The sequence below is a fragment of the Sminthopsis crassicaudata genome, chromosome 2 (genome assembly GCF_048593235.1).
Source record: "Sminthopsis crassicaudata isolate SCR6 chromosome 2, ASM4859323v1, whole genome shotgun sequence".
Taxonomy (NCBI): domain Eukaryota; kingdom Metazoa; phylum Chordata; class Mammalia; order Dasyuromorphia; family Dasyuridae; genus Sminthopsis; species Sminthopsis crassicaudata.
Genome location: NC_133618.1, coordinates 624,098,903 through 624,243,081, shown reverse-complemented (window position 1 = coordinate 624,243,081; position 144,179 = coordinate 624,098,903). Strand labels below are relative to the sequence as shown.

Sequence of the window (144,179 nt, the reverse complement as noted above, 5' to 3'; positions counted from 1 at the left end):
TATCCCAATATTTTCTCTAATCCCCATGAGTTCTACTCCCTGAGATTTGGCCATTGTCCTCTTGGAGTCTATCAGATAGCTGTCTGCTATTTCTTTCCCTCACAGATTTTGCTCCCTCATCTCTCTGAATTCAACAGACAATACTTGTCCAGCCCAGGCCCTTGCATCTCACCATGCAGATGGCTTTCCAGGTTTCTCTCTTCTCTGGCAGCAAATGGATTTTCATGACCCATTTGTGTTCATTTGGGTCATAAGCTGTTGACTCGGAATATTCTTTTCCTTGTCTATGAAGGTGAGAGGAAACAAAGAAGGGTAACATGGTCAGATGGAAAGCATGGGATTTGAAGGCAAAAAAAATCTGAGTTCAAATCCCAGCTCTGTGATTTACTGTACTGGTGATTGGGAGAACTTTTTTAATCCTGCTAAACCTTGCTGTAATTTCCTTATCTGTAAAATAAGGGGATTGTGCCAGATGGCCTCTAGGGTCTTCTTCAGCTCTAAATCTATCATTCCAAGATTTTTTAACCCTTGTAACTTTATGCCTAAGTAACTTTATGCCTAAATTCTAAGCAAGAATTTACTTCTCTTGGCAAATAGATTCCACTTCTGGGTCATTGTTAATTAATTCCAAATCCCAGAACTCCAAGTCTGGCTCATCTGTGTCTTTCTGAGGGACAGCTCTCTGGATAGAAGGACCCTTGAGCCTGATGCAGCTGGACCACTATCTTTCATGCTGGGACATAGGTGGTGGTACCTGCATTTTGTAGATGGGAAGCTGAGTGACTGGTCAGAGATATGAAACACAGAAGCTGAATCCTAGCAATGCTCTTATATTTGTTGATATTACCATTATCTATAGACTACTTCTCTAAATGCTGTAGGAAAGAAGAAGCTAGGGGTCTTAAAGGACTAACAATCAAAAGTGGGTAGACAGGAAAAAACAGGGCTACAGGAATGTATTTAGAACTAGTCAGATATAAAAGTCTTCTGGTACAAATTGATAAGAGAGAGTCAGCTTACAAAGAATTGAAATTCAAGAATTCATCAACTTTCAACCCACAGTTTGCTTATGCAAAGAATTGTCTCTAAGGACTTGCATGCTTTCCCCCAGGGACCATATCTTCCAGAAGTCACTGAGGCAAAAAGTATGTGAGTTCTGAAAATTATTTCCCAGGAATCTACAAAGGAGTTAGGGAATCACTGGGAGAACTTTGAAAGTAAAGATCAGAGACTAAGAATGATGGAGAGGGAGAGTCATGATTTTTATCCTAGAATGTAGAATGAACTACAAATGCCCTGTCCTAAACCAACAGTGCTGAGTGAAGACAGATTCTGATTGATATGAGCAGTGTGATTCATATCTATTAAGCAAGTTATATCTATTTAAAGCCAATGAGTTTATAGCACAGAGAATCAACAAGGCTTAGAGTTAGCTATTTGAGCCAGGGAGAAGGCTTATAATTCTTAACTAATGTTGGCTCTTGTGATTGACAGAACTACACAACACATCCAGTGTGAGCCAAGAGGTTTGTATCAAACTCTTGAATTTTCTGTTTCATTTTTCCAGCAAGAATAATTTTCTACTCTGTAGGGATGCATTAGATTATGAGTTCCTTGAGGGCAAGGCTCTCTGTTTATTAAGAGATTGACTATGGGGAATTCACCTAAATGATAGCCTAAAGTGCTGGACTTAGATTCAGGAAGATTTAAGGTCAAATTTGGCTTCAGATAATTACTAGGTGTGTGACTCTAGGTGAATCACTTAACTTCAATTTGCCTCAGCTTCTTTATCTGTAAAATGGGAATAATGGTACCTAACTCTCAGAGATGAGAATTAAATGAGATAATACTTGTAATATTATTTGTGAACCTTAAAACATTATATGTAATGCTAGTTATGATCATCAAAAGCATTTATCTATTGCTCACATTTATTTAAATCAAACTGTTTACTGAGAATGATTCTTGTTCAGTCTTGATTGACCTAGAACCTAGGGATGAATATATGAGAAGTAGCTGGTAGAATAAACTGTCAAATTAAAGTTAACCCATATATCTATTAAGCTTACTATGTACTAGGTGTGGAATAAAGGTGCTAGCAAAATATATTGAAAATAAATACAAAGCACTTTCTGAGGAAATACTAATAAATAAGTGTGAGCAGGAAAGAGCAGAAAGAATCATCTTCCTAAGTAAGGAGAGTAGAAATATAACAGTGCAAGTCAGGGTGTTGGTAGATTGGCAACTGTCTCTGTCCAAGGTTCTGACTGCTCAAGGCTTTGAGACTAATGAGACGTTAAATCTCTGAGACAAAGACTCACTGCTGCTATACATTACATTTATTATACAGTGAATTCTCATTATGAGTTATTTTGTCATGGATTAGAATGTTTTAAATATATGTATGAAAGGTCACCATATCCAATCTCCATTCATAAACTTTCAAGGTTTCTCTTTTGTGTGTCCAAGAAAATACACATGTCCACATACAAGAGGCCTTGCGACATAGCATAGGTCTACATATTGCTTATCACAGTGCAGTCCTATATGAAATAGGTTCACTTGAGTCTCTGGTACATATTATTGACCATGTGTAAGCTACTTAAACTCTCAAAACCCTCTGGCAATTCTCTAACAATCTAAATGGCAGATGAAATTCTAACTTGCGTGATTAAAGAGATTCCATATGAGGCAATCCCACTAAGTTAAATACAAGTGCAAGTACAAAGATCCTTCCAAACACACATACACAGTAACAACTGGCCCAATCTCTACCTTTTCCTTTGCACCCTCTCATCCTCCCTCTTTTTCCTGTAATCATTTCCCCCTCAGCTTCAGCATATCCACCCCCTCACCCCCTGGCTGAGGGAAGTGAGTCATCCATGTTGTGCTCCATTTCCAGCTTGTACTGTTGCACATTGTGGTGTTTGAAAGTGATTGGCACATGGGGTGTTTATAATAGGCAGCAAGGAAGAATTAAAAGCAAGTTGCTGAGTGAAAAGAAGGCTCAAATCACTAGTCCTTCTCTGGGGAAACAGTGCCTATTGATCATAGCTTCCTGAGCCCTTCAAGGCCCCCATTAAGTACAAATTATGTTGAACATCTCATCTGTTTTGTGAATGAAATACAAAAATAGAAGCTTGTTGTCAGAGAATGTCATGGAAGAAAGCATTTTGAACCTTTATAGGAAATAAACGAAGTGAGATTTCCAATTCTTCTGTCCTTGGCTTGAGGCTGACTTCCTCTACCACTCTTCCCATAGAAGGCACTTTTCCTTGGAGGAATTGCTGCTGTCTAACCTGCCTGGATCATTTGAAACACATATCTGATTTTCTTCAAATACCCATCAGTGACTTAAAAAATAATGCCTTTGGGAATTTGTTGGTAAATAAAAAATTAGAGAACATCATAAAGCAAACAAATGTAAAAGTAAGACTTAGGGGACCTGAGCTCAACCCCTGTTTTGGCTAGATTAATGCAGTGAAGTCCTGGACAATTTAGTTCATTTCTTTGAACCTTAGCATCTTCAGCTTTAAAACTGAAATTAGGCAATAACCTCCTGATTAGCTTCCTGGCCTCAAATCTCTCCACTTTCCCATCCATTCTTCATTCAACTGCCAGAGAGATTATCCTAAAATACAGGGTCTTACTCAATAAACTCAGTGGTTCTTCCTTGACTTTAAGGTCAAGTTATTTCCTCTTTATCTCTTCCTTGACTCTAAAATCAAGTTATTTCTCCTTTATGCCATCTTTTAAAACGCTTATTTTGTGAATTTTTATAATGTACATAATCATAGGTATTTGTGTAATTTATCAATAAATAAATATGCATATACTGTGAGGTACATGCTCAGAATTATATTACTGATACTTAATCGGAAAAGTTTGAAGCCACTTGATTCAGAAAATCCTTGTTAGGGATTTCTTCTACAAATGTAGATAAACACATTTTCTGAAACTTAATTTTAAAGAGTTGACAGGGAACATTGCAAGGTTAAGTATTTTACCTAATTCTGATGAAGACCTCATTTCTGAGAATGAACTCAATTTTACAAGAATACACTACTATTCTCCAACTGATAAATGGTTAAAGGATATGAACTGACAATTATAAGACAAAGAAATTAAAATAATTTCTAGTCATATGAAAAAGTGCTTTAAGTAACTATTGATCAGAAAAATGCAAATCAAGACAACTCTGAAGTAGCACTATACACCTCTCAGATTGGCTAAGATGACAGGAAAAGATAATGATAAATGTTGGAGGGGATGTGGGAAAACTGGAACACTAATATTGTTGGTGGAGTTATGAATTGATCCAGCTATTCTGGAGAGCAATTTGGAACTATGTCCAAAGAACTATCAAACTGTGCATACTCTTTGATTAAAGAAGATAAAAGTGTTTATACTGAGATCATATCCTAAAGAAATCATAAAGGAGGGAAAGGGACCCACATGTGCAAAAATGTTTGTGGCATCCCTCTTTGTAGTGGCAAGAAACTAGAAACCGAGTGGTTGCCCATCAGTTGGAGAATGGCTGAGCTGAATAAGTTATGGTTTATGAATGTTATGAGAAATCAGCAAGATGATTTCAGAGAGGCCGGAAGAATTGATGATGAGTGAAATGAGTAGAACTAGGAGATCATTGTACACAACAACAACAACAACAGGATAATGTAATGATCAATTCTGATGGACAGTGAGGTAATTAAGGCCAGTTCTGATTGGTTTTGTGATAAACAGAGCCATCTGCATCCAGAGAGAGGACTGTGGGGACTAGGTGTGGATCACAACATAGTATTTTCAGTTTTTGTTGCAGTTCACTTGTATTTTATTTTCTTTTTCATTTTTTTCCCTTTTTGATCTGATTTTTCTTGTGCATCATGATAATTGTGGAAATATGTATAGATGAATTGCACATGTTTAACATGTATTTGACTACTTGCTGTCCAGGAGAGAGGTTGAGGGGGAAGGAAGGGAGGAAGAAATTTGGCCACAAAGTTTTGCAAATGTGAATGTTGAAAGTTATCTGTGCATATGTTTTGAAAGAAAAAAAATAATAAAAAGAATATTTTACCCAAGTTCACACTGACAACACCTAAAGGAATGGGATTTCAACCCAGATCTTCCTCACTCTGAAACCAACTATCTATCCACTATTCCATGCTGACTTCAATATAGAGTATACACAACATAAACATAAAATCATTTGGAATGGTGAGGGAGAAATAATAGCTGAGGAAATTAAATCTTTACTGGTACCCAGATCCAATTGATAGATTGAAAAGGAAGAGCATCCCAGGCATGAAGGAAGAAAGCTGACACAAAGGGAGTGAGAAAGGAGAGGAAGAAAATCTTAAAACTTCCCAGTTCTAAAACTCAGTAAATCTATTTTAGAAAGACTACAGGCTTAGGTTAAGAAGACCAAGATTCAAATCATTAATCTAATACTCTCTAATGTGTGACCTTGGTAAAGTCAGTTAATGTCTCTGATCCTCAGTTTCCTCATCTGCTAGAATCACATTTGCCCGACCTACTTCACAAAAAATCAAATGAAGTCATTATAATGACATTATAATATAATGTTGCAAAGGAAGAATTGGATTCAGAAGGTAAAAATAATATGGGAAGAAAAACAAAAAAAATGCTCACAGTTTACACTCATTTCCCAGTGTTCCTTTTCTGGGTGTAGCTGATTCTGTCCATCATTGATCAATTGGAATTGGATTAGCACTTCTCTATGTTGAAGATATCCATTTTCATCAGAATACATCCTCATACAGTATCATTGTTGAAGTGTATAATGATCTCCTGGTTTTGCTCATTTCACTCAGCATCAGTTGATGTAAATCTCTCCAAGCCTCTCTGTATTGCTCCTATTGGTCATTTCTTACAGAACAATAATATTCCATTTCATATACCATAATTTACCCAAACATTCTCCAATTGATGGACATCCATTCATTTTCCAGTTTCTAGTCACTACAAAAAGGGCTGCCACAAACATTTTGGCACATACAGGTCCCTTTCCTCTCCTCAGTATTTCTTTGGGATATAAGCCCAATAGCAGCAATGCTGGGTCAAAGGGTATGCACATTTTGATAACTTTTTGGGCATAATACCAGATTGCTCTCCAGAATGGTTGGATTCTTTCACAACTCCACCAAAAATGAATCAGTGTCCCAGTTTTCCCACAGCCCCTCCAACATTCGTCATTATTTATTCCTGTCATCTTAGTCAATCTTACAGGTGTGTAGTGGTATCTCAGAGTTCTCTTAATTTGCATTTCTCTGATCAATAGTGATTTGGAACACTCTTTCATATGAATGAAAATAGTTTCAATTTCATTATCTGAGAATTGTCTGTTCATATCCTTTGACCATTTTTCAATTGGAGAATGGCTTGATTTCTTATAAATTAAAGTCAATTCTCTGTATATTTTGGAGATGAGGCCTTTATCAGAACCTTTAACTGTAAAAATGTTTTCCCAATTTGTTACTTCCCTTCTAATCTTGTTTGCAATAGTTTTGTTTGTGCAAAACTTTTTAAATTTGATGTAATCAAAATTTTCTATTTTGTGATCAATAATGATCTCTAGTTCTCCTTTGGACACAAATTCCTTACTCCTCCACAAGTCTGAGAGGTAAACTATCCTATGTTTCTGTAATTTATTTATGATCTCTTTCTTTATGCCTAAATCGTGGACCCATTTTGATCTTATCTTAATAAGTGGTGTTAAATGTGGGTCCATGCCTCGTTTCTGCCATACTAATTTCCAGTTTTTCCAGCAGTTTTTGTCAAATAATGAATTCTTATCCCAAAAGTTGGGATCTTTGGGTTTGTGAAACACTAGATTGCTATTTTTATTCACTATCTTGCCCTGTGAACCTAACCTATTCCACTGATCAACTAGTCTATTTCTTAACCAATACCAAATGGTTTTGGTGACTGTTGCTTTATAATATAGTTTAGATCAGGTACAGCTAGACCACCTTCATTTATTTTTTTTTCATTACTTCCCTTGAAATTCTTGACCTTTTGTGAATTCTGTTGTTATTTTTTCTAAGTCATTAAGTTTCTTGGGAGTCTGATTGGTATAGCACTAAATAAATAGATTAGTTTAGGGAGTATTGTCATCTTAATTATATTCTCTCGGTCTATCCAAGAGCACTCAATGTCTTTCCAATTATTTAAATCTGACTTTATTTTTGTGGCAAGTGTTTTGTAATTTTGCTCATATAATTCCTGACTTTCCTTTGGTAGATATATTCCCAAATATTATATACTATCGACAGTTATTTTGAATGGCATTTCTCTTTGTATTTCTTGCTCTTGGATTGTTGGTAATGTATAAAAATGCTGAAGATTTATGTGGATTTATTTTGTATCCTGCAACTTTGCTAAAGTTCTGAATTATTTCTAATAGTTTTTTAGCAGAGTCTTTGGGGTTCTCTAAGTATATCATCATATCATCTGCAAAGAGTGATAGTTTGATTTCTTCATTTCCTACTCTAATTCCTTGAATCTCTTTCTCAGCTCTTATTGCTGAGGCTAGCATTTCTAGTACTATATTGAATAGTAACAGTGATAGTGGGCAACCTTGTTTCACTCCTGATCTTACAGGGAAAGGTTCCAGTTTATCACCATTACATATGATGTTTACTGATGGTTTTAAATATATGCTTGTTATTATTTTAAGGAATAGTCCATTTATTCCTATATTCTCAAGCGTTTTTAGTAGGAATGGATGTTGGATTTTATCAAATGCTTTTTCTGCATCTATTGAGATGATCATATGGTTTTTATTAATTTGATTATTAATATGGTCAATTATACTAATAGTTTTTCTAATATTAAACCAGCCCTGCATTCCTGGTATAAATCCTACTTGATCATAGTGTATTATCCTGGGGATGATTTTCTGAAGTCTATTTGCTAATATCTTATTTAAGATTTTAGCATCAATATTCATTAAGGAAATTGGTCTATAGTTTTCTTTCTCAGTTTTCAATCTACCTGGTTTAGGTATCAGTACCATGTCTGTGTCATAAAAGGAATTTGGTAGGATTCCTTCAATCCCTATTTTTTCAAATAGTTTATATATAACATTGGAGTTAGTTGTTCTTTAAATGTTTGGTAGAATTCACCAAATCCATCTGGTCCTGGGGTTTTTTTCTTAGGAAGTTGATTAATAGCTTGTTCTATTTCTTTTTCTGAGATGGGACTATTTAAACTACTTACTTCTTCCTCTCTTAATCTGGGCAAACTATATTTTTGAAGGCATTTTTCCATTTCATTTAAGTTATCGAATTTATTGGCATAAAGTTGAGCAAAGTAGCTCCTAACTATTGTTCTAATTTCCTCTTCATTAGTGATGATTTCTCCCTTTTCATTTTCAAGACTAACAATTTGGTTTTCCTTTCCTTTTTTTAATCAGATTTACTAAGGGTTTGTCTATTTTGTTGGTTTTTTCATAGAACCAACTCTTAGTTTTATTAATTAATTCAATATTTTTTTTTACTTTCAATTTTATTAATCTCACCTTTTATTTTTAGAATTTCAAGTTTCGTGTTTGTCTGGGGGTTTTTAATTTGTTCCTTTTATAGCAATTTTAGTTGTAAACCCAATTCGTTGGCCCTCTCTTTCTCTATTTTATGCAAGTAGGCCTCTAGAGATATAAAACTTCCCCTTATTACTGCTTTGGCTGTATCTCACACATTTTGGTATAATGTCTCCTTATTGTCATTTTCTTGGGTGAAGTTATTAATTATGTCTATGATTTGCTGTTTTACCCAATCATTCTTTAGTATAAAATTATTTAGTTTCCAATTATTTTTTGGTCTATTTTCCCCTGGCTTTTTATTAAATGTAATTTTGATTGCATTGTGCTCTGAAAAGGATGCATTTACTATTTCTGCCTTACTGCATTTGATTTTGAGGTTTTTATGTCCTAGTATATGATCAATTTTTGTATAGGTTTCATGAACTGCTGAGAAGAAAGTATACTCCTTTCTGTCTCCATTTAGCTTTCACCAAAGATCTATCATATCAAACTTTTCTAATATTCTATTTACCTCTTTGATTTCTTTCTTATTTATTTTGTGGTTTGATTTATCTAATTCTGAGAGTGCAAGGTTGAGATCTCCCACTATTATAGTTTTGCTATCTATTTCTTCTTGCAGCTCTCTTAATTTCTCTTTTAAGTATTTAGATGCTGCACTACTTGGTGCATATATGTTTAATATTGATACTGCTTCATTATCTATGCTACCCTTTAGCAGGATATAATGCCCTTCCTTATCTCTTTTAATTAGATCAATTTTTGTTTTTGCTTGATCTGAGTTGAGGATGGCTACCCCTGCTTTTTTGGCTTCACCTGAAGCATAGTAGATTCTGTTCCACCCTTTTACTTTTAGTTTGAATGTATCACCCTGTTTCAGGTATGTTTCCTGTAAACAACATATAGTAGGATTCTGACTTTTAATCCACTCTGCTAACTGCTTCCTCTTTATGAGGGAGTTTACCCCACTCACATTTATGGTTAGAATGATTAATTCTATATTGCTTGCCATCCTGTTAACCCCTGCTTATGCTTTTCTCCTTTCCTTCCCTCTTACCCCCCTACCCAGTATTAAACTTGTGAACACCACTTGCTTTTCACAGCCCTCCCTTTTTAGTATCCCTCCCCCACCTTAAGTTCTTCTTCCTATTTTACCCCTTTTTCTCACAATTGCTGTATTGCCTTCCCCTTAGCTTACTCCTTCGCTCTCACTTTTCAATGAACTTCAATGGAAGTTTCACCATAAATTGAATATGTCTATTGATACACACTATGTTCATCTCCCTCCTTTCTTTCTCTCAGATATAATATGTTACCTTTGCCTCTTCATGAGATGTAGTAACACCACTTTACCCTTTTTTATGATATAATTTCTTTTCCACCTCTAGTTTCTAGGGCAAATTATACATGTGTTCTTTACATATCTTTATGGCAGAAATATAGTTTTCAAGATTTTTTTTTTACCTTTTTAGAAATCTCTTGAGTTCTGTATTTGAAGATCAAACATTTTGTGTAGGTCTGGTTTTTTCATCAAGAATAGATGGAATTCATTTATTTTGTTAAATGTCCATCTTCTTCCCTGGAAAATGATGCTCATTTTTGCTGGGTAAGTTATTCTTGGCTGCATACCAAGTTCCTTAGCCTTTTGGAATATCATGTTCCAGGCCCTTCATTCTTTTAATGTGGACACTGCTAGATCCTGAGTTATCCTTATTGTGGCTCCTCCATATCTGAATTGCTTTTTTCTAGCAGCTTCCAGTATTTTTTCCTTTGTCTGATGGTTCTTGAACTTGGCCAATATATTTCTTGGCATTTTGATTTTAGGGTCCCTTTCAGTAGGTAATCGATGAATTTTTTCAATGTCTATTTTACCCTCTCTTTCCAAAACGTCTGGCAGTGATCTTAGATAATTTCCTGGAAAATAGTGTCCAGGCTCCTTTTTTCCTCACATTTTTCGGGGAGTCCGATTATTCTCAAATTGTCTCTCCTGGATTTGTTTTCCAGGTCTGTTGTCTTTCCAATAAGGTATTTGACATTCTTTTCAATTGTTTCATTTTTCTGGTTTTTCTTGACTACTTCTTGGTTTCTCCTTGAGTCATTCATTTCTACTTGTTCAAGTCTAATTTTCAATGATGTATTTTCTTCACTCACTTTTTAAATATCTTTTTGTAATTGTCCAATTGAGTTTTTAAGCGAGTTTTTTTCTTCTATGGAATTTTTTTCCATTTCATCCATTTTATTTTTTAGAGAGCTGTTTTCTTTTTCCAGCTCACTAATTTTATTTCTCAATGATTTGATCTCTTTATCCACTCTGTCTTTAAATGCATAGAATGACTTCTCCAGGCTCTCTTGCCAAGCTTCCCTTTCCTTTTCCCATTTCTCTTCTAGCTCTCTTGTAAGAGCCTTTTTGATTTCCTTTATGAGATAGTTTTGTATTGAGGAGCAGCTCATATCCCCCTTAGGGGATTCCTCTGGAGACAGTCTGTTTTTAGTATCCTCAGTATTTGAAGTCTGCTCTCCATACAAAAGCTATCAATGGTTAGAACCCTTTTGAATTTTTTGTTCATTTTTTCAGAGCAGGACTCAAAGAAAACAAATTGACAAGAGAAACAACTGGTCTGTTTCTGGGGGGGATGGGGCTGGATGGTGTTTCCAAGCTTCCTCTACAGACTTCAGGAGACAGCAGCGAGGCACTTACAGGACAGCAATGGTTGTGCTGCATCTGTGCTCTGAGGCTCTGAGAACGTGCAGAGTCACTCCGGGTGGGGGTGGGGGTGGCCAGGTCTTGAGAGACTCTAGCTTTCCAGGGTTTTATTCTTCACCTCCGGTAATTACACCTTCTCTGCTGCTCCTGGCTTGCTGCTAAGACTGAGTATCCACTCTGGGGTAAAAGTCTTTTTGCAGAAACTGAAGAGATCGTATCCCTCCCCTCTCTGGTCTGAGCTGTGTGAGCTGCCTGTCTCACTCTCGATGCCTGCCCTCAGTCTGCACCCAGTCTGTTCAACCCTCTCCCAAGCAAACACAGACCTTCTCTGGCGAATTTCAAGGATGTCTTCTGTTGCTGATTATTTGTTGATTTCTTTTCCAGTCAAGCATTAACTCTGAGGCTTGTCATGAAGTAAGTCCTGAGAGAAAACATGTAGCTCAAGCAGCTGTCTGCCTCCACGCCGCCATCTTGGCCGGAAGTCTCGCTATTCTATACATCTTTACCAAGTCTCTTTTCCATCTAAGCACTGACTGAGCTAGATGCTATAACAGACAAAGATGAATAAAATATGTTCCCCACCCTCCAGGAAGTTACCATCTACCTGTGGGCATAAGACATACCTCAATAAAAAACTATAATACTTATATTATATAAATATTGAGATTATTTAATTAATATATATAATATATTATATAAGTATAATATATCATCTGCCCTCCAAAAGACTATGCCTCCCACCTTTTGGCAGAGAAACAATGGATTAGAGGTATACTGTGAGAGAAACATTTTCCTAAATTGACGAAGTATTGCTTTGCTTTGAATACATTTGGTGTTTACATTAGTGCTTCTTATGGTGCAAGTGAGATGAGAGGAATAGAGTGAGTCAACAGTGATAAAGATGTTTTTAAGATAGCATTGATCCATTTTAAAAATATATTTAGAAACACTAAAAAGTTCAAAAAGAAATACAAACTAGGTAAAATCATTACCACTTTATTAAATTCAATAAGAAACTTGAAAAAATAAATCACATAATACAAGTTCTAAGTTTCCTGAGCAATCATTTTAGTCTTTTGTTTATTGAAATATTTATATTTAATATTAATTCCCCAAAAGATAAATGGTCAAAAGATATGTTCTCAAATGAAGAATTTTAAACTATCAGCAACTATATGAATAATGATTCAAAATTACTAATAATTAGAGTTATGCAAACTCAAACAATCTTCAGTCATCAGACCAGAAGGAATGATGAAAAATGAAACTTACTATTGCTAAAGGATCTATAGCAAACCAGGTACACTACTGATGGTAGAACGGTGAATTGATTAAACAATTCTAGGAAGCAATCTGGAACCATACCCTCCAAAGTCAACAATCTAGGTGTACTTTTTTGAATTTACAGATACTGTTACTAGGTCTATTACCTCCAGAAATTAAAGAAAGAAAAAAGGACCACATGTAAAAAAAATAGCTGCTCTTTTTGTGAAAAGGCAGGGGGTGCCCTTAAATTGGGGAATCACAAAACTAATTATGGCATATGAGTGTAGTAATGGAATACTTTTGTGCCACAAAACATTATGAAGAAATGGTTTCAGAAAAACCCAGAAAAGCCCATGTATGCAGCTGTAGAGTGAAATGATTATAAGCATTATACTGTAACAAAATGTGATTAAAAAATGACAATGAAAGACATAAGAACCTTGATCAATACGATGATCAACCATGATTTCAGAGGATAAATTATGATCCCAACAGAGAGGTGATAGACTAAAGGTTCAGACTGAAACATATATATTTTTGTACATGTCCAACTTGGGAATTTGTTTAGCTTAAACATGTATATTTGCTTACAGATTTTGTTTGTTTTCAATTGATAAAGAAAGGAGTGGGATTAGGATGGTGAAAGTGATGATAGAGAAGAAAGAAAGAAAGAAAGAAAGAAAGAAAGAAAGAAAGAAAGAAAGAAAGAAAGAAAGAAAGAAAGAAAGAAAGAAAGAAAGAAAGAAAGAAAGAAAGAAACGAAGAAAGGAAGGAAAGAAGGAAGGAAGGAAGGAAGGAAGGAAGGAAGGAAGGAAGGAAGGAAGGAAGGAAGGAAGGAAGGAAGGAAGGAAGGAAGGAAAGAAAAAAGAAAGAAAAAAAGAAAGAAAGAAAGAAAAAAGAAGGAAGGAAGGAAGGAGGGAGGAAGAAAGAGAAAAAGAGAATAATGAAGGAAAGGAGGAAAAGGTGAAGAGAATAAGGGAGAGAGGAAGGAAGGAAGCTAGAGAAAGAAAAAAAGAAGAGAAATTTTAAAAAGAATATTTTGTAATGCATGGAAGAGAATAGGAGAAGATAATATAAACAAACAGTGGCCTTGAAAGTTACATTCAATTTATAAATAAATAAATAAATAAATAAATAAATAAATAAATAAATAAATATATATATATATGGAAAAGCAGTTAATATATAATAATCACATTTTTCACTTAATATCTGTTTTACTTTGTATATGGAAATGCTTATTTTTTGGCTACATTCGGTATAAACTGTAATTAAAAAGAAATCATTGCTGATTATGTTCATGATAAAAATAAAAAAACAATTATTTGAGAATAAAAGAAGATATTCTAGAAATTTAGAGACTATTGCTAACTGGGATGATCGGGGCAGACTTCAAGGAGGAAGTGGGTAGGATTTTGAAATATATAAATGAAGGGGACATCCACTCCTTAAGAGGCAGAAGGTTTTTCTAGGAGAGAAGACACCACCTCCTTATCTCTTTGGCAGAGGCAGAATGGTGCCATTAATACAATAGAAAGATTGCTCAATCTTGAAGAGAACCTGAATCTTGCCTGTGATTTATCATCCATATACCTTTGGATACATAATTTAACTTTTTGGGGTCTCAGTTTTTCCATCTACAACATGAAAGCACTGCCCTAAATGGTTTCTAACTTGAAATTTATAACCTTATGGTATTTAACAAGGATTCAGACTGCCCCCTTTAAAGAAAAGTGTTGTTGAAGGGACTGACTCTATTTAAAGACAAATCCAAATAAAGTCCTCCAAAGTAGACAGAGTAACAACAGAATAGCAAGAACCAGAATGATGGTAAAGAGAAATAGAAGTATTCCAAGGTGCCAAGGAGAGTGAGCTGCACTTCTAAGAGGGTATTTATGTATTGCCACCCTGCAGTTAAGCAGCCTTTGAAGTATAGTCATAGATGTATTATATGCTTTGATCAGGTCCTGAAGCTTTCAAAGAATGCATTTATCCCTTTCAGTTGGCACTGTTCATCAAATATTTATAGGGGCATCTTGTAACTAAAAAGATGGAATGGTCCCTAGGGAATATTATTTACAATAGATGTTTATCTTGATGAAGGGGGACCCAAATGAGGCACTCATTAATTATCCAGGCTGGCAGCTCTCTCATAACTTCCAAGGCTTTGCATTCATAGCACCAAAAGTGGAAGCATATTTCATCCCCAGCTCCTGTCCTGAGCTTCCTGTCAAGACACAGATGGAGAGATCCGGCCTGTGCCAAGTGCTGACTTGAATGCTCTCTCCCAGGAGCATCTATGGTAATGTTGCAGGGCTCTCTTTGGCTCTGCTTGTTTCTGCTGTGACATGGGGCCTTCTGGTCCCCCTACCACTTTGCTGTCAAGATCACCAGTGAAATCATGGAAGAAGGCTAGAATGCCCCAGCTGTACCTATTTTCTTGGGACCAGTCAATCAGGGCTACTGCTCTGAGTCTGGATTTATCCTTTCTTTTCATCATATCAAATCATACATCTCAAGATGGAAGGGGACTGAAAGGTCATTTAATTCAACCCCTTTATTTGACAGATGAGGAAACTGAGGCTCAAAGAGATGATGAGGCTTGCCCAAGATCCAAAAACCCCAGTTCTTTTCAATGCAAATCTAAAGCTTTCTGCTCTAATTAGTGTTTTTGGAGCCAAATGTAAATAAGTTAGCTAATGAGTAATTTTCTGTAGATCTCGATTTCTTCAAGTATAAAATGAAGTTGTTGGAGCAATTTAACCTTTAACCTCCTTCTAGCCCTAAATTTCTGGCCACTGCTGACTGTCAGCTCTTTCTACATATATCTTTACACCAGCCATTCTAATAGACAGAATTAATGGGCAACATAGAAAAAAGGCATTTTATATTCACTTAAAATGGGGCAATTATTTTGTTATGATACTTTCATAATGATCTCTACGTGATATTGTACTTATTAGTTAAAATGCAGCTGAGGGTATATGGTTTCCCAGAGAAGAGAAGAACCATTTTTCTAAAAAAAATAATAAAAAAAGACTGAAAGCACTTTGCCTAAGACAATAAGGCCTTCTGCTTTCTAGCAGAACACATAAAATTAGAACACAGAGCATGGGTCTATTTCTTTGCCATAGTCCTCCTGAAACAGAGAAAAGGCAGTGCAAGGAAGAGAAAAGTAGCGAGTGTGTGATCCTCCAAGAGGGAGACGAGACCTAAATTAGTTGGCTGAAATCCATTTTTCTTGGCCCATTTCAAGCTTCTTTTCCTCCTAGAAGCTTCGTGGAGCATTGGAAACTTTCCTTTCACATAAATGGTATTCATTGTAATTTAGGGCAAAATCATATGATAACTTGGATCTGTGTGTTTGTAGTTTATATGTGCATATCTTAAGTTTCCAACTGACTCTTCATGAACAGACATATTTCCTATTACTCTCTTGTCTGTCCCACAATGCCTAGTACTGTGTTCAGCCCACTTATGATTCTTCCTGTATAATTCTAAGAGACAATGGATCCAGGGGAGCAAACAGCAAGAAACTTTGACTGCAGAGGCAATTAGCTAATGGCTTTGAGACTCAATGTCCAAAGAATAACTAGTCACTGTGGGAGATCCAAAGAATGAGAATGATGATGAGTACAATAATATCATTGGCAAAGCAATTTAAGCTTTGTAAATCACCTTACAGACATCTAATTTTATCCTCATAACAATCCTAGGGGATGGGTGCTATTCTTATCCCCTTTTTACAGATGAGTAAATTTGAAGTAAATGACTTGCCCAATGTCACACAACTTACAAGTGTCGGAAGCCAGAGGCTTCACGTCTTTTCTGACCCCAGGTCCAGTGTTCCAGTCACTTCCCTCCCAAGCTGTCCAAAATGGAGGAATGCAGATGTAAGTGAAAAATAAAACACTATTTAAAAAAAGAACCTCATGCTGTTCTTGACTCCTCAGAGCCTCCTTCTGTAGCGTGCTATCCTATTCTGTTGTCAGTCAGTCAGTCAACAAGTATTTATTAAGCACTCCCTGTATATTAGGCACTATGCTTTGTGTTGGGGATACAAAGAAAGGCAAAATCCAAAAATCTAGTCCTTACTCTCTGTCAGTCTAGCAAAGTTTCATAAGCTGATTGCGGAGGTTGTGAATGATTTGGCAACAGTAAAAGGTATTAAATATTCCACCAGGATTTAATTCTTTATGTAAAAATAAATAAGCACATCTATCTCATTAGTATGTAAATTTGCTTTCATCTTTAATAAATGGTAAGATTATATGTATAGCAAAGAATTGTATTAAAATAAATTTCCCTATGATTAGTTATCAGTAAATGTTTGATTTACATGCCTATTTTATATGCCTGAATATCTGAGGTCATATAAAAATTTCTCAGGTGAAAAGGGGTCATGAATGGACTAGAATATATAACTTGAATAAGTGCTTAATGAATAGTGTGGAACTGAATTGTATTCAAAGGACATTTATAAGAGCAAGGAAGACCATTCCACATCCATCATTAGCCATGCTCCAGTCCCATCAGGGTCCCCATTGACCTATTCCTGACGTCCTTCCCTTCTGGGAAAGGCTCAGTGCTCACTATCCCAGGCACAAAATAGATTCCACCTCATTGGCTCCTGGACTCACAGAATTCTACTTTTCTTCACATGTTGTATTGTTAGCCTGAACAACCTCTGCCCTGGATCCTCCCTCTCCTTAGAGTGACTCCCTGCCTAGAATGACTATCTTAAGGATTTCATTCAAGGTTTTCCTCACTTAGTCTTCCTTTCCACCCCAGCCAGTTTCTCTTTATCAATTTATCTTCTCCCCATTTGAATGTAAGGTCCTTCAGGGCAGTGGCTGTCTTCCTTATTAGTACTTATATCACCATTAGTACTTATATCACAGTGTCTTCTTTCCTTCCCTCTCTCCCTTTTCTTTCCTCTCTTCCTCCCTCCCTTCCCTTTCCTTCCTTCCCTCTTTCCCTTCCCCCACTCTCCCTTCTTCCCTCCTTCCTTCCTCCCTCCCTTCTTCTATCCTTCCTTCCTTCCTTCTCTCCCTTTTCCTTCCTCCCTCCCTTTCTTCCTTCCCTTCTTCTCTTCCCTCCCTTCCTCCCGCCCTTCCTTCCCTCTTTCCCTTCCTCCCTTTCTCCCTTCTTCCCTCCTTCCTTCCTTCCTCCCTCCCTTCTTCCATCCTTCCTTCCTTCCTTCTCTCCCTCTTTCCTCCCTCCCTTTCTTCCTTCCCTTTCTCTTCTCTTCCTTCCTTCCTTCCTCCCTCCCTTCCCTTTCCTTCCTTACCTCTCTCCCTTCTTCTCTCTCTTCCTTCCTTCTTTCCTTCCTTCCTTCCTTCCTTCTTTCCTTCCTTCCTTCCTTCCTTCCTTCCTTCCTGCCTTCCTTCCTTCCTTCCTTCCTTCCTTCCTTCCTTCCTTCCTCCTTCCTCCTTCCTTCCTTCCTTCCTTCCTTCCTTCCTTCCTTCCTTCCTTCCTTCCTTCCTTCCTTCCTTCCTTCCTTCCTTCCTTCCTTCCTTCCTTCCTTCCTTCCTTCCTTCCTTCCTTCCTTCCTTCCTTCCTTCCTTCCTTCTCCTATCTACCTATATAGATAGAATAAATATCCTGAGAGAGCCCACAGGCATTCCTATGAGCTAATTGGGTTTTGAAAGCTATTTGCCAGACTTCTCAATCTCCCCTTTGACAGTTTCACTCAGGAAGTTCCCACAGAGCGAGTGATGGAATGTCAGCTGCAGGGTCTCCAGCTCCAGATGCACTTGGTGGGATGCAGAGCCCTTTGGGCCTTCCTGGGCAAGCTGCCAGTGACTGCCTTCAGCCTTACAGGAGCAGAGGAGTTTTTCTTGTTTATGGGTTTTATATCCGGTTCTAGTCACCTGCTTCATTCCTGCTGCCTTGAGATTTGTTATTAGTGGGATTTGCCAGGCATCCTGCTCCTAGAGGTGATAAATCAGCTGAGGGTTCTGCCTCAGCTCTAAGGTTCAGAGGGCATCTCTTTAGGAGAAAGGACAACAGAAAGGGATTACAGACTCCCTTGTCTTTAACTTCCCAGGGACTGCTGCTTCCCCATATGACTCAGGCTAGCTTTCCAGCTTGCTAATTGCTTTGAACAAATCACTCAAGGCTTCCATTTTGAGAAGAAGCGGAGGGGATTTAAAACCCATATTTCCTTGTACAAAGACCTGTTCCAGAGTAGGCCAGATGGACTACACTGAGTGCCAAGTTCTTCCCTTGTGGGCTACCGGCTCCAGGCTGAGCAATTAACTGAAAAGCCTGAACAACAGAACACTTAGGTTCTAATCATTGGGTCATTAATGAAGAGTGAGAAGGTACCTTAGAGGTAATTCCAGAGATGGCCCCTCCCCTGTGTAGACCAGCACCAAATAAAAATGTATTTGAGAAAATTTAATAAAATAAAAATATAATAGAACATAGATAATGTTAATGTGTGATTTTCTAAATCAATATACAACCTTTAGAGATGCTCATATACAGATTGCTGCTTCATTTCTACTTGACTTTGATCCCCACTATCCTGATCTACCTTAATCTCCTTATTTTTTTTAATACTGAGGCTCAGATGAAGTTAATTGCTTTGCTCAAAATCAAATTAGTTTCAGAGACTGGATTTTCAGCCCATGTCTTTTGATTCCAAAGCCAGTGTTTTTTCCATCATCCTTGTCTACTCTACATCCTCAAGACGCTTAGCTGTTACTTCTTTCCCAGTTGATAATTTCATATTTCACCTTATTGAGGTTCCTCAAAGTTGTTTCATCAATCTTGAGGCTTAAAAATATTTCACAAAATAATCAGAAACAAGCAAGTGGTGTTCACAAGTTTAATACTGGGTAGGGGGGTAAGAGGGAAGGAAAGGGGAAAAGCATAAGCAGGGGTTAATAGGATGGCAAGCAATATAGAATTAGTCCTTCTAACCATAAATGTGAATGGGGCAAACTGCCTCATAAAGAGGAAGCAGTTAGCAGACTGGATTAAAAGTCAGAATCCTACTATATGTTGTTTACAGGAAACACACCTGAAACAGGATGAGACATTCAAACTAAAAGTAAAAGGGTGGAGCAGAATCTACTATGCTTCAGGCAAAGCCAAAAAAGCAGAGGTAGCCATCCTCATCTCAGATCAAGCAAAAACAAAAATTGATCTAATTAAAAGAGATAAGGAAGGGCATTATATCCTGCTAAAGGGCAGCATCAATAATGAAGCCGTATCAATATTAAACATATATGCACCAAGTGGTGCAGCATCTAAATTCTTAAAAGAGAAATTAAGAGAGCTGCAAGAGGAAATAGATAGCAAAACTTATAATAGTGGGAGATCTCAACCTTGCACTCTCAGAATTAGATAAACCAAACCACAAAATAAATAAGAAAGAAGTCAAAGAGGATATGATAGATCTTTGGCGAAAGCTAAATGGAGACAGAAAGGAGTACACTTTCTTCTCAGCAGTTCATGGAACCTATACAAAAACTGATCATATACTAGGGCATAAAAACCTCAAAATCAAATGCAGTAAGGCAGAAATAGTAAATGCATCCTTTTCAGACCACAATGCAATCAAAATTACATTTAATAAAAAGCCAGGGGAAAATAGACCAAAAAATAATTGGAAACTAAATAATCTTATACTAAAGAATGATTGGGTAAAACAGCAAATCATAGACATAATTAATAACTTCACCCAAGAAAATGACAATAATGAGACATCATACCAAAATGTGTGGGATACAGCCAAAACAGTAATAAGGGGAAGTTTTATATCTCTACAGGCCTGCTTGCATAAAATAGAGAAAGAGAGGGCCAACGAATTGGGCTTACAACTAAAATTGCTAGAAAAGGAACAAATTAAAACCCCCCAGACAAACACAAAACTTGAAATTCAAAAAATAAATAATCAGAAACACCAATAATTCATAAAACAATAGGTTGGTTATTATGTTAATTCACAGGAAAAAAAAAAGATGCTCTGGGCCAGAGAATGAGGGAATAAGAACAAAAGGAGAGGGACTAAGGACAAAGGGTATGAAGGTCTTCACATCACAGAGGAAAGAGGAAGAGTATTCAGTGATCCTATGAGAGCCTGCCGCCAGACTTGATGCATTTGGGTTATTGTCTCTCCTTCTAGTTCAATGAGTGGGGTTCCTGGATCTACAACCAAAACAAAAGTAAGGCAAGTAGGCCTTTGCATTAGGACACCAAAACACAGAAGGCACAGACATTACCATGCTGAAATGGACTCTTTCCCTTCTACCAGCCACCATACTCACAATGTGCTCTGTCCCATTCCCTTTTCCAACAATGGTCTTTCAGTATCCACTTAGATTTATCCTGAAACCATGCTTCTTCCCACCCACCAAACACCTATGATCCATGTCAGCATGCCCTCCTCTGCCTTGCTCTTCACCCTCCTCAAATTCTTACAAAAATTCTTGGTAACAACCCTAACTGGATCTTTTATCCTCCATGCTAATTTAGCTTATCACTCCTTAGTGGTCATAATTGTTTCTATAGTGACTGGAAGTTAAATTTTCTCTTTGCTTTAAGCATTACAAACAGAAGGCTAACCAGTGGCTAATAAACCTGGATTTCATAAGTAAGGGCAACTGTCCAACAGCTCACTACAAATGGCTGATGAATGCATCTATATGATGGGTGTGTTGATGATGACCAGGGTACAAGGAGCAAGGAAGTGGGGAGTAGGTTTTTCTGCCTCATAATCAAATGACATGTAACTCTCTGAGAATAACACGTTTATAAAAGGGCCAGGGACATGGCAATGGCCAACACCCTGAGAAGTCAATTCCTGCCCTGGTCCTCTTCTCACTTTGTATGGCTGAGAATCAGAAGACTTTGCCATTCCACTAATTCACTGTATGATTTAGGACAAGTATCTTCATTTCTCTGGGAATTGGCTTCCTTATCTACAAAATAGAAGGTCTGGACTCTGGGCTAAAAGGAAATTCCAGTTCTTAGTAGTCTATTTACATGTCCACATATGTAAAGCAGCCTGCTGACTTACATAAGGAAAGAGCTACTAGAAAAGCAACCCTCCCCCATAAAAATGTGTGTGTGTGTATGTGTGAACTAATAATATATAAAAAAGATTGTCTGTTGGCCTGATTGTCACTTCTTAAACTTCCCTTCATATACACAGTGACTAGTTTCTCCCAACATGCCTTGCATGCTAGCATCTGGAGTATATTCAGACGCACATCTTAAATAACCTTAGGACATAGCTAACAGCTGTGACCAGCAGTCTGCCTCCCTCCTGCCCGTCTCCCAAAGGCTCAGCCACACATCTGTTGTCCCCTTTTTAGAATTCTTAAATTCTATCACCCAGTTTGCATCACAACAACCTGATCTCTCCTAAGCACTGGAAAGAACTGGGATCCCAATAGCTAATAAGAATAATAGATAACATTAAAAAAACACTTAAGAGATTTTCAAGGTGGAACAGTTCTATAAAGTAGAAACTATTATTGATTCCATTTTACAGATATGAAAACTAAGGCTTAGAGGGGTTAGGTGACAAAGTCACTAAATGGCTTAGGTAGCATTTGAATTCAGACCTTTCCTGATTTCAAGTTCAATACTCAAACTACAACACCACATACCATGCCATCTCTAAAGGTGCAATGATTCTGACCTCTGAATAGTCTTTGTGTTTAATGTTTCTAATCCCTTCTAATTAAAATAATTGTTATAGCAAACATATTACCTTAATCCTGAAATCTCTAAATGATCAAATTAATTGTTTTTAAAGCCTTTTACAGCTGAAAGAATCTGATTCTATATAATATATTGCTGTTTTCTATAATCTTTCCCCTTTTCAAACTCAACCCTCCTGTCAGGCTGAATTGAAGAATGAGAAGGGACTATAAATGAAATAAAGAATGAGTTGTCATTTTTTATTTAAGAGGTAAATTCTATACATCGAGCTTGCCAAGCCAGAGGTGGTGCAATGGACTTTGTCTCATCAGAGGAGAAAGTACCTGGCAATGGTTCCAGTATCTTTTATGGAGAAAACAAACAAGCAAACAAACAAAACAAACCAACAAAATACTCAAGCTCTACTTCACAAGACAAGGATTCTAAGTGCCCATTCCTACCTTTTCCTGGAACCAAGTCTTAAGTACACTAGGCCTCCTAGTTAATCAGTCCTTAAACCTGGCCCTAAGGTACAATGTCATTTGATAAAAACTATCATTAAGGGTGGCTCACAGAGAAGTGGCAATCAGTCACTGAAGCAGTCACCTCAACTTCTCAACATAAAGGTTGGAGGGAAAGAAAGAAGGGGAGCCTAAAAATGAAGAGGTATTTTTTATTTATTCATTCAGCTACATGTCTACAGAAGCTGGGATGGGTGATGGTGGGGGTTTATATTCCCCTCTGCTCTGTTCCTCCTCACTTCCCTCATCTTCCCACTGCAGATTTGGGTGTCATCCTAATCCTAGAAGGGACATTTACTAAGGGGATGTAAAGGCACCCTTCTAGCCTGTTATAGGAGCAAAGTAGCCAGATGCAGTTGAAGGCTACCAGATTCAGGGTGCCCCCTGTCTCCTAAAAAAACAATGAGCCTGATTCAAGGTCAGAATTCAGAAGTGGAAAGGAAAAGCTTCTAGCAGGTCCTCTCTTCCAAAGGAGAATCATATCAATAATTTCTAATGACAAGAGTACTATTACAGCAATTCATTTTATAATATCAATAACAATCATAATAGCAGATGTGTTGCCTAAAGTGAAAACTTCATGTTTTCTACATCAGACAGTTTAATATTGTTTTTAGAAGGAAGGCTATTCATGTTTGACTAATGCATAGGAGTTCAGCAATTGAACATTTTGATTGTTGCAAGGGAAGGGCAGTCTAATCCTAGAACTGTAAGGTGGTGGCCACAAAGAGAACACTAATCCGGTTTCCAGGCCCCAGTTCCACCACTTCTTAACTATGAAAACGTGGCAAAGTCCTGTGATGTCTCTGCAGTTTCTTCATCTATAAAATGGGCTGGTTAATTTTAACCTGCCTTGGGCCCCTCAGAGGGTTGCTGGAAGAATCAAATGAAACAATGACCATGAAAAGTTCCCATTTTGAATTGCCCATTTTGGTTCGCCAGCCCACCATTGATTGCCTTTATTTCCTGGGTAATCTTGCCTAAGTCTTATCAACTCGATGGGCCTACAAGATAAGACAACCGGATTAGAAGTTCTCTTAGGTCCTTTTCAGTTCAAAATTTTTGACTCTCTTTAAACTATTCTTTGTAAACTGTAGTGCACTATAAAAATGTTTGCTGCTAGCCATTCACAAGGCTGCTGACCCTGGCATTTCTCCATTACTGCCTGAATGATGGCAAAAGTAATGATGGAAACGGGAAACTGAAATATAGGGGTTCCTTAGGGAGTTTCCTTAGTCTCAAAGTTTGCTCTTATCTCTGGCAATAAAACTTTAGTTCATGTTTGTGTTTCTATTTAAAATGACTGTTTACATTTTTCTCAAGGAAAGAGCTAGAAGTCTTTCCTCCTAGTACATGGGAAGTAAGCCAGGGGAGGAAGCCTTTTTAGAATTTCTCTGATGGGTGTTTGTTAATTTTTTTACAGGGCACATTGGTTTTGTCTCTTTCAAAATATTATCTTTTAGACTATCCAACTCTCTAGCCAATGGATTAAAGATGATCGTGAGCCATCAGAGAAATGGCCTGTATGAGTTTAATATGAATGTGGTATTGGGAAAGCAAAAATGGCTCCTCATTTCTCCCCTGGGAATCTCTTCACCACTAGACTGCTCCATGTTTGCTTCCTCTAATTTGGTCATAAATTTCCCTCCACCTCCCCCCACCTTGGAATTCTCTGAGGGATTCAAGGAACATGAAGGCATATGTATGAGCTTAGCCATTGGGCCCTAGCGGGAATTTCATATCTTGGAAAAGTACACAGCCTCCTTCCTGTCATTGAAGAAGCAGAATTTTGCATGCATTGTTAAACATGATCATTGTGTCAGATGATTCTCCTTAACTCTTTTGTTGTTGTTGTTATTGTTGTTATTATAGGGAAGGTTCATGAGGCAGTGTGGGAGTAAAGAAAGAAAGGAAATACTGCTAACTATTGTGATAATAAAAACAATGTGCAGACAAACTATCAGCTTGTAGGTGAAGGGCCTTTGAAACTGATAAAATTCAAAATAGTTGGAGGCCACCAGCTGGCTCCCCTATATGGTATGGATTGAGCTGGGACCATGTGAGCCATCTCTTCAAAACAATGAAGTATAGACCTTGGCCCAAAAATTTAGTCCCAGGACAAACTTTGTGAAAGGAGAGATCAAAGAAGTTCCCTTTCTCACTACCCACTTTGGAGTTTGTTCAGTTTAGGAAGCGGTTAGTTCTGTGATCTCTGGGTCTTTTCCCTCCAATTTTGCAGATTGTATCCCATTATGGTGACTATCCTCCAGAGGGCCCACAAGGGTCTCCATTAAGTGGTAAAAAAGGGAATCATGGGACCCCTCATGGTTTACTGCCATACAGAGGTGATATTTTGGGGGATTCTGAGCACTCCAGAAAGTGGTAGAGGTGTGGGGGGGTAGAAACCACTGTAAAATACTTTAAGCATCAAAGAATAGTACAGAATAATATAGAACTGTTTCTTGTGTAGCTGTATCTCATTTGCCACTTCATCCTAAAAAACTAAAAATGCTCATTCAGGCTTTGCTCAGTACTACCCTGTGTAGCAAGCATTCAACTTCTGCCATAATAAAAGTAAAATAATAATAACTGACATTTATTTTTTTATTTTTTTTTATTCATTTTTCCAAATTATCCCCTCCCTCCCTCTACTCCCTCCCCCCGATGGCAGGTAATCCCATACATTTTACATGTGTTACAATAACTGACATTTATAACACATTGAACAGACATCATCACATTTGAACCTCACAACAAACCCATGAAACAAATATTATTATTCTCCCATTTTATAGATAAAATAAATAAGGTAGACAGGTTAAGTAGCTTGCCCAAAGTCACATAACCAGTAGAACATAAAATGCCAAATTTGAACTCTCGTCTTCTCTACTCCAAGTCCAATATTCTATTCACTGTATCCTCTAACTTCTATAAAACTCAAATTCATCATCTGAAAATGGGTATTATAATAATAAGAGCTAATTGTGAGAATCAAATGAGAGAATACATATAAAGTTCTTTGCAAAATTTGGAATGCCATAGAAATGTTGACTATTATTACTAGATTACTATTATTTTATTATCATTAGTTTTAGTGACTTGCTCACAGTTGAGGTGGGAGTCAAGATCTGGGTATTTGGCTCAGCAAGCTGACCTCTACATTATCCATATTTAGAATTAGAGAATATAAGATCTAATCTTTGCTATGGGCCAGCCCAAAACTGAATAAAGGAAAGACTTGTTTTCTTTTCAAGTCACACAGTTATTGTCACATCCAAGATTAGAATTCTACCTGTCTCCTTATTACTGAGCTCTTTCCATTTGTCAGGCTGACTATCGATAATTCCCAGAGTCTTTTGACTTTTGTTTCTTGTACCTTGGGAGCAATTTTTTTCTATTCTGGGTCTCTGTAGTTAGAATTAACATCTGTGAGGTGATATAAATGAAAGTTACCCCCATCTGGTTCCTTGAAGGTAAGAGAAAGCTTCAGCTGGCACAGAGAGCCAGAACTAAAAATCTTGGAACTAGGGGAAATTCAGTTAATGGGAAAGGGAGGGAAAGTGGAAGGCATAAACACTTTGTGAGCAGTTATGGTAGGCTGCAGACAAAGGTGGTGGATAATTGAGAAGGTTGCGGAGCTAGGAGGCCAGGAGTATTTAAAGACAGAAGGAGCTGAGGCAGAACAGACTATAAGTCTGGCACTCTGGGGGAGCATCCTGTAGATTCAGAGATGATAACTTCAAGGACGTTGTCATTGATAGGATAGAGCAACTTTCTCCTCTCAGTTTTACACCCTCTTTCTGCCTTCATTTCTGTGTTTCCTATTGCTAACAAACACAAAATCACCTCTTTTTCTTTCCAACATTGTCAAAATAACATCACACTCTGCCTTGAGCATTAGCTGTGGCTAATTATGTAGCAATGGAATGGGGTTGCTAAGGGGAACTGTGGAATCTCTTTTCCTAGAGGTCTTGGAAGAGAAGAGATTTCTTTATAGGATGTTTCAGGTTGAGTTCTCTCTCAAAGTAGAAAGATTGAGATACAACTTAATCTGAAACAAGATTGACTTTTTGAATGTTACTCTATACCCACAGGGGTTCTAGGATTTTCAATCAGATCTCTGAAAGAGAGAAACATTGTAGTATAATCTACTGCTGGTCTCAGAACCTAAAAGATATGGGTTCAAGTACCACTTTTGATACCTAGTGGCTGTGTGATTCTTGATGTATCCTTTAGACTGTGAGCTGCTACCTTTGCAGCTTTGTGGGGAAGGGGAGGAGGTAAGAGGAAGAGGGGAAGAAATCCTGGGGGCAATTAGCATTTATACCGCCTTACTCACTGGAGAACCTAGCAAGGTATCAGCAAGGAACCTCAGCAAGTGCTTGGCCAGCTCCTGTCTAGGATTAGGAAACCGAGGGGGTTCCCCTAATCACCCACCACACTAGAGGAAACTCATCATCATTTCTAATCATGAATTAGCATAGATATAATTTTCAATTCATGTGCCCCAGTACCTTAATAAATACCATTTTACTCAAATAGAAACAATCAAAAAGGAGATACAGGAATAGATCTAAGACTGTAACTGAGTATAAACCAGTAGGAGAGTGCACTCTTCCCTTCCTAATAATTTTTACAAGAGATATAGTAAGACGTCACCAGTTCTATAGTCTTTCTCAACAGGAAATTAGGACTTCTCTATTAACCACAATTTCTGTCCTGGTAATAGGTTAGTAAGCTTGTTTTTCAAGTCTTTTATGAATATTGTAAGAAGTCATTGTTATATACATATACATATATGTATGCTTACGTGTATATGTGCGTATATATGTATATAAATTTGTATTATATATATATAATATTTATATTTTTTACCCATTTTTATTTATCAAACAAATATTTATTTAATTTCTACCATGAAATCATGCTTTTATTCCTGCTTACAATTCAGGAACAAAGACGATCTAAGATCTAAGCAGCCAAAGATAGTTGCCTCAGGAAAAAAAAAAAAATTAATCTGGGATTATAACCATTAAGAATGGCAGAACCCGCCCAAGGTTTCCAGGCCAAATTCAATAATTAGTTGAGTAATATTGGACAACACCAATCACTACTCTGGGTCCCTCACTTTTTGTTTTTGTTTTTTCTTTTTCTTTTACATCTATGGCTACTGGTGAAGAAAGAAATGATGTTCTATTCCCAGTCAGCACTTACAAGATCACTTACAAGAATTTCCAAGATCATCTGGTCCTAATTTCACCTCCTATTAAGTGAAGTATATAATACTTCATTGAGAGGAGAGTAACCCATCTGTTTTGGGCTAAATATGGGTCTGTTCTTCATTTCTTTGACTTTTTCTGCCTTTTTCTCAGTGTGTCAGACCAGAACTTTCTTTGGATTATGGAGATAAGGAAGGAATAGATAGATATGATAATTGAGCCACCGTCAGTTATCTTTGAAATATTGTGGGAACAGAAAAAGTACCACAGATTAGAAGAGAGCAGATGCTGCCCTGAGCTTTGAAAAAAAAGGAAAGAAGAGCCATATCTATAAAATATAGGTCAGGGAGTTTGACTTTGATTCTGGAATATTCTAGAGGGCATTAGTAAATTCATGGGTTTAGAACTGGAAGGGACCTTAGAGATTATCTAATTTAGGGATTTAGGCATATTTGAATTTGATTATTTTAATATTTGAAAAACTAGAGAACCAATATAATAGGTTTCTTTTCTATTTCTCTGTTTTATTTTCTATATTTAAACATTTTTATTCTGAGAAGGGATGCATAAATTCCATGAGTCTAAAAGGAATTCCATGAAACTAAAAAAAGTTAAGATCCCCCTTTTTTGAAAAGTGAGGAAATTGAGGTCTGTTCCCATCTCTCAGGAGAAAGCTGGTCATATAGAGATCAAGAATAAAGGATACATTTCCAGGCATGGCCAAAAGGTTCATTCATTTTGTTTGACTATATTTACTTATTAAAAGAATGGCTACAGGGGTTGGAATATATGTATATGTGTGGATTACATGTCATTAGGAAGTGACAGTGACATAGAAAAGGAAATTATTCAAATAAAGAAACTGAGGTTAGAGAGACTGTGACTTATCTATATTTATAGGTAGTCAATGGTGAAGCTGGAATTTGAATCCAATTCCTCTCCCCTATGAAACCAATCCATTGTGTCATGTTTTCTCTTAAGAAGATGGTTAATGAACACCTAAATGTGAGATTGGTGATCACACCTGTCACCATGGTTTCAGTAAAAAAGAGGTCATTGCATATAACCCCATTTCTTTTTATTGAAAGGGTTCTTAGATGTGACAGATTAGGGCAATATTTTGTATAGTTTACAACCTTTAGGTGTCTCCCAAAACTAGATAGATTAGAATAAGGGAAGACCAATAAAGATGGCAGTGGTCTTTGAGATCATGCCATATGAGAATCTGTTGAAAAAGTCAGGAATAGTTAGCCTAAATAATTGATTTAGATAGAAAAATCATAGTTGACTTCAAATATTTAAAAAATCTGACCTATGGAGCAAGGATTACTCTTGTTCTGTTGTTCCCAGGGAACAGAATTAAGGGCAAATAGGAAAATTTGGGTTTGTTGTTAGGAAGAATTTCCTGCCACAAATGTTCAATGTCTTCTTCCTCAATGGAAAAATGGGATCTCCCACATTGGTGGTCTTTAAGCAAAAGTCTCAAGGGGACATTAGGAGTCTGATCAGTCACTCCCCTCCTTAAGAACTGTTGTATCTCAATATTATCTCTAGGACAAAATAGAAATTTCTCCTTTGTAAAAAAAAAAAATGAATTTGTAGTATATGTTGGCATGAATTGGGCTTGAAAGTAGACTTGTGGGTTAGTCTCTATGAGACCATTCTGTCAGGTTCCTCGTGACTTCAGAGCTGGTACTTTATCCACTGTACTATCTAGTTGCACCTAATTCTTGATACAATTATACTTTTTTCTCATGCCTACAGAATAACTTGAGCTTTCTTGATCTCCAAACAGACACACAATAGCTAGTGTTTGGAAGATGGTGCTTTGTATCTTTGCTTTGTATCTGTGGAACTGGCTTTATTATTGACCTGATAAAATGTTTTTCATATATTTATATATATATGTGTGTGTGTGTGTGTGTGTGTGTGTGTGTGTGTATGTGTGTATGTATGTGAATATATATACATATGCGTATATATATACATATATATATATATATGATAAAGATGGTCATTAGATTATAAACTCATCAAAGTCAAGGATATATCTTTATCACCTAAATGCAGTGCTTGACACATAGTAAGTATTAAGGAATGTTTGGTGAATTTATTACTTGATGTTCTCTCCTAGTTAAGACTAAAAGCCTAGGATTTTAGAATTAAAGGGAGTCTTATAAATAATTCACCCCAGCTCCTTCATTTGGAAGAGGAAATAGAGAAGTAATGTTATTTGTCCAAGATCACACAGCTAGCAAGAGGTAGATCTAGAATTCAAACCTACTTTCAAAACCACTTGACTATACTATTATCTAACCCAATCTCTCCATCACAATCTCAAAAATAACATCTCAGACTCCTGAATCTATCAGTCTTTCTCATACACTGATCTGGAAATTTTGATAGGTATGTTTTACTGCAACTCACTTCTCAGTTCCCATTCAACACTATCTAGAACCACATAAGAAGGAACTTTCCTTTGGAGAAACCTATATATTTAAAGAATTTTCTGTTTCATCAAATGTTTTAAAAATATTTTTATACAGAGTCATGGTAGCCCTCAAAAGGCATCACCACTAAAATAGTAAGAATAATCAAAGGAATCATATCCAATTGCAGACACTCTATCTCACTAGCATCTAATTTTCTAAGTGAGAGCAACATGATATTATTCTTTAGTTGTGGTTATAGGTTTATATGTCCAATACCTAGGATGGTGCTTGGTACATAGTAATTTAGTAAATGTTTATTGACTTATATCATTGTCAATTAATTGAGTGATTAAGTACTCAGAGTGAAGTTAGACTATTATCTCCCTAGTACAAGACAATACAGCAATTCCCACTGCTTTCTGCTTTTATTATGATCAAAGAGAAAACAATGTTATGGGAGCCAGTTACTTTGGCAATGTCATCAGCCATCGGCTTCACATCTCAGGTGATGGCCCAAAGGATGCAACACCCACATTTTCATTATATTACAATATGATTTGATTATAAGGTCTTTACAGAAGGGTTGTGCAATAATATAGAATGAGAAAATGCTTTGCAGACTATGCCAAATCTTCAGTTAATGAAACCTAAAATTACATTGGACCTTCTGGCAACCACACCATGCTATTGACTCATTGACCTTGCACCTAAATGAAATCCTTTAAGTCTTCATCCCATGCTTTCTTATTAGATCACATTTTGCTTAGCCCAGTTGTTTTTTTAACCTAAGCATAGAATCTAGAGCAGGGGTTCTCAAACTACGGCCTGCTGGCCAGATGTGTCCTGCTGAGGATGTTTATGCGGCCTGCCGGGTTATGGCAAATGGGCTGAGGGGTGGAGACAGGGTGTGAGGTTTTGTTTTTACTATAGCCTGGCCCTCCAACAGTCTGAAGGACAGTAAACTGGCCCCCTATTTAAAAAGTTTGAAGACCACTGATCTAGAGTTTAATAAATGTTTGATGACTGACTAACTGATAAGAGAAGTTTTAATTTATCCTCCCTGAATTTCATCTTATTCCCTTTAAGTTATTGTTACTACCTCTTATTAGATCTTCATTCAGTTCTCCAATAGAACTCTTTCTTCTATTCTCAAGTCTTCTGCAATTTTGATGAAAAAATCATCAATATCTACATTTAAGTGAAGGGATTTCAGCATAGAGTTTATACATCACTAGGGACTATGAGAAGTGTTTGGAAGGAGAATCCTATTGAAATATCCCTGATATAGTAACGCTAATGGGGAGAAATTACAGATTGAAGACAAAACAATTTTATGATATTAATAAGAAAATGGACCAAATAGTTTTCTTTATAAAAATTAATTGATATTTAAATTTTATTTCTTGTATGCATTGTGTAAACTCAAAAGTTTGTTTTCTTTCATATTGAATAGGGGAGATAGAAAAAATTTACTAAACATATTTTGGGAATCACTGATCTGAGTCAATGATAAAAATGTTGAAAAAATGGGAACCATATATACAAAAAGTGCTTGCAACATCTCTTTTCTGGCGGCAAAGAATTGAAAATTATGGGGATGCCCATGTTTTGAGGAATGACTAAATAAATTGTGATAGGTGATTATGATGGAATACTATTGTGCTATAGGAAATGAATAAGCAGGCTATGGAAGCGGGAAATCTTACATCATATATATAGGAAATAGTAAGTAATCCATTGAGACTAAGAGTATGAAAGACAGAGGAATGTCATATAATTTTGAAAAGTAGTCCAAGATCAGAGCATGAAGGGCTTTGCATCTTGTCTTAGAGCACTGGGGGTAACACGGAAATTTCCTGAGTCGAACCATTTTACCAAATGCATTTTATCACCACTATTCTAACTTAACAGGTTCACTCAGTGTTGGGTTTTTTTGTTTGTTTGTTTGTTTTTTTGTTTTGTTTTGTTTTGTTTTGTTTTAAACATTCCATGTTTATATGGATACTTTGCCAGAATCCTTATCACCCTGCAACACAACCTTTCCTAATTTCTCAGGGGTTAAGGCTCTTTCTATTTTAAAACTAATTAAAAATAAAATGCTTTTTATAGTTTGTGCTTACTTCTCTGAGTACATGTTGTCACTCCTACCCCAGTAGAGGGGAAGCTCATTCAGGGCACAGCTTACTCATTTTTGTTTTCATTTCCTTAGAACCTAAAGTGTAGCAGGTGCTTAATATATATTTATTGAACCAAATTATTGAAGAATAATGTATTAACTGAAAAAATTAGTTTCAGTGGATAGTTCCTAGGTAAGTAGATTTCCTGGCTCCGAGCCATAGTCCCATTTCCTTGTAGAAATTTAGGGTTTACAAAGATACCAACATTAGGGATAAAAATTCATTATTTGGAAAAAACTGTTGGGAAAACTGGAAATTAGTATGGCAGAAATTAGATATGGATCCACACTTAACACCATATAAGATCAAAATGGGTCCATGACTTAGGCATAAAGAATGAGATCATAAATAGATTAGAGGAACAGAGAATAGTTTACCTATCAGACCTGTGGAGGAAGAAGGAATTTATGACCAGAGGAGAACTAGAGATCATTATTGATCACAAAATAGAAAGTTTTGATTACATCAAACTAAAAAAATTCTGTACAAACAATACTAATGCAAACAAGATTAGAAGGGAAGTAACAAATTGGGAAAATATTTTTAAAGTTAAAGGTTCTGATAAAGGTCTCATTTCCAGAATATATAGAGAAACTGATCCTAATTTATAAAGAATCAAACCATTCTCCAATTGATAAATGGTCAACTGATATGAACAGACAATTCTCAGATGATGAAATTGAAACTATATCCACTCATATGAAAGAGTGTTCCAAATCACTACTGATCAGAGAGATGCAAATTAAGACAACTCTGAGATACCACTACACACCTGTCAGATTGGCTAAGATGACAGGAACAAATGATGATGAATGTTGGAGGGGATGTGGGAAAACTGGGACACTGATACATTGATGGTGGAGTTGTGAAAGAATCCAACCATTCTGGAGAGCAATTTGGAACTATGCCCAAAAAGTTATCAAACTGTGCATACCCTTTGACCCAGCATTGCTGCTATTGGGCTTATATCCCAAAGAAATACTGAGGAGGGGAAAGGGACCTGTATGTACCAAAATGTTTGTGGTAGCCCTTTTTGTAGTGGCTAGAAACTGAAAAATGAATGGATGTCTATCAATTGGAGAATGGTTGGGTAAATTATGGTATATGACGGTTATGGAATATTATTGCTCTGTAAGAAATGACCAGCAGGAGGAATACAGAGAGGCTTGGAGAGACTTACATCAACTGATGCTGAGTGAAACGAGCAGAACTTCAACAATGATACTGTATGAGGATGTATGCTGATGGAAGTGGATATCTTCAACATAGAGAAGAGCTAATCCAATTCCAATTGGTCAATGATGGACAGAATCAGCTATATCCAGAAAAGGAACACTGGGAAATGCGTGTAAACTGGGAGCATTGGTTTTTTGTTTTGTTTTGTTTTGTTTTGTTTTGTTTTGTTTCTCTTCCCAGATTATTTTTACCTTGCAAATACAATCCTTCCTTTGCAAAACAACAACAACAAAATTCGGTTCTGCTCATATATATTGTACCTAGGATATACTATAAGATATTTAATATGTATGGGAATGCCTGCCATCTAGGGGAGGGGGTGGAGGGAAGGAGGGGAAAAACTCGGAACAGAAAGGAGTACAAGGGATAATGTTGTAAAAAAAAAAAATTGACCTATGCATATGTCCTGTCAAAGAAAATGTCATAATTACAAAAATTAATAAAAAACAAAATTGAAAAAAAAGAAATTTAGGGTTTAAAGGAATCTGAAAGATCATCTAGTCTAACCCCAGAGTAAACTGAGACTTAGAGGAAAGAAAGTTTATCCAAGGTCACACACCTACTTACTATATGGAGCCTATTTCATTAAAGAGAGTCTGGCTAAATGGCTTTCCCCAGAAATGAATCTGAGAGCTGCAGGGTAAGAATCTAGAGTCTCTCTAAATATTCCCATTGAGGGAAAATGTAATAAGGAGAGTTAGCTGTTATATAACATGAAATAGTACCCAAATAAAAATTATTAGCCTGGAAGCACTGGGTTAAAGTCCAGGTCCTCAAGGGCAGAGGAAAATAAACTTCATCCTCCTGTAATGAAGAAGGAGAAAAGCTTGGAGTCAAGATATGTGGGAGCAAAATCTGCCTTGGCACTTAGTAGTGAAACAACTACAGGCCAAGGGCTTCATCTCTCCTCCCCTCTGTAAAAATGGGAAAAATAAAGCCTCATAGGACTATTGGGAGATAAGCTTGTAAAGTGTATTTTTTGCAAACTTAAAAGGCAGTTATATAAATATCAGCTATTATTATTATTACCAAGTGGAGAAATGGCCTATTGAGAGCAAATGGAGCCTTTATGGAGTCCTAAGGATCTCTGATAACTTTCAGAAATGACACTAAGTTCATACATTGGGCAGTTAAAACTTAATGTGATCAGTTAAAATCCCATTCCCCTTCTTGGAAATGAAGCTCTCTCATTATTCATATATAGATAGATCTTTTATTTTCCCCTAATTATATGTTAAAACATTTTTTTAACATTTTAAAAAGTTTTGAGTTCTAAATTCCATCCCTCTTTCCTTTCCCCTCACCTCCTCCTGCCCTGAAATGGTAAGCAATTCACGGTGCAATCATGTAAAACATTTCATTTTGTACAAAAAGAGAAGAGAGAAAGGAAGGAAGGAGGAATAAAAGGGAGGAAGGAAAAGGGAATGAATGGAAAGAAGGAAGGAAGAAAAGAAGGGAAGGAGGGAAGGAAAGAGAAGGGAAGAAGGAAGGGAGGGAAGGAAGAAAGGAAGAAGGAAGGAAAGAAGAAAGGAATGAAGGAAGGAAGGGAGGGAGGAAAGAAGGAAGGAAGGAAGGAAGGAAGGAAGGAAGGAAGGAAGGAAGGAAGGAAGGAAGGAAGGAAGGAAGGAAGGAAGGAAGGAAGGAAGGAAGGAAGGAAGGAAGGAAGGAAGGAAGAAATATTTAGACACTATCTGTTTCAAGATCTTCTCTTTAAATAGAAAACCCTGTCTTTTACCATGCCTTTCCTTGCTCTTCTCCATTGATGACACTTAAGTGACTCCTACTATTGCAGAAAGGCCTTGAATATGTTAATTTGACAGCCGGCCACATATGGGGCTAATGTTCCATTAACCTTAGCCTTGAGTCATCAAATTCATTTTTACAATTTCATTGTCACAAAGTAAAACCAGGCCTGGCTCCTCAAAGTCTACTACTTCAGTGAGTCTTTGTCAGTGGGGGCTAATGTGAGCAGGCTGCCCCAATTTGGGGCTTTGATCATAGTATTTATCATATTCACAGGATCTCAGAGTAAGTAGTGGAAGGAAACATCTAGTCCAATCCTCATTTTACAGAAAAGGAGAAGAACCATAGATTTAACCATTAAGTTCAACTCCTTCATTCTATAGATGGGAAAACTGAGGCAGACAGGGTTAAGTGACTTGTCCAAAGTCATACAGGTAATAGGTGTCTGAGAAAGAATTTGTTCTAGTTTTCTTGACTCCAAGACTAGCATTCTATGCACTCTTTCTCTTAAAGAGCTGACATAAGAACAAAGCCAGATCCTCCAATTCTACTCAGTCAATAAGTGCATTAATCAGGGCCTATCATAGTGCTTGATACTGGATGTAGTTCTCTCTTCCCTATGTCCGTGTTAAAAGGAAAATTCTTCATTTCGACTTTCATCCTAATTAATGAGATAAAACTCAGGATAATAAATTGAGGGAACCCAGACACATTAAGCAGTTTGGTAGTCCAATGAATACAAGATTGTGGAGTCTGAAATATCTGAGTTCAAATCCAGTATTGGACACTTGTCCCTTGGTGTCAATCAAATAACATTTAATAAAGATTTATCTTACGCCAGACATTGGGATAAATACTGGGGATACAAGTCCAAAGAAAGAAATGATTCTGTAATCACAGTGAACTTTCATGCCATTGGGGGAGACAACAAGGACATATAAATGACACAAATATAAAGTTAAACCACATAGAGGTGAGAAACAAGAACATGGGATTTCAAGCGAGAAGGGATCTTACAGAAACAGTTCCTGTTGACTTAGAAAAGCACACATGAATATTGTCTATGTCTTATTGCATGTTTATTTATTTTGTTAAGTGTTTACCAAATATGTTTCAATCTGGTTTGGGCTATACTTGGGAGTTTTACAGACCACTTGCCACCTGCTGCCAGTCACTTTGAAGTCACTATTAGTTTAGTATCTTTATTTTTCAGGGGAATAAACTGAGGCTCAGAGTGGATAAATGATCTTCCAAGAAAGGAGCAAGGTGTGAAATGAAGCCTGATTCTTTTATTATAAATCCAGTGACCTTTCTGAAAAAAAAAAAGCAAACAAACAATGGATAAATTAGAAATAGTCTTTCAAGTCCTTCCAGCTATTATTGGATTTGGTCTAAGAATTCTTTTAGTCCTAAAAAACTCTGTTCCAAGAGAGGCAGCACACACAGTGAACAAAGGGTGGGATGTAGAAGCTAGGGATTTGGCTCAAACTCCTCATTTAATCATTCTCTGTGTGACCTGGGATATTGCCTCTCTGGAATTCAGTTTCTTCATTTGTATTATGTCCTTGGACAAACTGATCCTTAACATTTCTTCTGGTTCTTAATCAGCAATCCTATAGTATTTTCTGAAGTTGATATTCTTTTGCTTTAAGGGCTCTCCAAACCCTGACTGACATGCTACAAATTTTGATGATTCAAAGAGCATCCCTTTCTAATATTCACAAGTGAAGACCCATGGGACAAAAATGGTGACCTACTGGGAATATGTTGAGTTGGCAACCAAATCCTATTTGACATACCTCTGTGATCCTCTGCTGCTGATTATTATTTGATGAGACTTCCGTCCAACCTATCCCATAGGGGTGATGGCAAGATTAAGAACAACAAAGGAGTTATGCATTTACATTTAATTTCTACAGGAGTATTATGAGATACCTCCAGAGGACTCATTATAGAAGGCGTTGTCATGATTGGCACAGACTGTAACCGATGTGTAATTATGATTGACAACACCCCAAGCCAGGGATCAAAGGTTTGAATAACAAGGAAAATCCCTATAGTTCAGCAAAGTTTAACCAGGCCACCCCTGGCAGAATCTGTTGATGAAAGGTAGGAGAAAGGGTGATTTTTCTTATTTCATCTCGGTTTTTAGAAGAGACACCTAATGCTGAAAGGGATAGCAGTGCAATCCAATTCAATAAGCATTTATTAAATACCTTAAATATGCAAAGCAGGGCATTAAATGCTAAGTTTCATCTAGCCAGAATAGAATTGAATATGAAGACAAAAAAAAAGAAAGAGTCCCTGATCTCAAAAAGCTTACTTTCTTATAAGGAAATATAATGTGTAAACAGATAAATTGGTACATATTAGTTTGGTTAAGAAAAAACAATAGTCAGATGAGAACTGAGCCGAAAAAAACAACAGATGAGAACTGAGCCTTAAAAGAAGCTAGGGATTGGAAGAGGTGGAGGGAATTCATCAAAGTCATATATTAATGTCTATCTAGAAATATGTTATATAAATCACATCTCTCCACCTGTCTCTTTTTGTCTATATCTCTCTCTATCTCTATCATTGTGCTTCTCTATCTTTGTCTCTCTCTCTGCCTGTTTCTCTCTGTTTCTATCTTTCTGTTTCCTTCTGCCTCTCTTCTGCCTTACTTTCCCTCCAGGTTGATCCTACTAGCCAGCTTAGCTGTACTGTTACTAGAGGTCCATGGAGCTGCCAAATACCAGGTATGTGGTTTTTAATTCATCCCCAATCCTATTCACTTAAGTGTCCTTTACCTACTGAGGCCTCTTCTCACCTGCTTAACTGAACTTTTTAGTGCCCCCAAGCATCCAGGTAGGGTGAAGAATTAAACCTAACCTGGGAGAGTCCTCAGAGGTCATTTCATCAAGATGTAGCATTTTAGAGACTAGAAAAATAAGGTCCAGAAAGATTGTGTCTTATTGTGAGGGATAGAAAATCCTATCCAAAAATGACTACTCAGAGATCACTCATAGAAAAGCTTTTCTATGAAAAGCAGAATTATTTATTAGAATCTCAAGAAACCAACCTCATCCTGGTCTGTGAGCCAGATTCACAGCAGGAGAGAGCCACTCCCTTGAAGATGTTCACGTCTTTTATATATTTCAGACAAAGAATCTCCAAAATCCCACCCTCCATAGGTTGTGATTGGTCATATTTGGTCAGTGGAATGCAGCTGGCAATGTGATTTATAATCTCTTCGGCCACATATAAATTAATCCCTATTTGTGCAAAGGAATGCAGCCTAGGCCTTCACATGACTAGGGCCTATAGGCCTGATTTAGCTAGCAGTCTCTGATCAATATGTGCTTAATCTGTAAGTTCTTCACCATGTCTTACTCCACACATTATGCAATGTCATGTAGGTAGTATTTGGAAAAAAACATGATTCAAACAAAAGACTCTAAAAACACTGTTCTTTCCACTACAGAACAAGATATCCCAGTGTCCTTTAGAAGGGCATAAAAGTAAAAAGTGTAAGGATTTTTAATCTCCTTCAATATCATAGCCCTCTAATGGGAAGACTCATTTCAAATATATTCAGCATCTCTAAACTCTTCCATCTAATTGAGGGTATTGAATGAGAACTTAAATTTCAGATAAATTAACCCCTTTATTTTTGCTTTGGGGGGTTGGTGGGTGGACCTTCAGACATTGTAGTCCAGTGTAAAGAATGCTGGCTTTGGAGAAAAATGACCTGGGCTAAAATTCTGGCTCTGCCATGTCAGAAACTCACTTATTCTTTGTTTGCCATAGTTTACTCTTCTGTGAAATGCAGAGGCCAAACTATGTGACCTCTAAGTTCTCTTCCAGCTCTAAATCCATATTCTTGTCATTTTCATGGTTTGAAAAGTCAGTACAGTGCTTGGATCACAGAAAGCATGTTATCCATGGTTTTCATTCATTCATTAATTTTATTTGCAATTGTATCTGGGACACTGAGAGGGTAACTCGCTCCAGATAGTACATGTCAGGGTCATAATTCTCCATTATGCAACACTGTCTTTCAATCTGCTCCCTATGCCAATCTTGTTTTACAGATGAAGTAACTGGGGTGGGGGGTGGGAGTAACGATTTACCTGAGGTTATCTCTTTCTGATTCATCTTCCTTGTTTAAATGTGGCCACAGACACTTACTAGCTGGGTGACCCTGAGCAAGTCACTTAATCCTGTCTGCCTCACTTGTTTCATCTGTAAAATAAGCTGGAGAAGGAAATGGCAAACCACTCCAAGAGGTTTGTCCAAACCCCCAAAGGGGTCATAAAGTTGGATGCGATTGAAATAACTATACAACATATTATTCTATTTTTCATGACTGGTATTTACATATTTTGTAATATTTAATCATATATGTTTATAGTGAAGACTTATGTGAACACAGGTGCACAGGTGCAATTGCAAGATTGAAACTGAAGGGGACACAGTAATCCATATTTATCCTAGTATGCAAATTTCTTCCTCAGCTTTGGAGCAGTAGTATATACTTGTAAGATCCAGCTGAGAGAAAAAATTCTTCCAGATTTAGACTGAAATAATAAATGAATAAATGAATGAGAAGATTGGTGGATAAATGGATAAAAAAGCATTGTTTTTACCATGTGCTAAGCAATTCTATAAACACTGGGATACAAATAGAAAAGTATTGTTTGGGACAAAAAGACCTACCCAAATCAACTATTACAGAGATCACTCATAGAAAGCAGAATTATTTATTAGAATCTCAAGAAGAGGACCCCATCCTGGTCTGTGAGTCAAATTTCACAGTAGGAGAGAGCCAGAGCCTTAAAAATGCTTGCAGCTTTTATACATTTCTGACAAAGAACCTCCAAAATCCCACCCTCTATCTGTTGTGATTGGTCATATTTGGTCAGTGGAATGCAGTAGATAAGGTGATGTACAGTTTCTCTGGCCACGTTGGACAATGGAATGTAATCCAGGCCTTATCTAAAATCACATGACTCTGGAGAAACAGAAACTGAGGTCTGTAAGCTTGATTTACTTTAGCTAACAGTCTCTGATCAATATGTGCTTAATCTATAAGTTCTTCACCTTTCCACACACTATGACAATGTCTACTTTAAAGGAAGTAACATTCTAATGGGATAGACAGCACATATAGAAAGTCTAAGCTATGTCAGCTGGAAAGGTTCAGAGTTCTTAAGGTTCAAATGCCAAGCAAATGGTGATACATCTCATATGTTGATTCCACTGTTAAACCATGGTCTCTTTCTCTTATTAAACCATTGGACAGTGCTTGAAGATGAGGATTATACTAGATGACTTCTTCAAGAGCTACTTAATCTTAACAATATGATGTCCAGCTCAAAGATACCACAAGCAATCTTGCCTAGATAAAATTATTCAATGGAAGAATCATAAAGCCTTCCCAGTTTGTAAGAACCACAAAAGCTCTGCTGAGGGGACCTCCTAAGGGAGTTACCTGAAAGCTTCCTTAACTTATTAGTTCCTCATTGATTTTTTTTTCTGGTTTCCAGATCTTAATGAATGACAAAAGAAAGGACAGCTTCTCTGAAGAGAACACTAATGAACAATTGTAAGAACAACATTAGACACATTTAAAGCCTTTTTTCTTTGCTTTCTCTTCTGCTGGCTCAATAAAATCAGCTTCATTTAAAATCTGCAGCTTTTAGTTGATTTCCAACCTTTCTTGAAATCTAATATACTTTGGCTGATTACGTGGTAATAAATTAATTTAAACCTAAAATTCTCTCAAAGTACATTTAATTTTTCAGTTACAAAATTAATCTGGAGAGTGAGGGAGGTGAAATAACCTTTCCCTTCTCTCCTTCTGTCTCTGTCTGTCTGTCTTTCAACAATTGTTTTAATAGACACTTAGATGATGGAAGATATTCATTAAACCATAAAAACAGGTTTAAGATTTAGTTGGGAGAGAAAGGGGGAAAGTTATCTCAGAAAATAATCATCCTCAGTACTCATTTTTGCCCTTCCAGATTACCCAAATGAGGCTGATAATTACTATTGCTTTTGCTACAAGAGAGACAACCTGGCTAATAGTTGGTTGCACTTTAACCCTGCTGGGCTGAGTCAGCACATTCTCTGTTGATTTGCTCAAGGCTATGGTTAAATCTATATTTGAAATGCAGAGTTTGCCAGTCATCCCTGCATCCTGATTATCTCTTCTTAAGCCAGGAACAATTGACCTCTGAATTCCATGGCTGCCAATCCTGCTGAATCAGAAAATTTGCTTTTAGACTCACCCCAATCCTCCTTTACCAAACTGATTTATTCTGAAGCAAGGATATTTGTTGCCAGATATATGAATGTGTCTTCCACCCATTTGCCCAAGAAAACCATTGAAGAAGTTCTTCACAGTCACCACTTTAGTAGGATTATAGATTTGCATCCTGGTACTACCTGTATAATCTTAGGAAATTCACTTCACTTTCCTGAAATTCAATTTCCTCATCTGTAAAATAAGTTGAAGAAGTGGCAAACCACTCAAATGGGGTCACAAAGTATCAGATCTGACTGAATAACAATTTAAATGGTAAATGTGTCTTGTTCATTTGTGCCAGGCTTGGGAGTAAGAGAATTTCTGCTAGAAATATTATCTTCTGCCCAGAGACAAGGAGTTTTATTTAAGGCAGGATAAAAGTCATTTATAAAACCAATCCCCATACACACACAATTTAAGACTATTTAATAGTGCAGCTATCTCTTTTGTTATTTACCCTGTTAGAAATCATACCATTGGATCAAATGAGATTAATATTTGTAAAGCACTTAGCATAGTGCCTGATACATAGTGAGTTATTATTATTATTAGCTGACATCACTTTTAGTTTTAATTTCCTGAACTTTTCATTTATTTCCATAGGAATCTGGGCCCAAAGGCTATTGAACAATCAGAAAAAGACAACACTCTCACTGAATCCATGGATAGACTGGAGCTTTTCAGAGATTGGGAGAAAAACCAAGGTAGATATGATCACAGTGACTTCAAGCCCATCTCAGGGTCCCCGATGTCTTCATCAAAGGCATCAAAAATCCAGAGTGGTAGAATGTTTTAAGTCACAATAATCCTGGTTTTCATGTGGCATCTTTCATTACTTCAAAAAATTCAGGCATTTACTCATGGAAATGCACCCTCCACTGATCCAAGGCCAACACTTCTCCTCAGTGTAAATGAATTCCTGAGATTCTATGACCAAAAGAATTTCATTGGTTAGTGTGTCCAGCTTCCTGGAATTGAGCCTTTGTTATCTAGTTAGAAAGGTTCTCAGAAGACAGATCCTTAGTCCATCATAAGAACCGTGCCCAAAGTACCTCCAGATTAGCAGAACCTGCCAAAGCTGCCACTGTTAGCCGTTTCTCAGAACACAGGCTTATTGTCACATCACTGTGGGTATCGCCAAAAGATTTTGGTAGAATAGACTCTAGCGATGTAATTTTTCCAATAAATAAATGTGTGTATGTGTTCTTCCTATATGTAACCTTCCCAATATTGGATTTGTGGAGATGTTAGCAGATACAGTGCTAGACCTGAAGTCAGGAAGGCCTGAGTATAATTACTGCCTCAGATAACCATTAGATATGTGACTCTGGGCAAATCACCTCTCTAAGTCTCTGTTTCCTTATTTGTAAAGCATCATACCTATTTCACAGAGTAGTTAGAAGACTTAAATGAGATAATATATGTAATATGTACATACTTTGTAAATAGTGTTTATATTATACACAAAACTATATAATATTATTATTATTATTAGCTAATATATAAATGTTCTTCCAAATATGTAAGCAGTAGTAGATATTGTAGAGGCACTTCAGACTGGAAAATTCTCCTGGCTTGTCATGCAATACCCCTAAAACTTGGGAACAATCCTCAAAACTTGATTTAGTTTAGAAAAATACTTTTTATCATCAATAGGATGTGGAATGAGTTATGCTCAAGCAGAGCCTTCCCTCTTTCTCTAAAATCCCTATTAAAGACATTACTTTCCCTTTCACATTCACATGCACCCTCCAAAGAAGGGATTCTTCAACTCTTAACTGCCATCCCAAACAGTTATAGCAGATTCACAATGCTGGTTGCTGCCTACCCAGCGTTCAGGATCCACCAAGGCTGGGGAAACCATGGGAGAAAGCTGTTGATGCTGCTTAGGGCCATTTTAAGATAGCTAATTTCTACCTTTGCTTGTCTTTAAATAAAGCCTTTGCAAGCAAAAGCAACTGACTCTGTTCACTGTGCTAGGTCATGAGAATTATTTAAATCTAGTATTACTGATTAATCAGCCTACCAAACACTCAACAAGCATGTATTAAATACCTAATATGTGGTCCTGTCCTTAAAATTTTACAGTCTATCAGGAGAGACAGCAGATGGGAGAGACAGATAGACAGACAGAGAAAAAGAGAAAGCAAGAAAAAGACAGAGAAATAAAGAAAGAAATCTGCCTCAAAAGTCTTAGCTGTTTTGAGTACAGTATTTTGGGGACTTCCTTTATTTATGAATTCTGCACAAAAGAAACACAAGACAGTTTTGGCACACTGAATACTAGGAGCTGGCTGTGGGGATCAGATAACGCTTCAAATAGAAGTTTTACTTGAGCTGAGTCTTGAAGGCAAGAGGGGAGGAAGAAGCATATTCCAGGCATATTAAATAGCTTGTGCACAGGCAAGGAAGAAGGATCATCTTTTGTGAGCAACAGCAAGAAGGCCAATTTGCCTCAATTGTAGACTGTTTTCTAGGAAGTAATCTACAGTAAACCTGTGAAAGTAAATTGAAATCAGGCTGTAAAGAAGCTGAGGAGTTTATGTCTGATCTTGAAGGCAATTCTGAGCCACTGAAGTTCACCGAGTAGGGGAATGTGCCCAGCAAGTCCTTTGGGGAAATTACCTCATGGAGAATAGATGGGGGCAGTGAGGAGGAACCTGCGTCAGGAAGACCAATTAAAAGGCTTTAGCAATAAATAGATCAGATGAAAGGTGATGAGGGCCTGAACTAGGGTGGGCAATGTGTGACTAGAGAAAAATGCTCAATTTGAAAGATTTTGGGGAGGTTTAAATGGCAAGATTTGTCAATTGATAGTCTACTCAAGGTTATAGATTATCCACTCACCCAAAGTTACCACAAGTGATTAAAAAGCAGAGGGAATATTTGACCAATCCTCCCCCTACATACACACACATCTGACTCTGACTTGCTCTTTCACCTGTGCTGTGCTGGTTCAGAGTCATCTGCATGGCGATGATAATCAAACAATGAGAACTGACAAGGTCAGAAAATGAGAATTTGTGTGGCTAAGGAAGAGAAAAGGGCTTCGAATGCAGCATTAGGGGACTTCCCCAATTAGGGAGCATGATATAAATGATGTACTCTGAGAAAAAGGAGTCAGAGAAGTTGCAGAAGAAAAAAGAGAAAGCAATGGCAAGAGTGAAGAGATAGTATACAAGAGAAGAGAATGATCAGCCACATCAAATGCTGCAGAAAAGTAAAGGAAGAGGATTTTCAAAAACATCTTTCTATTTGGTAATAAAGAGATCCTTAGTAACAGCATAGGTCTAACAGCTCTACTTCATACATTTCAATGACTCCCTATTGCTTCCAAGATCAAATAAAGCATTTTGTTTTCATTTGATATTTAAAGTACTTTGTGACATGTCCTATATTTCAAATCTTTTCCCATTTTACTCTTATCCACCAATTCTCTAATATAGCTCTAGGCTTCTTGTGTTGTTCTTCATACTTCATTTCCCACCTCCAGGTATTTGCCCTGGCTTTCCTTCATGCCTAGAAAGCCCACCCTCATCATTTTCAGTTTTTAGTTTCCCTGATTTTCTTTAAAACTCAGCTCAAATTCCATCTTTTCCAGGAAGCTCTTCCCAGATTCCCCTCTCCCATTGCTAATATGTTCTCTCTAAGATTACCTTCCATTTAGACTCCACATATTTTATATGTTTATAGTTGTTTGCATATTGTTTCCCCCATCAGAAGGTGAGCTCATTAAGGGCAGGGTCCATATTTTGCCTATATTTATATTTCTAATGATTAACATAGTCCTTGGCACATAGTAGATGCTTTTTAAATGCTTGTTCCTTGAAAATAGTTTCACATGAGGGTTGAGGTCTGAAGTCAGATTTTAAAGAGTTGAACAATAACAACTATCCTCTACTTCTCACATATCACCTTTAATAGGATATAATCTTTAAGACTATATACAGGGGATTGAAAAATATTTGAAAGAAGCCACCAAAGTCCCAAGGAGAATTCTTATTTTCTCTTCTGTGGGAACTAAATGCAGACTTTCTCTACTCCATAAACAGATCTTTTGAGACATTTTCGAAGTCCAATGCAATTACCTGAGGAAGACAGAGATTACTTCTACCACCCACGTTCCATGGAGGATAACATTAAAGAATCTAAAATTTTGGAAGTATTTCATCATGATGTACTTCAGGGGCCAGAAGAAGACAGGGATAAATTCTTCCATGCTGAAGATTAACAGATTGAATAATGTTAATGAAGAGATAAAAAATTCAGCCAAAAGGCCCACTATACCATTTTATTCTTTATGTTTTCTTTTTTCCTTTCCTAATGGCATTTATTCTGTCTCTTCTTTCCATACCAATGCTAATACAGATAATGGGACCTTAATCCCCCCTAAAATACCCATGTTTGCTCTTTTTTCAGGCTTTATTTTACATCTTTTGATAATAAAAGCTAATGTAAGAATGACCACCCAAATCACAACATAATATGCTCATAATCCCAAAGAATGTATCATATAAAATTCATGTATCTTTGACTTTAGAATACAGGAGAAGTTAGCACTCCACACCATTCACCGAGGAAGAAATTAAAGCCATTTCTAGTCATATGAAGAAAAAAAAATGCTCTAAATTGCTATTGATTAGAGAAATGCTAATTAAGAAAACTCTGAGGTATCACTTCATACTTCCAGATTAACTAAAATGACATGAAAAGGTCATGATAAATATTGGAGGGGTTGTAGAAATACATGTGGGTGTGGAAAAACACAAATACATTGTGGAGTTGCAAACTGATCCAACCATTCTGGAGAGCAATTTCTTGTTGGTTTTGTTTGTTTGTTTGTTTGTTTTTCTTCCTAATTTTGCTCCTTTTAACTTGATTTTTCTTGTGCAGCATGATAAATGTGGAAGTATGTTTAGAAGGATTGAACGTGTTTACCTACGTTGGTTTACTTACTGTCTAGGGGACGGGGAAGGGGGAAAGAAAGGAGAAAAATTTGGAACTCTAGATTTAGCAAGGGTGAATGTTGAAAACTATTTTTGCATGAATTTTGAAAAACAAGAAACTATTATTATAAAAAACACCCCTCCTATTTATGATATAGATTATGATATATTGATTCATAAAAATAAATATATGCAAAAGTATGCAAAGTAGTTTACATCTGTCTATTTCTGTGATCTTTACAACAAATGTGTACACAATGTGTAAATAGATAGCTAGGTGCGATTATTTTACAGCTGAGGAAACTGAGGCAAACATGTTAAATGTGTTGTACAGCGAATAAGTATACGTGGCAGGATTTGAAGACATATCTTATTGACTCTAAATTCAGTGCTCTATATATTCAAAGAGGCAGTATGACATGAAAAAGCAATGAACTTGGATTCAGAAAGAATTGGGTTTGAATCTTGCTTTAGGTATTTAGTGACTTTAGATAAGTCTTTTAACTTCTCTAAGTCATAGTTTCTTTATCTATAAAATGAGCATAATAATAATTGTGTACCTTCCCAGGCTTACTAATAGACTCAAATAAGATAACATAAGTAAAATATTTCATAAGCCTTAAAATTCCATATAAATGTCAATTTTCAGTATTATGCCATGCTGTTTTACACTTTTTACCTTACAATAAGTTCTTTCATGGGATTTTTATGAAAAGAGTATTTTGAAAGTGATAGAATCTCATATAAAAGTGACTTGTTATTATTCATTCCAGAATAGATTAATAATTGTTATAAGGTGGTGGTCTCAGCTTATGAGTGTCTACTGTCAAATGCACAATGTGTAAATTAGCACAGTATTGTACATATATCTTGATTAGAACAGAAAACTGTTAGACTATAATCTCCTTTGTTCTGGACACTTTGCCTCAAGTATTGATGTCTATAACTGGTCTCTCAATTCTTCCAAAAACCTCCTTCTTTCAGATAGTGAATTGGGAATTGGGAGCTAGATAATGAACATTATTTATAACCAAGCAATAGTGAAAGCTTTCCCAATAAGATCAGGGATAAAGCAAGGTGGCTCATTGTCACAACCATTATCTGATATAGTTCTAGAAATGTTAGCCATAAGAAAAAGAAATTGTGGTGAACTCCCAGGATACTTGTACACAGATCATAGAAATTTTAGAAGATCTTCCAGGAATGATAGAGAATTCTGAAGCTAACTTGTTCATAGACATTAAAGAGAGCTCAATTTATTTGAGAGTTTTAGTGGCTTTAAGGAAAGGGTACTCACACAAGTTTGAGCATATCAGACAGAATGAACAAGATACAAGTAGATGGGTGCATGCATTGAAACTCTATCCTTATCTGTAGAAGATATCTATGGAAAGAATATAAAAATGAGGCAGCTATGGACTAAATACAAGACTCAGTCAAACTAGTAATTGTGGCATGTAGTGATTATGAGCCTAAAAACAAACAATTTCTTTCATTTTTTTGCTTTGATCAGAGAATAAAATTTTATCTTTTCCCTCAGAATCTTCTCAACCTCCATATCAACTAAGCGGATGTCTGAATGCCTGTTTACATTTTTTCCATACTTGCTATTGCTAATAACTAATAAATTGCTAATAAATTGGTCTTTAACACTGATTTTAAATCTAAAAGTTTGTGCTTTTAGAATGAGGGAAGAAAAGCTAGCCTAAAGAAGATAATCCCAGTTTTACTTAAGGTGGAGACTGAGCTGATTAGAGTTTCTATAATTGTGATAATATCTAAGATTATTTTAGAGCCTATCCACTAAACTGTCTTTGCATCTGAAAAAATGATAGAATTAACAAGGAGATTAGTCAGTAGAAGAATAGGGTTTAGTAAGGCTATTCCCATGAGAACTTGAGAAGGAATGGATCACATACCTACTTACTGTATGAGCTTTAAAACAAATTATCATAGCGAAAAGAGATTCAAAATTACCTTTATTTTTATGAGATGATGATTTGGTTAGAGAAATATGGAGATTCAACAAAAAATTAATTGAAACATTAATAACTGTAATAAAGTAGTGGGATATGAAATAAATGTGCAAAAATTACTTGCCTTTTGTATGTTATTAATAAAACCTAGTACCAGGAGAGAGAAAAATTAATTCCATTAGAAATAACTTCCAAATGTATAAAACAGCTATAAGCAAATTTACTATAACATATTCTGGACTCACATGAATTCTTTATGGAAACAAAAAAAGGAAGACAAATATTTAAAGAGAAATTAATTGTTCATGGTTGGGCCACACCAATGTAATAAAAATTATAACACTAACTAAATTAATTACAGACTTATTTCAATAAGAACCTGGCTGAAATTACTGTAGTGGCTGAGATGCAAGCTATAATCACCTCATTTCATCATTTGATCCTATTTAAAAGACTCTAGAGAAGAAAATAACATATAGAAATTGTCCCAAAACAAATTTGCAAGAATTTTTTTTATTTCTATGAAAGAAAATTACTTTTTAAAATGAGATTGCCCTTCAGGCAATGCTTTTTGATCATCCAGTGGATGATTGGATTCAAAGGATGCCGAATGCATTCCTACTTTCTCAAACCAGTATCTACTTTGGTCCTGTATACCCCAAAACTGACCTCGCAATTCCCGTTTAAAGGCAAAGAAAGCTGTTCTCCCACTGCTGCCTTTTGCAAGCAGCCTTGACTAATTCATTATCAGTCAGACTGATTCATTTAGAGTATTTTACATATCAAGAGTTAAGGCTTTCTAACTGTGACTGGCAAATTTATGTAAATTGAAATACAGAGCAGCACTAAAATACCTTTCTTGAAATTATCAGGGAGGAAAAATACAGCAGCTTATATCCACATGCACCCAAGTCTTCCTTTAATGCTTTGCTAAGGGGGAAAGGAGAACCTTCATGCTTGCATTCTGTGCCCAAAAAAGTTCTGTTCCCACAAGTTCTGAAAGATCTCATCCAGCTGACACATCATCAGAGGATCTACTCTTGCTTTTACACACACACACACACACACACACACACACACACACACACACACACACACACACACCACTAAGTGCAGAGAGAGGTTCCCCACCAGGATCTTTCTTAATGGCTACATTTTCTAGGCTGGCCATAATAATTCAGAAGGACTAGCTATTAAGAAGAAGAGGAATGGGGTACATTCTGCATTGGCAGAGAGTTCCCACACTGACAAAATCATAGATATTTTGTATTGCACCCTGATCCAAGACAGAAACTGGTACTTATCCACTGTGCTTTATCACTAAATACCCATCCTTTCTCTAACCCTGGGGTAATTTCTTATAATGAACACAGAGGATCTCAGCACCACCTTGTGGTGGAGAAGAATCAGCGCTGGAGGGCTCTAAACTAACAGATTTTAAAAATTGGCACTGGATTGGCTGGTGGAGAATTTGAATTCAAAAGCCAACTCTGTTACTTACACAATATGATCTTGGGTAGGTCATTTAATTTCTGCATACTTAAATTTCCTCAACTATAAAGTGAGGGGATGGGGTTGATTAGAGGCTTCTGAGGTCCCTTACATCTAGCAAGAAAATAAATAACTTATTTATATATAAATATTAAATATTGTCTCACCTATTGGATTGTGAGTGCCTTGAAGGACAGAAATCACTGTTTTGCCTTTTTCTGTATCCCCAGAGTTTAGCACAGTAAGTGGTCCACAGTAGGCACCTAGTAAATGCTTGTTTGTGAAGATGATCTTTATTCCTCTAAGTCTATTTAACATATCTTGAACATCAATCCCTCTCAATCTTTTCAAAAATTTTCTACCTCCACGACAAATTTTTTTCTCTTATGATCTAGTCCAATTCCTTTTCTCATCTGTGAGTGTTATCATCATTATTATTTTATTGTTATTATTACTATTACCAGCAGCTACTATTTCTGCTACTACTGCCACTACTAGCTACATGACTTTCGACATGACATTTTATATCTAGGCATCTCAATTTCTTCTGGGGAAAAGGGGGATAATAATACCTGACCTGTCTGTCAAAGATTCAAATGAGATAATAGACATGCATGTTTTGTATTCATAAACACACCATACATTTATGAAGTATGATTATACACTTCATACATAATGGGACAGAGACTTCCCGAAGTCAAACCAAACAGCTTCCATTTATCTCTTGACAAAAAACTATAACCTGTCCTAAAGTCTGTGAAAGTAATGTCACATAAAGGTTAGCCCTTGGTGGTGGTGTATGACTTAGAGTATAATCGAAACCTCCACCTCCACCCCAATCTGCCATTTTCCTTGCCTGCAATGCCACTATATAATTCCAATTCTGCCACTTAATGCCTGTGTGTGATCTTGATTTCTCATTTGGTTGTTCTTCATGTCCTCAGCCTCAGTTTCTCCAACTGCAAAATTCATTCTTTTGGGTAAAACATAATGTAGTGCCACTGGAGAGAAGAATGGCATTTATGAAGTTCCTTTATAGTAAGAATAAGTAAGAAGTCCCAGGCTGATGCAGGGAAAACAAAGGCTGGATTTGAAATCCATGGACTGGTTTTGAATTCTGTTTCTGCTACTTATCACTTGTATGACCTTAGACAGATAGCTTGGACAGATAACTTCATCTCTCTCAGTCTCTTCTGTAAAATAATTGGATAAGATGTTCTCTAATCTCTTCTGTAGCTCTAGAGCTGACATGCTCCTTTTAGACTGTCTCCTCCCTTGCTAAAGTAATCAGACTCTAGCCAGAAGTCAAGCCCTCCCCAGCCTTTCCTCTTGAATGGTGGATTGTCAGCATACTTACCATGAGGGTGTGGGGGACTGTGACTGCATGTTCTCCAGCCCAATAGTTTCAGCTCTCCAGTTGTGAAACTGATATAGTTCAAGTAAAGGGGAGTATTAGTAGAATCCATTGTCCTGAAATAATGCCTTAGTCAGCCAGCTTGATTTTCTTTTTCATCATTTTTCATTGCTTGAACAGGATTTCACAAGCATTATTTAGATGCAGGTCCCAAAAGGGACCATCCTACCACACTCAACTTCAGGCAGTACATTCAAAGCTCTCTCTCACCCAATCATTGAATACTATCCTAAAAGAAATTTCCATATTTACTCTAAAAGAGGCAGGAAACAAAGTATCTTCCCTCTACACTGACAATGTTGTTCATCTTTATGTAGCATCTTTAAGATTGATAAAACTTCTTTATATCAACCTTAGGAGATAAATAGTATTTTTGCCATTTTATAGATGAGGGAATTGAGACAAAGACTTAGTGGCCTTAATCTTGCTTGAATGAAAGCCCCAATTAAAAGCTGTTTTCTCACCAATAAATCAAGTATCTCTCCCTTACACCATCTTGTGTCTCCCAACACATGTCAAAGTATGACCTGAATTTCTCTAAAGCACAATCCCATCAGATCTTTCCTGAATTGAAGGCTATTATGAGAGCCTGAGTCTCAGGAACACAAAATCTAATGAACAACAATTTTCAGCAACATTCTTAAAGATTTAATGAAAGAAAATTAGAGGTTATCAGATATGGAATGGAAGCTCCTCCAAGATTAGGTAGGTCTGGAATCCCCAGGCTTGTTCCTTTTAATAGCAGGCCATTGGATCACCATGGTAACGTGTGGAATTGTCAAGAGAACTGGGTTTGGCATCTAAAGGCCCCGGTTCAAATCCTGACTCTCATCCTTATTACTTTTGTGACACTGGATAAATCATTTCTCATTTCTGGATTTCAGTTTCCTCATCTGAAAATGAAGAGACTGGACTAAACTTCTGAAGTACCTTTTAGCCCTGGTTGCTATGTCTGTATATATATAAATGTATTGTAAGTATAAGAAATTCTGTCATCCTCATTGGAAGCCTCCAAGCACAAAGTTATATGGATATTTGTTACATGTCATAATGAGGATGTCTTTCTGGTAGAAGTTGGAGTATATGGCTGCTGATGTCCCTTCCAAATTTGAAGCTATCTTCTATTACATATAAGTCATATTAATTTTCCTTGTTACCAATGATTAGTAGGCCAAAGGCTATTTTTAAAAAATGGATTTTAGCAGTAATAATAAAGCTTCCTTTTTACTCCCCTTGCCTCCAAAAAAAATTTAATCAACTTTATTCATAATTTTCAATCCATTGCTACCATTTCATTAATTCTGATTAAGTCAATGAGAATATTAACATTTAACTCTCTGTAATTATTCTCTCTAGAACTATTGAATTAATCTAGAATGTCTTAGTAGAAGAGAGCTCAGATGATATCTATTCTAATCCCCTTAACATACAAATAAAGAATTTGAGATAGAAGTAGAAGTCTGATACCTGGTCAGACTCATCCAAATGAAATGCCCTAGATCAAAGGGTAGAAAAGTACAGAAGCATCATTTGAGCCCTGATGATCTAGACCTTAGTCCAATGTTGTCCTCCTGTGCAGTGGCTGGAAGTCTTCAATCAATCAACCAATCAGTAAATATTTATTAACCACCTACTATGTGCTGAATTTCATGCTAAACTGTGGGGAAAGGGATGCAAAGAAACACTAAAGCCAGTCCCTTCCCTCAAGGAGCTTACAGTCTGGGTCCATTTTAATTCTGATTTCAAATGTATATGGATTTTTTCATCAGTTTCATGAAAGTGAATTATGAGATAATAATAAATAAAATAAAGCTCTTTGCAAACTTAAAAGTGTTATATAAATGTCAGGGAGGATTAATTATATTCCCATTATAATAACTAACATTTAAATAAATTTTAAGGTTGGCAGTAATTTACATAGATGATCCTTAATTGATAAATGGTCAAAGAATATGACCATATAATTTTCAGAAGACAAAATTCAAGCATCTATAATAACATGAAAAAATACTCTAAATCACTATTGATTAGAGAAATGCAAATTAAAACAACTCTTGAGGAACCACCTCACACCTCTCAGACTGGCTAAGATGGCAGGAAATGATAATGATAAAGGTTGAAGGGGATGTGAGAAAACTGGGACATTAATGCATTGTTGGTGGAGTTGTGAAGTGATCCAACTATTCTGGAGAGCAATTTGGAACTATGCCCAAAGGACTATAAAACTGTGCATGGCTTTTGATTCAGCAGTGCCACTACTGGGTCTGTAACTGAAGGAAATCACAAAGGAGGGAAAAGAGTCATATTAGCAAAAATATTTGTGGCGGCCCTTTTTGTGGTAGCAAAGAATTGGAAAATGAGTAGATGACATCAATTGGAGAATGACTGAATAAGGTGTAGTATATAAAGATAATGGAATATTATTATTCTATAAAAAGTAATGAACAAGCTGATTTTAGAAAGACCTGGAAAGATTTACACGAACTGATGCTGAGCAAAACAAGCAGAACCAAGAATATAATTGTACACAATAACAGCAAGATTACACAATGATCAACTATGAAAGACTTGGTTCCTCTCAGTGGTTGAGTGATCCAAGGCAATCCCAATAAACTTTGTTTAGGAAATGCCATCTGCATACAGAAAAAAGAACTATGGAGATTGAATATAAATAAATCAATACATGCTATATTGTCTTCTTTTTTCTATTTTTTTTTTCCTCTCTCAGGATTTTGCCTTTTTGTTCTGATTTTTCTCCCAACATGATTCACAAAGAAATGTGTATTTTAAAAGTTCATATACATGTATAATCAGAAAAAAAAATGAATGGAGCAAAAAATCATAACTAGTTCTCCCCCACAAAAATAATTAACATAGATGATTCCCAATAATCCTCTGAGGAAGGTATTTACTCCATTTTACAGATGAAGAAACTGAGTCCAATAGAAGTGAAGTCCAGAGTTTATCTATAGATACACAGCTAATAATCGTCAAAGGCAGGGTTTTACTCTAGGTCTTCCTAACTCTAGGTCTAGTAGTCTATTTGTTATAAACCTTTCTTCCTACTTGTGTATCACCTAAACAGTAGTGTCCTGATAAATGGTAAACAACTAGCTTTAGGACAAAAGGTACCATAAACAAAGTAAGTAAGATCATTTCAGTTTCTGATTCCCATTCCTACCTTTATTAGCAACCAGCACCAAAACTGCCTGATTTTTTTTCCTGTAATATGGACTGTACAAAGTCATTTCCTTATACACTAAACCAGGTAGACCCAAATATTGACTAGGCTTTGTTCACATAGATTGAAAACTCCAGGTGACTGATCCCTGCTAGCTAACATGAGCTAGCTAATTCTATTAACATTTGTTTTACTAGAAGTCTTAGTGAGGCTGAACCCCGGGGCCAGGCGGGTTACATGAGGGATGCCCAACCTTCTCATTTTATAATTAAGCAAACACACCTAAAGAGCTGAAGTGACTGAGCCAGGGAGACAAGATGAATTAGTGGCACATCTGAACTACAACCCATGCCTCCAGACTTCAGGTCCAGCACTATCTCCCAGATATCATCTGGGATTACAGATTATGCAAAGGAGAGATTATATGGTCCAGTCACAGAATTGAAGATTTGGAAGGCACCTCAGAGGACACCTAATTCAAACCATACCTGAAAGAGATCTGATTATAACATATCAGAAAAGTTTCCAACCAGTCTCTGCTTGAAGACTTCTCATGATTACGATCCCATTCACCGCTTTTTAAAGCAATCTATTATCTAGATAGTGCTAATTATCACCATTCTTTTGCCATTGTTTAGCCTAACACTGTTTCTTTGTAACCTGTAACTATTGTTCCTGGTTTTTCCTTTTGGGGCCAAGGGATCCTATGGATTCTACTCTCAGTGCAGCCTTTGAAGCAGAAATTCAACAAACTATGGATTGATTTTCTGCTACTTATGCTAATTTTGGCCCAACAATTAACACCAAGAAAACACAGGTCCTCCATCAGCTAGCACAATACCATGCATGTGTGTAAACATCAATTACAGTAAATGGTGAAGTTTTGAATGCTGTGGATAAGTTCTCTTAGCACAGCAGCATACTTTCCAGTATTGTCCATATTGATAATGAGATTGACACATGCATTGTCAGAGCTAGCTCAGGGTTTGGCAGGTGTCTGTTAGGGAAGCAACCTGCTAGTGGCTGCTGGGGATCTAATTCTGTCCAGCAGAATAGATCCCTTCATGTGAGAGGATGATAACAATACAGGGAGACTATGAGCCAGCTGTATTCTCTGACCTCTCTCCTCATCCTCATCCTCATTGCCTCCAATTTATTTCATTCCCAATTCACAAGCAAAATGTGTGTCAGTAAAGGCTGATTTGCAATTCCTTCAAATGTGTTATGACTCATAGCTGTGGAGACTTTCAGGGAATAGACCACTTTCTTCACCTTTAGGTGTGGTCCTTAACAGGTGTCTAAGGAAAGTGTGGGAGAGGAGAGGTATTAGACTGACTACCAAACTGAAGGTCTACAGAGCCATTGCACTGACCTCATTGTTGTATGTCTATGAAACCTGGACAGTGTACCAATGATGCGCCAGGAAATAGAATCACTTCCATTTGAATTATCTTAGGAAGATTCTGAAGATACCAGACATTGAGGTCCTTTTTTGAACTAAACTGCCAAGTATTCCAACTCTACTTCAGAGAGCACAACTCTGTTGGGCTGGCCATATTGTTTGAATTGTATGTTTGCCCCCCCAAAATTATTTTATGAAGAACTCACACATGCCAAGAGCTCACAAGATGATCAGAAAAGGTGATACAAGGACACTCTCAAGAACTTTAGAACTGATTGTATGACATAGGAGAGACTGGCACAGGATCACCCAGCAATGGTGTGCTCTCATCAGAGAAGGTGCTATACTCTATGAGTAAAGCAGAATTGAACTAACCCAAAGGAAACACAAAATACACAAAATTAGAGAAACTATTCCAAATGTTCATATGGGCTCTTTGTATCTGACCTGTGGCAGAGCATTCCAAGCTCATATTGGTCTGACCAGCCAGCCACCGTCAGACACAGTGTAACTCCATTCTCACATTGTGATATCATTTTGGTCCTCTTTAAAAACAAAGGAAACTTCTCTTAAGAAGTTATACACATCCTACATGTGTATCATCTAAACAGTAGTGGTCCTGTCCAATGTTTTAACAACTAGCTTTCAAAAAAAGGTATGGAAGTGAATTTGCATTGGAACAAAAGGATCATAAACAAAATAAGCAAGATCATTTCAGTTTGAAATGAGAGGAAATCCCTTCCACGTGGTAATCCTTCAAATAAATGACATCAACTTCAAGTCTTCTCTTTTCTAAGCAAAATATCTCAGTTCCTTTCATCAGTCTTCATGTGACATGAACTCAGGGCCCATTATTATTTCAGTTGCCCTCCTCTGGACATTCTCCAGCTACCATTGTTCTCATCCTATGCCACTCAGCCTAATTCTTCAGTTCTGTTAAGGTCAGATTACAGTGGGACCAGTTTCTTTCCAAAAAATGTCTTTCTAAATGCAGCTCTTTTATATTAGTATGTAAGAGTGTGTGTGTGTGTGTGTGTGTGTGTGTGTGTGTGTGTGTGTGTGTGTGTGCTTGGAAGGATAGGAATGAGTAGGTGTGGGGATCAGACAAAAGGAAAATAATGTTTAAACTATATCTTAAAAATTGACTCCATGAGATAGACATAAAATCAATGAGTGCAAAATCACTGGAGACAGTGAGGAATCCAGGATGATTCTTAGGACTGAGGACCTAGGAATATGGTATTGTTCTTTGCAGCAATATAGAAGGTAGGGGAGAAAATTTCAACACAGTATCCAAATCCCCTTAACTTTGTGAAAATCAAGACCCCGTGATAGATAAAAATAAGAATTTTCTCTCAATGAACCAGGGAACAAAAAGGTTTCTATGGTAAGAAGATGATTCCAACCTCCCCACCCCTTTAGCTTCCCATTAGTATAGCCAACCAGCATGCTGGCCCAGAAAGACAAGTGAAGGCAAGGAAGCGGGCAGAGGTCTCATTGGGGAACTGTGTTTGAGAAAAGGTGTTAAGTTTTTAAAATTGGTTACCAACTGACTGATGAAAGAACAAGACATTTCTTCCCTGAGGCTGCCCCAGTGGAAACTAAATGGAATCATCCAAAAGGCCCAGTGTACCTGCCTTATGGGGTCTCATTGCAGATAGGTAGATTAGTTTATATATATATATATCTATATATCTATATCTATATATATATCTATATATATATTATATATATAGATATATATATATGCGTGTGTGTGTGTGTATATATATATATATGTATATATATATATATATAGAGAGAGAGAGAGATAGAGAGAGAGAGAGAGAGAGAGAGAGAGAGAGAGATAATTATACTACTCAAATTTTCCAGTAATCTGTGTACAGGTGAATTTGAGCCCTTGGGGGTTATGTTGTGAGAACAGGGGAGTGAATATACAAAAAGACAAAGAAAAAAATTAAATATATTATTGCGAGAAGCTCAAAAACTGCTTCCTGAATTGCATTGGATGGAATAAAAATTGAGATTTCTCTAGGTACTCAAAAAAAGTACACTGTGACCATTTGCAGGTTTTTTTTTTTTTTTTTTGCTTTGCTTTGTTTTGTTTTGTTTTTTAGTGTCAACTAAATCAACATCTACTTTCATTTCCAACAACTGAGGTATAACTGCCAAATGATTTGACATGGAAGAACTCGGGCTCCTCAAAGGCAGGGACTACTTCTTGTTGTTATTACCTTTGAATGTCAGTACATAGTGCACAGCCTATGTAGGTGCTCAATCCATATTCACTCATTAATTGACTGAAGTTAGTTACCATGACCTTCCTGGGACTTTTCTTCTCCAGAATCATCATCTCCACTCCCTTTACCTGATTTTCAAAGAATTATTTCTTCACCATCCTGATCATTAGTTCATCAATATTCTTCTTTCCTAGCTCTATTTCTCTGATTTAATTGGGATCTTGAATAAATGTAGTATAGTGTAGTGACATCAGCCACTGTAGACTTCTATTATCAAGTATCATATATCTAGCACCTGGAACAGCTCCTGGGTTAAAGTAGAGCTCCTAGAAATGCTATCCCAAGTTCAAGGTACTCTCTAGGCTGCAATATCCTCAAAACCATGGCTCACAAACCCCCAGTGATGAACTTACTTTATTAATCAGCCAACAAACACCACTGGTTTAAAACAAAGGCCTTTAATGAAATAACTTGATAAGAAAAGTAGCAACCCCATAAACCTGGGGTTTATTATCACAAATACATATACCATCAAAATGGATGCTCATAATGGGACAAAGACTCACATGTGAAGGAACTTGTGTGACCTGGGCATATAAACATGGAATAGCAACTAGTGGTCCAATGCTATTGAGTCACCAGTGTCCTCTGGGGATGTTGAGATGTTTCCATTTCCACAAGGGGAGAGAGGTCAGGGCTCTGCCATCTGTCTTCCGGTTTAAGGCTCAGAGGCTACATTTCAGCTTGTTTAAAAAGGGTTCAACCAAGTTACAAAACTAAAGAAAAGTAATTTTCTTTGTTAGCTGAGAGAGATCTGTCAGCCCCCAGAGTCAACCTCCAAGCACCAGATTCTTTTGGAAATCCATATAGCCAATCAAGTTTTTAGTGGCTACTGAGAGTTTACCTTTGAAGTTTCTTCTTTCTGCTAACTATATGTGCATAATTGTTCCAAGGCCAAGTTTAGAAAGTTTCATTATTATTTAACTGATAAAAGAACAAAGATATTTCTTCTTTTATGCTCTCCCAGTGCAAACCAGTGGCCAGTCAGAATTTTCTAAAACATTTTTTCTATCAAACTTCAAAGGGCTTTCTGGGTATGAGGGCCATACCTCAAGGGCCTTTGTGTCTTGACTTGCACATTAAATGGGTGAGATTAGGAGATATCAATCTCAATTAGGTTATTGTACTAAATGCTTGCCTTTCACATGGAAATGTGCTCATTAACAAAACTCTCAGGCCTTGAGCAAACCAATAGGAATCCAAATCTTTCTAGTCTAAGTACAAAAAATAAATACAAGGGTACTGGACCATCACCAGAAGTTCTGTCTGAATTAGAAATGTCAGAGCAGCTAAATCTGAATTCAGCAATTCATAAGGCAACTTGACCTTTTGTCTGTTAGGAGTTATGAGAGAATAAGATAGCATGAAGACCAGGTATAGTGGTAGCCTAGTAGTAGTTGTACTGTGCAAAGCAATAGAATATTAAAGAAGCAAAACACGAGTATTATGGATCGTAATCTTTGTGGAGAAGACATTTACACATTTAGGGAGCATCTACCTCCCACTGCCCTCTCCAAGTTAGTATCCTGCGGCAAAGCCCTCTTTGTCCTTTGGTCATTAGAGTTCTGACTTTCTACAATTTCTCACCACCAATTCCTTTCTTTTGAGGTGCTCTCTTTGGGCCTCTCATTTCAGCAATTAATCTCCTAAATGCAACCCCAAAGATGTTCAACTGAACACACCTTTATAACACCCCTCCTCTTTCTGTTCTTCCAGATACCTCAGAAGAGAAAGAACCAAAGAGACATACTACTAAGGAAGGTGGTATCTATTCCAGGAGCTTTAGAGGAACATATTGGCTTGAATCTAATGATTTTGTAATGAATTTTGGAAGTTTAATCAGCAGTTTTCAGTAAAGTCTACCTTAAAATAGATAATATTCCAAAGGGTGAAGGCTAAACCATTTCCAGGTTAATGGGGCCATCCTTATAGTAAATTGAACAAATATAACCTTTTGGATAAAGGGTTTGCTTGTAACTGCTTAGAAAAATAAATTTTGAATTGAGGGAGACCTCCAAAGTCAACTATATTGTTTAGTCCAATCCGACATTTTTTATTACATTATCTGGAGAAGTTTTTTTTTTTTTTTTTTTTTTTTTTTTTCCAAACAAATGATTCTGACATTGGTTCAAAGAAGAGAGCATTGACTTGGGAATCAGAGAACTTGAGTTAAGCCCCTTTTCTGTCCTTTAGTACTTAGGAGACCCTAGGCAACTCATTCAACATTTTAGGACCCTTGTTAACTCATTTGTAAAATGAGGAAATGGATGATTCCAAAGATCAAATGATGAAGGATGCTACTAACCTCCTGAAAAGTAGGTGATATATTCAAGATACAGAATGAGATGTATATTTTTGTGATGTGGCCAATACAGAAATTTGTTTGGTTTGATTATACATATTTGTTATAAGGATTTTGTTCCTTTTTTCCAACTGGGGAGGAGAAAGAGATGAATGAAGAAGAAAAAAATTGTTCATTGAAAAATTGAATTAAAATTATAAAAATTGAAATGAAGAAATGGAGAGGATAAACAGGGTTAAGTTACTTGTCTAGAATCACACAGCAAATATCTGAGGCTGGATTTGCACTCATGAAAATTAGTCTTTTTGATTCCAAGTCCCATGCAAACTGTCCCTGCCCTGGTTCACATAAATAATAAGAGACAGTATTCAAACTCAAGTTTTCCTGACTTCAAATCTATCACTGTAGAATAGAACATTAGGATTTGGAGATGGGCCATCTTGTGGAATTAAACTTGTTTTCCTTAGCCATGGAAGGCAGAACTACAAGAAAAGGGTTAAAGTTGTAGAGATAGATTTCAGCTTAATGTCAGTACCTAACAATGAGATCTAACCACAAATGGAAAGGACTGTCCCGGGAAAAATAAGTTCCATCATGAGAGGTTTCAAGGAGAAATTAAACAATCACTTGTTGGAAACGTTGTAGATTGAGTTCTTGTCTGTACACAGCTTGGATTATTGAGAGGATCATATACATTCTTGTTGTTGTTGTTATAACCAGGCTTTGTGCATGCCTAGAATAACTAATATGGAGGCATTCACATAGGAGGCATTCACATAGGAGACACAAGGGATCAGTTTCTGGTGCTGAACCAAAAAAGACCCGTAAGTTTCTCATGAGAACCTGAGCTTATCCTCACCCACTAGGCACAAAGTGACAAGCCAGAGAGTGACCTTGACTATTTCTGTTCTGCTTACTTGGGGATCACACCTATGAAGTTCTTCTACAGCTACTGTTCCCCAAAAATAGTGACCCTGAAAGGTCCTCCTAAGCCCATTCCTATTATGGTATGCATCCTATTACTCCCATTATTGTATACACCCCAAACTTATTCCCATGGCTATGTGCATCCATTTATTGCTTTTGGCTGTGAGAAATATTATTTTTTTTGGTATAACAGCTGCCTGATGACCTAAGTGCATTCTTTTTGCTTCTATATCACCTGCATGCTTTGCTATATAAACGCTGTGCCCCAGTCACTCTGGACTAAATGATTTTTGAACATGAGTTCAGCTAGCCTAAACTCTCCGCATTAAAAGATTAAAAACCAATCTCTATCTTGCCTCAGTTTCTCTGGCTTTATTTTATATTTTATATTCCCTTAGCTAGGAATAGCCTCTTTCAACTGGAAGTGTAGCTACCCTCACCCCAATACACACACATAACAGTGACTTCTCTGACTTATATTACTTTAAGGCCAAATATATTACATTTCACCCCTTGCTCAGCATTCTCTGGTAATCTTAAAAAGATTAAGAGAGGGATGCCCATTCTATCATCCACTGGCTCCTTTTCAAGTGACTTCTGATGGTGTTTTCCCCCAGTTTTAGAGGTTTCCTCTACCCAAGTACCATTTAACCACTTAACAATCAAATTAGCTGTCATAAAAGACTATTTACTTCAGAGATTTAGTAAGAACAAACATGTAAACATCCCCCAAACTCCTTGAAGTGTAATCCCTCCCTGTATTATTTCAGTCCCTGTGGAGAAGCAGATCAAACATCACTAGTACTTCAGCCTATGTAGGTAGGATGGCTTCACCATCCTACTCTTTGTCAATGTTCTTCTTTAAATGGGTATCCAGAATTGAACCTTGCCCTCTAGATGTACCCTATTGCCCTGCGATCCACTTCCCTCCAGCCCTGATGTTTAATTCTTCCCTCCCTATCTACATTTCTATCATTTGAATTGTGATGACACGAAGTGGATCTGGATTCTTTTACCCCATGTGCCTTTTCCTCCCTTTCAGTAGTCCCCAACATTTACCAAGGAAGTCAACAAAAAACATTCCACATCTGTAATTAAGCAGCAAACATATCCTCTAGGCTCTAACTACAAGCCATAGTAAATGTTCCATTAGTAAGCTTATAAAGAATGCATTCATAGCAAACTGAAGGGGATTATCTTGGAAGCCCCAAGAAGCCTTCTAAAATTGGACCTTCATGATAACAGGGTCCTGTGGGCCTATGTCATTTCATACTCCTTGACTAAACACAGAGCCATGTTATTTGGTGACCTTGTTTCTAAGAAAGCATGGTAAATAATTAGGGATTTTTGAAGCAGCAGGCAGGATTTCCACCATAGCAGACACCCCAAACAGAATTATTTTGTACTGTGGTAATTAGAACACAGTTATAATTGAATTTTTCTCCCCATCTCCCCAAATCATTTGAATATAGAGGCCCAGAGAGACACAGTGTCCTGGGGCCTCTTATGGGTTATCCTAATTTGTTCCCATTCAGTAATAAGAACATACTATTCTGCAAATGGTTCACTTTTATGTATTAAGACATATAATATGGCTGCACACATACAAAACCAGCTCTGCAACTAAAAAATGCTTTTATAGAGAGTCTCTCTCTCTCTCTCTCTCTCTCTCTCTTTCTCTCTCTCTCTCTCTCTCTCTCTCTCTCTCTCTCTCTCTCTCTGTACACACACACACACACACACACACACACACACACACACACACATATGCTGAGTTTGGGCTTTCTAAGATGGCACTACCATGGAGGAGCTAAGAATAGACATTGATTTCTCAATACTGTATGCTCATCAGCTCTATTAAATCACCATATCCAGAGGTGATTAAGTTCAGGGCACCTGATTCATACTCACCAAGCTCACAAGAGACTTGTTTATTTACATTGTCAACTGCCAATTTGTTTTTTAGTTAAATTATACTTTTTAAATTAACAAACATATATTTTATCTCCTTCCCAGATTATCTCTCCCCCACTGAAAAAGAAAAACAAAATTTTTGTGACACATATGCATAGTGAAGTAAAACAAATTCCCAAATTGGTAATGTCCACAATACTCCATCTTTCTGTCCAACAATGAATACCATTCTTCATCATAAACCTTTTGGATTTTTGGTTGGACAGTGTGGTGATCAGAGTTCTTTAAGTCTTTCAAATTTATTCCTTTTTTAAGAATATTATTATTTTATCAATTGTTTTCCTAGTTCAGTTTCTTTCAGTCCACATTACTAATTGCCCATTCCCAGAAACACAACTTATTAGAACTATTGCCAAGTAGAAGGAGTTACTTCAGAAAGTGGTACATTTCTCCCCATTGGAAGTGTTCGAGCAGAAGCTAGATGTTTTATAACAGGAACTTCTAACAGATATGAGTTAAAATTCTGTGATTTTGTGAAGTAGAATTATGAAACTCTTCTTGTATTTCTACTTTTTCTTTTCTTCCTTCACGTCCTCTTATTTCTCTTCTTCCTCCTCCTCCTTTTTCATCATCATCATCATCAGTTATCTCCTCCTCTTTTTTCTTCTTCTCCTCCTCTTCCTCTTCCTTTTTCTTCTTCATCATCATCTTTTCCTTCCCCTTCTTCTTCTCCTCTTCTTCCTCCTACCTCCTCTTCTTCCTCCTTTTTCTCCTTCCCATTTTTCTTCCTTTACTTCCTCTTTCCCTTTCCCCTCCTCCTCCTTTTTCTTTTTCTTCTTCTCCTACTTCTTTTTCTTCTTCCTCTTCTTCTTGTACTTCTTCTCCTCTCTTCCTCCTCCTCCTTTCTTTTCTTCTTTCCATTTCTTCTTCTCCTCCTTTTCTTCCTTTCTTCCTTCTTCTTTTTAAGGGGAAGAAAATAGTATAAAGTCTGACCACTCCTAGGTGTGATTGAGGCAGATGAGAGACAGATCAGAGGATTTAAGAGAGTGAGGAATTGGGCTATCGGAGCATTCAAAGGAATCAGGGTTGAAATAGAAGAGAAGACTGTTAATATACAGAATGAGACACTATTTTTCAAACATGGCCAATGTCAAAACTTGCTTTGCTTTATTAAACCTATTTCTTACAAGGATTTTTTTTTCTGTTGTTGTTGTTCAATTGGAGAGGGAATAGAAAGGAGAGTAACTTAAATTTTGTCAATTAAAAAGAATTAAAGAAAAAAAAAAGAACAAGATCCTAAGTCAATTACTCAACATATTGGAAGAAGAGAGAAAGGCCTAGAGAGGATAGAGAGAGGATAGAGGACTCAGAAGTCCTGAGTGAAAGTGGCTGAGTGAAAAAGTATAAAAGAAAAATAAGATAGATGCTAGCTCCTCCTCTGCTCTTGGGGACTACACAATAGTAGCCAGATGTGGAGACATAGTCAAGAGATGCTGATATCCTCAGAAGACAGAGAGCCTTCATTGGGCATCACAATTTGGAAGAAATGTCAGAGGAGATCTAGGATGGAGGAGAATTTAATCATAGAAGAGCATTCCAGCTACACTTGAGGACAGGAATTGTTTTAACTTTTGTCTTTTATTCTAGCACTAGTAGAGTGTAAGCACATAATTAATTAATGATAGTTGATTAATTCTAGAGGACATAGTAAAAATGGAGAGCAGAAGAGAATAGAGCCTGGAAAGTCTCAAGACTGAGTTCATTCTGGCAAGGGCAGAGTGAAAGGGCCACCCCTGTATGTCTCTATCCACTCTAAATGCCAGACACAAGAAGCCAGACCAGAGATCACATTGGAGATAGTCTTATCCCAGTAAGTAGGCAAGACCAAGATTTGGAGGATGATAGTGGGGAAGGATGAGGGACAGGGATAAGCTAGCAAGTCAATTACCAAGTTTTAAGGGTATGGGGGAGAGAAAGACCTCCTCCCGGAAGAAAAATTATGCCCTGCTATGCCCTATGCCATGATGTAGTTCAATGCCAGACCCAGATAAGTGCTAGTTCTGCTTTCCAAGGTTATTATTTCACAAGAAGAAACATCTCTGGCAAGGGAACTAGTACCATCATTGATTTGCACTGGTCCTATCTATGTAAAGAAGACAAACTAGATCAGAAGGTTGTTTGTTGTGAATAGAATCAGAGCAAAGGAATCTGGATGTGCTTGAGGGACGTTTCCATTCTTCTGCAGCTCCTAGTGGGTATACGTTGTCTATTCTAGGGATCATCTATCTAGATAATCATACTGCTCATCAGACTACCATCTCCTTGAGAAAGCCACTACAGAAACAGTGACAATCTCCTTCCCTCTTACTCTGCTTTCCCCTAAACTTTTTTGTTATTACAAAATATAGAGTCTGATTTTCAAGCTAGATGAGACTTTCAAGGCCATTTAGTGTAGCTTTTTGTTTTATAGAGAAAGAAACTAAGACCTAGCATAGCAAAAACAAAACAAAACAAAAAAAACTTGCCTTAAGTCACAAAGTGGAAGAGTTCAAGATTTGAATCCACATTTTCTGATTACAAATCTTGGGCTTTTCCTTTTATAACAGGATACTTTCATATGGCAAGCATATTGTAAATGGCAAGATTGCAGCTTACTTTGTTTTAAAGTATATTTTAAAATCGAGACACCAGTATGTCAAAGAGCTATAATTTCATTGTCATCGTGGGTGCTCTTTCCACCACCACAAATCACGACATTCCTATAACTTGGTTCTTTAAAACACTAGATAAATGCAAGCTGTTATTATTAATTCATGAGAGCCTTGTGGAGGGGGCAAGGGGGAATTCTGTCTTTTCATTAAGTGAATTTATCTATAATTATTCTATATTTGGCATATGTGTGGGGAGAGAGAAAGAGAGAGAGACAGGCAGAAAGAAAGAGATGGAGAAAGTGAGAGAGTCAGAGACAGAGAGCAATTTCTTTTCTTTTGGGATTGGGAAGAAAACCACTACTCTACCCTCTCTCTGATCATGTGATCAGTCTTTGCGTGCAACAATCTCCAAGATTTTTTGTGTCTGAAAATTTCATCTTCCTGTATCCAATTTGGTAACATGACTCTCCATCTCAAGTGGGCTTGTCCTTGAATAACAGAGAGATACAATATATCAACAAGCCATTAACTCTGGTCTATTAAAAGATTGTTACATGGCTTTTCAGAACCCAGAATTCAGTGAAGTATCAGAGAAGAACTCTGGTAGAGGATTCATTTCATCTGATAAGTTCCACTTTAGGGTGATTCAGGCCATTTTTCAAGAGCTTCCTGTTCTTATCAACCACTCATTTTGTTAAAAAAAAAAAAAAAAAAAAAAAGAAGAGAAACTGAGGCCCAGAGAGATTAAGTGAGTTGCTTTCTGACCTGAATTCACTCCTAGTTTGTTCTTTTATGCATCTGATTTTTTTTTTTGAGTTGTTTTAGAATTTCTTGATCTTCCTTCAGGATTTCTGAAGTCTGTAGGATTCCCTCTTGTATTCTTTCATACTATAAGGGCTTGTTTAAGGTTTTTGTTTCATTTTGAGATTTTGCTCATTTTTCCTTTTGTCTTTCTGATTTTTCTGTTCTAAATTATCAGTTTGCAAGGTGGTTTTATTCAGATTTTGTCTCTTGATTTTTTGGTCTTTCAGCTTCATAATACAAGCATTCCTCATCATTCATTATCCTTCTCACTCTTTGGCTCCTCTCCCTTCTACTGTACCTTTCCTAAAGCCTGACACTTATTTTTCCAGTAACTTTAAGCATTGAATGCAGATTTTATCTTGTCAGAGTCTTTCAATTCCCTGACCTCTCCCATCCTACCCCCCAAGTTTATTACTCCAAGTTTACAGGCAGTATCACTGTCAGCTGCCTCTGGAGGAAGTAGGAGTGGGTCTAGCAAATCATTACAGCCAGACTCAAAGTCACAAAAATATAAGGTTGCTTGTGTTAACTGTGGTGAACAAGCTGAGTAAGTTAGGAAGGAGAACACAATGATTTCTCTAATTATTAAGGTTCTTCAAGGTGGCAACAAAGTGACACAATGGATAGTGCTGGGCTTGGAGTTAGGAAGACTGGAATGAATTTGAATCTTGCCTGATATTTACTGAATGTCTTTCAGCCGGTTTTCTTATCTGTAAACATGGGAACAGTAATAATACCTACCTCACAAAGTCATAGGCTCAAACATTTTGTAAAACTCAAAGTGTTATATTAGGATTGATTCATGTGTTTTTGCATTCTGGTGAGGGAGGGGATGTAGGGAGGGTGGGTGCTCTCTTCTTATCATGTAGATTCAGTTCTAATTGCTCTATTTGTATTAAACCACTTTTTTTAGTCATATCTGACTCTTAGTGATCCCATTTGGCGTTTTCTTGGCAAAGATACTTTTATGGTTTGCCAATTCCTTCTCCAAGATATCTTACAGATGAGAAAACTGTGGTGCCCTGTATCATCCACCTACTAAGTACCTGAGACTAGATTTAGACTCATGAAGATGAGTCTTTCTGGTTCCAAGCCTAGTGCTCTATCCACTGTGCTACTTAATACATGATTGTTTTCTTTGATGGTTTTAGGATTAGGAAAGTGTGCAGAAACTAATGCCATCTTTCTGGTTATATGCCCAAATATACAAACAAACATAGGGTCATAGATTTGGAGCTAGAAGTGATCCAGAAATCATTCAATCCAACTCCTCTAGTTTACAGACGAGGAAACTGAGATTCAGGACAATTAAATTACTTATTCATGGTCACATAGCTCTTAGGGAACAATCATACACACACGTAATGTTCTGTTTCTCTAGATTGTAATCGTTCTCTTGGGGGCAGGATTTCTTGGGGAGCTTCTGGAGGCACCTTAGTTCAGTTCAGTTCAATAATCCCAAATCCAGCCAGGAGTTAAAGTCCTTTACTGTCTCTTTCCAAATCTTTCCAAATCTCCAGATCCTTTATTTTCTCCTTCAAGTCTTGTCTCCTTCACTTGGGGCTTGGATAGCTTTAATAGAGGCTTTCCTCTCTTTTTGGTTCCCAAGAGTCTTGTCTGAATGTTTCCAGCCTCTCCTCTTCCCAATCTCTCCAGCCAGCACAGAAGTTGAAGTGGGAATGAATCAGACTCCACCTCCAAGAGTGTGGGATTGTGGCTTTCTCAGAAGTCAATCCTAGTTGTGAATCTCCTCTTTGGCCCTGAATCTTCCGAAGTCCTCTCCTCCGAAGTCCCCTGAAGTTCTCCCGAGAAGTCCTCTCCTTGACTGAATACAGACTCTGACTCTCCCCACTGAATCCTGGCTCCTTATATCCTCCCAAAGAATGGGCTTGTGGGTACTCCCTGGGCTTGTGGGAGCTCCTTAAAAGTATGCTCTCTTAAAGGTTTGAATCTCATAGAATTCTAGTAAATACATTACTAAACTAGAGAATTGTGAAGTACTATATTAAATTAGATAATTACTGTCTCTATCCATTCAGTGACTTAGCACCTTATAAAATCCTAACATATAGGTAACACTATGTACCAAGCACTGTGCTAAGCAGTTTTATAAATAATTTCTCATTTGATCCCCATAACAATCCTAGGTTCTAATGAGATAGAATGTGAATGCAGGTCTTCCGGACCCCAAACCCAGCACTCTATTCACTAAACAAGTTCACACTGGCTATTAAGTGACAGGGTACAAATTAAATCCAAAGTGTCCTAGTTCCTAGTCCAGTGATTTTTCTCACTTCACAGTATCCTCCTTTTTACAAAGCAACCATTGTATATAACAACCAGATTATTTGACTACACCAAACTCTGAAAAGTAGAGAGATTTGGGGGCCTCAGCTCTGCCACTTGTAAACCTATATAAGTTTACCTAACTTGCTTAATCTCTCTGGGCTTCAGTTTCCTCAATCGTAAATTATAAGGAAGTTGGACTCTATGACCTGTAGAGTCCTTTTCTGCTTGAAATGATCTTTGGATGGGAAAGAGTAAGAGAGTGCTACTTCATTAATTTCATTTGTTTCATATTGATTATTTTTAGGGTTAATTTCACAGGGGAAAATATGATTATCCCTTTTATTTCGTGCCTATAACCTAAGCAACTGATAACCAGAGACAACCACATATACGCACACACACACACACACACACACACACACAAAAACAAACCCTTGAGACAAGGCTATATGAGGTCAGATCAAAGGAATTCATGAAAAAAAAGAGAATAAAGAGTAAGAGGGGTGGTGACATTAACTACCATCATATGTGTAGAGAATTATCAGATAGAAGAATTATATTTGTTCTCCTTTGTCCTAAAAAGAAGAACTAGGAAAAATGGGTGAAAGTTACTGGTAGAAATCATACTCAGATCTTCCCAACAATCTAAATTGCTACAAAAAGAGAATGGGAAGTGAATTCCCTATTACCAGAAGCGTTTGGGTGATCATTCTGGTAGGATATTGCAGAATAGGTTCATGATTTGTGCCTGTGAGATTCTTTTCACCTCCATGTCTATGATGTCTGATGTGGGAGAGAAGGAAGGAAATGCTCACAGTTGTGGACGTCTGGATGGTAGCAATGAATTTGGGGGATAAGGCTCAGTGGTTCCCTAGTTAAGGCATTGTGCTAAGGTTTATGGCATTTAGTTTATAATTCAAGAAACAATGAAGATCAGTTTCCCATGATTCTGGATTTGAACTATGCTGTTTCCCCTGGGTAGAAAGTAAAAGCTTTTCACTTTTGTCTTCTAAACCCCAGCACCTAGGACCATACTTGGCACATGGAAATTAATTGAATTGAGGATCCCAGTTTGGTTTTCATACATGAGATTTTTAAGACCCAGGAAAAGACTGTAAGCCAAGTGTCACCAAGATGTCACAGATTCTAAAATTCTATTTGAGAATAATTCATTCTTTTGGTTTCCTCTCTCAGTCAGAGGCCTTTTTAAATGCAAATGCTCCTGCAAGGGAGGAATCTCTAAGGTTCTTATTTAGCTTTAAATTTTGAATGACTACACAAATGCAAATATGAAAGAAATTTTATTATTTTACCTTATACCACAAACTTGTGTTAATAGTAAAGATTATAAAGACCTTGGCCTTTAAGTCCAAAATTACTATCATTTAAGCAGAATTCTGTCAGAGAAGAGCACAAGCAGAGAGCTAATTGGAGTCATGGAAATAGTGCAGTAATGTGGTAGAAAAGCATAATAGAATGGATTTTTATTAGCAAAAAAAAAAAAAAAAAAAAAGAAGAAAGAAAAAAAAATTGTCCTGTGTAAATGTCTCCTCTTACCGGCAGATTCCCAGAAAGATATCCAATGTCAGAATCCTCTTCAAATCAAAGTTTGCAAGCCCCCACTGATGTGGTTGCTTCTCTACATCAATCATAGATCACATTTAATTTAAAGATATTTAATGAAAAAGAATAGTACTAAAATCACAAAGCATTTTCCCCAAAAATCCTTGAGCTCATTCTATTCTCATATATACATATGTGTATATATATGTGTGTGTGTATATATATATATATATATATGCTCAAATGGAGAAACTGGTAATAGTAAGTCAATGATAAAATACATGTGCACATGAAGAATATTTGTACAAGGTGCAGGGTTGGAGAGGCATCTTGCACCTGCACTGGCAATGATGCAGAATTGTCCAGCATCGTCTAGGGATATTGTTACAAAGCTCTCTGCCTAGCTTCCTTTCCAACAGATATTGCCTTTCAATGCTTCCCAGGAGGCACATTATTTCAGTGGTTTTCCACCAATCATAACATCTCTACTGAAGCTGATCTTCAGCCTTGTAGTTTCTTTTAAGACTCTCTAATATCACATCTCACACCCACTAAGAAAACTGTGGTTATTAAGCATCTGTCCTGTGATTTATAGTTGGAGATTTTTCAGCTTCCCATCGCACCTCAGCTACAGTGGTTGCCTGAGGGGCTACCTTCAGGATTACCTATCACTGTTTCATAGCCATGGAATGGATGTAAACAAGAGTTATGAACAGTGATCCCTCCTCTATAGGAGAAAGCTCTAGAACACACTCAGTCAGCCTGATCAGTCAATGGCTAAGAACCTTTCCTCTCAATCCTGTCTACAAAGGTAGGACAACTGACACTTTAACTAAGGTTACATATGCTCTTTGAACTCTACTATGAAGAGTCTCCTCTACATTCTTCATTTCATTAAACTTATGATCAGAAACCCATTTTAGTTCATAGTTTGTCCAAGAGCTTTATTTCCTCAAATAGAAAAGGTTTCTTCTTGTTGTTCAGTCATTTCCAATTCTCCATGACCCCATTTGGGATTTTCTTGGCAAAGATACTAGAATGATTGGCCATTTCCTTCTCCAGCTTATTTTACAGATGAAGAAACTGAGACAAATAGGATTAAATCACTTGCTCAAGGTCACAGTTGATAAGTGTCTGAAGCTAGAAATTAAACTTTGGTCTTCTTAACTACAGACCAAGCACTCGATTATTCACTGTACCATTTAGCTGCTGGATAAAACTATGGTGAAGAAAATAATTCTTATTCATGATCCTTTGTTCTATGTAGGTCACAAGACCTAGGAAGATTAGAGAAAACTAAAAAGATAGTGAATTTTACAACTTTCCCTAAGAAAGAAATCACAATCTGCTTTCTTTCTATATAATATAAAATAACATAAAAACTATGGTGGCCCAAGGGCTATTATGTTGTTTATAACAAACATATATATATAAACAAACAGCTATTATGCTGTTTATAACAGCATGGTGCAATAAAAAGAATGGTAGAGTCGGGTTGAAAGAGAAGACCCAAACTTGCAACCCAATCCCAACATTTATTAACTGTGTGATTGACCATTGGATAAGAAGTTATTTGAACAGATCAGTGTAAGAGAGTATAAGAACAAATGTTCTGGCAGAAGTATGTATGAAAATTAGATTGGAGATTGGAGAGTAGAGGCAGAGAGTTGTGAAGAGACTGTTGTTCAGGTGGGCAGGGAAGAGGACTTGTGTTAGGGTGTGGTGGCAGAAAGGACATAATGGATGTGAGATCCCATGAGGGTACAATCAACAGGACTTGATAAATGACTGGATATGAGAAGTGAGGGAGAGAGAGGAGGCAAAAATGATTCCAAGTTATGAACATGGTACCACAAAAAAAAATGATGCATTTCAGAGAAGCAGAATTGGGGAAGGGGTCGTTGTGTTGATTTTGTGGGGGCTGTAGAACACTAAAGCAGAGGTATAGTGCTAAGGTTTGTAAGAAGTCAGAACTAAAAAATTGGGAGTCATCTATTTAACTGTAATCATAAAAAAAGATGGTTGACATTGCCAGGGGGCAGCATCTAAAAAAAGAAGAGAAGGACAGGGCTTTCAGAAATACCTGCATTAAAATGATTGCTTACTAAAAGAAAAAGCCAAAGAAAGAAAAAAAGAAAAGTATTTATTTAAATAACATTAGAGCCAAAATCTGATTTCCATTCCACTTTCCTTCATGACCATGTGAGCCAATGATCATTGCAGAACTGAGGAATGGCTGTGTCTTCTAATGGCTGTCATTTGGTCTCCTTGATACTCAGTTCCAAGTGCTGGTCCTGTGAGGCAATCACGCCTTTCCTGAGGATTATGTTCCCATATAGAGATGTTTCTCTGCAAAATAAATAATGAGTCAATCAATAAGTATACATTGTGCTTGATGCCTGCCACAAGGCAAATATTTGACTGGGGGCAAAAAAGACCAAAAAAATCTTTATCTTTTTTTCTCTATATAGATAGATGAAACAGATAGATGTGATAGATAGATGGATACATACATATATGCATATGTTCAAATGGAGAAACTGGTAAGGCAACAATAAAATACATGTGCATGTGAAGAATATTTGTGACTAGGGCACAAGGCTGAAAGGGCATCTTGCACCTGTATTGTCAATGGTGCAGATTGCCAGAATCTTCTAGTGATATCATTTCAAAGAATAGAATATAAATAAAAATATATACAAAGTAAATGGGAAAGAAGCTTGTAGGCTTCAGAGAGCTCCTCATGCAGTAGACATTTGAGCTGAGGCTTGATGGCAGTTTTAGATTCTTGGAGACAGAGATGAAAAGGAAACACATCCCAGAAATGGGAGAAAACCAGTTTAAAGGACTGGAGAATGATACCTAAGAGGAACAAGTGGTATACTTGTGGCCAACCACTAGAGAATCATTGCCAAGAAAACCCCAAATGGGATCACAAAAATTGGAAGAAAAAAAAAAGCTGACTGACAGAGGGATTGGATGGGGAAGAGAGATTTGAAACAAGATCAATAAGAAGGTTGTGGCAATAGAACAGGCAAAAGGAGACAAGGGCCTAAAGTAAGGTGGTATCTGTGTGGATAGACAAAAGGAGACAGATAAAAATAATGAAAATGAGGGAGAAGGATGAGGAAAAGTGAGGAACTCAAGATGCTTAGGAATGGACAAGCAGATAGTACAACTCCATCTGAACAGGGTAGGAAGGGGAGGAGCCTTGAGAGGTTTTAGAACAAGGGACTGTTAGGAAAGACAAGAGTGAAGGAGGGAGGATACATTACAAAAAGTAGCATTAAAAAGGTGAGAGGAAGAGAGGACCTTAGAGAGGACTGAATTCAAAGTCCATATTTTACAGATGAGGAAAGTGAGCTGAAGAAAGGGAAGTACTTAAGAGTAAGCACGAGTCAGTCTCAGAATTAGGCCTAGTTTCAGGTTACTAGTTTGCTTTCTCCTGTATCATACGTTTCTCTTTCCCTTTTTCCTCAAACAGAATAACTTAATGGTGTCGCCTATGTCCCTATGAGGTATATGTCCTCCAGAGGTTATGGGGAAAAGTTTCCATTTTCCTTTGATAAGCAAGAAAACCCTAAAAATTAAGCCAGTTTGTAGCTTCCATTTCACTGACATTTTCAGGCCCAGACATATCAAATATATAACAGAAAGCATTTAGTCGCCAACCTAAAGAATATGTATGAAACATCAATGGCAGATTAAACATCACCACACACAAAAAGGATTTTTGTGTTTTGCATTTCTGGTGATGTATTTCCAGTGGGTTAATGAGAAAACTAGAGGAAAAATCATTCAGTCAACAGAAATGTATTAAGTACTTATAATGTGCCCTAAGGTTACAAAGAAAGGCAAAGACTGGTTCCTGCCCTCAAGGAGTTTACATTCTAATTAGGGAAACAACATATGAACAATTGGATAGATATGAAAATATTAAGTAAGAAGAATACAAGATGTATAAAGGATGGATGGAAGGTTATTTTAGAGATAAGGCATTGCATGGGGAAAGGCTAGTGAGCACAGAGAGGCAGGTAAGGAGAAAAGAGAATTCCTGTGTGATCAGAGGGCAGCCTTCATTTCCTAACCTTCCGGGATACAAGTGAAATATTCTTGGGCTCCCAACTTTCCCTGCTTCAAGTACTTACCCTGTTGCAACTACAGCAAAAGCTTTTTTTGCCCGTTCATAAAAAGCAAACCTTTCCATATTCCCCAGGTCCACCTGAAAGAAAAGATGTGCTCTCATTACTCTCTGCTAATGGGAAAGTCATCACTTGTTGGACACCTCTAGACCCCCTAGAGGACTGAGTATCAAAGCTTTGAATTTCAGCATCCTGACAGAAATCACAACCCTCCTCTGGGCTGTATTTTCTCCAACAGCCAAAGAAAGTTCAGTGATCTCCATGATGGGGCTGTTAATGAAGGACTTTTGAGAAGATATCATTGGCTAGAGTTGAAAAGACTTGGAAATAATGCCATTGCTAGATATCTCCAATTCTGACATCCTAAAAAAAGAATACAAGGTGGAGGAGGAGAAAGTGCAGTATGTACAAGTCATATTATCCATTATAGAGAGCAAGCATATTTGATTTTTAATCACTTCATAGGTATTCTGACAAAGAATGTTACTGCAGTAACACATAGGATTATACACACCATACATAACCTTTCTGTGTGAATTTTTCCTATATAAAAATTATAGATCTTCAATCTTCTACCAGAAGAACAGATAATGAAACATAGCTTCTTTCCCTCTGCAGAGGAGTGGAGGACTATGGGTGAGAAATGTTGCACTCTCTCCTCATCTCTGCATCTTAGAATCTCTAACAGCTCTTCAACAATGAGTTAATTTAAACCTATACCTAGGATTGTACTTAAAACTTTTGGAGGTCAGTAGGACCTGTTAGAGATGGTACCCTACTGGCATAACCTTTGAGTATTCATGGCCACTATTATGTCACATGAATATTTATCAGAGCAAACCCTTAATTACAAATTATGGGATTGAGGGCAAACAACACAAAAGGAACCCACAAATCAGTCTTATAATTCATAGTATAAAAATAATTCAAGAAGCAATTAAGACAAATTCAGTCAGAACAGAGGACATTATTTACTATAGTGTCTCACAAATGAGTACTATCAACAACACCTCCCTCCCAATCTAGCAGCATCTTATTTTAACTAATTCCTTTTTTAACTAGGAATTAAATTTGTTACTGAAATAAATATGTTAAGAAATTTTTTTTTACTTTCCAAACTAAAAGTTCTTAACTTGGAATTTATGGCTAGATTTCACAGGGGCCCATAAAAATGGGGGAAAATGCATTCTTATTTTCACTAACTTTTAACTGAAATTTAGCATTTCTTCCAATTATTAATGTAGAGAACAAACTATTATTCCAAGAAAGGATTCATCAGTTTCACCTGGCTGCCAGAAGAGATCTGTATGTAACACAAGAAAAGGTTCAGGAATTCCTTCCCCACTCTACTAATGGCTCTGCATTGAGACAGGATGTAGAAAAGTATCCTCATTTTTACAGATGAGGAAAATGAAGATCAGAAAGAAAAAAAAAAACAAAAAAACAGCTTTCTCTACTTAGCACAAGCAGTAAGTGACTAAGCCAAATCTTCTGGGTCATGATTATTCCACTGCTTGGAGCTGCCTTAGAGTCACTGAAATTAATATATTCAAAGTTCTTTGTGCTATCTCACGCATAGGGACATCATTCATCATCATTCATCTCTGACTGTGATCATTTCTTAGTGTATCCCCAGGACTCACACCATCAGCTCTTCAGTCACGCTGACCTGGTGCAATGGCTGCCCAGGTCCTCAGAAGCAGCCCTGTCCAGTGGCGATTTGATTTGGAGCCAGGCAGCAGGCAATCTGGAGCCTTCAGGATCCTGACAAGCCCAGGTTTCTACAGTTGCTTTTATCTGAGTCAAAAAGAGTTTATGAACTGGAAATGATATTTTACGACTTTTGATCTGCACACTTAAATGGCTTTTCAGACAAATTGCTCCTCCATTAATGAATTAACCTTTCACCCCCCTCATCTTTATTGGCAGCAGGCCTGCCTTTGCTATTGCATCTAGCCCATTTTTTGTTCCTCTTTCTCCTATATCAAATGTCCCCAAGGCATATGCAAGTGACCTTGGGCCCTTCAATAAAGACACCAAAGTGGGAGGACCTGAATTTACTGAGTGTTTTCCTAAATTCTGGGTTCTGCCCAATGTTCCACTAGATTGTTTTTACAACACTCTCCCTCCCATCCATGAAGAGCCAAAATCTCTGAGCCATGAGACAGAATAGGGGTGGGAATGGGAAAAAAAAAACTTTTGGAAATGTCTTCAGTGGTAATTATTTTCTTTGAAAACTGAAGGGGCAAAACTGAGATGGCAGAGAAAAGGCAGGGTCTCACCTGAACTCTCCCCCTAACTCCTCTAAGCCACTTTAAATAATGCTTCAAAAACAAATTGTGTATTTGCAGAACTTACAAAAGGAAGGGGTAAAACAACTTTCCAGCACAGAACAACTTAGGAGTTTGTCAGGAAAGCTCTTTTGTGCCAGAATAAAAATGGAGTATGGTGCAGAAAAGTTCCCCAAGCAAATCAGCTGTAGGTCTTGGAGATGACTGAATCTGTAGAGGAGTGGCAGTTTCCAGACAGTTAGGGGGTCCAATAACTGTCCAAAGATTCCAGGGATCCCTTTTTTGACACCAATGGCAGGACTCCATTGCATTTCCCCATTTGGATCTGGGTCACAGGGCAAAACTAGAGCACTAGCAAACCAAAGATTGCAATTGCCTGGGAGCCAGAACCCTGGTCACAGTTCCAGGGTGGAAGAGTGCTTATACTTGCTCACAGACTAGAACACAGGCCAGGAGAGTAGTAAACACACCTCTCCAGATCAAACCTCCTGGGAAGGACCAAAAATTTACAGGTTTTGTAGAATTATCTCTGAAAGCAGATGCACAAAAACCTGAAACTTGGAAGCCCTTCACCCTGGAAGCAAAGCCCCATGTTAATTTAGAGTTTAATTCAAGAAATACACTAAGACACTAAGAAAATAAATGCACAGCAACAGATGCAGCTTACTAGAGAAAATTACTATGATGACAGGGAAGAACAAAACACAAACTCAGAAAACAACCAAGTCAAAACTGTTTCATCTAAAGCCTCAAAGACAAATATAAAATTTGTTCCAGACCATGGAAGAGTTCAAAAAGAATTCTTTTTTTTAATAATTATAACTTTTAATTATAAATTAATATATAAATGTATAATTATAACTTTTTTTGACAGTACATATGCATGGGTAATTTTTTACAACATTATCCCTTGCACTCCCTTCTGTTCTGAATTTTCCCCTCCTTCCCTTCACCCCCTCCCCTAGATGGCAGGCAGTCCCATACATGTTAAATATGTTATAGTATATCCTAGATACAATATATGTGTGCAGAACCGAATTTCTTGTTGTACAGGAAGAATTGGATTCAGAAGGTAAAAATAACCTGGGAAGAAAAACAAAAATGCAAACAGTTCACATTCATTTGGTAGCTCATGAACCTTTCTCTCATCAGAATTGACTCAAAGAGGGAATAAAATACACATTGAGTTGGGTATAGAAATCTGTCTTATCTTACATGAAAGTAGAAAGGTAAGAGGACAAGGAAGTGATTGAAGGGAAGACAGATTTCAGGTGGTAAAAATCAAAAGCAAAATTTTGATAATCTACCAGATGAAAAGAGAGAGAAGTAGCATAAACAAGGGGGAAATAGGATGGAAGGAAATAAAAAGTAATCTTAACTAAAAAAAAAATTCTCAAGTTTCTTTGAGAACTTTTTTCATATGAAAGGAAAATTTATAGAAATGAGTTATTTCTCAATTAATAAATGGTCAAAGAAGATGAACAAGCAGTTTTCAGAGAAAGCAATTAATGCTATCTATAGTCATATGAAAAAAAAATTCCAAATCACTATTAATTAGAGAGCTACCATTCCACACCAATCAGATTGATTCTATGATTCCCAAAGAAAATGACAAATGTTGATAGGGATGTGGGAAAATTGAAGCATTAATGCACTTAATGAAGTGGTAAACTGATTCAATCATTTTACAGACCAACTTGGGACTGTGCCCTAAGGGCTATAAAATTGGTGGAATGTCCATCCATTGGGGAATGGCCAAACAAATTGTTGTAAGACTTAAGTGAACTGATACAAAGTGAAATGAGCAGAACCAGGAGAACATGGTATATAATAACGCAACATTTATATGATGATTATCTGTGAATGATAACTATTTTCAGCAACATAATGATCTAAGACAATTCTGAAGGACTTATGATAGAAAAAAGCCATCCATTTAGAGAGAAAGAACTAATGGAGTCTGAATGCAGATCGAAGCAAACTTTTTTTTTTTTTTTATTGCTCTTAGGGCTTTTTTGTCCATTCTTTCTTTTCCAACATAGCTAACACAGAAATATGTTTTGCATGCCTGTATGTTCATAACCTTATATCAAATTTTTTGCTTTCTCAGTGGGGGGAGAAGGAGGGAGGCAATGGACAGAGACATAAAATTCAGAACTTAAAATATTTTTAAATAAATGTTTAAAATTGTGTTTACATATAATTGAGGGAAATAAAATATTAAAATTTAAACTTGCAAGAAAAAAAAAGAAAAGTGGATGCTGTGTGTGTTGACTATCAATAAGAACACAGAATAAAGGACACATGGGTGTATCCTAGCAGAACTTTTGATTAGATAGAGATCAAGGCTATATAAACAAGACAAACAAAAAACCTGACTGGGAGACTTTTTTAAACCAAATATATTATTCTGACCAAAAGAAATACTTGCCAAAATTCCTGCTCTCTAGAACACACACTACCTTCCAGAACTATAATCTTTTGCTTAACACTTAATCAAAGTTCTTAATCATGATCAAGACTGTAACTTAGATAGTACCCCCAGAATCTTATTCCAAGTTCTGGACATCCAGGAGGATGTACTTCCTCCCTGGATTTTAGTCCTCCACAGACTATGTTCCCTAGTCTAGCCATAATCTCAGGGTAAGGTTTCCTCACTGTCTGGGTCCCATTGCTATTACTCCTCCAAGGCAACTGTACCCATATTGAACTGGCCACTGGGCTACCCCATCCTTACCTTATCTGTACTATGTGCCGCCACCCACCCTTACCCCATCATTATCACCTGTATCACTACCAGCACTAACAGCCCTCACACTTTGTTCTCTGCCCAACCACTAATACCAAATCTTCATCTCGGGTAAAAACAATCTGTAGTGATGGTTGTCCTTAAGAGCTAAGAGAAACCCATCTCCTCAATTTGAAAAAAATAAAAAGAAAACAACAAGCAAAGATATTGTACGTTGTATGTAATTCTAGTGGAATAGGATACAGGGGAGGTCAGTCAGTTAACAAGCACTTTTAACTGACTACATTTCAAACACTGTGCTCAGCATTTGGGATACACAAAAGGGGAAAAAAACAGTCCTGATCCTCAAGAGACAATATGCACATAATGCTATAAAATCATACCATACAGTTGGATGATAATCTCAGAGGGAAGTAATCTCAGCCATTCCCCAATTGACGGATATTCTACCAATTTCCAATTCTTTGCCACCACTAAGAGAGGTGTTATAATTAATTTTTTTTAACTTACAGGTCCTTTTTTATTTTTGTTTTTAATCTCTTTGGGATATTAGTAGTAGTATTGCTTGGTCAAAGGATATGCATAATTTTATAACCTTTAGGGCATAATTCCAAATTGCTCTGGGAAAAGTGTCTGGCAAAAGGTAAAATTTACAGATGGATAATTTTATATTTAAGGACACCAAGGACTAGGGAGATTAAGTGGTTTGCCCAAAGTTACATATATAGAATTGAGATTTGAAACCAATACTTCTGAATCTGGAGCCAGTGTTCTTTCCAATGAAATAAGTATCACAGACGGGATTCTTTCTGTATCTAACTTGCTTTGTACATATCTGTTTATATGTTGTCTCCCTCATGAGAATGGAAACTCCTTGAGTGCAGGGGCTATCTTTTGTTTCTTTTTGTTCAGCTCAGTGCCTGGAATACCGTAAGTGTTTAATAAATGCCTAATGAATGATGGATTTGAACTCGTGTCAGCAGGCTCCAACCCTATACCAGAGCCTCTCCCTTGAGTGATTCTGAATTTGTTTCTTTTCTCAAGAGCATTCTATGTCCTTGGCCAGAACTCTTCCAGATGCCAAGCTGCCTGATCAGAAAAATAACCTCCATTTAGTCTCTCTGGGAGCTTCATTGTTAATGTAATGGCTCACAGACCAGATCTGAACAAATAGGGGTTCTTTTCATAAGTTTCAACCTATAAAATTATATAAATACTAAGTTATTACTCACAACTATTATAGTATTTATTCAATTACATTTAAAAAGTGGGCCCATAGCCTTGGGATTTCTGGGCTTCTATACAAAATACCAATCCATTTATTAAATAAAATCCAGCAACTCAAATTCCATGAGAAGGAGGAGGTGGGGGGGGTGAGATGATTCTCACTCCCAAAAATTAAATTGGCTCAAAGTGGATTCTGCTGTCTATAGGACTAAAGGGAAAGAGGACTAAGGGAGGCTAGGATTAAGTTTGGAACTGTAAAAAGGAATGTTTAAGCTAAGTACAAAGTGGTTAGAAGGCTACACTTGGACTCAGGAAGATTTGAATTCAAATCCAGCCTCAAGCATTTATTAACTGTCTGACCCTGATTAAAGCAGGTCACTTCTGTCTATCTCAGTTTCTTCATCTGTAAAATAGGGATAATAAGAGCACCAACCTCACAAGGAAGTTGTAAAGATCAAATGAGATAAATGTGAATCACTTTAAAACTTTAAAATATTAAATAAAATGCTAATTCTTATTTTTTGTAATATAACTCAGTCTGGCTAATGTAAGCGGATACCAAAGGGGGGGGGGGGCAACCATTTAAGTTCTCTTTAACCCTGTAAGCTCACTCATCATTCTAATGTCATTTTCATGGGAACTTAAGATGCAGAAAGCATCTGTTGAAAAACAAACTGATATTTTACCCAGAGTTCCCTGGATCCTATGGACTCCCTCCTGACCTTGAATGAATTCCTGAGATGAAATTGAGAGGATGAGTTAGGGCAGAATGGACTGCCCTAACTGGACTCCATGCCAGATCATTCCAATGTGGAGCTGACTACATAAAACTGAGAACTGATTAGGTCAAAATGGGTTACAATACTTTGTCCTTTCCCAAGAGTGAATAAAGCACCTAACGAATGATAGATACTCATGGAAATAGTCATTAATCTAGAGCTGGAAGTGATCTCAAAGACTATTTATCTAGTCCAACTCCTCCATTTTACAGATGAGGAAACTGAGGTCCAAGGAGATCAATTGACTTTTTTTTGGCTAGTTAGAATCAGTGATGGGATTTGAATTTAGGGCTTCTGCCTATAGAACTAGTGCTTTTCCACTGTAGCTTAGTATCTTGGGAATTTTTCTAGGCTACAGGAAGAAATTAGAGTTAACACAGACATGTTATTTGGAACTTTTGACTGTAAGATCCAGGCAATTCATTAAAAAAAAAAAAAAAAAAAAAGCTCTGATTTAAGGATGTCCTGTCTATTTTTACCTGCTAACCAAGATAATATGCATATCATCAGGGCCATCATAGATTGGGCCCTGCAGAAGGAGTCCAATCCCAAATGAATATCTACTGGGAGTTTCAGGTTCTTTGCATATTCCCTATTTGGAATTCAAGCCAAATTCTGCTTCTTGTTCAGAATACTAGGTAGTACCTGATATGCATGTTAACAAAGGCCTGTCAGTCCCTAAGTGACAATTATCTCCTAATGGCTTTTCCTTGGCAGACAAGACAATCAGTCCCATTCAAAAGGAGATAATGATTCATGTTGCAAAATGTATTCATGATTCTTTGGCTAATAAGGCAGCTAATACCTAAGATCTCTACAAGAATAAAGCAAGATTTGATGACAGTAACTTCTTTCTCTTTTTTTTTTTCTTGACTGAACTGCTCCTTGATTCTCAGCATAATGATACTACAACTAGGAAACATTCTCTCAACCTAGTGGGAAATGTCAATAATCAGGAGTCTGGTCCAGTGTGTCATGGGTCCTGTCACAGTGACCATGAATTATGACCCACCTTAGCATATCAAAAGCATGACCTTTTAATTGAGAAATTTAACAGAATCATCTCCTATTCAGGAAGGTGGAAAGACATTCCTAAAGAGCCACGAGCCCTCATAATATGGATGTCTGTCTACAAGTTTCAAAAATAAGCATTAAAACTGTTTGGACATGTATACATATATTGTATTTAACTTATACTTTAACATATTTAACATGTATTGGTCAACCTCCCATCTGGGAGGGGGGAGGAGAGGAAAAATTAGAACAAAAGGTTTAGCAATTGTCAATGTTGTAAAATTACCCATGCATATATCTGGAAAATAAAAACTATTAAAATATTTTTTAAAAATAAGCATTAAGTTCAACCCATACTCACCAAGGATGAATGACTATTTCTTTCTTTTGCTAGCAAATTCCATTTCAAATGACAACTAAAACAGTTACCCATGGGATCTCCACCATTGGATTAGGATCACAAAATCCATACAATCAATATAATCAGAGAGAACAATTTAATTCTCTTTATAGATCTGGCTAAGACTAGCCATATATCCTTGGTCTCGGCTTGTAAAAAGAAAATCATAAAAATTGTCTGAGAAAAACAGCAAGGAAGCTCTAAGCAGACTGGTATAATGAAATGACTGTGTCTTTACAAAGAAAACAATATTTTCATTAATTAACAGTTTTAAATGGAAACAAATAATGACTTAGTCCTCACCCATCTGTTCATGGGAATATAGAATCATAGGACTAAGAGTTAGAGAGGACTCACGAGATCATTTTGTCTGAGATTCTACTAATTTCTGAAATCTTGGGGGGTTTTGCTTGTTATCTGTAGCCAAACCCTGGCATCTGTACTCCCGGGCAGTTTATGTCAAGTAAGTTTTGCTTTCTGGTAAGCTCCTCTGCTCTTCTCTCTCTTTGGCTCCTATAAACTATCTCTGAAAAGGGTTCATTTATCATAGTATGGAAAGTCAGGGCAGCTTGTCCCATGCATCACCTACATCATCCAACTTGAGCCAATCCAAATTCTGATAGCAGTCCAAGGGAAGTTCACAGTTATGTTTACAAGGTCCTTGGACTGCTAGGATCCCATACTTCTGACCCAACCATCAGCAAAATAAAGTGTTCAAAGGGTGTTGCCAAGGACATAGCTTTGCTGACCTTTAGATTCAAATTTGCGATCCTCATCCTAACAGGAGACACAAAGAGGATGGTCACCTCTCGGTCACAGATGACTGGGACCTCCTGATAAAGTCTGATACACAAGAAATCCCAGTGATATACACAAAATAGGAGATTACAATCATGTTCATTAAATCCACCCAAGAACTAGATTCTTCCAAAGCTGCACTTAAGTGTCATTGGATTCATCCTTTTCCCCCTTACTAGAATTCATCATTACAAAAGGACCAGCTGATAACAAGCATTCTCCCAGAGAATTATCAGATTTTTTATCTAGATGTCAGGCAAATCTAGAGAAACAGAAGGGATGCTGATTTTAGGGGAACTTCTGGCAACTGCTAGATCTGCTGCCCACAACTGCCCTGCCTCCTTCATTGGGGAAAACAATGGGCACAGAATGGCTGACCTCAAAATACTTATTACCATGGACATTCTTTCTCTATCCTCCAGGCATTTGTACAACCTGTCCCAAATACCTGGAATGGTCCCTCATCTCTTTCTTTCAGAATCTTTCTCTTCTTTCCTTCTCTTTTTTCAAAGCTCTTTTCTCATTAAATGCTGCCTCCTCTTTAAAGCCTTTTCTGATTCTCCATTGATCTAGCTTTACTTCCTTGAAATCAAGTCAACAAGTATTTATTAAATACCTACCATGTATCACGATTGTTCTAAGTGATGGAGATACAAAGAAAGACAAAGGACAGTCCCTACCCTCAAGAATCTCACTATTTTCTGGGGGAGACAACATCCAAATGAAAACACTAAAGACAAAGAAGATATAAATAGGATAAATTGGTTATAATCCCTGAGGGAAAGCACCAGAATTAAGGAGGATTGAGAAAAGTGTTTAACAGAACAACTGCTACTGTTTGTGGATAGGTTGCATTACCCAGAAGAATATAAACTCCTTGAGAGCAGAGAATGACTTTTATTTTTATTTATTCATTTTTTAGTGAGGCAATTGGGATTAAGTGACTTGCCCAGGTTCACACAGGTAGGAAGTGTTAAGGGGCAGGATTCGAACTGAGGCTTTTCTGACTCCAGGGACTGTGCTTTATCCACTGTGCCATCTAGCTGCCCCAAAGATTGATTTTTATATCACAGTGCTTGGCATAGTATACTAAAGATAACAGGGGCTCAATAAATGTTTATGGAAAGTAGTTATTGGCATACATTATTGATGGAATTATAAACTGATGCAACCATTCTGGAGAGCAATTTAGAACTATGCCCAAAGGGCTATCAAACCCTTTCATCCAACAATTCACTACTGGGTCTATATCCCAAACCAGATCATAAAAGAGGGAAAAGGACCCATGTGGGCAAAAATGTTTGGAGCAAGCCTTTTTGGACTGGCAAGGAACTGGAAACTGAATGAATGCCATCAGATAGGGAATTGCTGAATAAGTTATGGATGTTATGGAATATTATTGTTCTATAAGAAACTATCAACAGGATGATTTCAGAAAGGTATATAGAGAGTTAAATGAATTGATGTTAAATGAAGTGAGTAGAACCAAGAGAACATAGTACATAGTAACAACAAGATTATGTGATGATCAATTCTGATGGACGTGGTTCTTTTCAGCAATGAGATGATCAGATCAATTCTAGTAGACTTGTGATGGAGAGAGCCATCTGCAACCAGAGAGAGGCCTGTGGGGACTGAATGTGGATCACAACATAGTATTTTCATCTTTTTGTGGCTGTTTGCTTGCTTTTTGTTTTCTTTCCCATTTTTTTCCTTTTTAATCTGATTTTTCTTGGGCAACATGATAAATGTGGAAATATGTATAGAAGAACTACACATGTTTAACATATATATGGGATTACTTGCTGTCTAGGGAAGGGGGGATAGGAAGGGAGAGAGAAAAATTTGGAACTAACGATTTTGCCAGAGTGAGTTAAAAACTATCTTTGTATATATTTTTTAAATAAAAAGCTTTATTAAAAAAGAGAAAGAAAATAGTTGTTGAAGGAAGAGGAATTGGTACTTCATATACTATTTAGGATTAATGTCAGAAAAAAAATCTTAGCAATTAGAGTGTCCAGGAGTGAATAAGCTGTCTTGAGAAGTGATGGATGCCCCTCCTTGAAGATCATAGAATCAAGTTCTAGAAGTAGAAGAGATACTTAGAAGCAATTCTAATTATAATCTCATTTTACAAATGAGGAAACCTTTTTCCAAGGTTATATGGGTAGGCCATCAGAGGAGGGATTCAAACCCAGGTCCTCTGGTTCCACAATTTATAATTTTTCCCCCCATCGCAAAGCAGAGACTGGATAACCAGATAGGGATTCCTTTGGGGCATGGCTTTGACTAGATGGCTGCTGAAATCCCTTCAAGTCTCAAATTCTGTGATTATAACCCAGCTACCTAACAACCAGACCAATTTTCCAAATCCTATATTAAACATCGGTCTGCCCCAGTAGCAGACAAATCTTTCATCCCTTCCTCCCTTCCATCACCTTAATACAACCAGCTAAAAACAAACATAAAAATCCTTCCATTAGTCAGACGCCTGCTATTCTGCAAGCCACAAATTCCATGGAGCCATCTGGTCAGGCGAAGGCATTCAAATGAAATGTCTACAGTACATACAAAATAAGCTAAATTCATTTCAAGTGCAAATAAGGAAAGTTGACAAAGCTGTTCTCCAGTCCAGGATTAAAGTCAGCAAATGTCCTTCTTAGAGGATATGGAAATTTATGTTCAGCATGGTCTTCTTAATGCTGAGATGCTTGCACGGAGTAGAAGGCTGATTTTCCTAGAGGCACTAGCTCCTTAGTCAAACTTTTTAAAGTCTGGATTGATTGTTGTAGGGAGTGAATCACAGACTCAAACCATCTCCAGGTCAAGGGGAAAAACTTTAGTGTATCTTCATAAGGTGGGCAAAGGTTCTAATGAACTCACAATTAACAAGGGGAGAGGTGGAACATTTTTTGAGAGTGTGCTAACTATGCTAATTGTGTATGTTAGTAAATCATCTAATGGTCTTGGCCAACCAGTTTATATAAGATTTCCTCAGAAATTGATATTCATAGTTTAACCTCCAGGTTATATAAGGTAATTGTGAGCAAATTTGTACAAGATATCTTTGTCTGTACAAGGTGACTCCACAGGGTCAGCAAGCTCCTCACTGGGGCCCACTCAGATACTGGGTTGCTGCCAGAGACATTGTCTTTTGCTAGAGCCCATTCATCCCATCACAGGTCCTCCCAATCCATCAACTCTTTTCAGTATTTATTGAATTTTTTACCCTTAACTATCTATCTAACTATCTATCTATCTATCTATCTATCTATCTATCTATCTATCTATCTATCTATCTATCTACTCTTCTCTCTAAGCCTTAGTTTCCCCATCTGTACAAAGGATATATATTTACCTTCTCATACCTACTCTCAATGAGTAATCAATACTCTCATTGAGTATTGTTAAGGTTCATATAAGATTAAAATATGTAAAATGATTTGAACTCTTTCAAATATTAGAAAAATATCAGATGCTATTATCATTGTTATTAATGTTAAAATCTTTTCCAATAGAGCATCTTCTATCTATTGCCCCACAATGGGACCTATTGCAATTTGGGAGATTAAGGAGTAGATTACACTATTGTCATCTGATGGAGTTACAAGGTGCAGACACTATCCACAATGAAAGAGGAAGGTTGAGTTCACATTGGCAAGCCTGACTGAAAAACCTACAAGCACTTCTGATTTAGTTCAGTCAATAGCCATGGGCTCCCTGAAATTTGATTCACATTAGCTCCTTGATCCACCAAACGAGTGCTGATGTCTTCCTATCCTATAGATGGTCCTTTTGAGAAAATCACAAAAGTTAAAGGTTAGAAAGGGCCTCAGCGGCCTAGTGCAATTTATACTCAAGCCTCTCTGTGATATGTCTAACTGTAATGCCAGAGAAACTGAAGCAAGACAGAGATTGGTTTTTAATCTTTTAATGTGGAGAGTTTAGACTAGCTGACCAAGTAGAACTCATGTTCAAAATCATTCAGCCCTGAGGAACTGAGGCAGGGAACTTATATAGGGTTTTTGCTGACGAGGGTTTAACAAAGGCAGATAAGGGGGGGTCAAGGATGCTGTTAGGATGGACAAGCCATAATTCCAGGAAAAGATCATAATTTAATTCTAACAGGATAGGGGTCAAAATAAAAATGTTGAGGACTGGAGACAGTGAGGCAAGAGGCAATAAGAGGGGAATTATCCCCTCAAGGGCTGAGATAAAGCACGTGGAGTTTGTCAAGGTTTTTCCCAACTCAATTCTCCCAGTCCTGATGGCAAGGAAGGGGAGTGGCCATAATAATTTTATTCAGGGCATAACACAACAAGTGACCACATGGCCTTTACTTAAGAAGGGAGAAACTGGTATTTCCCAAGAGATTTTATTCTGCCAAATTATTCCCACATCAAACTTAGATCTTCAAAACTTCCATCCATTGTTCCCGGTTCTACCTCTGGGGCCAAGCTGAGCAAGTCCACTTCTTCTTTCAGTTGACAGTTCTTCAATTGCTATCATGCTGTTTTCCAAAGTTACTTCTCCAAGCTAAACACCTCCATTTCCTTTAGTCATCATAAGGCATGATCGTGTCTGGATTTCCTCCAGGCATCTGACAGCCTTTTAGTTTACTCCCAAGTGTAAGAGGCAGCCATGAACTTGAGGAGAATGAAGTTGAGTAGATTTAGAAGTGGATGAATGACTAGCCCCCAAAGAGCAGTTAATGTATTCTCCTAGAGGGAGGTCTTTCCTAAAATATGACACCTAGAAGTGAGCCCACTTTGCTAGAGATGTGGTCTGAACGCAGTACCGTCTCCTCAGTCCTGGACACTATGTCTCTCTTAATGTAACCCAAGACGGTGTTAGCTTTTGTGGTGACTGACTTGGCCAGGGCCTAAGGCAGCCCCTGCTGAGAGGTGTACACTGAAGGCAGAGAGCAGACCAAGAATTTAACTAGGGGAAAATAGACAAACAAGGCTATAAAATAGAGGATGGACAGAGTCAGAAAAACAAGATTGTAAAAGGTAAAACAGACACGTTTTAATCATGTAGACCCTAAATTGACTATTGCTCAAATGTTATTTGACAGCTGTGTCCTTACCAGCTAAGTAAACCATTAGATTTCTTGTTTGTGCCATCAGATCAATCAATAGCCCCATCCAGACAGTCGGGCCTAGCACAGCTTGTTACAATGCTCAGCCCAGCTGTGCTTGGTTTATCGTGCTCAAGCACTAACTCCGTCCCTGCCCATAGAACAAATAGTCTGATCCCAGATGCATAATTGTACACGATCAGGTGCTTTGGTCCACAGAGAAGAAACCTGGGGTAACAGTATCCAGGTGCATGTGCACACACAAATGGACCCACATGCACATGGACATACCCTCCCTCAGATGAGATGCAGACAGGGGTGGAAGAGAATGAAGAGGGAAGAAACCAGGATCCTCCCAAGGAAAAAAAACCAGATCTGAGGTTCAGGGCTTTCTCCCCATATGAACAGAGATATAGGTCCAAACAGAAGGTATAAATATACTCCTAAGATGCATCAATTCCATGCTCTGCAGGCTCTGGCTTTGATCATCAGAGAGATTTGCAAGGGAATCTAGTTTGTCATTTATCACCATTTAGTGTCTCATTTTCCTATTGGATAGTGTGTCTATTGCTGTGGTCCCCAACACTGAGACATATTTCTGAGGTACTTACCTAAAACAAATCATATATAGGGAGAGATGCAAAAGTGCCCCTTCATGAGAGACAGGACTTTAGGATTTCAATAGAAGTGACAAAAGTGAACTTTTTAAAGGGACCAGCATTCTGCCCATGGGATAAACTTGCCCAGGAAATTAAAATAGAGTAAAAAAAATCCTCCCTCCCTCTTTCCTTTTCTAACTTTTCTCTTTTTCCTTCTTTGTCTATTCCAATGCCTCTGCCTATCAGCCTCGCCACCCTTACCATTCTCTACATCTCCACCACCTTCTCTCTTCCTAGTACTTTTCTTCACAGGAATTCCCATAATATCTCACTCATCCTCGTATTAGCCCTGTGAACTAGACAGAAGTTCATAGACACACTCATCTCCCAAAGTCTAAGTGGTCACAAAGAAAATAAGAAATAAGACCCAGAAAAGAATCCTATTCTCCTGAAGTCCTACCTCAGAGGTCCCCCACTTTTCTGGCTCTTTGGATGTATATGATTTACTTCTAAGAACTCTGCCTCCTCAAAAGCCTAGGATCCTTTGGCCAGAAAGGCAAAGAATTCTGGGAGCCACCCATCAGCCTAGTCTCCTGATTGCCACTGGAAAAACACAATGGGAAGAATGCAGCTGTTTTTGATGAGATGATGATGAGTCAAACCAGTGAGACAACATCTGACTTTCATTAACTATAAGTAAATTATTAATTCACGCCAGACACAGAAAAGAGATGCAGCCATATTATAAACATAAATCCCACAAGAGACAAACATACAGACCACCTGGAAGGCTGTTATGGACTAACATATATATGTTTATATGTGTTTTTTGCAATTATCCTCATTCAAAATTTGTATGTTTATCCCTTTCCCTCATTACATAATAATAAATAGCCTGAATTTATATAGAGCTTTAAGGTTTGCAATACTTTTAATATATGTCATCTTGTTTAAGCCTCACAACTCTGGCAACTAAGTACCATTATCATCTCCGCTTTATAAATGAGGAAACTGAGGCAGAAACAAGTTAAGTGACTTTCTCAGGATCATATAGCTAGTAACCAGATCTTCCTGGTATAAGTCCAGTGCTCTGTTGATTGCCACATGGACTAAGTGACTTGCCCAAGGTCATATAGCTAATGAATTTTTGAGGCTGAATTTGAACTCAGTTCTTTTGGCTTCATGTCCACAAGATAAAAGATCCACAAAGCTAAGTAGAGGGCTCTACCACCAGCATAAAGTCAATCTCTTAGATACAACACTCAGTAATAGGAGAGCCCTCATCATGGCTTCAGAGTAGGTTGGAGGCAGTGAGCAAACCCATTCAATTTTCCTTCTAAGTTGGATCAATGGCATTTGCTTAGAATTTGAACTTCAAAGTCAAGTTTAGAAATGATCTGTTCTATCCCCTTCCTTTCACAGAAGAGGGAAATGGATTCCAAGAAGTGGTACAGACTACCCATGTTTACATGGCTCACATACAGACCCAGGAGAGCCCTCATTACCTGACACTCAGGCCAAGATCCTTTTCATAGCACCAGTGAACCGAATTTACCACTGAAGAACCATAGTAAAGGAGGATTTCTGAGGTCTGGGAAGGACAAAGACCCCCTTTTTACTTAAGTTGCTGTGTCCCAGACTGATGACAGACAGTAATAAACCAAAAAAGCAATATGATAATGTAGCAAAGGGCAACAGATGCTTTACCGTTCCCTGGAGCTCCAGGGATGATATGGCAAGAATGGTTAGAGGAGAGATCCAATGCCATGTAATTATGTTCCCATCACAAAGGAAGCTAAGGCCGGCCCTACCTGCTGTCACCTTGGAGGACTCAAACAAAGGGAAAAGAGAAGGTCTCTCAGTTGATGGAAGTAAAAATAAGAAGAGAGACAAAAGGGACTTGAATACTATGATAGGAGATAAAGGAATGAGTTTAAGAGTCAGGAAAATATGGATTCAAATCTTGACAAATCTTGATTCTAACACTTATTAGCCATGTAATACAAGGCCAATCACTTACCCTCTGTGAGATTCATTTTCCTTATCCATAAAAGGAAGGGATTGGATTAAATGATCTTAAATTATCTCCTCCATTAGACTTTGAAGGCACGGTCTGTCTTTTGCCCTTCTTTCTTTTCCCAGGGCTTAGCAGAATGCCTGGCACATAGTAGGTGCTTAATAAATGTTTATCAACTAACCTCAAATGCCCCTTTTAGTTCTAAAACTATGATTTATTACTTGCTTTCCTTCAAATATTTGTTTTCCTACAAAGGCCAGGACAAAAATTATTCCAGACTACAAGGGAAACTTTGAAGGAATAAGGATTTACTAAACAAAGGCCTCAGAGGTATGAGATTCACAGAGGAAGGGGAGGGAAAGAAGAAAGGCTAAATCGGATAAGGGGAGTATGGGAGTTTAGTGTTTCTAATGCCAAAAAATTAAAATGCAGCAATTTTCATTCTTTGGTATGGAACAGTGACTTCAGTCTTGAGTCTGAACCCAACAATTAAGTAGATGCCACGTTGGATCTCAACCAGTGAAAGCTGCCTACCAGGCCCGAGTCCATGAGAACTAATTAAGGGCAGAAGTTAGACGCTAGGAATCTATAAATTACAGTACTTCATGGACACGGGCAGATGGGGAGGGTTAGCAGCTGGAGTCAAATGAAGAATGCGATCAGAAAAATCATGTCAGTAAAATCACGTAGTAAAATAAAGCAGAGGGTCACGATCATCAGCCTGAAATTGAGGGCCATATAATATTAATTAATTGATTAATCAATAAGCATTTATTAAACATGTACAATGTGCCAGGCAGCATGCTAAATGTGAGAGGACACAAAGAAAAGTATAAACAAGGTGGCTGTCCCCAAGAAGCTCACATTCTAACTAGAAAGAGAAAATGTAAATGACTCTGTGCATATAAGTTATATGCAATGTAAAGGGGAGGTAATCCCAAAGGGAAATTATTAGCAATGGAGGGGACTAGAAAAGGCCTCTTTCAGAAGGTGAAAGATGAGCTGTGTCTTGAAGAAGCCAGGAGACCAAGGAGAAGAGATAGAGCATTCTGGGAATGGGGCAAAGCTGGTAAAATAGCACAGAACTGAGATATGGGCTCTTTGTGGTGTGTGAGGAGCAGCAAGAAGGCCCTTGTTGCTGGATTGTAATGGATGTAGAGGGAAGTGTGAGAGCCTAGAAAGGTAGGAAAGGGCCAGGTTCTAAAGTCCCTTAACTTATCAAGTCCCAGGAGATTCTTCAACATTACATATCATATATAACTTGTTAATCTGCATTGGTTGAGGAAGTTTTCATGTTGGGGTGTCCCTGCACTGGATTAAACCACAGCTATAAACTAATAATAATAACTTCCCCAAAGCCCAACCCATCCTCAGTTCCTTGGGGGCTAGAAGAAAAGTCCAAGCAGGAGAAGCCAGTCAAAGTAATATATACAGAAGGGATTATGTATTATATGGGTCCTGAGTCTGTCACAGCAGCTGCAAAGACCTGGCAGAACCCTGAAATGCTGGCCCACTAGACTCTAGTCATACCCCCAGCTGAAGTACAGTAACTTCTCTGGGGACCTGAGAAATGAATGGAGCAGCACCAAGTTGTAGGCTGGTCATACTCAAGTCACCATGGCACAGAGGATCAAGCAGCATTCTTTTGCATTCTACTGGCACAATAAACAAAAATACATGGGAACAGAGCTGAAACCATCATCTCCTGTGCTGGAAATGCCTTTGCCTCTGACCCCACAAATAGGCAATATTTGAGGTGCATTCCAGATGGAAGGTAATGGAGATGGCCAGTGGCGTAGTGGAGAGAGCACCAGGTCTAGAGTTAGAATGAGTTTAGATCTTGCCCCATTTGCTTACTAGCTGGGTTACCCTAGGCAATTTAATCTCAGTCTTCCCATCTGTAAAATGGGACTAATAACAACACCTGCTTCTCAAGACCGTTGTGAGGATCAATGTGATAATAGTAAAATGCAGAGCACAGTGCTTGGTACACAGTAGACACTACATTATTATTATTACATATTGAAGTTATGAATGCTTTCAAACAATATTATATTAGGGCTACCTGATAAAACTGGAAAAGCTTTAGCAAAGAATTGGGCAAAGATTTTGAATTGCTGTTTTCAACAATATTCTCTACTCGAAGCCCCATGGCAAGACACTGCATATTAGTGCATGGCAATTTGAAGAAATAACTTCATCCCTAATCCCAGATTAGATAGACTAAAAGTGGAAAGGGCAGAGTGACTTAAATCTAAAGAAAGAGACGAAAATGAACCTGAAAACAGCAAAAAGCTCCACCTAGCATGAACACCAGGAGCATTGTGTAACAATGCAGCAGATGGCAAAAAATAATTCCAAGGTTTAAAACAAATTTGAGGTAGAGGTGAGCATACTTAGAATAGATTTTCAAAAAGTCCTTTTCTAACAGTTTGTTTAGCACAAGTCAACTGATAGACCAACAATAGTATACCAAAACAGAGTGATTCCAAAGAATTGATATCCTCTGTAATTCTCATGGGGAAAATAAATTATTTGACTGAGTATAGAAAAAACATTGCAGAAACTGTATAGAATAATATATAACAGACCTAGGACCAATTATAGAACCATAGGAAGAAAGGAGTTGCTATGGCAGAGGTAGATTGAGAAATCTATTGAGGTGGCAGCCAGATGGCACAGTGGATAGAGTGCCTGCCCTGAAGTCAGGAGGACATGAGTTCAAATCAGGCCTCAGACACTTAACACTTCCTAGGTGTGACGCTGGGCAAGTCACTGAATCCCAAATTGCCTCTCATACACAAAAAAATTTAATTAAGAAAGAAAGAAATCTATTGAAGACCCTTAGAAAGACAATGAAAGCATACAGCCCATAAAGGGAAGATTAGAAAGGACTTTAAAAATTATTAAGTCCAACCCCTCCATGTATATCTAAGGTAAAATGAAGCAGACCTCTGGTGATACCCTGAGTATCACACAGCTAGGAAGTGGGCAAGATCCCAACTCAGGTCTTTGTGATTCCAAGTCCAGAGGCCTATTCACTATTCCATGCTGCCTCTCATAACATAGTAACATGCCTTTTGTTTGAGTGTGGTCAAAAGTATTAAGAGATTGCCAAATTCAGGGCAGAAAGAAAGGAAACATGTAGAGTGGAATCTGAGTGGGGGGAAAATGCAACAAAAACCCAGAAATTCTTGAAAATTTCAATCAACAATCAAAAAGAAAAGCTGAAAAGTTAAGATCATGAGCAGTGAAAGCAGACAAGCAAGTTAAATAATTTGAAATCAGTCAAAAACTAAATTTAGAGGCTTCAAAAGCAAAGACATTTAAGGCAAGAAAGAATTCCCCAAAAGGAGGGATGGGGGAAATTTCTTTTCACTTACATCTCTAACTACCTCTCATACATATTGAACTGGATGTCCAGTAAACATGTTAAACTCAACATGTCCAAAATGCAACTCACCATTTTTTCTAAAACCTCCTACCTTTCTTTTTGTAATAAAGGACAACCCCATCCTCCTCGTCTCTTGGGCTTGAAACCTAGGAGTTGTCCTCAATTCCTAATTATCTCCGACTTCTGTTGAATTCACCTCTGTAACATCTCTCCATTTGGTCTTCTTCTCTCCTCTGACTCTGTTATTACTCTGGTGTCCATCATCATTACTTCATAACTAGATTAATGCCAATAGCTGCTGGGATCATCTGCCTCATATCTCTTTCCACTTCAATCTATACTCCAACAACCAAAGTGATTTTCCTAAAGCATAAGTTCAACCATTATTACACATACTCCACTTAACTCCAATAGCTCCCTATCACCTCCAGGATCAAATAGAAAATTTTGTACTTTATGTGGATCAACACACACTATTTTCACCATTTTTCCCCTTTCTCATGGTTTTTCCATTTTGTTTTGATTATTCTCTCCCAACCTGACTCAAGTGGAAATACGTTAGAAATGAATGTATACACATATAACCTAAAAAAGAAAAGAAAAATAATCTTGTATTTGTCATTTAGAGTCTTTCATATCTAAAATCCCTTACTCCCTGATACATATTTATCAGTCCAGTGACAATGGACTCCTGGCTCTTCCATGAAGAACAAGGCACTTCTTCTTTTGGCTCTTGACATTTTTTCCAGCTGTCCCAAATGCCTGGAATGATTTTGCTCTTCCTCTCTGACTACTAGCTTCTTGGGCTCCTTTCAAGCACCAATTAAAATTCCATATACTACAGGAAGTCTTTCTCAACCCCTCTTAATTCTAGTGAGCTTTTAATTAGTTCCTATTTAACTTATATGGAGTTTATTTGTGCATATCTGTTTTTTGTCATCTTCCCCATTAGATTGTGAGCTACTCAAGAGTAGGAACTGTCTTCTGTCTCTTTTTATATCTCCAGTGCTTAGTAAATGTTTACCGGCTGGTTAAAATAAGTAAAATAACAAAAACATGAGAGGATCAATATGGAATAGAAAGCTTATGTACCATTAAAGTCATGAACAGCACAATGGTAACATCCAGAGAGGTCACTGAACTTCTAACTTCTTTGCAAAAATAGAAAATACATTTGGATCCAATCCACAAATTGACTCAAATTCACCTGTTCCTCCCTGTTCTAACCCTGATCTCATATTTTTTAATATACAGCATCATTTTTATTAACAAAAGATGAGAATATCCATGAGCCTTTCAAATAACAACAAAATATTTATGTACTTCATATAAAGCATTTGTAGTTCATATAGTTCCAAAGAAACCCCTATAAACATATGTTAAAAAAAAAAACAATACTGGATTAAAGATCAAAAATAATGACAAAAAGTCCTAATATATAAAGTGTATTGATTCAGTTATTTTTAAACATAGTACCTGAAAATACATAAACGGGATTAACTCTAATTTGACTCATTGAAAGCATCTTTGAGCCAACTTCCATAATAGAAAAGATATCAGGGATGACACATACTCATCTCATTCCCACATGGTTTTAATTTCTTCCACTAAGTTTCTAATTTTTGAAAGCTTTTCATTCCATTTTGTTGGGAGATTATAAGTATTCGAAATAGTGACATCTGTTAAAAATATTGATCAACAACTGATGGATTTGGCTCCTCTCAGCAATTTGGTGATTCAAAACAAATCCAATAGATTTGGAATGGAAAATGCCATCCACATCCAGAGAGAGAACTATGGAGACTGAATATAGATTGACGCATAGTATTTTCACCTTTTTTTGTTTGCTTACTTTTTCTTTCTGGATCCTTTTACTCTGATTTTTCTTGGACAACATGACAAATATGTAAATATATTTAAAAGGATTACACATGTTTAGTCTATATCAGATTACTTGCTGTCTTGGGGAGGAAAGAGGTAAGGAAGAGAGGGAGAAAAATTTGGGATACAAAATGATAGTTGAAAACTACTTTTATGTGTATTTGGAAAAATAAAATACTACTGAGGAAAAAAACGCTGATCAAAAATGTTTATAAATCAATGTTATTTCCAATTGGTTGAAAGCATCAGTTTTATCTGTAATGATATTCTGGTTCCAATACTGTATATTTGTTGAGTTCTCAAGACTATTTTAGGATTTGTATTTGTAGCATGGGAGTTTGTTGGTTCCTAGTCTATAAAGGATAATGAGCTTCTGGTATACCATTTTAGCTACCTTTTCACATCTTTCCAAACACCTGATACTAAGCCTTTGCAATCTGTAGTAATTTTTGCAGTTTCCAACATTCCATTGCATAATCTGCATTTATCAATGAGTCCTGGCTTCCTAAAGATGACTTTTCTGTTTTTTTCTCATAGCAATGATATGATCCTGGATCTATATTAGACTTCTTGGTTGCCATAATCAATTATATGTGATTAAGCTATTTATCTATATATTATTGGATGAGTTCATGTGAATGTTGTCCATAGAGTCTTTTGACAATACTCTTGGATAGAGAGCAATCTACATTAAAAGTCAACCATACTAATATTGTATTAGATGCACATTTACATATGGGTAAATACACACACAAACACATATGTGTGTGTGTTTGATATATGCCGCTATGTATGTATGTATATAAATATATGTATATGTATATGTGTATGTCTGTGGGCGGGTATGAATGTATGTGTGAATATATGTGTGTGCATATATCTATATATGTATATCTATATCTATAGATAGATAGATAGATAGATAGATAGATAGATAGATAGATAGATAAATATGATAAAATTCTTGGATTTTGACTGTTCTGTAGTCTCTAATGGAGATTATTTGCTTACATTAGCTAAGTCCAATATTGTGTACCTGTAATTAGTCTTTATTATTGCTTTGTAAAGAGAAGTTTGTTTGCTCTCGGCAGATCATGCTTAATGTACCTTGCTTGGAAAAGGCTAAGGTATTCATAATTATCACCTTCAATCACTGATTCAGTTTGACCTTTGAATTCGAGCTCCAAGTCTTCAGTCTCTATTCTTCATTGGTGTACAGTAAGAATTTTATACTTATCAAATCCAAATGACATTTTTATATCCCACAAGATAAAGTATCTAATTTAATTTGTTTTTCAGTTAAACCATATAATGTAAATTGATGTTACCAATATACATTAAATGATTCATGCATTGTTTTGACATACCTCTCTTTCACTTTCAAGAGTGAGCCATCAGAGGATGCTAATAAGTTTAAGAATAGGCTCCACACTAGCAGGCTTAAATTGTCTCCCTGGAAGATGCTGCTTTTTATATCAATTGTTCCTGATATTATTGTACTTGGCAATGTGTTTTAAAGAGACAACATTTTTTCCAAGTGAGCATCAAATTAGTCTAGCATTTTTACTAAGCTTGTATTTGTTTTTTACTTTTACATTGCAAAGGCAACATGATGTTCTGGATAGAGAGCTGGCCTTAAAGTCAGGCAATTCAGTTACTCTTTCCATGCTATATTGCAGCTATAATCTCTCCAAGATCATCTTCTTCTCTTTCAGAGAAGATGCCAACTTGTACTGGTAGAGCAGTTTCCTTACCCACAAGCCCCGTATCCTGATTGCCATCCATATCACAATCTCTAGTTACAGAATATGACTAAGCCATGAGTATAGGAAGGGGTCAAAAATTTTTGGGGAGGAGATAAACATTTATATAACACCTACTGTGTGCCAGGTACTATGCTAAGTACTCTCTCTCTCTCCTCTCTCTCTCTCTTTACAAATATTATCTGATTTAATTCTCAAAATAACCCTGGGAGGTAAGTCCTGTTATCATTATTATTATCCCCATTTTACAGATGATTTTACAGATTTACAGATGAGAAAATTGAAGTTGGGAGAGATTAAATGATTTTTCCAAAGTCATACGACTATTGATGAGCTAAGAGAGGATGTTAAAACACCAAAGTTAAGCAGCTAGCATATGCACTATGGGCAACCAGGTGATACAGTGGATAGTGTTGGACTTGAAGACAGGGAAATCTGAGTTCAAATGTGACTTCAGACTTGAACTGTGTGACTCTGGGCAAGTCACACAACTCCTCAGTCTGCTCATCTGTAGATTGGGGATAATAAGCATTCCAGCCTTTCAGTATTGTTGTGAGAAGGTTAATGTGAATTACTGTTTATAAAGAGCTTTACAAAACTTAGAGCATTGCATAAATTCTAGTTGTCATTGGTATATCCACTATGCCACCTAGCTGCCAAATTATGTCATAAATTCTTTACCACAAACTTCCTAAGTGGATGTCATGGGTATGTCCTAAGAGAATTTCCTTTCCCTACTTCCATTTGTGAAAGACAAGGAAGTCATGTCAAAAAATCAAAATGAGACCAGTGATTAACTGGTTAGTGAAAAGGGAAACTCTGGCTTAGCTTTTTTTTTTTTTACTTCTATGTACTTAAGTAGAACATGTAATATAACTAGCTGTGACTCCAGAATTAATGTTTAGTTTGCAAATTCCAGCTATCTCCCCAGTGTTTACTAACCACTTATCATTTTGTCTCATATAGATCTTCTCCCTTTGGCACCTGTTCTTTTAAATCTTTAAATCCTTGCCTTCCCCTTCTTCCCTTCATTTTGACATCCTACCTTTAATGTAGCTTAAGGCAGGTGTTTGCCCCATTGGATTTGGCCATGATCACAGAGCTAGTAAGCATCAAAGGGGAGATTCAAACTCAGGCCTCTTCTGATTCCTCTATGTCAGACTCATCAAACATGCTGCCCCAGTTACCTATGGCCATGCTGGTCAAACTAGATTGAAAAATAATGGGGGGGCAAGAAGTGTGTGGGCAGCCAGGTGGCACAGTGGATAGAGTGCCAGCCTTGAAGTCAGGAGAATTCGAGTTCAAATTTGACCTCAGACCCTTAATGCTTTACTAGCTATTTGACCTTAAAGCAAGTCACTTAACCCCAATTGCCTTACCAAACAAAATGTACAAAAAATAATAACTGGGAAATATTGACACAATAAATAAAAAGACAGTAAAACACAGATGGTATTTTTTAAAACTAAGTTAACATGCAGCTCTCAGATGCCCTTTTGGATTGATTAGCAGCCCCAGTTTCTATTTGAGTTTGTCAACACTGCTCTAATCCCTACTACTTCTCACTTTTATGGCTCTATAAACATTTCTGGAGGATTTTACATTAGAGTATCCTCTACAAGGTAAGGAAAGAAATCATGTACTCACTTTACATAACAGGAGACAGAAAAAACACACAGTTAATAATTGTATAGGAACTAGATCTCACCACTCCTGATCCTTAGTTCAGAGATTATTGCTGTGTTATTATATTATATGCTATATATATGCTATATATTACATATAATATATGTGCACATGTATTATATGCTTTTGTTATTATTATAGCAAAGGTTCTGGAGCCAAGTGGCTTGTTTTTGAAGCTCAAAACTCAAGGGAGGAAAGAAAACCTTTGTTCATAAGAGAAAACTCCTGTGCAAAACAGCCAGTGATATTAGTAACATTAATGTGAATTAAACAATCAACGAAGATGTTATGGGGCAGTAAGGTGTCTGAGTATAAGACTTGGACTCAGGATAAATCAAATTCGAGCTTCACCCAGGCACTTACTAGTCCTGGACAAATCACTTAAGCTCTCAGTCTCCACTTCTATATTTATTAAAAAAAAAAAAAAGTACCCTCACAGGATTGTTGTGAGGAACAAATAAGATAACAATAATGAATATAAAGAATGAAACAACCCTCAGTCACAAAACATTTATGTCCTAACAGGGGAGATAAGTGAATATAAATATAAATGGAATAAAGGGCAGCCAGCACTGCAACATCTGGTGTAGTGGATTGAGTAGCAAGCCTAGAATCTGGTAGAATCAGCTTCCTAAGTTCAAATCTGGCCTCAGACACTTACTATGGGTGACCTTGGAAAGCCGCTTAATCCTGTTGCCATTTGCAAAATGAACTAGAGAAGGAAACAGTCAATCACTTCAGTATCTTTGCAAAAAAAAAAAAAAAAAAAACCCAAATGGGGTCAGGAAGAGTCATATATGACTGAAAACACTGAGCAAGAACTACACACAAAGCCCCTAGAGCATAAAATATATCACCAATGGCCCTCAGGGACCCATGTCACCATGAGAACCAAAGGACACTCCCCCACTTGATCCCTTGGGCCTACCCACTCTTTTCCTTATTATGTGACAGAATATAACTCACTTTGAGGCCAGCCTGAATTAGGAGGCTTTTGTAGGTTTGCCACACAGGGATCTGGAGACCTCTGGCCTTGTCACTCTCTACCAGGTCCATGATCACTACCTGTAAAGCAGATGGGAAGAGTTGGTCAGCATGCCCCCACTAATTATCATCCCTTCCTATGGTTTTATGACTGGCTGCACCCAATCAAAGAAATCTCCAAAGACTGGGAGGGAAGTGCTCATGGCCATTCAGTTCAAATGAGAAGATGGCAGAGGTGTGGATTCAGGGAATATCTGAGTTGGAAGGGTCCTCAGAGATCACATAATCACAGAATCACCAAATAGAAGAGCTGGAAGAGATCTCTGTGGCCATTAATTTAAGTCACCCCCCCCCACAAATGGAATCCCTGTTAAAGGTTCACAAACCAACACACTGTGTACCCAGCCTTTGAATTAAAGATTTCCAATGACAAGGAGGTTACCATTACTTGAGATTAATCATTTCATTTAGAGGCAGCTCTAGGAAGTGAGCTTCATGAAGCCCAAACCTCTCATTTTACAGATGAGAAAACTGAGGCAGAGAGAACAGGAAATAATTCTCCCAAGGTTTTATGTAAAGTTCATGGCAAAACAGCATTAATTAAATTTTGTTTTTGCTATAAAGCACTACATAAACTATTTTTTGAAGAAGAGGGCATGAATGACAACAAAGAATTTTTTTATAGTTTGGTATACAGAGAAACTGAAGCAAAGAGAAAATAGTGTTCATAAAAGTGAATCCAGGAATCCAGGGGTTTCCCACTTTCTCCAAAGTCTCTAAGCTTTCCTTCTCCTTCGAGGTCTGCAAGCAAAGCTTTAAATGATAACTTGTTGGGGATGTTGCAGATGTTACAAAAAGGATTCCTTTCCTGTGGAGGTTGGACTAATGGATCTCTAAGGATTCTTCCTGACTTCTGAGTCATCTTGTTATCCCTATTCCTTATTCAAGGCCTGAAGGTAGTCTTACCAAATTTGGCTCATAAGTATCCAAGGGAAGTAGCTTCAAGAGGGACTCCAGTAGCTGTGGGATACTCAAGCCTGCAAACATAAAGACAGCAAAGACAGCCTCAGTGGAACCAGACAGTGGGGATGCAGGTTTAAAGTATGAAAACTATGAGCAGAGGCTTCTAGGATAGGGAAATCTGATTAGTGAAGAGAAATGGTGGCTGTCACTTCCTCTGAGATCTCTCCCACCAAGGCTAACAGCAACCCTTTGCAACCCTAAAATACTACAATACTTTTCAGAGCACTTTCCCATCCAGTATCTTATTAGAATATGAGAGCAACCCCATATGCCAGGTTAAAAATTTAAAAATAAAAAAAGCTAATTCAATCTTGGACTGTGCTGTTAGGTAGAATTCCAAAAACCAAAGAGGTAGTGATGATGTTCCCAATGCATTCTGCCCTAGTCAAGCTTCAACTAGAATGTGGTAGTCAGCTCTCATCACCACAAGCTAGGAAGGACACAGCTAGAGCAAGCAGAAAGGTGAAGGGCCTAAAGTTTACAACACCTGAAGAATGATCAAAAGATCTCGGGATATTTTGCTTGGAACAGAGAAGATTTTGGGGGGTGGGAGGGTCAAAGGGCACAATAGAAATTTTCAAGTACTTGAAAACCTATCCTGTAAAAGAATGTTTAGACCTGCCCAAACAGTACTAGGTGGAAGTTGTTAACAGGTAAAATTAGTGCTTGATCTCAGGAATCAATCAACAAATAAGAAACACTTCTTATGTGCTCATTTTGTACCAGGCCCTATCCCAAGCACTAGAGATACAAAAAGAGATAAAAACAAAAAAACAAAAATCCAGTCCCTGCCCCCAAGGAGCTTACAATCTAATGGAAAGAACCACCTGACAAATAGAACTGGCCCAAAGTGAGGAGGTGGCAGATGGAGGAGGAGGCCAAATGACAGTCCCTGGGTATTTTGTAATGGGAATTCTTCTCCATCAGGTAACTAAGGAGGATTGTGGATAGTATGCAGGACTTCAAGTCAGAAAATCTGAGTCTGAATCTGCCTCAGATATTTACTATCTATTTGACCCTGGGAAAGTAACTATCCTCTCAGCCTCAGTTTCTTCATTTAAAGACTGGAAATAACAATAGTACAAAAGTTTTATGAGTATCACAAGAGATAATATATCTAAAGTGCAATGAAAATCTTAAAGCTCTATAAAAAGATAGTCATTATTTATTTGTTTGCTTTTTGTGCAGTGAATATATAACATATAACAGCATAACATGCTGTTAAAAGATTTAGTAGAATTCCATTTTATCATGTATTAAATCTACCCCCAGCATCCATTAAATGCTTAGTAGTTTTATAAACTATGCTGAGGTCTAAGATGCAAGGAAAGGAGAGGAAAGGCCCTACTCTCAAGGAGCTTCTTCTTCTTCTACATTTTTTTTTAGCAATTATGTAATACATTTTCAGATTAGTCATTTTGTACAATAATACTTAAAGAAAAGAAAAAAAACATGAAAGTGAAAAATAGCATGCTTCAGTTTATATTTAATCAATATCAGTGCTTGTTTTGGAGGTGGACAATATGTTTCATCATTAATCCTTTGGGATTGTTTTGGATCCTTGTATTCCTGAGAATAACTGAGTTAGTCACAGTTCTTCACAGAACAACAACATTTAACTTTTAAAAATTTAAATGATATGGTAATTGATGCATACAAGCTTATCAATGGTAGTGCTTTATTATCTATGATACCATTTATCATAATATAGTTGCTCTATTTATCTCTTTTAATTAAATCTATTTTTAGCTTTGGCTGTCTGATATCATATCAGATTTTTTTTTAAATTTGCTAGGACATAATTCTACTTCAGCCCTTTATGTTAACTCTATGTGTATCTCTCATTTTTAAATTTGTTTCTTGTAAGCAACATATTGTTGAATTCTAATTTTTAATCCATTTTGCTATGTATCCCTTTCCATTTTATGGGTGAATTCATCTCATTCATTTAAAAGTTATAATTACCATTCATGGATTTCCCTCCATCCTATTTTTCCTCATTATTGTCCTTCTCAGACTCTTTTTACTCTATTTCTCTTCTAATTTACTTCTAACCACTAGCTCCCTATTTTTCACCATTTTAAAGAACTCTCCTCTATCCTCTCCCCTTATCCTCCTTTTCCTTGTTGAACCGGATGGGATTCTGATTGTTTCCCCCAGCCCAATAATAAACCATGGGTCTCATTAGAACAATGAACAGCATATTCTGTAACCACATCATTAGGCTAGCATAACTATTGTCACAAAATATAACAAAGAAACCAGCCAATAACAAAGTAGCACTAACAGGGATGCAGAACAGAACACTAGACTACAATCTCAGTAAATCTTTCCCCCAACACAACTGCCTGTGCAGTTCTTTTTTGCTGTCTTTGGATGAACTTATGCTAATTATAATATCATTATCATACATAAATATTGCTAAGTGGACGTTTTTGTATGTATTTTGGGCAATCACCCATGCAGTTCTACCAAAGCTTTCAGAACTCCCCAAGTTGACAAACTCTTGTGATCACAGAATTTACATGGTTTGTGACGTAATTAATAGTGCTTGTCTTGCTTTGCTGGGTGGCTGACTCCTTCAGGGAACTTGGCCTGAGTGTATAAATGTCATTAAAATGCCTTTGCTTGGATTGAAGACTGTCTGAACCTGAATTCTTCAGAAGCTGCACCAGGACACATATCTGATGCCCACCATACCCTTTCCTTTTCTTATTTCCCCATCCACCTAAATTTTTATCTATACAACTTTCTATGTCCTGCCCAATTCTGTTCTGTCACTCTTATTTCTTTATAAATTTAGAAGATTTATACCCTTCTAGATGTATATGATGTTCTTTCTTTAACTCAGATCTGATAAAAGCAGAGTTCCAGAAATACCAGTCTTTCCTCTCAAGCCTCAATTGATTGAGATAATTTTTTGCCTTTTTTTTTTTTTACACAATTTTGCTTTTTAGAATCAACACATCATAGCCAGTTCTTTCTCAATCTTTCTATGAAACTACTGAATTACTAATGACAATCTTAAGGATATGGTTTATATTTCCACATATAAAAAGTTAATAGTTTGTCCTTATTGAATGCCTTGTAATAAGTTTTTGATGTTGACCTTACATTTCTCCTGAATCTTCTGTATCAAATTTTCTATTAAATTCTGGTCTTGCAACAAAATCCTGAAAGTCTGTCAATTCATTAATAAATACTTTTTTCTCATTTAGGATTATAATTGCTAGGTAAGTTATTTTAGGCCACATCCTCACTTCTTTTGCTCTTTGATATATAGTGTTCTAAGACTTGTGATCTTTTAGTGTAGTGGCTACTAGGTTTTGTGTGATTCTAATTGTGTCTCTGTAGTATTTGAATTTTTTTTCTTGTTGATTGTAATATCTTCTCCTTAGCCTAGAGTTTGGAGAACTTGGCTATGATATTACTATAAGTTCTCATCCTGGGATCTCTTTTAGTAGTGACTGATAGGTTTTTTTTTTCAATTTCTACTTTTCCCTCTTTTTCTAAAACTTTGGGGCAATTTTCTTTGTTTCTTATATTATTATATCAAGATTTTTTTTTGATTACAGCCTTCAGGTAATCTGATTATTCTTATGTGTTTTTTTTCTTTTTGATCTATTTTCTAGAGCTATTGTTTTTCTCATGTTTCTCAGTATCTTCTATTTTTTCATTTTTATTTTGTTATTTCTTGGTCTCATAACCTCCTTGACTTCCCCTTGCCCAATTCTAATTTTCAAGTTGTTTTCTTCCTTAAGATTTTGGATCTCCTGTCTATAATTAGTTGACTTTTTTTGGTTTTCTTGTTTTTTCTAATTTGACTTAAAAAAATACTTTTAAATTTTTTTGTTTTTTGGGGAGGTGACCATTTGATGTTACTCTTAGGGGTAGGAAAGACTTTTTTTTCTTCAGCATCCTCCTGTGTAAAGGAGCCCTGGTCTTCTCTATTCCCATTGTTGTCGATGGTTTAGTTCTTTCTCCTTTGCTAGCTCATTTTTACATTGGATTGTTTTGTTTTTGTGTTAGCATCTCTACCCACACTGGTTCTATACTCACTGGGAGTATGCTGGTTCCTTCACATCTTTAGTCATAGCTGCGTCTAGGCAACACAAATGAGCACTGCATGCATTGGCAGGAAGGAGTCCTTCATTGTCTTCTTTCCTATACACACACACACACACACACACACACACACACACACATATGTTTGTGAGATGAGAATTCCTGTGGCTGAGGCTGAGGCTACTTCCCAACCCAACTACCCCAGGGCTTGTTGTTTGTTGTTTAGCAGGGACAACCTAGAGGTCTTTGCTCTTCACCCTGGTAGAATCTCCACCTAGGGGTCCTTTCTCAAGCATTCTCCAGACACCCCAGGAGGACCATTGTAATGCCCAAACTCTTTTTCTTTTTGCTGCTCTATATTCACCCTAAGGTACTATTTTGTCTTATTTGTGGAAGAAATCTGGGGAAAGCTTGGAATTCTATGGTCTATTCTGCTATCTGCCCAGAATCCCCTCCTAGTTTGAAGCTGTCTTCATATCTGCTCATTTCTAGATATCAGCTAATTATTCCTAGGCACTCTTCTCTAGTGAATAGAGGGTAACCCTGGAGTCACAATGATTGGGGCTTAGAAGCAACCTCTTTTACATACTGGCTATGTGACCCTGGATGGGTCACAACTTCTCAGTGCCCTCAGTGAACTCTGTAAGCCAATAAACTGGAAAGAAGACAATAACCTGCACTGATACAGAGTGAGAAGACTTCCTTTATCAGTCTAGATTAGTATCTGCTCTGGAGAACTCAGATGTTAAGCAGTAGAGGGGATTTTCTCAACCTGGAGCTTCCTTTCCTGATGAAATCATACTGACTGAAACCTTTGACTGAAAAATATGCATATAGACATAGCCAGAACTCTGGAAGGTCATCTTCTCAGTGCTCTGCCTTAGAATGAGATAGCAATTCATCCAAATTGCATAGCATTTTATCTTTAGAAAGCACATATGCTTACAAATGCTTGATATATATATGAATGACCTCAACTGATCTTTGGGCTCATAGGAAAAAATGAGTAATATCCCTTAAATGTAATTTAGCTATTAGCTAACTTTTATATAATGCTTTAAGGTTCACAAAGCACTATACATGTCATCCCATTTGGTTTTCAAAACAATCCTGTGTGATGGGTGCTATTATTTTTATTATTTTTTTAATTTTTAACTTAGTATTTATTTTTAGCATTTTTCTTTTTAAATTTTGAGTTCCACATTCTCTTCTCCCTCCCTCCCCATTGAGAAGGCAAGCAATATGTTAATTATACATATTATGAGATAGGTGTTATTATTATTCCCTTTTTACATTTGAGGAAACTGAGGCACACAGAAGTTAAGTCCCTTGCCCAGAGGCACAGAGTAAATATTTGAGGCCATATTTGAACTTAGGTCTTCCTGATTCTTATTAGGATTAAAGTTTTAGAATTGAGAAGTATTTCAAAGGACATCTAGATGAACCCTTGTACTCTGTCTCTGTCTCTCTCTCTCTCTTTGTCTGTCTCTCTATCTCTGTCTGTCTTGTCTCTTCTGTCTCCCTGTTTCTCTCTGTCTTTGTCTCTCTTTGTCTCTCTCTGTCTCTCTCTGTCTCTTTCTGTCTCTTCTGTCTCCCTGTTTCTCTCTCTGTATGTCTCTATCTCTGTCTCTTTCTCTCTCTTTGTCTCTCTCTCTCTGTCTCTCTCTCTGTGTGTCTCCCTGTTTCTCTCTCTATCTCTCTTTCTTTGTCTCTCTCTCTCTGTGTCTCTATCTGTATGTCTCTGTCTCTCTCTGTGTCTCTGTCTCTGTCTCTCTCTGTGTCTCTGTCTCTGTCTCTGACTGTCTCTCTGTCTGTCTCTGTCTCTGTCTCTGTCTCTGTCTCTGTCTCTGTCTCTGTCTCTGTCTCTCTCTCTCACACACACACACACACACACACAGAGTATTTAAACAACTTATACAAAATCACACCAATAGTAAGTGTCAGATCCAAGGCTTGAGGCTGAGATCTTAAGCCCAGCACTCTAATGATAGCTAATAAATGGCAATTAAAACTAGAACCCACTGCTTATTTTAATATGCCACTTTTCTGAGATGCTCTGAGGTCTGTGATGCTTTGCCATATGATATCATTTACTCCTCACAGCAAAGCTGTAACTTAGGTATTACTATTATCCCCTTTTACAGATGAGGAAACTGAGGCTTAAAGGACTTGCCCAGGAATTGCACAGCTAACAAGTGCCTGAAGCAGGATTTCCTGACTCCAATACAGCCCTCTCTCTAGCCTGCCACAGATGTTTCTCTCTGACCCATTTCTTCTGATATCACATTCATTTTCTTGCATACGGCTAAGCATCTTAAAGAGATGAAAAACCTTCCACTGTAGCTGACAGCAAATCTGAAACCTTACTCCTGAAGGATAAGGTGATTTTTTTTTTCATTTTGATCCTTGTCTATCTGGGGATGGGATGGGAAGAAAGCAGGGACTCACCATCTGCTCTGTCTTCCACAGGGCCACACCGACATATGGAAGAAGTAGGAAAATTGGCATCTGCAAGAACTGAAAAAGGCAGGAGGTGTTAAATCATCATTACCAGCCCCAACAAAAACAATAGCCAAGATCAGAGGAGCATCAGTTTAGAGCCAAAAGGAATCTTGGAGACCATCCTTCCATTTTGTAGATGAGAAAACTGAGAGCCAGAAGGTAGTGTCTTGCCCAAGGTCACTTATGTAGTAAGTAGAAGAGTTGGTAGCTGAACACAGATCCTCAGGCCAAATGCAGCACTCTTGTCACTGTGCAATACAAATACAAATGGAATACAAAACCATACTGTGCAATAGCTGGCTGGTGGGTACATGACTACTTAAAGACCAAACAGAAATTAGAGGTCCCCTATGCGCAGGTCCTCTCAATTAGGAAAGGCAGCAAAATAAAGGACTTGTATCAATCAATCAATAGCAAACTAATCAAGCATTGTGCTAATCACTGGGGATATAAAAATTAAAAAAAAAAGTTTTTGTTTTTGTTTTTGTTTTTTATAAAATCCCTGCCATCAAAGAGTATACACTCTAACAGGAGATATAACAAGTGTATACAAAGATCTATTTCATAATAGATACATATAAAATAGTTATAAGGTAACAATATTAATAGTTAAAAGTATCAAGAAGGTTCCCCTACAGAAGGAGGAGCTTAAGCAGAGTCTTGAAGGAAACCAGAGACTCAGATCATCAAATATTTGGGACAGCAACAGTCACCATGGATGACTCATAGAGCTTATTGCAAAAGTAATATGGAAGAAGATTAGGAAGGAATGAAAGAAGGAAGGAAGGACCTGGAAAGGAAGAGCTTTGAAAGCTCTCGGAGGTTTGCCATTAGAGTTTATGGAAGGGATGTATGGAGGTGGGTTCCATAATCAATCGTGAGACTGAAAATTAACACTTTGGAAGATGAATGGAGGATTGACTTGTTGGGGTACCAGAGTGTAGGTCAAGGTGTTGTTTCTGAAAGGATTCAGGCTCAAAACATCTCCAAATCAAGCAAGGGCTTTTACTTGGAATACCTCAGGGGCCTCTTCTTTAAGGGATAGGAGCAATCCCAGCAGAGTCAGGTGAGAGTTTAAAAAGAGAAGGAAAAGTAAAGAAAAATGAAAAACTGAGAATTGAGCTGAACAGGAAAATTAAATGATTTGAGGAAATTTTGCATATTTTGGACCATCTCAGAAAAGGCCCAACGATTAGATTAATATATGCATGGAAAAGGTAAAAGATCTTTTTGTTCTGATGAGGTCTATGAGAGGGAAAGTGAAAGGATTACTGGGGCTGGGGCAGCAGCTAAGATTCCATCAAAGTGAAGTGGGGAGAGATTTGAGGAATCAAGAACAACTGACATTTCCTAGCAGGCAAAAATTAATAAGGGCCTGAACTAGTTATTGTATGAGAGGAGAGGAGATGACATATACAAGAGACTGGAAACAGAAATAAGATTTGACAACCAATTGAATACTGGCAAAGAGTTAGAATGACTCACCAAAGTGGTCAAATTGGGTAAATGGAAGGATGGTGGTACCCTCCATAGCAACAGGGGAGTTTGGAAAAGGGTGAATTTTTTGGGGGGAAGATAATTAAATCTGTTTTGGCCAAACTAAATTCGATGTGTCTTGGGAGCTAAATTTTTGGGGACGTCAAAAGAAGAAAGATTTAGCCACAGATTGTACAAAAAAACCCCAATAACATGTAAAAGAGAAGATCATTACTATTGTTCAATTCAAAAAGCAATTTTTTCCCCTAGCCAGACACTAGACTTTGGAAATACAAAGACAAAAATAAAACAGTCCCCACTATCTAAGAGTTTATGTTCTCCTCCCACAAATGGGGAAGAAAAACTGATACATCAATATAAATGGTTCATCTAGACTGAATAATGCTGGAAATGCAAGGGTCATTGAAATTACTGTACCCATTTATTAGAGCACAAACTGATGCTAATAAGTGTAATGAGCCAATGCCCAAAGTCACAGGGTGTGGTAGTGACAGAACTGGGATTGCAATGTAGCTCCTGGCCAGTGCTCTTACCTCCAGGTCTTGCTACAAGGACACTTTGGCAAGGGGAGTTTGCAAAAACACTTCCCCAAACATAGAAGAATGAATTTTTTTTTTTAAGGGGGATAGGGAGTCAATATAGCAGTCAGTTTTAAAATGTTGAAAAAAATTGACTTGCAATAGTCAATTTTCATTTATTTATTTATTTATTTGTTTGTTTGTTTATTTGTTTGTTTATTTTTTTTTCCATCTTAACAGTCAACTAGATCTCCCAGGGGTTGATCAGCCACACAATTAAACATCAGAAGAAGTGAAAATGTCCCTCTATCTACTTTATCACATAGAGCTGAGGTAACCCTAGAAAGTCCAGAGGGCTGGTTATGAACATTAGCATCTTGTTCTCTCTCTCTCTCTCTCTCTCTCTCTCTCTCTCTCTCTCTCTCTCTCTCTCTCTCTCTCTCTCTCTCTCTCTCTCTCTCTCTCTCTCTCTCTCTCTCTCTCTTCTCTCTCTCTCTCATATCAAATCTTGCCTAAGATGGCCTAGGAAAGCTCACTCTTCAAAGGAATCTTTGCCAAGAAGTTTTTATGAATGTGGGCTTTCAAATAATGCGAATTGATGTATTTATACCGGCTTGGGTTCTTTTCTTGGAGAATAGAAGGAAATGTAGAGAGGAGGAAAATCCGAGGTCCTCAGAGAACTCCTTAGAGGGCCGGAACCCCAAAGCTTTCTCTTTTGGGGGGAATCCAACTGAGATTCAGATAGCCCGAGGCTGCTTTGCTCGCAGGCAGAAGGAAGCCTAGGGCCCAGTCACCTGACTTCCTGTCCTAGAGTCCACCTGAGCTGTCCAGAGATCTAGGGGGAGGGGAGGTCCCGAAGGACCGCGCAGAGGAGAGGAGGGGGTGGCAGAATGTGGGGGTGAATGTCAGGGACTGAGAAGTGAACACTTCATCGCTGGAGGGGACCCCGGGAGCGCGCCCCGGCTATCCGTCCCCCACACAGAGGTCCGACTTCGGGGTTCTTACCAATCTCATCTCCGTGCCCCATCTTCGCCAGGGCGAAGAGCAGCTCGGGGGAGAGCAGCTCGGGGATTCCCTTCAGCATTACCATGGTCCCGGGCCACGCAGGGCCGACCACCTGCGGCTTGTCCACAGAGACAGGTTGGGGGTGGGGAGTGGGCGGATCTTCGGGAATTGAAGGAAAAGGTTTCACTTTCGGAGGGGAGGGGCGGTGAGACGTAAAAAAAAAAAAAAAAAAAAAAAAAAAGAAGCCCTGGTCTGGCGGACCTCCCGTCTAACGTACCCGGCCCCAAGTACCACCAGCCCTCACGCGTGGCTTTGCCCTTGCCCACAGGATAGAGCAAACCCCGACCTCTCGGGGCAATCCGAGGCCTCCCTGCTATCCGCAGCCGGACAGGGGCCATCCTGACTGGCACTCAGTATATGTGGGATTCAAAGAATCGCGGAAAGCCAGAGCGGGGAAGGGGCCTCTAACCAGAGCGTCTGTCCTACGCCTTCAGTTTGCAGGAAAAGGATCTGACGCTTAGAGATCCTTCTGCCTAAGGGCACACGCGTAATATGTGTGTCAGAAGCAAGATTTGAACCGAGAACCATGACTTCTACTCCAGTTAGTCAACACTGGAACTTCTGTGTCGTTTGCCTCCTAATCCAACATCCCGTCCACTACATCAGGATTTCTTTTGCGACGGCAGTCCACGGGGCTGCCTGCTCCCAACCAATCCACTGGGGGGAGGGAAGGGGATGTCAAATGCTTACTCTACCCCCTGAGTCCTGGAAATCCAGCCATGTCCCCAAATCAGTCTGACTCCCAATCCAGCTCCTTCCCTCCCACCTGAATAATGGAGGTCTCTGAAATCTCTTGGACAAATATAAAACGTTCAGTTTTCACCGTTATTTCTAATTTCCAAGGCAGCGCTAGGCCTTGGAGTTACAGTAAATAACTTCATTTTTTCTATTTCCTCACTTATAAAATGAAGGGATTGGACTAATTACCTTCTAAAGTCCTTACAAATCTAAATCATAGAGAGACCGTGTTGCACAGATTAAAGCAAGGAAGTCTTGGTTTTCAAGTTTCACTTAGATGTAGACCAATGGGGCCAAATCCAAATTGAAGGGTTTGTGTGAGCATAGGGGAGGAGGGAAGTATCACTAAATTTTACATAAAGATCACTGAAGGTGCCATTGACCTAGAAACTACATATTAACATTATCCAAATGCTAGCGTATTTTTATTTTGTTAAATATTTCCCTTTTGTCTTAAAAGCATCATATCCTGTATTTAATACCTCTTCTCTAGATAAGTAGGGCTAGAAATTGCCAGAAAGGTGCAGATTGATTAGTACCATTAGCTGGAGTTTCCTCATGAGAAGTTCCCCATACCATTGAAATCACAGGATTAATCTCTTTTCCTATAATTTGTGATTTCATTAGTATAAATCTTCCCTCATCCAAAACAGTTTTGAAACCAAGCTGAAGATGCAGCCAAATTGATCTTGCAATGAGTGCCATCAACTACGCTGTCTTCATACTAGTTCACTGGCCAAAGATTGCATTCTGGCCATTACCTTTGACCCAGCATGGCCTCCATGCCTTGATTAATCAATCAATTAAAAAAATCACAGATTAATCAATTGTCCACTATGTACCAGGTACCATACTAGACACATCAGACAAAAGTAGAGGAAATAAAACAAACATGATCTTCAAACTACTTACATGGAAGTTAACAAGTACATAAAAAGATGAGACTTTGGAGTAGGACTTTAGTGGAAAAAATATATCTTTTATTATTCTAAAAATCCTGAGTTTTGACTCTGCCCCTAGAAGTCTACTAGCTTCTCCAAGAAATTAAGTAAAGGAAAGCAAACATGAAATGTTTACACTGAGTGCAGAGAGCTGTTGATCCTTGGAATTCCAGGACTTTGTACCATGGGAATTCAATTTGAGATATAGCTTGTAGTGATGGCTGATGAGATCTTTTCCAATTCTAAATTTCTGGTATTCTGTGACTTGTTCTAGCCTGTTAAAGTGGAGGAAATCTGAGTCACTTGGCACTGGAAACCAAGCAGCAACTGGTATCTGGTGTTCAGGGAGAGCCAGGGCAGCTGGGGAGTATTTTTGTGCGAATGGAACCCCAGAAATAGTTGTGGGATACAACAAATTCAATTACACGAATTTAATAAGCATTTCTTAAGTTCTTACTTAATGCTAGGGGTTGGAGGATAATGAGCTATCTCTGTCCTTAAGAAGGTTTAATCTATTTGGGTTGGTTTGACTATATATATCATCAGGATAAGAATTATACTCCAAAAGATGCTTTTTTATTGCTATTCAGTTATGTCCAACTTTTCATGACCTCATCTGAGTTGTCTTTTTTTTTTTTTTTTTTTTTTTTTTTTTTTTAACAAAGACACTGGAGTGTTTTCCATTTATCTTCCAGCTCATTTTACAGATATGGAAACTGAAGTAAACAGAGTTAAATGACTTGTCCAAGATCCTACAGCTAGTAAGTGTCTGAGGCCTCATTTGAACTCCTAACTTCAGATTCAGTGCTCTATCCATTTTGCCACTTAACTACAAAGTTCTGTGAGAAGTTGGGGAAGAGAGTTAACCTGGAAGAAGAGAAGAGAAAAGACTTAGAATGTAAGCTCCCTGAGATCAGATACTATTTTTATTTGTCTTTATATTCCCAATACTTACCTGTATTAGAGGCCCATGAGTTATGAGCCATCTGAGCTTCATTCTCTCTGTACTGGGTCACTGTGTGGCTTGATCCTGTCATCCTAGACTGGAAAAAATCAGTCTGGCAAAGATTCAGGCTCCCCAGACCTTTGGTAATTTTCTATATTGACCTTTGATCATAATTGTAATATTCATTCACCTAAAAACATGAAAGAATAAAAGAAAAGAACAAAGACCCATATCCAGAGTCGATGTGCTGGCCCTGGATTTAATGGGGTTTTTCATTACACATCATCACACCTATCTAGAAGCAGGGCCCAGAGCCTAGAGCACCCTGTGCATGTGCTATAAATGGAGCTCCCACTGGCCAGGAGATTCAGTCATTTGCCTACATTCTTAAAGGCAAACAGTTACAGCAGTGGACAGAACACTAGATTTGGAGAAAGGAAGACCTGAGTGAGTTCAAATCTAGTCTCAAAAACTTACTAGCTATGTGACTGTGCTCTCAGCCTCAGTTTCCCTATCTGCAAAATGAGAATAACAATAGCACCTTCTTAACTGTGTTGTTGTAAGAATATTATTTGCAAAGTACTTTGCAACCCATAAGGCACTATACAAATGTCAGCTATTTTTTTCAGGGGTAAAATTTGAATCTCAGACCTCTGAATCTAAAGTCTGCTCTTTCCACTCTACTCATGACCAAGCTTTCTTCTAGTTTACTCATCACAGTACTCTATACTCAGAACCGTTTTTATTTATCCATAAGAGCAAATTGTTCAACAAGGTTGAAATTATCATCTTTCCTTCATGGGGAAAGGATAGTCTATTGCTGTCCTTTCCAGAGTCAAGAGATACCTCTGGCTAAAATTTCTTCTGTTATTATTAGAGTGTTTATTAGAGTTATTAGAGTGGCTCCTTCCCCTCCCTCTAACAGTAAAAGGAAATTAGAAAATAAAGAGGGAAATTTGGGTGATTTATAAACAAAAAATATATAGTTAGAAATACAAGTATCCATAGAAACAACTATAAACTTTAATGGCTATTTCCAGCCTTGGGAGACTTACAATACTGCAGATAGTACTTTCCCATTCCTAGTCACTGGCTGCCATCTTGTGGCCGCAGCAAATAATGGCCAACAGGAATCCTACAGAGCAACATTTCAATATAGGAAAACAATTGAGATTCCTTCCTGCCCCAAGTACTTCATTTTATAGGTGAAGAAATGAGGGGAGAGAAAAGATCCTAGTTTGGTTCCCTCAAAGTCACAGAAGAAGGTCACAGGGAGATGGGATGATCTTCAAGGTCACTTCTTGTCCTTCCATTTCATTATCTAGGTGGGGCCACGTGGTCTTGTTGAGGTAACTTCTATGGGATCTCAGTTCCTCCTTTATAAAATGAAGACCGGGGGCCAGCGATCCTGAGTCTGTAGTCGGCTCTAAATCTTCAGTCTGCCTTTTGATTCCTAAACCAGTGCTGTTTCTAGCAGAACTCTAACCCCTTCTGGCCCAGCTTTACTTCCACAGGACACCTAGGTTTCCATCTAGGAGAGTTGTTTTCAATTGTCCCTGAAAGCAGAGATTGTTCTATTTGCTTGTATTTAATTACTTAATGCCTCACACATTTAAGTGCTTAATGAATGCTTTCTCTCTCTCTCTCTCTCTCTCTCTCTCTCTCTCTCTCTCTCTCTCTCTCTCTCTCTCTCTCTCTCTCTCTCTCTCTCTCTTCTCTGTCTCTCTCTCTCTCTCTCTGTCTCTTTATAGATAGATAGATAGATAGATAGATAGATATAGATATAGATATAGATATAGATATAGATATAAATGATGGGGTGCAGCTTCTAGGAAAAATATAGCAGTATTCTTCAGGCCCCCTGACCTTAGGAGTGCTATTGTTCTAACAGTCTGTCAATGATCCTAACGTCTCCTGGTCTTAGGAATATTTCTTTTAGTCCTACAAACATTGCTGACTGCTAAATAACAATCTATTGGTTAGTGATAACAGGGTTTCTGAGACAAATGGTGAGGTGCAGACTTCATGACAAGCCTCTGACTTAATGCTTGACCCAGAAAGAAATCCACAAATTATCACCAAGAGAAGACATCCTTGAAAGTCGCCAGAAAAGGTCTGTGTTTGTTCGGGGGAGGGTCAATCAGACTGGGCGCAGACTGAGGGCAGACAGCCAGAGCAAGACAGGCAGCTCACACAGCTCAGACCGGAGGGGGAGGGGTGTGATCTCTGCCGTTTCTGTGAAAGGGCTTTTGCCCCAGTGTGGATGCTCCGTCTTGGCAGCAAGCCAGGAGCAGCAGAGAGGGTGTAAACACCAGAGGGGAAGATTAAAACCCCAGAAAGCCAGCGTCTCTCAGAGCCTGGCCACCCCCAACCCCCACTTGGACTGACTTGGTGCGTTCTCAGAGCCTCAGAGCGCAAACTCAGTACAGTCCTTGCTGTTCTGTTAGTGGCTCTCTGCTGCCCTACCCCCAGTCTGTAGAGGAAGCCCATTAATAACATCCAGCCCTATCCCCCGCAAAACAGACCAATTGTTTCTCTTGTCAGTTTGTTTTCTTTGATTCCTACTCTGACAAAATGAACAAAAAATTCAAAAGGGCTCTAACCATTGACAGCTTCTGTGTGGAGAGGGAGCAGACTTCAAATGCTGAGGAGACTAGGAACAGAATGTCCCCAGATGTATCCCCTGGGAGGGATATAAGCTGCTCCTCAATACAAAAGAACCTCATAGAGGAAATCAAAAAGGCTCTCACAAGAGAGCTGGAAGAGAAATGGGAAAAGGAAAGGGAAGCTTGGCAAGAGAGCCTGGAGAAGTCAACCCATGCATTCAAAGACAGAATGGATAAAGAAATCAAATCATTGAGAAACAAGATTAGTGAGCTGGAAAAGGTAAACAACTCCAAGGAAAACAGGATTAGAGAGCTGGAAAAAGAAATCAGCTCTCTAAAAAATAAAATGGATAAAATGGAAAAAAATTCCATAGAAGATAAAAACTCAATTGGACAATTACAAAGAGATATAAAAAAAGTGAGTGAAGAAAATACATCATTGAAAATTAGACTGGAACAAGTAGAAATGAATGACTCAAGGAGAAACCAAGAGGGAGTCAAGCAAAACCAGAGAAATGAAACAATTGAAAAGACTGTCAAGTACCTTACCAGAAAGACAACAGACCTGGAAAACAGATCCAGGAGAGACAATTTGAGAATAATCGGACTCCCTGAAAAATGGGAGGAAAAAAAGAGCTTGGACACCATTTTCGAGGAAATTATCAAAGAGAACTGCCCAGACGTTTTGGAAACAGAGGGTAAAATAGACATTGAGAAAATTCATCGATCACCTACTGAAAGGGACCCTAAAATCAAAACGCCAAGAAATATAGTGGCCAAGTTGAAGAACCATCAGACAAAGGAAAAGATATTGGAAGCTGCTAGAAAAAAACAATTCAGATATGGAGGATCCACAATAAGGATAACACAGGATCTAGCAGCATCCACATTAAAAGAACGCAGGGCCTGGAACATGATATTCCGAAAGGCTAAGGAACTTGGTATGCAGCCAAGAATAACTTACCCAGCAAGAATGAGCATCGTTTTCCAGGGAAGAAGATGGACATTTAACGAAATAAATGAATTCCATCTATTTTTGATGAAAAAACCAGACCTACATAAGAGGTTTGATCTTCAAATACAGAACTCAAGAGACTTCTAAAAAAAGGTAAAAAGAAATCTTGAGAACTATACTTCTGTCAAAAAAATATGTAAAGAACATATGTACAATTTGTCTTAGAAACTAGAGGTGGAAAGGAGATTATATCATAAAAAAGTATAAAGTGGTGGTACTACATCTCATGAAGAGGCAAAGGTAACCTATTATATCTGAGAGAAAGAAAGGAGGGAGATGAACATAGCGTGTATCAATAGACATATTCGATTTATGGTGAAACTTCTTCCACTTCATTGAAAAGTGAAAGGGAAGGAGTAAGCTAAGGGGAAGGGAATACAGTAATTTCGAGGAAAAGGGGTAAAATAAGGGGAGGATCTTTAAGGTGGGGGAGGGATCCTAAAAAGGGAGGGCTGTGAAAAGCAAGTGGTGTTTACCAGTTTAATACTGGATAGGAGGGTAAAAGGGAAGGAAAGGGGAAAAGCATAAGCAGGGGTTAATAGGATGGCAAGCAATATAGAATTAGTCCTTCTAACCATAAATGTGAATGGGGCAAACTGCCTCATAAAGAGGAAGCAGTTAGCAGACTGGATTAAAAGTCAGAATCCTACTATATGTTGTTTACAGGAAACACACCTGAAACAGGATGAGACATTCAAACTAAAAGTAAAAGGGTGGAGCAGAATCTATTATGCTTCAGGCAAAACCAAAAAAGCAGGAGTAGCCATCCTCATCTCAGATCAAGCAAAAACAAAAATTGATCTAATTAAAAGAGATAAGGAAGGGCATTATATCCTGCTAAAGGGAAGCATCAATAGTGAAGCAGTATCAATATTAAACATGTATGCACCAAGTGGTGCAGCATCTAAATTCTTAAAAGAGAAATTAAGAGAGCTGCAAGAAGAAATAGATAGCAAAACTATAATAGCGGGAGATCTCAACCTTGCACTATCAGAATTAGATAAATCAAACCACAAAATAAATAAGAAAGAAGTCAAAGAGGTAAATAGAATACTAGAAAAGTTTGATATGATAGATCTTTGGCGAAAGCTAAATGGAGACAGAAAGGAATATACTTTCTTCTCAGCGGTTCATGGAACCTATACAAAAATTGATCATATACTAGGGCATAAAAACCTCAAAATCAAATGCAGTAAGGCAGAAATAGTAAATGCATCCTTTTCAGACCATAATGCAATCAAAATAACATTTAATAAAAAGCCAGGGGAAAATAGACCAAAAAATAATTGGAAACTAAATAATCTTATACTAAAGAATGATTGGGTAAAACAGCAAATCATAGACATAATTAATAACTTCACCCAAGAAAATGACAATAATGAGACATCATACCAAAATGTGTGGGATACAGCCAAAGCAGTAATTAGGGGAAGTTTTATATCTCTACAGGCCTACCTGCATAAAATAGAGAAAGAGAGGGCCAACGAATTGGGCTTACAACTCAAATTGCTAGAAAAGGAACAAATTAAAAACCCCCAGACAAACACAAAACTTGAAATTCAAAAAATAAAAGGTGAGATTAATAAAATTGAAAGTAAAAAAACTATTGAATTAATTAATAAAACTAAGAGTTGGTTTTATGAAAAAACCAACAAAATAGACAAACCCTTAGTAAACCTGATTAAAAAAAGGAAAGAGAAAAAGCAAATTGATAGTCTTGAAAATGAAAAGGGTGAACTCACCACTAATGAAGAGGAAATTAGAACAATAGTTAGGAGCTACTTTGCTCAACTTTATGCTGATAAATTCGATAACTTAAATGAAATGGAAGAATACCTTCAAAAATATAGCTTGCCCAGATTAACAGAGGAAAAAGTAAGTAGTCTAAATAGTCCCATCTCAGAAAAAGAAATAGACCAAGCTATTAACCAACTTCCTAAGAAAAAGTCCCCAGGACCAGATGGATTTACAGGTGAATTCTACCAAACATTTAAAGAACAACTAACTCCAATGCTATGTAAACTATTTGAAAAAATAGGGATTGAAGGAGTCCTACCAAATTCCTTCTATGACACAGACATGGTACTGATACCTAAACCAGGTAGATCGAAAACTGAGAAAGAAAACTATAGACCAATTTCCTTAATGAATATTGATGCTAAAATCTTAAATAAGATATTAGCAAATAGACTTCAGAAAATCATCCCCAGGATAATACACTATGACCAAGTGGGATTTATACCAGGAATGCAGGGCTGGTTTAATATTAGGAAAACTATTAGTATAATTGACCATATTAATAATCAAATTAATAAAAACCATATGATCATCTCAATAGATGCAGAAAAGGCATTTGATAAAATCCAACATCCATTCCTACTAAAAACGCTTGAGAGTATAGGAATAAATGGACTATTCCTTAAAATAATAAGGAGCATATATTTAAAACCTTCAGTAAACATCATATGTAACGGTGATAAACTAGAACCTTTCCCTGTAAGATCAGGAGTGAAACAAGGTTGCCCACTATCACCATTACTATTCAATATAGTACTAGAAACTCTAGCCTTGGCAATAAGAGCCGAGAAAGAGATCCAAGGAATTAGAGTAGGAAATGAAGAAATCAAATTGTCACTTTTCGCAGATGACATGATGGTATACTTAGAGAACCCCAAAGACTCTGCTAAAAAGCTATTAGAAATAATTCAGAATTTTAGCAAAGTCGCAGGATACAAAATAAATCCACATAAATCCTCAGGATTTTTATACATTACCAACACAATCCAACAGCAAGAGATACAAAGAGAAATTCCATTCAAAATAACAGTCGATAGTATCAAATATTTGGGAATATATCTACCAAAGGAGAGTCAGGAATTATATGAGCAAAATTACAAAACACTTGCCACAAAAATAAAGTCAGATTTAAATAACTGGAAAGACATTCAATGTTCTTGGATAGGCCGAGCGAATATAATAAAGATGACAATACTCCCCAAACTAATCTATTTATTTAGTGCTATACCAATCAGACTCCCAAGAAACTATTTTAATGACCTAGAAAAAATAACAACAAAATTCATATGGAAGAATAAAAGGTCAAGAATTGCAAGGGAACTAATGAAAAAAAAGTCAGAGGAAGGTGGTCTAAGTGTACCTGATTTAAAGCTATATTATAAAGCAACAGTCACCAAAACCATTTGGTATTGGCTAAGAAATAGACTAGTTGATCAGTGGCATAGGTTAGGTTCACAGGACAAGATAGTGAATAAAAATAGCAATCTAATCTTTGACAAACCCAAAGATCCCAAATTTTGGGATAAGAATTCATTATTTGACAAAAACTGCTGGGAAAACTGGAAATTAGTATGGCAGAAACTAGGCATGGACCCACATTTAACACCACATACTAAGATTAGATCAAAATGGGTCCAAGATTTAGGCATAAAGAACGAAATCATAAATAAATTGGAGGAACATGGGATGGTTTACCTCTCAGACTTGTGGAGGAGGAAGGAGTTTGTTTCCAAAGGAGAACTAGAGACCATTATTGATCACAAAATAGAACATTTTGATTACACCAAATTAAAAAGTTTCTGCACAAACAAAACTAATGCAAACAAGATTAGAAGGGAAGTAACAAATTGGGAAAAAATTTTTACAGTTAAAGGTTCTGATAAAGGCCTCATCTCCAAAATATACAGAGAATTGACTTTAATTTATAAGAAGTCAAGCCATTCTCCAATTGATAAATGGTCAAAGGATATGAACAGACAATTTTCAGATGATGAAATTAAAACTATTTCCACTCATATGAAAGAGTGTTCCAAATCACTATTGATCAGAGAAATGCAAATTAAGACAACTCTGAGGTATCATTACACACCTGTCAGATTGGCTAAGATGACAGGAACAAATAACGATGAATGTTGGAGGGGCTGTGGGAAAACTGGGACACTGATGCATTGTTGGTGGAGTTGTGAAAGAATCCAACCATTCTGGAGAGCAATCTGGAATTATGCCCAAAAAGTTATCAAAATGTGCATACCTTTTGACCCAGCCATACTACTACTAGGCTTATACCCCAAGGAACTACTAGAGAAGGGAAAGGGTCCTGTATGTGCCAAAATGTTTGTGGCAGCCCTTTTCATAGTGGCTAGAAGCTGGAAGATGAATGGATGTCCATCAATTGGAGAATGGTTGGGTAAACTATGGTATATGAATGTTATGGAATATTATTGTTCTATAAGAAATGACCAACAGGAGAAATACAGAGAGGCTTGGAGAGACTTACATCAACTGATGCTGAGTGTAACGAGCAGAACCAGAAGATCATTATACACTTCAACAATGATACTGTACGAGGATGTATGCTGATGGAAGTGGATTTCTTCAACATAGAGAAGAGCTAATCCAATTCCAATTGATTAATGATGGACAGAACCAGCTACATCCAGAAAAGGAACACTGGGAAATGAATGTAAACTGTTATTTTTACCTTCTGAATCCAATTCTTCCTGTGCAACAAAAAATTCGGTTCTACACACATATATTGTATCTAAATTATACTGTAATATATTTAACATATATAAGACTGCTTGCCATCTGGGGGAGGGGGTTGGGGGAGGAAGGGAAAAAATCTGAATAGAAGTAAGTGCAAGGGATAATGTTGTAAAAAATTACCCATGCATATGTACTGTCAAAAAATGTTGTAATTATAAAATAAAATAAAAAAAAAAAAAAAAAAAAAAAAAAAAAAAACAAATGGTGAGGTGCAGACCAGACCACTCCTCAGATAAGTCATAAAATTAGCATATCAGTGGCATGAAGCACTGTATCTCTCTGTCTTTTCCTATAAATTTACCTTCTTGTTCCTGGTTCTTTGTTAAATCCTTTGTTAAATCAAGCTATGTAAAAATATAAATATGTATGGTATAAATATATGTATGTGTACATAGCTATATTTATATACATATATTTATACACACATTTACCTACACACACACACACACACACACACACACACACACACAAGCGCAAAACTAGATGGTACAGTGAATAGAGTGCCAGACTTGGAGTCAAAAGATCTGAGTTCAAATCTGGGCTTCACTCACTTACCAGCTGTGTGACCCTAGACAAGTCACATTGCCCTGTTTGACTCAGTTTCCCCATCTGTAAAATGAGTTGGAGAAGGAAATGGCCAACCACTCCAGTAACTTTGCCAAGAAAACCCCAAATGAAGAGCCAGACATGACTGGACAACAACAGGTTGAGAAACCTCTAGTCCTGCTGCTGGAATGGGGTAAATGGGAGGGAGTGGCTTGGCCTGAAACCTTTATCTTTGAGAGAGATCTTTGCTGCAGTCAGTCCGCCCTCTTGCATGTCTGGTCCCCACATTTCTATTTTCCATCCATACTTGGACACCATTTATCTTTTTCCTCCCCCTTATATTGCCAGTCCTTTCTTGTCTCTCTCCATTTTTGGCTCCAAAGTATCTGCCCTCTACTCACAGAGAGTAGTGAGTGGTAGGAGCTGCCCCATTGGGAACCTGTCCCTTCCCTCTCCTCTCCCTTCCTTGGTCCACATAGGGCATCATAACCTTAACTGAATGTACTCTACCCAAAGGAATAGAAATTTCGATTGCTGAAATCTCGCAAGAAATCTTAGGATTTATAGGTTAGATTTTTTTTCTTAAGAATTATGTCTTAAATCCAAATCACTGGTTCTCATTGATTGGTCAACAATAGGTCCCAGTGTTGAGGTGAAAGACACCCCAACAATATTAGTGTCTCCAGGTGAGTGTCATGAGTATGGCGAAATAATTTGCAAACTCAATTTGTCTCCAAGTTAGGGACAAAGATTTATTATGCTGCTAACAGCAGGCTAACTTCCAAAAGAATTTAGCAAAGAACTATAAATAAGATGATAAATTTATGGGGAAAAGATAGAAAGATCAGGTGTTTCAAGTCACTGAAGTGATAACTTTATAGCTTAGAAGTAGAACTGAGGAGTGGTCTTAGAGGTAGAGTTGAGGAGTACTGAAATCTAGGACTCAGAGGTGGAGTTGTACCCCATTATTGAATTCTATGGCTTAGACTTGATGCAACTTAAAAAGCCCAAGGTCTCCCACTGCATCCAGGGCCATTTCCAGTCGTCCTGATCTATATCTGGTCACTGGACCCAGATGGCTCTGTAGGAGAAAGGGATGCAGGTGACCTTGCCCCGCCCTCCCTTATCAAATCCAGTTCCCTTACATGTCATGGCACCCCCCTCCCCAGATGTCATGGCCCTCTTCAAGAACAAAATATAAGCAGTTACGGTAGGCATTTGTTCCAGCATTCCCTTGTATGAGCAAAGATATACTTTTCTTTGCTTTTTGGTCTTGTCTGTGCTTAGGATATAAATTTCTAGTAGTCAGATCTATACCTGAGATAAAACATCTAGACTTTTGACCCAGAGTACCAGATTTAGAAGACATAAGAGCTAATTGGCAGAATAATTAGTTAAAAGATGGCAGGCTGGGATCCTGCCCTCAGGATTCCCTGTCCCTCAGACTTGTGGCATCCTTCTGAAGTGGAAGAACTTTAATCAGTCCCTTCTGCCTCCATTCAGAACTTTAATCAACCTGCCTTGTTTCCATTGCCACAATGTAAGTGAATCCCTAAGACTGTCTTGTTAGCATATCTGAGACACTCTCAACCTTCTCAATAGCAGCTGCTCACTCATCATGTAGCTGCTCCCCTAGGCACAACTGGCCATGAGTTTATTTGCCCCTCTTTGGCTTCTCCCTAACATCTCCCTAATTCTTTCCTGACTCCTTAGATTCTGCCTTACTTCCCGCCCCCAACATTTTTTTTTAGTGAGGCAATTGAGTTTAAGTGACTTGTTCAGGATCACACAGCTAATAACTATAAAGTATCTCTGGGCACATTTGAACTCAGATCCTCCTGATTTCAGAACCTGTGCTCTATTTCTTGCACCATCTAGCTTCCCCTACTCCCTCCCAACTTTAAAAGTCATTTTACTCTCAGCATCTTAATTAATCTTTTTGATTTTGCCTGTGAACCTTTTCACATTTATAAAGGGCACCCTTTGTGATGATGATAAATGCCTGTTGTGAAATTTTCACAGTCTGAACTGCTCTTCTCCACCTTGTATTTCATAAATGTTCTTTATGTATCTGTTACTTCTTCACTCCCCAAGAGCAGCTTTGCACTGGTGTCCCTTGGTTTGTATCTCCCTTTACCCACTAAGGACATATTTCATGTCATTTATCCTTAGAACAAAACCTCCTAGTTACAAAAAATTGGAAAAAAGGGCACTAGGTGATCATGATATAATTTTTTTTTATTTCATTCATTTATTTGCTTATTTTTGTGGTGATGGTAAGGAGCTGAAGAGCTAATCACCACTGTACTTGTGGTTTCATGGATGTGGGGAATTCTATATGGAAATTCTACCCACATATGGGACTTAGTGATTTGTTTATGATTTAGATTCTTAGAAAATAACTTGTCCAATGTATACATATATTGTATTTAATTTATACTCTAACATATATAACATGTATTGGTCAACCTGCCATCTGGGCGGGGGGAGAGGGGAAAAATGAGAACAAAAGGTTTGGCAGTTGTCAATGTTGTAATTACCCATGCATATATCTGGTAAATAAAAACTATTAAAATATTTTTTTTAAAAAAGAAAATAACTTGTTCATAATCACACGCCTATTACTGGTACAGGCAGGACTTGAACCTAGTTCTCTACTTCATGGTTATCCTATGTCAAGATGCTGTTTTATGTTATTATGTCACTGTTATTTTTGAGTTGTTTCAGTTGAGTCCAATTCTTCTTAGCATAGATACTGGAGTAGTCTGCCATTTCCTTCTCCGGCTTAGTTTACAGATGAGGAAACTGAGATAAACGGGTGAATTGATTTGAAAAAAGTTTTCCTGACTCCAGACCCAGCACTCCATCAATAAGTAGCTGCCCCCAGTTGCCCCTTGTGTTATTATGCTTTTTATTGAAAACAATCACCAAGGTTGCAAGAGCTCCCTTTCCCAGGAATGAGCATTCCTAGAGGCAGCAATTTGAACTAATTGAGAAATCTACTCTCAAGCCTATTCCATCCAATGTCCTATTGTGGGAGAAGAATAAATCCTTCAGAACTCACAAGTTAAGTACCTTGGAAGAGACCCAGTAATCTGACCACAGTCATTAATGCTGATGAAAAGGGCAACAGACAAAAAAGAAACTCAAAAATGTAAACACTCATAACTCCAGGACTATATTGAATAAGAAATAAAAGCATTTTTAGCTAGCTAGAGGAGGTGATTGCTAATGGAGACATATATATGTCTAAGAGGTTTTAACCTAATTAGACTTGAATACTGATTAACTACTAAAGGGACCCTAAAACCTCACTTCTTCTGGCAGATTTATTTCTCTAGTGGAGATATTTTAGAACAAAGCTTATAATCCTCAGAATTACACACTATTAACCTCCCCTGCAGTAACAGCTTGACCTTGGACAGGTTGGAACAGGTAGAAGAAGAATATGCAGAGATAAGGGTAAAGTATCAGATATAAGGTATAAGGATAAGTCTTCAACATTTCTACATATACCCTCTGTTCCTTTTCTTTTGTCTCAAAGGATGAAAATAGAAAATGTCCCAATCTATGACCTGATAACCATTCCCTCTTGCCTCTTCTAGAATCTTTTCCTTCAGACATCCCAGTTCCCTCCATTATTTTCAGCTTCCCTGTCCAGAGGAGCCTGGCTTTTAATGAGGGGAGATCTGGGTCCCCTTTTCTCATATCTTTCAGCTTGGTAAACTCTCAATCCAGCATCCTTCGGGCAAATGGTTTAAATTTTGGGTCTTGGGCCTTCCCAAAAAGAGAAGGGGTAATTTTTTTAAATGGTTCCATGGACCCACACTTAACACCATATACCAAGATAAGATCAAAATGGGTCCATGATTTAGGCATAAAGAACGAGATCATAAATAGATTAGAGGAACAGAGGATAGTCTACCTCTCAGACCTGTGGAGGAAGAAGGAATTTATGACTAGAGAAGAACTAGAGACCATTATTGATCACAAAATAGAATATTTTGATTACATCAAACTAAAAAGTTTCCGTACAAACAATACCAATTCAAACAAGATTAGAAGGGAAGTAACAAATTGGGAAAATATTTTTATAGTTAAAGGTTCTGATAAAGGTCTCATTTCCAAAATATATAGAGAACTGACCCTAATTTATAAAGAATCAAACCATTCTCCAATTGATAAATGGTCAAAGGATATGAACAGACAATTCTCAGATAATGAAATTGAAACTATTTCCACTCATATGAAGGAGTGTTCCAAATCACTACTGATCAGAGAAATGCAAATTAAGACAACTCTGAGATACCACTACACACCTGTCAGATTGGCTAAGATGACAGGAACAAATAATGATGAATGTTGGAGGGGATGTGGGAAAACTGGGACACTGATGCATTGTTGGTGGAGCTGTGAAAGAATCCAGCCATTCTGGAGAGCAATCTGGAACTATGCCCAAAAAGTTATCAAACTGTGCATACCCTTTGACCCAGCATTGCTACTACTGGGCTTATATCCCAAAGAAATACTAAAGAGGGGAAAGGGACCTGTGTGTACCAAAATGTTTGTAGCAGCTCTTTTCATAGTGGCTAGAAGCTGGAAGATGAATGGATGTCTATCAACTGGAGAATGGTTGGGTAAATTATGGTATATGAAGGCTATGGAATATTATTGCTCTGTAAGAAATGACCAGCAGGATGAATACAGAGGGGCTTGGAGAGACTTGCATGAACTGATGCTGAGTGAAATGAGCAGAACCAGAAGATCACTATACACTTCAACAACAATACTGTATGAAGATGTATTCTGATGGAAGTGGAAATCTTCAACATAGAGAAGATCCAACTCACTTCCAGCTGATCAGTGATGGACAGAAACAACTACACCCAGAGAAGGAACACTGGGAAGTGAATGTAAATTATTAGCACTACTGTCTATCTACCCAGGTTACTTATACCTTCGGAATCCAATACTTAATGTGCAACAAGAAAATTGGATTTACACACATATATTGTATCTAGGTTATACTGTAACACATGTAAAATGTATGATATTGCCTGTCATCTAGGGGAGGGAGTAGAGAGAGGGAGGGGAAAATCTGGAAAAATGAATACAAGGGATAATGTTGTAAAATAAATTACTCATGCATATATAGTGTCAAAAATGTATAATTATAAAATTAATTTTAAAAAATGGTTCCAATGTTACAAAGTCAAGCACTAAGAGAATGAGGGTCCCCCATGAATGAGAGTTCACAGGTACTGTTGCTGCCTTGAAGTTTCCAAGTTTCCTTCTTTGTTAAATGTTTGCCTGATTCTAGAGGGCCTTGAGTGCCAAGATATACAAAGTAAATCTTATTTGACAGGCAATGGAAAGTCTAAAGGGACCCCCTCAACTGAAATGTTGCTGAACTAAGTTAACAGTGATAGTTTGCAACTGAACTCTCCTAAATGATCAGTGCCCTTGAAGCCAAATGCACCGAAATCCTAGCTAAACCAGATTATGGGTTAACTGGGCAATGGGACCCTTTAAGATAAACAGAACATCCTCCCTTTATAGTCCCATGTTTCCAAGCCCTCCTGCTTCCTCTCACTTCCTCTCCCTTACTGTTCCCTTCCTCCTCCCATATAGTTCCCATTTGGGAGGCAATTTCCCTCTATTCCTCTCATATGACCTCCCCTTTCTGTGGTATTTCATAAAAATCCAAGGCAGTGTCTGTAGGATGGACTCCTTGATATAAGGAGCTCTCACATGAATGGATCTTTCTCTTGAAATAAATCAAATAGATTTATTTATTATAAAATATGCATATTACTACCCATATATTTTGGAGTCATGACACTCAGTTAATGGTAATTGGTGTCAGAAGTGAGATATGATGAAAGAAAGTGACTTATATTGATCAGAATTTTGGATGGTGGGGCTAGGTACTAGCTCAGAACCCTTATTGTCTCTAATCTCTGTCTCTCTGTCTCTGTCATCTGTCTGTCTGTCTGTCTCTCTGTGGCCAAGTTCTGCGGTGTAAAAGGATAGATTTTGAGGGGAAAAGGGAACCATTTCTTCTCAGACCTATATTGTGGTTTGAGTGGTTACTTTTAAATAAATACATATTCTTTGTGATTTTTTAAAGAGAATTAATTTTTTCCACCCTCATCCCTAGAATGACTTGTTTATTGCTTTATAGCTAGAGAAGGTTATCTCACTGATTATAGAGAAACAGGTTTGGGGGCTGTGTCAGTGGGATTTAGCCCTTTCTTGGCTCCTGAAGAGAGGAAAAAAAGAAGAAAGATTTGGGTATACCAAGAAATAACAAAAAACTAATTGAGATTGGCTGGAACATCTTTACATCATTTTCTTAAATAAACTCCTCTTCTATAGGGAGGGAAGAAGACAGTTCTTTTTTTTTTTCTCCATAGGAGGCAATTGGGGTTAAGTAACAAATTAAAGTTAAGTACTGATCAATGTTAAAAATACCTTTGAATTGGCATGTGTATCTTGAAATTGGAAATTTTGTTATAAATTCTGTGAGATTTCTAACCTATTTTATAATAGAGTATATGTTTGAATTTTAAGGATTGTCTTGTTCCCAGGGGCAGCTAGGTGGTGTAGTCAGGAAGACCTTGTAAACTCCCCTTAATCTGTAAACTTGGCAGTTTTAAAAATTATATTAAGTTTATTTATTTTTAATACACATTGATTTATGAATTATGTTGGGAGAGAAAAATCAGGCAGGAGGAGTCTGATCTCAGACACTTAACACTACCTAGCTGTGTGACCCTGGGCAAGTCACTTAACCCCAATTGCCTCCTATGGAGAAAAAAAAAAAGAATTGTCTTCTTCCCTCCCTATAGAAGAGGAGTTTATTTAAGAAAATGATGTAAAGATGCTTTGTGTTACTTTTGTGAATAATATATTAGAATTTAATTGTTATTTCTATAGATCAAATTTTTGTAAACTGTTAAGAATTTTTATCGTTGCTAAAAACATTCTAAAGGCTTTTGGAGTGCTTAGTATTTTAATGAATGACAGAATTAGCAATAATGTAATGTTATATGCACATCTCTAGGACTGCCCCTTGAGAATAAAATTCTTTTGTAAGTTAGCTTTGTTTAACATAATAAATTTTTCAAGAAGAAGCTCAGTGAAGGAATACCATTATAATAAGGAGGATATAGGTAAGTAATGAACAAAATGATGAGTGTTGACAGATGGATTTGAAAAAGTTTTTGCTTTATTCAAGTGGAAAGGTTGTGTGAAATAATGTGTTTATTTTATTGGAACTAGGAGTAATATTTTTTTTTTGCAGCTTGAGTTGCAGTCAATAGAAAAAAGATTGTAGAGGGCTAGTCATATAATTAGAGTAGATTAAAACCTAATACCAGAATGCCACTTTTACTTTCTTTGGCAGAAAATTGAATGAAAGTAATGGATCCTGTGATATGAAATATGTGGCATAAATAGCCTTGTGTAAAGTATAATATTAAATTATTAAGATTATAAATTGAAATTCTACATAATGGAAAACAAATCCAGGTGTATTTGAATTGATTCTTGTCTCATTTTAAGTAAAATATGTCTGCTCTAATATGATACTTATGATAAGTCAGAATGTGGTGTCTGGCATAGGACAAGAACCATATAAATATTACCTGTTATTATTTCTTTAATTGGCTATAATTGCTTTATAGCTGGTAACTCTATATAGGGCTTTTAGATGTGATCAGTATACAATGTCAGTGGTGATGAATGAATGATTTTCTATGCAAGGTAATTTGGAAATGCATTCAACTGAAATGAGGTCACCTGATTGGTAATGGGTTTGTTTCAAGTTTCAAATATGTAATACTATTTATGGTAGTGTTATGTTTCTAAATTTTCTAATGTTGTGAAATTTGGCAAATTCTTGAATCAAGTATGTTGTTAGGATAGCAACTTTTAAAAAATAACAGATATAATTACTAAAAAATAGAAAATTTGTTTAAAATCTATTATGTTATTGTATAGTCCTGCTAATTATATTTTGTAACCAGAATTTAGGAAACTGGAAATTTCCACTATTGCCTTTAATGAAGAAGAAGTTATAGTTAAAGTTATTTGGCTATTACATATGGGAGTTATAAGAATGTCGCATAAGTTATTAGGGATTAATGTCATGACATTTAAGTACATTCTAAAAGGAAAATGGTAATTACAGTGTGAGGAAAGATTCTAAGAAAAGACCTTGTAAACTCCCCTTAATCTGTAAACTTGCCAGTTTTTAAAAATTGTGTTAATTTTATTTATTTTTAATACATTTTGCTTAATGAATCATGTTGGGAGAGAAAAATCAGAGCAAAAGGGAAAAATCATGGGAAATATTTTTAAAAAGAAATGAACATAGCATATGTTGATTTACATTGAGTTTCTTTAGTTCTTTTTCTGGATGTAGATGGCATTTTCTGTGCAAAGTCTATTAGGATTGCACCAGATTACTGAATTGCTGAGAACCAAGTTTTTCATAGTTTATCATGTCACATTCTATTTTTTAAAAATAATAATAGTTTTTATTTACCAGATATTTGCATGGGTAATTTTACAACATTGACAATTGCCAAAACTTTTTTTTCCAATTTTTCCCCTCCTTCCCCCCCCAGATGGCAGGTCGACCAATACATGTTAAATATGTTAGAGTATAAATTAAATACAATATATGTATACATGACCAAACAGTTGTTTTGCTGAACAAAAAGAATCGGACTTTGAAATAGTGTACAATTAGCCTGTGAAGGAAATCCAAAATGCAGGCAGACAAAATTAGAGGGACTGGAACTTCTATGTAGTGGTTCATAGTCATCTCCCAGAGTTCTTTTGCTGGGTGTAGCTGGTTCAGTTCATTACTGCTCTATTGGAACTGATTTGTTTCATCTCATTGTTGGAGAGGGCCATGTCCATCAGAACTGATCATCATACAATATTGTTGTTGAAGCATATAATGATCTCCTGGTCCTGCTCATTTCACTCAGCATCAGTTCATATAAGTCTCTCCAGGCCTTTCTGAAATCATCCTGTTGGTCATTTCTTTCAGAACAATAATATTCCAGATTATTCATATACCACAATTTATTCAGCCAATCTCTAATTGATGGGCATCCATGTAGTTTCCAGTTTCTGGCCACCACAAAGAGAGCTGCCACAAACATTCTTGCACATACAGGTCCCTTTCCCTTCTTTAAGATCTCTTTGGGATACAAACCCAGTAGCAACACTGCTGGGTCAAAGGGTATGCACAGTTTGATAACTTTTTGAGCATAGTTCCAAATTGCTCTCCAGAATGGCTTGGATATATTCACAGTTCCACCAACAATGTATCAGTGTACCTGTTTTCCCACACCCCCTCCAACATTCTGCATTACTTTTCCCTGTCATTCTAGCCAATCTGACAAGTGTGTAGTGGTATCTCAGAGTTGTCTTAATTTGCATTTCTCTGATTAATAATGATTTGGAGCATCTTTTAATATGACTAGAAATAATTTCAATTTCTTTATCTGAGAATTGTCTGTTCATATCCTTTGACCATTTATCAATTGGTGATTGGCTTGATTTTTTTATATGTTAGAGTCAATTCTCTATATATTTTGGAAATGAGGACTTTATTTGAACCTTTGACTGTAAAAAATGTTTTCCCAGTTTATTGTTTCCCTTTTAATCTTATCTGCATTGATTTTGTTTGTACAGAAACTTTTCAATTTGATATAATCAAAGTTTTCTACTTTGTGATCAATAATGATCTCTAGTTCTTCTTTGGACATAAATTCATTCCTCTTCCACAGGTCTGAGAGGTAAACTATCCTATGTTTCTCTAATTTATTTATAATCTCATTCTTTGTTCCTAGATCATGAACCTATTTTGACCTGATCTTGGTGAACGGTGTTAAGTGTGGATCAATGCCTAATTTCTGCCATATTAATTTCCAATTTTCCCAGCAATTTTTGTCAAACATTGAGTTCTTATCCCAAAGGCTGGGGTCCTTGGGTTTGTCAAACACTAGGTTATTAGAGTTTTTTATTATTTTGTCCTTTGGTAATAACCCATTCCACTGATCAACTAGTCTATTTCTTAGCCAATACCGTATGGTTTTGGTAACTGATGCTTTATAATATAATTTTAGATCTGGTACAGCTAGGCTACCTTCATTTGATTTTTTTTTGTTAATTCCCTTGAAATTCTTGACCTTTTGTTTTTCCATATGAACTTTGTTGTTATTTTTTCTAGGTCATTAAAATAGTTTTTTGGGAGTCTGATTGGTATAGCATTAAATAAATAGATTAGTTTAGGAAGTATTGTCATCTTTATTATATTTGCTCACCCTATCCAAGAGCACTTAATATTTTTCCAATTGGTTAGATCAGACTTAATTTGTGTGGAAAGTGTTTTGTAGTTTTGCTCATATAGTTTCTGATTTTCCCTTGGCAGGTAGATTCCTAAATATTTTATACTATCGGTAGTTAAGTGGAATTTCGCTCTGTAGCTCTAAGTGTTGGATTTTGTTCGTGACATATAAGAATGCTGATGATTTATGTGGATTTATTTTGTATCCTGCAACTTTGCTAAAGGTGTGGATTATTTCTAATAGCTTTTTAGTTGAATCTCTGGGGTTCTACACATACCATCATATCCTCAGCAAAGAGTGATAATTTGGTTTCCTCATTACCTACTCTAATTCCTTTAATCTCTTTCTCCACTTTTATTGCCAAAGCTAGCATTTCTAACACAATATTGAATAGTAATGGTGATAGTGGACAACCTTGTTTCGCCACTGATCTTAATGGGAATGGTTGCAATCTTTCCCCATTACATATGATGCTTATTGATGGTTTTAAATAAATGCTACTATCATGGCACATTCTTCCTGTTATTATGAACAAAGTATTCTTGGTTCTGCTTGTTTCAGCATCAGTTCATATAAATTTTTTCCAGGCCTTTCTAAAATCAGCTTGTTCATCATTTTTATAGAACAATAATATCTCATTATTTTTATGTACCCCAGCTTGTTCAGACATTCCCAAGTTGATGGGCATGCACTCCTTTTCCAATCTTTGCTACCACAATAAGAGCTGCTACAAACATTTTTGCACATGTGAGTCCTTTTTCCTCCTTTGATTTCCTTGAGATATAGACCCAGTAATAGCACTGCTGGGTTAAAGGATATGCACAGTTTTATAACCCTTTGGATATAATTCCAGATTGTTCTCCAGAATGGTTGGAATGGTTCCCAACTCCACCAAATGCATTAGTGTCCCAGTTTTCCCACACCCCCTCCAACATTTATCATTGTCTTTTCCTGTCATTTTATCCAATCTGAGATATGTAGGGTAATACCTCAGAGTTGTTGTAATTTGCATTTTTCTAATCAATAGTGATTTTGGCTTTAATTTCATCATCTGAAAATTGTCTGTTTATATCCTTTGCCCATTTATCAATTGGGGAATGACTTGTATTCTTATAAATTTGACACAGTTCTTTATCAATCTCCTGAGGCTGCAAATTATGCTGTTTTGAGTTTTGAATTCAGGTAAAGTTGTCTGATGGATCATTAAGTTATCAATTTGCCATGTGATAGATATGCCACGAGATACTCATAGGGAATGTAATCCTGAACAAGTGGAGGTCTGGATCTGGAAAACAACTGAAAGGATAACCTTGACTTAGTCAAAAGTAGAATCCTTTGGGATCATGTTCCCCAAATTCAAAGAAATGTTTCCCTCTAGTTATTCCTGAGTCTGGCTATGAGGTGGAATCATTACTGTATGATTGGTTGTCAAGTGTGACTTACCTGAAGTCAAACAATTAAGGAGACCTTATTCTGCCAAAAGTATTGACCCAGTTCTGTGCTCTTTGGTCAAGATCTGAAGAACTACTTTTAAGGAAGTTATAATGATGTCCTAGCAATACTATTACTAGGTCTGTTTCACAAGATGATTAGGAAAAAAAGAAAAGAAACCTTAATATGTTCCAAAATGTTTATAGTGTCTTTCTTTGTGGTGGGAAAAAAATGAGAAATTAGGAGCATATCTGTCAACTAGAAAATGGCTGAACTGTGCGATAAGAAAAGATGAACTCGATGATCTTGGAAAAACATGAATAGACATACAAAATATTCATGAAGAACCAAATGAACAGAACCAAGAGAATATTATATATAGTAATAGCAATATTTTTAAGAACAATTTTGTACAACTATATTATTTTGACTTTTCTACATACCCAAATTAATTACAAAGAACCTCTAAAAAAAGACACTATTTGCTTACAAAGAATTGATAAAAAGAAGTATATATAGAATGATTTGGCATCAACACACTCATATACATGTATATTTATGTTTAATGGTAGCCATTTCTAAGGTGGGAGAATGTCAGAGAAACAAAATTTACAGTTATATGATAACTTTATTATATATTTAAAAGTAATAGCAAGTTGCACATAATAGGTTTGTAGTTGCATGTGCCATCATTTTTTCTGTTCTACTATGTTATATAAATGTTTATTTCTTAAGTTAAGAATAAAAAAATAGGGGCAGCTAGGTGGCGCGGTGGATAGAGCACCAGCCTTGAATTCAGGAGGACCCCAGTTCAAATCTGGTCTCAGACACTTAACACTTCCTAGCTGTGTGACCCTGGGCAAGTCACTTAACCCCAGCCTCGGGAAAAAACAACAACAACAACAACAACAACAACAAAGAATAAAAAAATAAAAATTTGAAAAAAATCATGTCTCTGCTTTTTCTTTTCATAGCAAATTTTCTATAATCAGATTAAGTGGTCAGTAGAAGATAAGTGTATGACACAAGTATGTAAGATCTTATTGATTTCAATCTGACTGTGTATTCATTCCTATTGCCAAACAACTAAGTAAGTTGATATTAAGTCCCTGAAAAAGCTCATTCTTTGAGAATGTTGTGGGGAATAATTAGCCAAAAGTTTAAAAAAAGCTTGTGAAAACAAAGATATGAATCTGTTAATTTATGAAGTTAAATTTAGAAACCTCTTCTGTTTTATTTTAAGAAAAAGAAATTACTATGAGTCATCTTTGGAGAGTAATGTTTGTCTAATATCTATTCCATTTGAATATGGCTACCAGCTGATCATGTTCCATTACATGCAATTCAGTTTTATATACATTGTCCTCTGTATACACTTGGGAATTAATTATATAAATCTATCTACACATCCCATTTTTTGTTATGGTTGGATTCTATTTCTGGTAAGAAAATACATTTGTATAACTATTGAACCTGAGGAAGGAGGAACATTTACATGCAAAGAATATTGTTACTTATATTTTCATATATAGGATCAGATTCTTAATAGCCTCTGATCCTCTTAAAGGAATTGGAATTAATTGGAATAGAAAATTTTGGGAAGGCAACAAAATCTGATAATCCTGGGTGTCATAAGAAAGTGATTCTACTGGGATATGTAAAATTCTCTGAAGTTTCAAGTAAACTATGAGTTTCTAATTTGGTGTCCCCCTTATAGTTCTGTTATTGATAAGATCAGAACCACAAGGTCCCTGCTCATTTTCACCACATGAACTAGTTGTAGAAGAAGTAAACTTAGACACTTGTATTGAAATCTTATATTAATATCTGTTTTGTAAAAGATTTTAGCAGAAATGTCCAAGAAGTCTTTACTAGTAACTGGGAACCAGAAAGGAAATTAATGAAGTTGCATTGCTGAGGACAAGATGTTTTCCAGATTGTCCCATAAAAATATTTTTCAAATCAGACAATAGTGTGGGATGTCTGAGATCCAAAATGAAACGTGTTGATTGAATGGACATTGGGAAACGGTTACTAAATTGCAAGGAGACTTATGTTTGTTAATGTCGATGTTCACTGTTGTCCTATTTTTTTTTGTTTGCTTGTTTCTCTGTAACTATATTGTAAATTCTCTCAGTTATCTTTGTGGTGACATAAATTTCCTCTCTGAATTTTCCCCTGATTTGGGGCATTCTTACTATAATTTGATTTGTGATTGGCCAGTGATTCTGTTCCCACTTTGTAATTGGAACTATTCTGTATCACTTCTTATACATTGTAAATTGCCCAAATCATGTTTCTTTGCCTTAGAGTTTAGTTCAGAAATTCTGGCTCCCTGTAAGTCAGGGCCAATTGACTTGGGCTATCCTTCAGGGATTAGTTCTTGTTAGCTTTCTGTCTGTTAACCTTTAACCTTGTGGAGCATTTCTTGATCTTAGCCTTCAGATGCTCTTTCCAGGTAATATCCAAGATAATTTTATCAGGTGCTGTCTCGGTAGCCATCAATATACCCAGAGGTCACTTTGATCAATGGAGAGATGTAGAAGGGAACTCCTGAACTTGTTTTCTTGAATTGCACTATTTTCCAGAGGTGAAACTCCCCTTAACTAACTTAACAGAGATCTTTTGCACTGAACCTATTAACTTTATTATTAACCCTATTAACAAGTCAGCTATAATCTTGGCTCTGGCCAGCATAACCCAGAATGTTTAAAATGTACCACTGGGACTCTGAGATAAGCAGAACATCCTCCTTCCATGTTCCCACATTCCCAAGTCCTCCTGCTTCCTCTAACTAACTCCCCCTCCCCTATTGCTCCCTCCTTCCTTCCATGCTACTTTCATTAGAAAGATGAGGAATAGTGTCTTCTACTCTTTCATGTGACTTCTCCTTTCTGTAATACTTCATTAAGTTCCAAGGCATTGTCTGTTTGCTGAACTCTTTGGAATAAAGTGTTTCTACACAAACATGACTTTTTCCTGTAATTAATAAAGTTACCACCAATATCTTGTGTGAGTTGTGACTTTGGGTTTCAGAAGCCACTGACCAGTTTGAGCAGATCTCTCTGTGTGTGTGTGTGTGTGTGTGTGTGTGTGTGTGTGTGTGTGTGCATGTGTATCTATGCATATATATAAATTTGTGAGTATATGTGTGTTCACTTAAAGAATACAACTCACTGTCCCATTTAAGTGTCATCAGAATTCAACGAGAAAACATTTCAGTGCCCAATATGTACAAAACCCTGCGCTAATAAGATAGAGACAGAACAAGATGGGGCAATAGAAAAATCACTGGATTTAAAATTTAAAAACTTATTTATGTTTGAACCCTGGCCACATATGAGATCTTAAGCAAGTCGCCAGCTCTCTGATGCTCAGTTTACTCTTCTGTAAAATGAAAGAGTTATGTTGAAAAGAGAAGAAAATAGAATCATATCTCAAGCAAAAGAAATCCCCTAAAAGCATAATCTGAGACCATTATCACAAAAGGCAGTCATACAGAAATGCTGGAACATTCAAAATACAGAGCATGAGGACCAAGAAATCAGTTTAACAACCAAAATGGTTCAAAGTAAAGGAAGCGGTACTTGATGGCTTTTGTAAAGAGGGAATCTCATTGAATCCTGTAGACATTTTAGTAAATCCTGCTCTCTTGGAGTAGGGGTCGGCTGTCAGCAATGCTTTCTCCAACCCGTTTCATCATGGTGCTTGCTTCAGGCTGCCAACACTATTCTTGCATTCTTATTAATAGGTTGTTTTGAAATAGTTTGCCCTTGAAAGTGTTGTCCTTCCTTGGGCCTGATAGCCATGTTAGTTACATTTAATCGAGGTTATAGAGTTATAAGTTATAAAAAAAAAAGATAAAGAAAAATAAACAGAATGTTGGCCTTGGACTAGAACTCTAATGTTCTTTCCATCTCTAAAACTTTTGCTGCTAGACAACAGGGACAGGTAAAACAGACAGCCTATTTAGCCATCTGTCTGTTTGTGTGTGTGTGTGTGTGTGTGTGTATGTATACAACTCCCCTTTGGATATATATCCAAAGGGGAGTTGTATACACCAAAATGTTTTCATCTACATTAAGAAGCTATCCAAACAATTTCAATTGAGTATTGTTGCTTAATTCTTATGTTGTTGCTTCTTTTTTTTTTTTTTTTTTTTTTTTTAGAGTCCCAAAGAAAAGAAGGAGCAAAAGCATGAGAATTTCACTTTAGGGACAAAGATTATTTCCCACTTTGAAGAAATCTTCTAAATGCAACAGAATATTCTATTTCACAAATTAGTACGTGTGGATACAGGCAAAAGGAAAAGGACAATTTCAGGTTTGAAGGCACTTGAACATTTTCTCAGTCAGTATGAAGTCTGCTCTGATTTAACTGGAATAGGTAATCTATTTAAATAATAATGGCTTACACTATCAGTAGCACTTTGAGGTTTACAAAGCACCAGATATATACATACATAATTTGTAAAGTACTTTGCAAAATCTTAAAGTCCTAAATAGATATTCATTATGATGCCTTTTTTTTTTTTTTTTTGCTCAGCCTCCCCATTTTACAGATAAGAAAATTACAGTGACTTAGCTGAAGTTACACAATTTGGAAATTACAGAAGGAGAATTTTAATTCTAATTCTGAGACTCATGGTTAAGTCTTTTTCCTATTTCCCTTCTGCTATTCTGAGAGAGCAGTAGAAAGATGGGAGATGGGAGTGGAGTTGACTCTTCTATAGATTTATAAAGGGGACATAAGGAACCCAGGGACACCTGAATGTGTGCTTCTAGTTCTTGTTCCAGTCATTGTGCTCAATACTTTTATTTTAGGATAATAGAATTTTGTTAGGATCATTTAGTGAATCCTCCTCATTGTCTGTCTCGATCCCACTATAATGCTAGCCAGTGTTGATACATCTTAGATTTCATCATTAAGCAGAACTGCACAATGATAAAATTTCTGAAGCCCCCAAACCCATTCTCTGGCCACAGGCTCTTCCATCTCTTTCACTCTCTCATTCACATAACTTCTTTGTTCTCATTTGGACTCTTGGCTAAGAGATTCTTCCAAAGCCTTCCCATGTCACCTCCTTGTTCAACAAACTCCAGTGCTTCCCTTTTATCTCTATATTCAAATATAAACTGTGCTGATATTCAAAACCCTTCACAACTTTGCCTCAATCTAACTCTCTGGCTTTATTATATATTATTTCCCTTCACATACTACAGTCAGCCACACTGACCTTCTTACTGTTCCTCCCAGAAAGCTGTCCATCTCCGACCTCCATAACTTGGCGCAAACTCCCTCATCTTTGCCTCTGAAAATCCTTGTTTTCCTTCAAAAGTCAGCTCGGGTCCCACTTTCTATAGAAAGTCTTGCTGATCCCAACAGCAGTTAGGTTCTTCCTCATCAATAATTTCTATTTTGCTCATATCTATCCATATAAATGCTGTTTTCCTTGGGTAGGTTGAAACCTCTTGAGGGCAGGATTGTTTCACTTTTATCTCTATGTCCCAATCACATGGGACAGTGTCTGAGACATAGTACCGGCTTAATAAAGGTTTGTTGATTGACTAATTGATTTCTCCCTCTTAGTTCAGTCTGTCTCTACATTTTCTTCATTTTCTCCCTTACCTGGTTTTAACCCTGGGCTAAGCAATTTACTGATTCAACATAACCCACAATTCCTTACTCCCTTTACCTGCTCCCTCTGAACTGTTCATCTTTAACTGGCATTAACTGCTTCATCTGGTTTCTCTGCTTTACTAGCCAGGCTGCTGAAGAATTTCAAAATGGGGCTGATTTCATATTCATACATTACTTAACCTCAACTAGACCTGAAGCACTGCTCAGTAGTTTATTTTAATCTATATTTATTGAGCTCATTTGCTGTTAACAACTGTTCTGAGATTCAACTTGAGTTCTGAACAGGCAGTTTTCCAATAATGAAATCAAAACAATTTATAGTATATGAAAAAAATCTCAATCATTATAGATATGAGAAATGCAAATCAAAACAATCTTGAGAGATCATTTTACACCATCAAATGCACTAAAGGAGAAAGTTACAAATGTTGGAGGGGATGTGGGAAAATTAAGATACTATTTCATTGTTAGTGCAATCAGTGAACTGATCCAACCATTTTGGACAACAATCTGGGATTATATCCAAAGGATTAGCAAACTACCTATACCCTTTGACCCAGTAATAATACTACTATATCTATTTAGAAAGATGATTAGGAAAAAATGAAAAAAATCTATATATTCTAAAATGTTCATATCAGCTTTCATTGTGGTAGCAAAGAACTGGAAATTACAAGGATGCCTATCAATTGGAGAATGGCTAAACAAGTTGTATGTGATCATGATGAAATACTACTATGCTAAAATAAATGATGAACTCAATGATTTTAGAAAAACATGGAAAGATTTGAATGAAATTTAAAGAGTGAAATGAGAAGAACCAAGAATGTAACAGTAATATTAAGAATAATTGAGCAGGGGGGCAGCAAGGTGGCACAGTGGATAGAGCATCAGCCCTGAAGTCAGGAGGAGCTGAGTTCAAATCTAGCCTCAGACACTCAACACTTCCTCAAAAAGTGCCTCAAAAAAATTTAAAAATTAAAAAAAAATAACTGAGCAAATAAGCTATTTTGAAAATTATGAATACCCAAATTAACTATAAAGATCATATGAAAAAAGCTACGCTATTTGCATTCAGAGAAATAACTGATAAATAGAAGTATGTATAGAACAATTTTATGCACATATATATAATACATATATGTATACATACAATACATAGATATATATGTACACAATACATATGTATGTATACATTCATACATATTTGTGCCTAATGGTATCACCTTGCGTGGGGAGGAAGGTGAAAGGAAGGAAAAAGGAAAAAAATTACCTAATTTTGTTGTGTATTTGAAAGGAATAGGAAATGATGCATGGTATATTTCCAATTTTATGTACAATCAACTTTTTTATTGTACTATGTTAAAGAAATGCTTGTTTTGTTCCATAAATTAAATTAAGAGATAAAACAAATTTCTGGAACCCATCACATTTAATATGATTATCTTCAACTTCTGGCATCTAGAACCCAACACTATTTTTATCCACTTTTTTCTCCATCTCACCTCTCTTAGAAGAAGAGATAATTAAAGCAAGCAGACATCAATTTTCCCTTAGTCCTGGATCGTAACATGATACAATGGAAAGAAGACTGGACGTGGCGTAAGAAGTCCTGGGCTTAACTACGTACCTGCTTCTTATATGATCTTTACTTAACCTCTTTGAGAGTGATGGGGGTAAAAAGGATGACTGTATGGTGAAAACTGAAGGTAGAGGTCTGTATGGAACAGGTTTTGCTGCCCATGTCCAAAGTATCTAAGATGGAGGCATTCATGGGGGACATGCTCTGGGAGAAGAGCTCCTAGACTCTGTTACTACATAGGTCACAGTGCAGACTGTGCCCTTAAATGTTTATTCCAAGACCAGGACAGTCTCTTTCCAACAGGGCTTGATGGTTCTGTTCACTCATCCACAGCACAGGAATAGGGAATGAAGTCCAGGTCGGAGGAAGGCTCACCTCCTCTTCCGTCTTTTAGGCCCTGTGGCCTTGAGAAACAGGCTTGAGGTTTTTGGTGTTTTGTTTCTAGTTCCAGGTACAGGTGACGGAGTCCCCAGATGTAAACCTTGGAACTAGGACTCCAAGACTGGCTTTGCTGCTCGCTGATCAGGGAAACCCTGAGAAGCCATGGTACTTGGACTTAAGCCCAGGAAGATTTTGGACTTGAGTATTTTAGTAGGGCTGATGGTATATAGGAACTGAGTTAAGCTGGGGACCTTTCTTATTCTCTTCCCCAGAGAGGTGATATAAGAGGGGTCTATCACTGTAGGTGTTGGGGCCAATGTGTGCATGTTTGTATTGTATCTTTAAGTAAATATTCCTTTTAAAGGCTACTCTACCGAGTGGTTAAATGGAACTGGGGTATAGGAGACCTCCTAAAGTGAATAGAACCCAGATGGTGGGAGCCTGAGTCAAAGCTAGAGAGACTAGTTGCCCCTAAATATCCTTAAAAATTAAGAGAGAACCCTAGGGAAGGGGTAAACCCATCATACCTGGCCTTCAGGCATGGAAGCAGGAAAAAATGGTCATTGTTTTATTCATAATAAAAGAATGTGTCCAGAATAGATGAGTAGACTATTATTTGTAATTAAAACATGATAGAAAGTGAGTTTTCTATTGTCTTAACGGGGTCTTGTACTAGAAATACTGTTCTTGACAGTATTTGGTTCATCCAACCCTTTCAGTCCATGAAAGAGAATGAAATGATTTTGAAAAGTCATTTTTACCTGAAAAGCCATGAATAGTGTAGACAAGAAATGGGAGATTAGATGAGAGATTATTTCAGGATGATGGAATTAGAAAAATCCTCTGGATTGTTAATTCCCACAAATGGAAGCAGGAACCCTTCTTGTTCAGAGTATTTATCTCCATCAAGCTAGAATCATGTCTTGGGTATAAATTCAGAAGAAATCTAAGGTCATTATCTAAGGCTAAATAAGGACAG

General features: G+C 37.2%; 2 protein-coding genes across 3 annotated transcripts; one reads left to right on the top strand and one right to left on the bottom strand.

The window, feature by feature from the left end:
- The first annotated feature begins 22,743 nt into the window (after window positions 1-22,743).
- On the top strand, window positions 22,744-46,960 carry PRAP1 (proline rich acidic protein 1). Its single transcript, XM_074296291.1, has 5 exons — window positions 22,744-22,856; window positions 38,193-38,256; window positions 41,047-41,105; window positions 42,411-42,511; window positions 45,860-46,960. Exons 1-5 carry the CDS (start codon window positions 22,849-22,851, stop codon window positions 46,036-46,038), a joined length of 411 nt encoding a protein of 136 aa, XP_074152392.1. The 5' UTR covers window positions 22,744-22,848; the 3' UTR covers window positions 46,039-46,960.
- A 25,404-nt stretch (window positions 46,961-72,364) lies between these two features.
- FUOM (fucose mutarotase) lies at window positions 72,365-112,539 on the bottom strand. 2 transcript variants are annotated; one of them, XM_074296289.1, is made up of 6 exons: window positions 112,382-112,539; window positions 109,308-109,376; window positions 102,738-102,808; window positions 101,754-101,852; window positions 75,116-75,189; window positions 72,365-73,316 (listed from the first exon to the last, which is right to left on the bottom strand). In XM_074296289.1, exons 1-6 carry the CDS (start codon window positions 112,464-112,466, stop codon window positions 73,223-73,225), a joined length of 492 nt encoding a protein of 163 aa, XP_074152390.1. In that variant the 5' UTR covers window positions 112,467-112,539; the 3' UTR covers window positions 72,365-73,222. The 2 variants fall into 2 exon arrangements, with proteins under 2 accessions (XP_074152390.1, XP_074152391.1); XM_074296290.1 differs by lacking the exon at window positions 112,382-112,539 and adding an exon at window positions 109,486-109,578 and having other exon boundaries at window positions 109,308-109,378.
- Window positions 112,540-144,179: the final 31,640 nt, after the last annotated feature.

Bases quoted from the DNA above. Each gene is read 5' to 3' on its own strand.
- PRAP1 (XM_074296291.1), top strand. The intron at 38,257-41,046 runs GTATGTGGTTTT...TCTGGTTTCCAG, and splicing joins ATGGAGCTGCCAAATACCAG to ATCTTAATGAATGACAAAAG. The intron at 41,106-42,410 runs GTAAGAACAACA...TTATTTCCATAG, and splicing joins GAGAACACTAATGAACAATT to GAATCTGGGCCCAAAGGCTA.
- FUOM (XM_074296289.1), bottom strand. From the start codon at position 112,466: ATGGTAATGCTGAAGGGAATCCCCGAGCTGCTCTCCCCCGAGCTGCTC. The intron at 101,853-102,737 runs GTAAGACTACCT...TCTGCTTTACAG, and splicing joins ATACTTATGAGCCAAATTTG to GTAGTGATCATGGACCTGGT. The intron at 75,190-101,753 runs GTGAGTTATATT...CTTTTCTTTCAG, and splicing joins TAATTCAGGCTGGCCTCAAA to GTGGACCTGGGGAATATGGA.